The 144,179-nt window shown below is 35.1% G+C and overlaps 1 protein-coding gene across 1 annotated transcript; it reads left to right on the forward strand.

Moving 5' to 3' along the window:
* Window positions 1-41,292: 41,292 nt before the first annotated feature.
* LOC131177883 (uncharacterized) lies at window positions 41,293-94,001 on the forward strand. Its single transcript, XM_058143050.1, has 2 exons — window positions 41,293-41,427; window positions 93,414-94,001. The coding sequence occupies exons 1-2, from the start codon at window positions 41,293-41,295 to the stop codon at window positions 93,999-94,001; spliced, it is 723 nt and encodes a 240-aa protein (XP_057999033.1).
* Window positions 94,002-144,179: the final 50,178 nt, after the last annotated feature.

The following is a 144,179-nucleotide window of genomic DNA, read 5'->3' on the forward strand; positions in this document are numbered from 1 at the left end:
CAACTCTCATACACAAGGTTTAAATAAGGAGCTTACTATCTCTATGGCTGAATTTAAGGTTTCTGCAAGCTCAAAGTGAGTTTCAATGGAGGTTTAAGTGAGAGTAAGGGAGAGAGTGAGAGAGAGACGACAATGGTGAGGAAGACAACTCTTTTTACTTTTTTTTATTCTTTCTTTTTGTTTATAAACTTATCCTTATGGAAGACCCATAATTTATCCAAAATTTAATTGTTTATTATTATGTTTATTACATCATGCATGATGTCATCACCTTTTTCACTTTTTCTTTTTCTTTTCTTTTTCTGTTTATTTTTCTATTAGTTCTGTAATTTAATACCCAATTCTAAAATTTTCTTTTCTTCGATTTTATTTAACAGTCAGGTCAGGAGTCAGCTTTCGGGATCAATTGGCCAAATTGCCCCTCTTCGGTTCAACCCGATTTGCAAATAATTCAATATTTCTTTTGGCTCCCTGACCTAATTATTTGACTGACTTAACCATCCTTTTTCGGGATTTCCCTTTTCCACTGTGTTCGCAACAGTCCTAAGGACAGCAGCGTCACATTTTACGGTTTGAAATTTGAGTTTAAATTGACTTCGCAGTCCTTCCCGAGAAGGCTACCCATCGCTATGACTCTCGGCTCATTTAACTTCTTATGTTCTGTTTTTCTTATTTATACTTAACTAATTGACAATTACTAATTATTTGTGTTCAGGGCTTATCTAGTTGTCATAAGTATGGTTCTAATCCCCTTAATTATCCGGACTGACATATGTCACCGAAATAGTGAAATATACCAGGCTATGCAAATAGGGGTGTTACAATTCTCCCCCCCTTAAAATAAATTTCGTCTCGAAATTTTACCTGGTATCAATCTCTGAATAGCTGTGGGTGCTGTCTCCTCATGTCCTCCTCTCGTTCCCAAGTAGCTTCTTGGCCCGAATGATGGTTCCACAGCACTTTCACTATCACACCTTACCCCTCTGTAAGGCATAACATGATCCCATAGAATACCTAATGAACTACTGAACTTCACCTACCGCTAACTCATTAAGTACCCTACAAGGGATTTTAAAACAATTCTCTTACTTTTGATAAGTGGTGAGCATTTTCTAATACGTATTAAAACATTTAATTAAAGTGGAAACTAGTTAAAATTTTTTGGGCTCACTTTATTTTTCCGCAAATTTTATAAAAATTTCGGGAGAGTGCCGTCTGTATTTTGATAAAATAGTTCTTCAAATACCTAAAAAAAACACTTCCAATAATTTTTCTCAACAACTTCTTCAAATACACAATCAATTCCAACCAATTTCTCAAGTTTCAAAATTCAACAATCCTCATTTCTCAATTTCCAAAATTCAGTAATCATCAAGAAACTGTCAATCAATTTCATTCAAATTAAAATAAACTATTTCCATTCATATTTCATTAAAGATAAAACAATTTATATACATCATTACAAAAACTTACATTAAAAGAAATTCAAACTAAAATTTATTACAAACTTTATACAAACTTTGTACAAGCTTCATACAAGCTGCTCAAGACCAATTTTACATGTCCATACATTTATGTGCATTACATACATCAAAATAAATATTTACAGTCAGGGTATAAATTATACCCGATAACTTCAAGCAGGTAGGTCCTCAATCCTCGTGACTCGATCACCGCTCCTCTAGTCTCTATATCTGCGGCAATAAAGAATAATCATCGAGTACTAGGACTCAGTGGTGCACAACATACTAAAATAATCTTTATGCAGAATTTAAATCACATTTATTCAAAAATTGGACAAAACATGAGAATTAAATGCAAAACATGAATTATGAGATTTTAATCCAAACAAGTTCATTTCGAAGTATCAAAATACATTTCATAAAACCCACAGTTATATCATGCCATTCGAAACAAATATAATCTCAATAGCCAGAAGTTAAGGAGAAGTCACATCACAAGGCTAGCTAGCTCAAATATATGGATATCCATTCAATTTCTTCTTCTACTGGCACACACCTCAACACTTCAGCCAGAGAAGGAATCAAAATTCGAAACTGATTACCCCCACTAGTCATGCTAGTGAGGTGTTCAAATATATGGTCATGACACTGTGGTTTCAAAACTTATCTTAACAATTTACTAAACATTTATGCCATTTCAAATATACACAAATAACTTTCAACAATTCAAAGCAAAAGCATAATACACATTTCATCCACTTTGTAAATGAATTTTAAAGCATATTGATGTTGTGCACAAACCTTAAGCGAGCCGCCTCTTGGCCTTGACTATCGTCCTCGGGTTCTTTCCCGGTGTTCTTTTCTACTGAAACACACAGTTTCACAGTGTTTCAGTATCATAACTTAGCATAAATCCAAAAATAAATTCAAATTCACTTTTACCTAGCTTTAATATGCTAAAATTGACGTTCTTTAAAATTTGTGTTTTGGGGTTACTATTCATGACACTATTCAAGTGAATTTGTTGACTTTCTAAGGCTTAATAGGTATGGGAATTCCAACTTCACCCACATACCACATTTTGATTACTAAATTTGTTAGTTGTGGTTGTTTACTCAAATTCTAAGTCTTTTAAGCAAATTTGCAAATTTTCAGTTTTGGGTGTCTTATGTTACCTTGTTCCATTGGTCATTTTTCTGTTAGAATTTGGCAAAATTTTCTTCATAGAAATTGTTCCCTATTGTCTTAACTTTATTCTCCTTTTTGAATCACTCCAATTGGAGTTTTGTAGCTCAAGTTATAGCCATTTGAATCATGGCTACCGGATTGGACTTAACCCAGATTTTTGGGCACCAAACTGGTTCTGGCAGTTTTAGGTCACCAAATTTGGGTGGCCAAATGACTTGGTTAATGGCATAATTTGGATTTGTGTTCTTCATGAAAGTTTTAGGTCTATATCTCAACTATCCACTGGTAAACTTTCAGGTCATTTAGACCTGCCTAGCCCAAGTAATGGCCAAATGAACGTACATTGTTCATTTGGTCATTTTTGTACAGGTCTGATTGCATAAGTCCAGATTTGGTCAATTTGTTCACTAGGTTTTGGTCACTTTTTGGGCATGATTCCTAAATGAAAAATGTTCCATTTTGTGTCTATTTTCATTTCCAATTGGCCTCACACCAATTGGACTTGTAAATTTTTAGTTTTGGTCCCTGAAAGGGACCTTGGTCCTGCTGCCTGCAGCATGACCCTAAGCAATCCGAATTTGCATTTGGTTCCAACACTTCTAACATACTCCAATTGGTTACAAATGACCATTTCTCACCTTAAACCAAGTCCAACACACCATTTAACACATTCTCACTTTTTTGTATTTCAAACTCTAGGTGCCAAACCCTAATTCACCTATTTGTTGCATTTAACTAGTTAAACACATATACACATGCTTCCTTAACTCATTCAAACTTACCTACACTATTTATTCAATCAAATTCGTATATTATCATCACAAACCCTAGCTGGCCAAATTTTCCTCTAGTCCTCCAACAATTATTTTCTTTTAATTTTAAGTTAAAATCTAAACTACTTGAACCAAAAACATAAAAATTAAACTAAGAAATGGAAGTTTGCTCACTAACCTCAAACTTTGATTTTCAATCTTCAATTCCCTTCTTCTTTTCTCTTTTCTTTCTTACTCAAACTCCTTTTCAAGTTGCCAAAACAAGTTTTAAGTAATAAAATTGGGGAATCTATGGTTACTTTGAAGGTTTGAAAGCTTGAATTTAAGCTTTCATGGAGGATTTTGAGAGAGAGAGCTTGGGAGAGAAAGAGACGGAAAGTAATGGAAGATGAGTGTTTTCTATTTTTTTTTTCTTTTCTTTTTCTTTTATTAGTTTATCCCTTAGGAAAACCAAAATTTAAATAAAATAAATTTTAGTTATAATAATTATTGCATCATGCATGATGTCATGCATGATGTCATCACTTTTTACTTTTCCTTTTTCTTTTTTTTTTTCTATTAGTTCTTTAATTTAATTCCCGATTCTAAAATTTTCTTTTCTCCGATTTTATTTAACAGTTAGGTCAGGAGTCAGCTCTTGGGATCAATTGACCAAATTGCCCCTCTACGGTTTGACCCGGTTTGCAAATAATCCAATATTTCTTTCGAATCTTTGACCTAATTATTTGACTGGCTTAACAATTCTTTTTCGTGATTTTCTCTTTTCCACTGTGTTCACAATAGTCCTAAGGACCGCAGCGTCACATTTTACAGTTTGAAATTTGAGTTTAAATCAACTTCGCAGTCCTTCCCAAGAAGGTCGCCCATCGCTGTGACTCTCGGCTCGTTTAACTTCTTATGTTCTGTTTTTCTTATTTATACTTAACTAATTGGCAATTACTAATTATTTGGGTTTAGGGCTTATCTAGTTGTCTTAAGTGTGGTTCTAATCCCTTTAATTGTCCAGACCGACACAGGTCACTAGAATAGTGAAACATACCAGGCTATGCAAATAGTGGTGTTACAATTCTCCCCCTCTTAAAATAAAATTCGTCTCGAAATTTTACCTAGTAATCAGTCTCTGAACAGCTGTGGGTGCTGTCTCCTCATGTCCTCCTCCCGTTCCCAAGTAGCTTCTTGGCCCGAATGATGGTTGCACAGTACTTTCACTAATGGTATTTGCTTGTTCCGTAGCTGCTTCACCTCATAAGCCAGAATCTCTATGGGTTCTTCCTCATATGTGAGGTATGGATTCACTTCAATTTTCTCTACTGATAGTACATGAGATGGGTCTGATCGATACCTCCTTAACATGGACACATGGAAGACATTATGTATCTTCTCCAACTCTGGAGGTAGTGCCAAATGATATGCCAAAGGACCCACTCTTTCCAGAACCTCATATGGCCTAATGAAACGAGGACTTAGTTTCCCCTTTCTGTCGAATCTCATAATTCTCTTCCAAGGAGAAACCTTGAGGAATATTTTCTCACCCACTGTATACTCAATATCTCTTCTCTTCAAATCAATGTAGGACTTCTGACAGTATGATGCAGTCTTAAGTCGATCTCTGATCACCCTGATTTTCTCTTCAGTTTGCTAAACAATTTCGGGTCTAATCATCTTTCTTTCACCCACGTCATCCCAACATAACGGGTTCTACATTTTTTTCCATATAAAGCTTCATATAGAGGCATCCCAATGCTTGATTGGTAGCTGTTGTTGTAAGCAAACTCAATCAAAGGCAAGTGTGTATCCCAACTGCCTTCAAACTCAATCACACAAGCCTGTAGAATGTCCTCTAAGATCTGAATTACCCTCTCAGATTGGCCATTTGTCTGTGGGTGTAATGTCATGCTGAAGTTCAATCTAGTTCCTAGGGCTCTCAGAAGACTACCCCAGAATCTAGAAGTGAACCTAGGATCTCTATCAGATACGATGGATACTAGCACTCCATGCAGTCTTACTATCTCATCAACGTACAACTTGGACAATCTTTCTAAACTGTAGTTTATCCGAACAGGTAGAAAATGAGCAGACTTGGTCAGTCTATCGACAATGACCGAAACTGCATCATGACTCTTCTGTGTCCTCGAAAGTCCCATCACAAAATCTATCGTTATTCTCTCCCATTTCCATTATGGTACTAGTAGTGGATGTAACAACCCAGCGGGTACTTGATGCTCTGCCTTCACTTGCTGACAAGTTAGGCATTTGGAAACAAACTCTGCCACATCTCTTTTCATACCCATCCACCAGTAATACTCCTTTAGCCCCCTATACATTTTTGTACAACCAGGGTGCATGGCAAAAGGAGACTCATGTACTTCCTTCAAAATGATTTGCCTCAAATCGACATCATTAGGAATACACATTCTGCCCTGGTGTAGCAGTAGACCATCATCTCTGATTGAGAATTCTAGTTTCTTGCCCTGCCGAACTTCTTCCAACAGCTTCTAATACCTTTCATCATTCTGAGCAGCCATTCTAATCTGATCAATCAACACTGGCTGTACATGCCATGCAACTACTGTCTGCCCCTCATCGTAAATCTCTAAGCTGGCATGTAATGATCTTAACTCATGTACCATAGACAAAGGAGTAATCTGTAAACTTGCCATAGTCTTGCGACTTAAGGCGTCAGCCACAACATTAGCTTTCCTTGGCTGATAGTCTATCAGACAATCATAGTCTTTGATCAATTCTAACCATTTCCTTTGTCTCAAATTTAACTCTTTCTGAGTGCCTAGATATTTCAAACTCTTATGATCTGTGTAGATGTAACACTTCTCCCTATACAAATAATGTCTCCAGATCTTAAGAGTAAACACAATAGCTGCAAGCTCCAAGTCATGTGTCGGATAGTTCCTCTCATGCGGTTTTAACTGGCATGATGCATAGGCAATGACATTTCGATCTTGCATCAATACACAGTCTAACCCATTGTGAGAAGCATCACTATAAACTTATATTCTTTACCGGGAGTAGGTAAAGTCAGGACTGGAGCCTCAGTCAAACATCTCTTTAATTCATCAAAACTTTGCTGGCATTTATCCATCCACTGAAATTTCACATCTTTTTGAAGTAACTTGGTCAATGGAGATGCCAACATGGAGAATCCCTTCATAAATCGACGGTAGTATCCAGCTAAACCCAGAAAACTGCAAATCTCCGTGATATTTCTGGGTGGCCTCCAATTAAGGACAGCTTCAATCTTACTTGGATCTACCTTGATGCCCTCTACCGATACTACATGCCCCAAGAAAGATATATCTTTCAGCCAAAATTCACATTTCGACAATTTGGCATATAGCTGTTTCTCCCTCAAAGTCTATAGTACAATTCGCAAATGTCTATCATGCTCTTCTGCACTCCTTGAATAGACCAATATATCATCTATGAATACCATAATAAACTGATCGAGGTATGGTCTGAAGATAGTGTTCATCAGATCCATAAAAGCAGCCGGAGCATTAGTTAACCCGAATGGCATGACCAAGAATTCATAATGGCCATAGCGGGTTCTAAAGGCAGTTTTAGAAATACTCTGCTCTTGTACTTTCAGCTGATAATAACCTGATCCCAGGTCAATTTTGGAGAACACAGCTGCACCCCTCAACTGATAAAAAAAGTCATCAATGCGGGGCAATGGATATCTATTCTTTATTGTCACCTTATTCAACTGTCGATAATCAATACACAAGCGGAGAGTGCCATCCTTTTTCTTTACAAATAACACCGGCGCTCCCCAAGGTGACACACTAGGGTGGATAAAGCCCTTGTCAAGCAGCTCTTGCAACTGCACTTTCAACTCTTTCAATTCTGTAGGTGCCATTCTATATGGTGTTATAGAGATTGGGTCCACACCAGGCATAACATCAATCTCAAACTGCACCTCTCTTTCTGGAGGTAATCCTAGCAATTCATTAGGAAACACATCCGGAAAGTCACATACAGTAGGAATGTCCCTTAGTGTTGGACTCCCCAATTGGGTGTCTATCACATGTGCCAAGTATGCTTCACACCCCTTTCTGATCATCCTTCTGGCTAGTGCAGCCGAAATGAGGTTTGATGGCAATAAATGCCTCTCCCCATGTATTACCACATCGCCGTACAGAGGGAGACCAAAAGTGACTATTTTCAGTCTACAGTCAGTCATGGCGTGATGCTTGGCTAACCAATCCATGCCCAAGATGATATCATAATCTCTGAAGGGCATTTCAATCAAATCTGACAGAAAAACATGTCCTTGGATCACTAAAGGACAGTCTCTATAGATTCTGTTGACCCGAACCTCTTGTCCTAACGGACTAGTTACTAGCACTTTAAAACCCATTTGGACACATGGAACAGCAAGTGAACTGACTATGCTAGCACTAACATATGAGTGGGTTGAACCCGGATCAAACAACACAAATACTTCTTGATCAGAGATAGAGAATGTACCGGCTACCACATCGGAAGTCTCAGCCTTTTCTCACTGTCTCATCGTATAAACTCTGGCTGAAGCACTTCCTTGTGCTGATTGACCAACAGTGCCTTGACTACCTGAAGCAGTGCCTCTACCTCTGCCTCTTCCTCTGCCAACTGTTTGTGAACCTCTGGGAGCAAGACTATGAATAGATCCTTCTACAGTAGTAGGAGCTGGACCAAATCTAGGAGCACTAGTGCAGTCTTTAGCTAAATGGCCCTTGCCTCCACAGTTAAAGTAGGCTCCTGTTGCCCAATAGAATCTCCCCCATGAATCTTGCCACAAGTCTCACAGGCGGTGCAGATATGAACCCTCGCTTCCATCACGACTAGACCTAGAGGTCTCTGTCTGCAGAATCGCCTTCCAAATCTTCCACCTCGACCTCTGCTAGGTCCACCAAATTTCTTCCTCTTGCCATAAGTACCACCAAAACTTGGCTCTACTGACTTTTCACCTTTATCTTTCTCTGTCTTCTCAGTCTTCTTTGATTTTTCTTTTATAGGTGTCACTTCTGTTTCAATTCTCTCTAACTCGAGTGCTTGAGACATGAGTTCTGAAAAATTGCTGTGTCTGAATCCCACTACTTGCATTCTCAAACTGGGCTTCAAACCAGTCTCAAATCTCTTACACCGTTCCTTGTTGGTAGAAAGGAGACTCCCAGCATAATGGCTTAAGCGGGAGAACTCCCTCTCATACTCTGCCACTGATTTACTCCCTTGTTTCAGACTCAAAAATTCATATAACTGTTGATCCACATATGCGTCTGGGACGTATTTTATCTAAATTCTCTGATGAAGTCATCCCAGGTCAGTACTGGTGGCTCAGCCAAGTTGTGGGGGATGGTATTCCACCAATCATTTGCATCCCCTTGCAGTAGTGATACAGAGTATTCAAACTTTAATTCATCTTGGCAGTGCAGCTTCTTGAACACTCTGTCCATTTTTTCAAGCCATTGCTCTGCCTCAAGCGGGTCTACTGTACCCTTGAATTCCGTAGCCACATACTTCAACAGCTTGTTATACTGTCTGACTGGAGGTCATGGTTGTACCACAGGTATCTGGGGTGGAGCTTGAGCAGGCATACCCCCAGCCATTTATTGAAACATCGCAGCTATCTGCTGTGCAAACTATGTAGAAAACTGCGGCATTTGTGGGGCTGGTGCTACTGATCCACTGACATTCTGTAGAGCTGAGGCTTCCCCTTGTGCCTCAGCTTCAACAGATTGCTCGACTGATCGATCCCCTTCTTTCATTTCAGTCTGAAGTTAGGGTATCTCCTGAACAAATAACACAAGGAGATTTCCTTACGTTAGTTCATATTTATGATGTAATGCACTGTATATAACAAATAAGGACATTGAGTAGTTATACTTAACAAAGAAAAAGACACAAATTCACAAGTTAAAACATACTTCAAAAATTTTGCTCTGATACCACTAAAACTTGTCACACCTTACCCCTCTATAAGGCATAACATGATCCCGTAGAATACCTAATGAACTATCGAACTTCACCTACCGATAACTCATTAAGTACCCTACAAGGGATTTTAAAACAATTCTCTTACTTTTGATAAGTGGTGAGCATTTTCCAATAGGTATTAAAACATTTAATTAAAGTGGAAACTAGTTAAAATTTTTTTGGCTCATTTTATTTTTTCGTAAATTTTATAAAAATTTTGGTAGAGTGCTGTCTGTATTTTGATAAAACAGTTCTTCAAATACCTGAAAAAAACACTTCCAATAATTTTTCTCAACTTCTTCAAATTCACAATCAATTCCAACCAATTTCTCAAGTTTCAAAATTCAACAATCCTCATTTCCCAATTTCCAAAATTCAGTAATCATCAAGATACTGTCAATCAATTTCATTCAAATTAAAATAAACTATTTCCATTCATATTTCATTAAAGATAAAACAATTTATATATATCATTACAAAAACTTACATTAAAAGAAATTCAAACTAAAATTTATTACAAACTTTATACAAACTTTGTACAAGCTTCGTACAAGCTGCTCAAGACCAATTTTACATGTCCATACATTTATGTGCATTACATACATCAAAATAAATATTTACAGTCAGGGTATAAATTATACCCGATAACTTCAAGCAGGTAGGTCCTCAATCCTCAGCAGCTCAGTCTGCTGCTCCTCTAGTCTCTATATCTGCGACAGCAATAACAGCCATCGCTGAGTACTAGGACTCAGTGGTGCACAACATACTAAAATAATCTTTATGCAGAATTTAAATCACATTTATTCAAAAATTGGACTAAATATGAGAATTAAATACAAAACATGAATTATGAGATTTTAATCCAAACAAGTTCATTTCAAAGTATCAAAATACATTTCATAAAACCCACAGTTATATCATGCCATTCGAAACAAATATAATCTCAATAGCCAGAGGCTAAGGAGAAGTCACATCACAAGGCTAGCTAGCTCAAATATATGGATATCCATTCAATTTCTTCTTCTACTGGCACACACCTCAACACTTCAGCCAGAGAAGGAATCAAAATTCGAAACTGATTACCCCCACTAGTCATGCTAGTGAGGTGTTCAAAAATATGGTCATGACACTATGGTTTTAAAACTTATCTTAACAATTTACTAAACATTTATGCCATCTCAAATATACACAAATAACTTTCAACAATTCAAAGCAAAAGCATAATACACATTTCATGCACTTTGTAAATGAATTTTAAAGCATATTGATGTTTTGCACAAACCTTAAGCGAGCCGCCTCTTGGCCTTGACTCGATTCCTCAGGTTCTTTCCCAATGTTTTTTTCTACTGAAACACACAGTTTCACAGTGTTTCAGTATCATAACTTAGCATAAATCCAAAAATAAATTCAAATTCACTTTTACCTAGCTTTAATATGCTAAAATTGACGTTCTTTAAAATTTGTGTTTCGGGGTTACTATTCACGACACTATTCAAGTCAATTTGTTGACTTTCTAAGGCTTAATAGGTATGGGAATTCCAACTTCACCCACATACCACATTTTGGTTACTAAATTTATTGGTTTTGGTTATTGACTCAAATTCTAAGTATTTTAAGCAAATTTGCCAATTTTCAGTTTTGGGTGTCTTATGTTGCACTGTTCCATTGGTCATTTTTCTGTTAGAATTTGGAAAAATTTTCTTCATAGAAAATGTTCCCTATTGTCTTTATTCTCCTTTTTGAATCACTCCAATTGGAGTTTTGTAGCTCAAGTTATAGCCATTTGAATCATGGTTGCCGGATTGGACTTAACCCAGATTTCTAGGCACCAAACTGGTTCTGGCAGTTTTAGGTCACCAAATTTGGGTGGCCAAATGACTTGGTTAATGGCATAATTTGGATTTGTGTTCTTCATGAAAGTTTTAGGTCTATATCTCAGCTATCCACTGGTAAAATTTTAGGTCATTTAGACCTGCCTAGCCCAAGTAATGGCTAGATGAACAAACACTGTTCATTTGGTCATTTTTGTACAGGTCAGATTGCATAAGTCCAGATTTGGTCAATTTGTTCACTAGGTTCTGGTCACTTTTTGGGCATGATTCCTAAATGAAAAATGTTCTATTTTGTGTTTATTTTCATTCCCAATTGTCTCCACACTAATTGGACTTGTAAATTTTCATTTTTGGTCCCTAAAAGGGACCTTGGTCCTGCTGCCTGTAGCATGACCCTAAGCAATCCGAATTTGCATTTGGTTCCAACACTTCTAACATTCTCCAATTGGTCACAAATGACCATTTCTCACCTCAAACCAAATCCAACACATCATTTAACACATTCTCACATTTTTGTATTCCAAACCCTAGGTGCCAAACCCTAATTCACCTATTTGTTGCATTTAACTAGTTAAACACATATACACATGCTTCCTTAACTCATTCAAACTTACCTACACTATTTATTCAATCAAATTCATATATTATCATCACAAACCCTAGCTGGCCAATTTTTCCTTTAGTCCTCCAACAATTATTTTCTTTTAATTCTAAGTTAAAATCTAAGCTACTTGAACCAAAAACATAGAAATTAAACTAAGGAATGGAAGTTTGCTCACTAACCTCAGACTTTGATTTTCAATCTTCAATTCCCTTCTTCTTTTCTCCTTTCTTTCTTACTCAAACTTCTTTTCAAGTTGCCAAAACAAGTTTTAAGTAATAAAATTGGGGAAATCTATGGTTACTTTGAAGGTTTGAAAGCTTGAATTTAAGCTTTCATGAAGGATTTTGAGAGAGAGAGCTTGGAAGAGAAAGAGACGGCAAGGAATGGAAGATGAGTGTTTTCTATTTTTTTTTCTTTTCTTTTTCTTTTATTAGTTTATCCCTTAGGAAGACCAAAATTTAAATAAAATAAATTTTAGTTATAATAATTATTGCATCATGCATGATGTCATCACTTTTTACTTTTCCTTTTTCTTTTTTTTTTTTTTAAAATTTTTCTATTAAATATTTAATTTAATTCCCGATTCTGAAATTTTCTTTTCTCCGATTTTATTTAACAGTTAGGTCAGGAGTCAGCTCTCGGGATCAATTGACCAAATTGCCCCTCGACGGTTTGACCCAGTTTACAAATAATTCAATATTTCTTTCGAATCCCTGACCTAATTATTTGACTGGCTTAACAATTCTTTTTCGTGATTTTCTCTTTTCCACTGTGTTCACAATAGTACTAAGGACCGCAGCGTCACATTTTACGGTTCGAAATTTGAGTTTAAATCAACTTCGCAGTCCTTCCCAAGAAGGTCACCCATCGCTGTGACTCTCGGCTCGTTTAACTTGTTATGTTCTGTTTTTCTTATTTATACTTAACTAATTGGCAATTACTAATTATTTGGGTTTAGGGCTTATCTAGTTGTCTTAAGTATGGTTTTAATCCTCTTAATTGTCTAGACCGACACCAGTCACCAGAATAGTGAAATATTCCAGGCTATGCAAATAGGGGTGTTACATTCACTAATGGTATCTGCTTATTCCGTAGCTACTTCACCTCATAAGCCAGAATCTCTATGGGTTACTCTTCATATGTGAGGTCTGAATTCACTTCAATTTCTTCCACTGGTAGTACATGAGATGGGTCTGATCGATACCTCCTCAACATAGACACACGGAAGACATTATGTATCTTTTCTAGCTCTGGAGGTAGTGCCAACCGATATGCCAAAGGACCCACTCTTTCCAGAACCTCATAAGGCCCAATGAAACGAGGACTCAGTTTCCCCTTTCTGTCGAATCTCATAATCCTCTTCCAAGGGGAAACCTTGAGGAATACTTTGTCACCCACTGTGTGACACCCCTTACCCGACTACAGTGTAGCCGAGCAAGTTATGCCACTCAGTGTGCTGGAGCACTCTATTTTATCTTAATTCATTTTTATCGTGGTTTTGAATATAACTTGTGAAATATAATTCATTTATTGAAATTGTAATTTATTTGAGGTTCCGAAATTTTTTAAAGAAAATTCGGCAGAGTACCGGCTAAAAATGGAGAAAACAGTTCTTCGGAACCTGTGAAAAACACTTCCAATATTCATGTCTCATCATCTCAAACTCCAATATCAAAATCTCAACAACATTTCTCAATTTCAATTCTCAATCATTCATCTCGTTTGATAGTCATATAACAGTCACAAATCAATATTCACTTTTCCATTTACAAACACAAATTTGCATTATTTACATGAAAATCAAAATACATTACATAAGTTTCATTACATATGAGAAAATCAAAATTTATTACAGAATGCCAAAATGACACCTAGTGTCCTACCAATGCACTGCAGAAGTTGAGGTGACATGGACACTATGCAGAACTGTGAACGGCCTTACCCAATCTGTGGTCTCTCGGGCCTCTGTCCAAATCTTGTACCTACGGCGTTGCAAAGCGACGCGCTAAGCATAAAGCTTAGTGGTGCCAATAATACAAGAAAATACAATATGCAAATAAAAATAATAATTTCCTTGCTATTGTGTTCATAAGAAATGAATAATTACTAACTTATTGTGTAGTCGAGGGCTAATCATGTTTCATGATATTAACTTCTTCATGCATTTCGTTAATTATTTTCTTCATGATATTGAGCTTCTTTGTATTTTTGTAATCATTCCTGATACTTAATTTTCGTATTTTCTTTAATAATCAGTTCAATCACAGTTATACTTTTCCATGCCCAAGTAACCTATCTTTGGGCGATTGGATGGATAATGGGTCGTTGGGACACCGTGCCTCGTCGTGCCGTCATACCATGGGACGCGTAACGCCAACCACGATGCGATCGGTATGGCTAAAAGCCATGATATCACATAATCGGCATAAAAGCCATGAATACGGGCATAAAAGCCATGGATACGGGCATAAAGCCATGAATACAGGCATAAAGCCTTTCCTTTCGCAGTACTGCTAAAACAATACCCTATTGGCATGCCAAACTATCCAAACCAATCACATTAGGCCTACTAGGGCATTTTGCATTTTTAAGTTTCACAATTTTTGAATTTCAAGTTTTCATGTCACTATTCATTTCATTAGTCAACTAAAATGTTGACTTTTACATAAACAATAGGTACATTGGTTTTAATACTCCCAACATACCACATTTTGTATTCAAAACTTGTTAGTTTTGGTCACTTTCTCAAAGCTTAGGTCATTTTGGCAAAATTGCCAATTTTTGGTTTTAGTGTCACTATTCACCTCATTGGTCAACAAAAATGTTGACTTTTGGATAGAAAATAGGTGTATTGGTCTTAACACCTCAAACATACCACATTTTGTATTTCAAACTTGTTGGTATTGGTTGCCAATACCATTTTTAAGCTTAATGCTAATTGAGCAAAATTTTTGGTTTTCATGCTTCATCTTTACTGTTCCATTTGTTATTTTTACAGTGGGAATTTGAGGAAATGGTAAACATGAAAGTTGTTCCTTATTTTGTCTAGTTGAATTTCCTTTTTTGAATCACTCCATTTGGAGTTTTGTAGCTCAAGTTATGGCCAAAATAAGTTTACTGTTCACGTGCACTGTTCATGCTGCACTTTTGGGTTTTGGCAGATTTTGGTCCAACTTTGGTCAGTAATTTGATCAAGTTAAGTTCATAATTTGGCCTAACTTTCTTCATATGAAATGTTCTACTATGCCTTAGTTTTTCATCGGTTCAAGAATCGCCTAAATCCGAGTTTTCTAGAGAGAGTTATAGCCATCCAAACATTACTGCTCAAATGAAAATTCTGGAAATCTCAGTACAGTAAACTTCACTTTGCTCAATGATTTGATTAGGTTAATGGCATAATTTAGATTGGTGTCCTTCATGAAAGTTGTTTGTCTATATCTTATCTTGTTGCTATAAAAATTTCAGGTCAATTGACCATATCTACAGTGAGTTATGGCCAACTGTTCATTTGGTCATTTCTGCAGGGGCTGTTTGCAGGGTATCTGGATTGGGGCCAAGTTTTGGTCCTCTTGCTTTGGTCTTTTGGGCATGGTTTCTTCAGCAAAAATGTGCCATTATAAGCCTAGTTTCATGTCCAATTGGCCAAACACCAATTGGACCAACACAGCCCAAGTTATGGCAGTGCAAGTGGACTGAATTTTCAGTCCCTCTGCTGCTGTCCTAGGGCAGCCTACAACTTCACTTTGCAATCCTATTTTTCAGTCCATAATATGGTCAACTTACCTAAAATGGTCACTAATTGACCATTAAAATGTGCTCTAACAATTTCATAAGTCAAATCAATTTTCACTCCCCCAAAACCCTAGCTTCACCTTATGTTTTCTACAAGATGCCTTAGTTAGCATACCAATTTATTATCCTTGTGTATATGTATCTTAAACATCATTTCTAATCCACTCTAAGTCCAACAAAACCCTCATTTCTATTCCTTCAATATGGCTGCCAAATTCATGGCATTCATACACATGGGTTTGGTTCATTTATTCCACAATTTCTTACCTATTACACATCTCTAACATGGAATTAATGTGTTTTAAATACATATGTGCACTAACCTTGAATGGAGCCACTTCTAAGACTTCAAAACTTCACTTTCTTCCTTTCTTTTTTCTGTCCAAAGCTTGCTCTAGGTGTGAGGACCAAGTTTTATGAAGGCATATAGGGGTTTTATGGTGTAATTGGCTAGGTTTTGGAGCTTGGGTGAGTGCATCAATGGAGGGAGATGGGGAGAAGTCACGTTTTGGTGAAGAAGAAGAAGAATGGCTACTGTAATTTTTGGTTATTTGGTCTTCATTTAGTCTCTTTATTAGTTAGTCAAATGATGGCTTAATTGTGATTGGTCATAATTTATAAATGACATCATCAAGATGTCATAAATGAGCTTTTCTTTGATTTTTCTTTTCTTTTCTTCACTACTCAATTTCAATTTAATTTCTAGTAATGTTTATTCATATTTTAGACCATAATAATTATTTACTCAACTGGACAAGTCGGCCAAAAATCGTCTCTGAAGGCGAAATGACCAAAATGCCCTCCGTTTGGCTTAATGGGTCAAAATTGTCTGTACCGATTGAAAAATTTTTCTAAATATTTTCTTGGCATTCTAAAGCCATAGGAACCTCAATGACCCTTCTCTGGAGTCCCAAAAATTATTTTATGAATTTTTTTTCCGGGTCTAGGGCTCCTCGTTGCGAGAACCGCAACTTGCCTCTGGTTACCCATCGCTTGGGCACCGGCTCGTTTAATTTGGTTGTATTTTATTTCTAAAATTTTTACTAAATTTTTCTTGTTAATATTTGAGTTAATTATGATTCCTGACTTTAGTTTAAATATTTTTCCGGACATTCTAGCTGTCCGGACCGACACCGGTCACCGGAATAGTAGAATGTACGGAGTTCTACCGGGAGGGTGTTACACACTGCATATTCAATATCCCTTCTCTTCAGATCAACATAACTCTTCTGACGGTCTGATGCAGTCTTAAGTCGATCTTTGATCACCCTGATATTCTCTTCAGTCTGCTGAACAATTTTGGGTCCAATCATCTTTCTTTCACCCGCATCATCCCAACACAATGGGGTTCTACATTTTCTGCCATACAAAGCTTCATATGGAGGCATCCCAATGCTTGATTGGTAGCTATTGTTGTAAGCAAACTCAATCAAAGGCAAGTGTGTGTCCCAACTGCCCTCAAACTCAATCACACAAGCTCGTAGCATGTCCTCCAAGATCTGAATTACCCTTTCAGATTGGCCATCTATCTGTGGGTAGAATGCAGTACTGAAGTTCAATCTAGTTCCTAGGGCTCTCTGCAGACTACCCCAGAATCTAGAAGTGAACCTAGGATCTCTGTCAGATATGATGGATACTGGCACTCCATGCAGTCTTACTATCTAATCAATGTACAACTTGGACAATCTTTCTAAACTGTAGTTCATCCGGACTGGCAGAAAATGAGCAGACTTGGTCAGTCTGTCAACAATGACTCAAACTGCATCATGACTCTTCTGTGTCCTCGGAAGTCCCATCACAAAATCCATAGTTATTCTCTCCCATTTCCATTCTGGCATTGGTAGTAGATGTAATAACCCAGTTGGTACTTGATGCTCTGCCTTCACTTGCTAACAAGTTAGGCATTTGGAAACAAATTTTGCCACATCTCTTTTTATACCCATCCACCAGTAATGCTCCTTTAGCCCTTTATATATTTTTGTACCACCAGGGTGCATGGCAAAAGGAGACTCATGTGCTTCCTTCAAAATGATCTACCTCAAATCAACATCATTAGGAACACACATTCTGCCCTGGTGTAGCAATAGACCATCATCTCTTATTGAGAATTCTGGTTTCTTGCCCTGCTGGACTTCTTCCAATAGCCTCTGATACTTCTGATCATCTGAGCAGTCATTCTGATCTGATCAATCAACACTGGCTGTACATGCTATGCAACTACTGTCTGCCCCTCATCATTAATCTCTAAGCTAGCATGTAATGATCTCAACTCATGTACCATAGACAAAGGAGTAACCCGTAGACTTGCCATAGTCTTGCGACTTAAGGCATCAGCCACCACATTAGCTTTCCCTGGCTGATAGTCTATCAGACAATCATAGTCTTTTATCAACTCTAACCATCTCCTCTGTCTCAAATTCAACTCTTTCTAGGCGCCCAAATACTTCAAACTCTTATGATCTGTGTAGATGTAGCACTTTTCTCCATACAAATAATGTCTCTAGATCTTAAGAACAAATACAATAGCTGCAAGCTCCAAATCATGTGTCGGATAATTCCTCTCATGCGGTTTTAGCTGGCGTGATGCATAGGCAATGACATTTCGATCTTGCACCAACACACAACCTAGCCCATTGTGAGAAGCATCGCTGTCAACTGTATATTCTTTACCAGGTGTAGGTAAAGTCAGGACTGGAGCCTCAGTGAAACACCTCTTTAATTCATCAAAACTCTGCTGGCATTTATCCGTCCACTGAAATTTCACATCTTTCCTAAACAGCTTGGTCAATGGAGATGCCAACATGGAGAATCCTTTCACAAATCGACGGTAGTATCCAGCTAAACCTAGAAAACTGTGAATCTTTGTGATATTTTTGGGTGGCTTCCAATTAAGGACAACTTCTATCTTGCTAGGATCCACCTTAATACCCTCTACTGATACTATGTGCCCCAAAAAAGATATTTCTTTCAGCCAAAATTTATACTTCGACAATTTGGCGTATAGCTGTTTCTCCCTCAAAGTTTGCAGTACAATGCGCAGATGTCTATCATGCTCTTCTGCATTCCTTGAATAGACCAATATATCATCTATGAATACCACAAAAAACTGGTCGAGGTATGTTCTGAAGATAGTGTTCATCAGATCCATAAAAGCAGCCAGAGTATTAGTTAACCCGAATGGCATAACCAAAAACTCATAATGGCCGTAATGGGTTCTAAAGGCAGTTTTAGAAATACTCTGCTCTTGTACTTTCAACTGATAATAACCTGATCTCAGGTCAATTTTGGAGAACACAGCTGCACCCCTCAACTGATCAAACATGTCATCAATGCGGGGCAATGGGTATCTGTTCTTTATTGTCACCTTATTCAACTGTCGATAGTCAATGCATAACCGGAGAGTGCCATCTTTCTTCTTTACAAACAACACTGGCTCTCCCTAAGGTGACACACTAGGGCAGATAAAGCCCTTGTCAAGCAACTCTTGCAACTGCACTTTCAATTCTTTTAGTTCTGCTGGTGCCATTTTGTATGGCGTTATGGAGATTGGGTCCACACCAAGCATAACATCAATCTCAAACTGCACTTCTCTTTCTGGAGGTAATCCTGGCAATTCATCAGGAAACACATCCGAAAAGTCACATACTGTGGGGATGTCCCTCAATGCTAGACTACCCACTTGGGTGTCTATCACATGTGCCAAGTATGCCTCACACCCCTTCCTAATCATTTTTCTGGCCAGTGCAGCTGAAATGATGTTTGAAGGCAATAATTGCCTCTCCCCTTGTATTACTACATCACCATACTGAGGAAGACCAAAAGTGACTGTCTTCAGTCTATAGTCAATCGTTGCATGATGCTTGGCTAACCAATCCATGCCTAATATAATGTCATAATCTCTGAAGGGCATTTCAATCAAATTAGTTAGAAAAGTGTGTCCTTGGATCACCAAAGGACAGTCCCTATATAGTTTATTTACCCTGACCTCCTGGCCTAATGGGCTAGTTACTAGCACATCATAGTCCATTGGTACACACTGAATAGCAGTAGAACACATCACACTAGCACTAACATACGAATGTGTGGAGCCAGGATCAAATAACACATTTACATCTTGGTCAAGGATGGAGAAAATACCAGCTACTACATCTGATGTTTCAGCTTCCTCCCTCTGACGCATGGTATACACTCTGACTGGTGCGCCACTGGGCACTGGCTGGTTAACAGTGCTTTGACTTCTAGGAGAGTTACCAGGACCCCTACCTCTGCCTCTACCTCTACCAGCTGACTGTGACCCTGTAGGTGCAGAGACTTGGGCTGATCCCTCAGATGTAGCAGAAGGTTTAGATCGGCGCGGACTAGTACAATCCATAGCGAAATGTCCGCTCCCTCCATAGTTATAGCATGCACCTATGGCCTTGAAACACACCCCACCGTATGTTCTACCATAGGTTTCACACTGCCGGACTGATAAAGATCCTCGAGAAGCTTATTGGGCCTGCTGACCAGACCGAGGTGGTCTTTGGCCAGAGAATCTGCCTTTGCCAGATCTGCGAAAGCTAGATCCCCCAGACTGTTTCCTCTTCCCTGAACCACTTTCAGGTGCTTGACCAGTAGTCTTTTCAGTCTTCTCTTTCTCTTCTGTACCCTTCTTCACTGCCCCTTCTGATTCTATCCTTTCTAGTTACAGGGCCTGTGAGATCAACTCAGAGAAATTCTGATGTCGGAAACCCACAACTTGCATTCTCTTATTCGGCCTTAACCCGGCCTCAAACCTCTTACATCTATCTCTAGGGGTGGAGACTAAGCTTCCAGCGTAGTGGCTCAGTCAAGAGAAGTCTCTCTCATATTCTGCTATGGTTCTGTCCCCTTGTTTCAAACTCAGGAATTCTTGTAACTTCATATCCACATATGCATTGGGGACCCACTTCTGTCGAAACTCACTCAAAAAGTCTGACCAAGCAAGGACTGGAGGTTCTACTAGGCTGTGGGGGATGGTCTTCCACCATTCATATGCATCCCCTTGTAACAAAGAAACAGAATACTCGAACTTCAGCTCTTCTGCACACTGCAGCTTCTTGAAAACCCGTTTCATTCGCTCGAACCACTGTTCTGCCTCCAGTGGATCCATAGTGCCCTTAAACTCAGTGGCCCCAAATTTCATCAATTTCTCATATTGTCGAGCCGAGGGCTGTGGTTGTGCTATAGGTGCTTGCATCTGGGCTTAGGGTGGCACATTTCCTGCCATTTGTTGGAAAAACGCAGCCATCTGCTGTGCAAACTGAGCTGAAAACTGCGGTGCTGGAGTAGGAGCTGGAGTGGCTGACCCACTCACGTTCTGGAGTGTTGGGGCTTCCTCTTGAACCTCAGCCTTAACAGATTGTTCCACGGAATGATCTCCTTCTTTCATTCTGTTTTCCCAAAATTTCTATTTCCTGAGATCAAACACAAGGAGGTTGACCTCCATTAGTGCATATTCATGATGTAAATATGTCATATGTATCAATTAAAGACACTTGAGCAGTTGTACTTATCAAAGAAATATTCACATACATAGTCAAAATTTATTATAAAACCATGCTCTGATACCACTAAAACATGTCACACCTTACCCCTCTGTAAGGCATAACATGATCCCGTAGAATACCTAATGAACTACCAAACTTCACCTACCGATAATTCATTAAGTACACTACAAGGGATTTTAAAACCATTTTCTTACATTTTGAAAGTGGTAAGCGTGTTGGTAGGAATTAAAAACATTTAATTGAAGTCTCAAAATTAGTAAAAATTTTTGTCCATTTTATTCTTTCGCAAATTTTATAAAAATTTCGGCAGAGTGCTGTCTGTATTTGGAGAAAACAGTTCTTCAAAAACCTGTAAAAACACTTCCAATAAATTTTTCCACAACTCCCAACCTTCAAATATTCTCAATTCAACATAACTCAAGTCAATTCCACTTCAAATTAATTTCACAATTTAATCCCAGTTTGTCATCTCAAAATATTTCATTATTTCATTCAATAAAGCTAATTTACAATCACAAGTTTAATTTACAGATATTAAATACAAAAAAAATATTATTACAATTTATTATATAACTGCTCTACTTTACATTGATACATAAACATTATAATTTTTACATCAATTAATTACAAGGGTATAAATAAATACCCGTACAAAAAGGATCAGTGAAGTCCTCAATATGTCCTCAATATCAGTAGCAGCTCACTCTGCTGCTTTCTCCTTGCTCTTATCTGCGACAGCAAAATAAGCTATCGCTGAGTATAAAAATACTCAGTGGTTCATAATAAAAATTTTAAAATACAATACATAAATCATTCATTGACAAAACACAATTTAAATGTTGTACAATTACATTTCATAAATTATCAAAGCTCATTATAAAAAAATTTGGGTCAAATAATTTAATAAACACAGTGTTGCAAATTCATACACAACTTAAGCCATGACACAAAATTTTCTATCAATGCCGCGTTGTACACCACGACAAAGCAATCTACAACCCCACTAATCAAAATTTCCGATTAATGCTGAGTACTCATCCAATCTATAACCTCAACTGGTAAACCAGAGAGGGAGGAAAATAATCGATCTCAACCCCATAAATGGAGGAGGAATAATAAGGCACTATCATGCTAAGTGTGAATAAAAAATCTACTTCAAACATTTTATTCAAATATTGCATACAAAAATCAAATCAATTTCCAAAGTTACAATCTCATCACAAAGTGGCAACACAAAAGTTCTTAAACTCATAATGCGTACTAAAACAATTTTTCAAGGATAAAATGCTGAAATAGAGTTTATTGTGCACAAACCTGACGTGAGTGGCCTCTAGGCATTGACTCAGTCTCTTAGACTTTCCGAGCCTTTTTCAGCTGTAACACACAGTTTCACAGTGTTTCAGTACCATAACTTAGCATAAATCCAAAAATAAATTCAAATTCACTTTTATCTGGCTTATATATGTTAAACTTCATGTTCTTTAAAATTTGTGTTTCGGGGTTACTATTCACTATACTATTCAAGTCAATTTGTTGACTTTCTAAGGCTTAATAGGTATGGGAATTCCAACTTCACCCACATACCACATTTTGGTCACTAAATTTGTTGGTTTTGGTCATTTTCTTAAAACTTAGGTCTTTTAGGCAAAATTGCAAATTTTCAGTTTTGGTATCTTAGGTTGCACTGTTCCATTGGTCATTTTGCTGTTAGAATTTGACAAAATTTTCTTCGTAGAAAATGTTCTCTATTGTCTTAACTTTATTCTCCTTTTTGAATCACTCCAATTGGAGTTTTTTAGCTCAAGTTATAGCCGTTTGAATCATGGCTGCCGGCTTGGACTTAACCCAGAATTTTGGGCACCAAATTGGTTCTGGCAGTTTTAGGTCACCAACTTTGGGTGGCCAAATGACTTGGTTAAGGGCATAATTTGGGTTTGTGTTCTTCATGAAAGTTTTAGGTCTATATCTCAGCTATCCACTGGTAAAATTTCAGGTCATTTAGACCTACCTAGCCCAAGTTATGGCCAAATGAACAAATGAACAAACACTGTTAATTTGGTCATTTTTGTACAGGTCAGACTGCAAAAATCCAGATTTGGTCAATTTGTTCACTAGGCGATGGTCACTTTTTGGGCTTGATTCCTAAATGAAAAATATTCCATTTTGTGTCTATTTTCATTCTCAATTGGTCTCATACCAATTGGACTTGTAAATTTTCAGTTTTGGTCCCTCAGGCACCATGACCATTTTCAATCCGAATTCAAACTCACTTCCAACACTTCCAACACATCTTAATTGCTCACAAATGACCATTTTTCATCTCAAACAAGGTCAAACACACCGATTGACCAGTTCTCACATTTTTGGCTTCTAAAACCCTAGGTGCCAAAACCCTAATTTGTTTAATCATCACAATTCATGCAATCCAACTACACAAATCACATATACACACTTAAACCAACTTCTCTAACACTTTAATTCCAATATTTTCCATCAAATCCAATATCTCCCTAGGCTGGCTGAATTTCCTATGGTCCCTTAACAAGTGTTTACTTTCATTTTTAAGTTGAGTTCTAGGTTAGTTAAACTAAAAACATAACTAAGAAACTAAATTTCTCAAACTAGATTACTTACCTCTAATTTCTTCAATTCTCTTCTTTCTTTCCTTTCCTTTGCTTCTTCAATCTTCCTTTCAAATCTCATAAACAAGGTTTAAATAAGGAGCTTACTATCTCTATGGCTGAATTTAAGGTTTCTCCAAGCTCAAAGTGAGCTTCAATGGAGGTTTAAGTGAGAGTAAGGGAGAGAGTGAGAGAGAGACGGCAATGGTGAGGAAGACAACTATTTTTACTTTTTTTTTCTTTCTTTTTTTTTTTTATAAACTTATCCTTATAGAAGACCCATAATTTATCCAAAATTTAATTGTTTATTATTATGTTTATTACATCATGCATGATGTCATCACCTTTTTCACTTTTTCTTTTTGTTTTTTTTTTCTATTTATTTTTCCATTAGTTCTTTAATTTAATACCTGATTCTGAAATTTTCTTTTCTTCGATTTTATTTAACAGTCAGGTCAGGAGTCAGCTCTCGGGATCAATTGACCAAATTGCCCTTCGCCGGTTCAACCCGGTTTGCAAATAATTCAATATTTCTTTCGGCTCATTGACCTAATTATTTGACTGACTTAACCATCCTTTTTCGTGATTTTCTCTTTTCCACTGTGTTCGCAATAGTCCTAAGGACCGCAGCGTCACATTTTACGGTTTGAAATTTGAGTTTAATTTAACTTCGCAGTCCTTCACGAGAAAGTCACCCATCGCTGTGACTTTCGACTCGTTTAACTTCTTATGTTCTGTTTTTCTTATTTATACTTAACTAATCGGCAATTACTAATTATTTGTGTTCAGGGCTTATCTAGTTGTCTTAAGTATGGTTCTAATCCCCTTAATTATCCGGACTGACACCGGTCACCGGAATAGTGAAATATACCAGGCTATGCAAATAGGGGTGTTACATGGAGCACTGATCAACCTAGTGAATTGTCTTGAACCTGGCATTTTTGAAAGCAAACAAGAAGTGTTGAGCACATAAAAAGCTCATGTGTATTCACATGAACACACAACACATAATTAGACATAACATGAAACCTAACATACGCATTAACATTCATCATATAACATACAGGTACTCAATCCTATTGGACATGTATTTTCCTAACTGTGCTAGTTGACATACTTCCTTTCACTTATCTTCTATACTTTTACTAGCATCTAGGTCCACTCATCTAACCTAAAGCTCTGATACTAACTTTGTAATGACTCAAACCAGGGGCTGTTACTGGCGTTAGGGATTAGGTTAGCTTAAGGATACCGGAAGTAGTGGTAAGGATAAAACCTGAGAAACATACATACATTCTTGCATCTCACCATTTAACATAATTCAAATCATTACACCTTAGTCTTTTCATCCATACATGAACACTCAAAACATAATAATGGTTCATAATTTGAACCTTAACATGCATAAGATCCAAAGTGTAATGGTTCAACATGCATACCCTCAAAAGGGTTAACATAACATATACATCATCATCATACCTAAAAATATTACATATTTTCAATTTCCTTTAATCACTAGCACTGTACTATTTATTCATAAATTACATGTCCATCTACCCATACATCATACATAAAGGAAGGACTAAGGCTACCCTTGATGCTCTTTCTCTTCAAGGAACTCTTTTAGTCCTGCAACCCTACATCTAGGAGTTAGGGGAATGGGGTAAGCTTACATAAGCTTAGTGAGTAAACTAACTATCATTAATTGTATCATTCATTCATACATGTGTAATGCATCGTTCACGTGGCTTTTCACATCACAAATATTTCATGTAAGATGGACATTATCACTAGAAACTCCCCAAAGTTTCCTTTTAAACATAACCTGCGTCATGTATCCTAGGGTAACTTACAGATCTCCCTCGAAGGGCAACTTAATGATCTTCCCTTGGGATTTACTTATGGATTCATAATATATGTAACGTTACATAATCATAACATGAGGGGAGTTAGTGGGTCATCCAACATCCATCAATACACCAATAATAAGTTATGTAATTATGCAACATATTCATGTTTTAGATGCATACATCATAAATAAATATGACATGATGCATGAGGATGCTCATTAATTACCTATAAATAGTTTTCATTTTATTAAGTTTATAGTTGCTCACCTTTTGTAGCCTATCAACCACCTTACTCAAATGGGAGCTATCCTTGAATCCTTACCCTTCCGACTCCCTCAAACCTAATCATAAAAAATCAAACCCTATTATGTTATAAAAGGTTTTATAAATCTATACATATCATAAACATCCTATTTTAGGCCCTTAGGAACCATGAAATTAGGTTTTAGAACCTCGAAATTGAAGGAGAAATAAAGTGGGTAGAACTAAGTTTGGCTGCAGGAGTCTTGGGCATTGGTTACCAAAGTCTTAGTTTTCCACTGTCAAACCTTGGAACTTTAGTACCCAATTTTGGGCAGTAGCTACTATGGTTACTAAAGTCTAGGACTTCAGCTGCTGAACCTAGTAAATTCTCAGATATTTTGAGAACTGTAAGGTTTAACTGTTATACCTCTAGCTTTTGACAGCTGAACTTGGGAATTTTTAGAATTTCCAAATCAAAAACCTATAGATCGTTCTCCCATTAACACCAAAACTCATTTCAAGGTTCTAAAACATAATCCCATCACATATACACACCTTTAGGGCCTAAAACAACTTGAAAATATGCTTAAACCCACATACATTCATCAATAACTCAAATCTTAGGTTTTCTCCAAGCCCAACATAGTGTATGCATGGATTTCTTCAAATCCATCATGGAAAATTAGCCATTTAAGGCCCATAACTCTTAAACATAACTATTCTAACTGTAAAACATGTAACTTCAATGAAAGATCACAAAGCCATAGAAATCTACCCAAAAACCCAAAAGCTTAACTTAAAATAACTTTTTATGAATAAATGGAAGAGTCCCCCTTTAGATCTTAAAAAATCTAAGGAAATCTCTTCAAAGAGCTCCTTTTATGCCCCAATAATTGAGAGAGAGAGAAAAGAAGGAAAATCCAAGTATTTTAGGTAGAAAATAAGTTGTGGTCCCTTTTATACCCTTGATAGTTGGGATACTTTTGGTTGCTGAAATCCATACTTTTGACTACCAGAGTCCGTTCTGCCCAAATAGGCATTTGAACCATAAAAAGGACTTTGACTGCCAAAAGTCTGTCCTTCAGCTGCTGAAGTTCCCTTTGCCCAAAACAACTACTTTTAGGAAATAAAACTTTTAAAACATTTTTTATTTTTAAATACATTTGAACACATCTCACATATATCAATATATTTTCACGCCTTGCCTCCACTCCCTTGTCAGTGAAGTTTTACTTTTTACTAGAATATTTCGTCAAGGATAGATATTCTGACATTGAAAAAAAGGCATGTATTACATTCCCTAAACCCAACATAGCATATGCATGGATTTCTTCAAATCCATCATGGGAATTTGGCCATTTAAGGCCCATAACACTTAAACATAACTATTTTAAAAACATAATTATTCTAATCATAAAACATACAATTTCAGCATAAAATCACAAAATCCTAGCCCTAATATGCATAAATTTCCCAAAACTTGATTTGAAATAACTTTTCAGGAAATTAAAGTTATAGAAACCTCATTCGTTATTAACTTTCTTAGATCTACGCATTAGATCAAGAAGAAAAGAAAGTTACCTCTTTTCTTGGAGCATGGAAATGAGAGAACCAAAATTTCAAAACTTGAATATGCTCTTCCACACTTTAAAATGAAAGAATCCCCCCTCTAGATCTTTAAAAACCCAAGAAAATCTCTTCAAAGAGCTCTTTGTATGTCCTAGTAGTTGAGAAAGAGAGGAAAGAAGGAAAACCCAAGTGTTTGGGGTATAAAATGAGTTGTGGTCTCTTTATACCCTTGACAGTGGGGGGACTTTCAGTTGCCAAAATCCATACTTTCGGCTACGAGAGTCCATTCTGCCCATCTAAACCATAAAAAGGACTTCAGCAATTGAAAGTCTATCCTTTGGCAGCCAAAGTTCCTTCTGCCCAAAACAACCATTTTTAGAAAATAAAATTTTTAAAATATTTTTCTTTCTTAAGCACATTTCGAACATATTGCACATACATAAATACATTTTCACATCTTACCCCCACTCTCTTGTCAATGAAATTTTGCTTTTTACTAGAATATCTAATCAAGGACAGATATTTCAATATCGAAAAATGGTGGTTATTACACCTAAGTCCAGTGTCCCTCCAAGCCTAGCCCACCCCAAGTTTCTTCAAGAATAAGAAACCCACCCCCTCTTCATGAACCCTAGCCATATTCTTTCTTAATTTCCCCTCTTGTCTTTATACTTCATCTACATCTTCTACCGCTTGCCCATTTCCCCCTTAACCATTACAATGCCATATCCCACCCACCCACCCTTCAACTGGACTATTAGAGCTCGATATATCTCTGCCTTCACTAGATAATGCTGACTACTCTACTGTAAGCTGATGCTAACTGTTGCTCTTCTCTTCTCTTCGATACAAGGTGAGACCAAGATTATTTTTTTTTTTTTGTGCAAAAAGATTTTTAATCCCTTGAGAATTACTTTAGAGTCGACAAGTCCTTATCAATTTCATTAATCCATTTAAGCCTCTGATAATTACTTTTAGAGTTAAGTAAGCTCTTATTAATTTAGTTGATCTATGTAAACTCCCTAATAATTACAATTAGAGACAAATAAGCCCTTGTTAATTTAGTTGATCCATTTAAGCCCTTGACAGTCACTCTTAAAGTAAATATATTGAAAATTTAGGTCAAAGAGACCTAATCTCTATCATGTGACTTACCAGCGATTGATAGATATTTAGTTAACGTCCATTCCTGTCACATAAACTAAGAGGTAAATTCTCTACTACTTTCCCTAACCCTTTCTCTCTCTCTCTCTCTCTCTCTCTCTCTCTCTCTCTCTCTCTCTCTCTCTCTCTCTTTATAACTTAATTTTATTAATAGAAGACAAATGATTGAAAATATGGGTGTTATGCATGAAGGAGCAGAAGCATGAAAATTATCAGATTAGAACATTGAATTCAAAAATTTTCTTCTAGGATCTCATGCATCATGCAAGATTCATTATGTACCTCATTGATTTCAATGTTCAATTGCATATTAAAACACTTTTAATATGTATTTGGATCTACATTCGCCATTTAAGATTTTAGAATTAACAAATTAATTCATTAGAACCCTAGATTATTTCAAGAACATGTGCACTAACCTTTTGATGCACTGTAAATGTGTTTGGTAGCTTTGGGAAGCACCTAGGACCCCAAATGTTGTCCCTCTAGTTTGTCCACTCTAAGATCACCAATGGAAGCCCCTTGAATAGCTTCTCAAGCCTTGCCAACCAATTAGAAAATAGGGATTTGCCTTTAGGGAGGTTGTAGATATATATTGGACACTAGAAACAATTTCTAGCAATTTTAATTCAAGAGAATATGAGCAACTCTCTTTGAATTGATGAGAGATGAAGAAGAAGAGAGGAAGAGAGCCTCTTGGGTGGCAGCACCTTTGAGAGAAAAATCAAATTGTTTTTTCATTTTTTCATAGCATCACATTATATAATTAGGTCATCACTTAAAACCCTTGCGACATGTCATCTTCTGATTGCACCTTAATTTTAATTGACCTAATCACATTAAACCAATTGTCAAAGCTAGGTTTAATCTTGACTTTGATCATCTTACATGATTGGAGGACAAATGCAGTTACCATCTCATGGTGCCACATGTCACTCTGTGAAATGACCAAATTACCCTTGTGTTGTAGTTTTGAGTTCTCAATCCAAAATAATTATTTCTCCTCTTCTAATCAATTTATATCAAATATAAATTAATTAATTAATCTCTATTAATTAATTTCTCATAATTAAATTCATATTTAAACACTTTAAATATAAATTTAACTTATACTATACATCCAATAACCTAGATTTGGTTTCAAGTTAGGCTAGGGACTTTGCAATCTAATTGCAAATGAAACTTATTTAATTAATCAATTAAACTCTTTAACTAATTAATTAAATCACATTTAACTTGGTGATTACTTGTGTATGTATGTGACTCACTAGGCTCTTCACTAATTAGCAATGAGATATAATATTAACTCTTAATATCATCAGATTTCTCTAAGCCATTTTAGGCATCTCATAGACCATGGTTAACACCTAGCATCGCATGCCATGGCCACCTAATCAGTAATAAAGAATTTCTTAAATGAACCTTTTATCATATGTTACCATACACTAAAATCTCTCTGTCACAAAATCCCAATTCGAGCTGGAGTCATGGTTTATGTCAAACCCCATTTGCTATGAATATTATGTTCTCTTTTAATTCTAATTCTTGATTAAAAAGATTTTCTTATCAGAAACTCTTTTCTGATTAAATCTATCTGTCCTGGCCAGGAACTTGAAACATCAAGAATAATTAAATGAACATCGGATTTTATCCCTATTTACTTAGGGTAACAGATTCCATCTTGATCAATACCTACCTCCATATATAACTAGTAGGAGCTAACACATGCCCATATACTCATACACAATACAAGTATGAAAGCAGTATTAAACTCAAACCACCTATATGCAAGATAATTGTGTTATCTCAGGTTTAAAGATTATATGCGCTGATATGATTTATGACAATGCATTAACAATAGTAAACTCTACGTGCTTGTCATAAGTTTCACTGGTTCGGCCTACTTATCATGCATAAGTGCTTATCATGTTTGTTATATGACATGAGACTCATCATTCCATCTTATTTACATCTCATATAAATAACTTGGGAATAAACATGATTACAATTATTTCGCTACTTTGCTACCACTGCAAGTGCACGGATCGCTAACAAGTAATAAAGTGATGAGTAGAGTATCGTTCCCATGAGGATTTTGTTTAGCAAGTACCAATCTACACAGTAATTTTGACTATCTAGGCTATAGAATACTTAGGGAATGAAGTTTGTTAACTTAAAACACTAAAATGGTAATCTTAAAACGAAGTGATTTATTTGAAACAATTCTAGAATTAATATTTCACACTTGAATCTTTCTATGGATGTTATCTAACTTATTTACTGGATTAAGGGTCATTTTCCTTGATGGAAATCAGTACTGAGTTATCCTAAATCCTCTCTCAAGGCACCTAGGGTGTATTCTAATTAACTCAAACCCTACTTTCGTGGCGATTAAATTAATTAAAATCCTTTAAAAATTTTGACCAATTTTGAAGTTCCACAAAGGTGTCAGCCTATGTCTAAGTCAGAATTCCTAGGTTCATGATCTTGATTTTCTAATGTTAATCTTCACCTTTCAATCATTTAATTAACATCTACAATCATGGCTAAGTGGGTACCAGCACATATCATGCATTAAGATCACAAGAAATTAAATCAAGAAACGAATCTCAAATCCAATAAATAAAACTTAGTGTTCATCCATAATAATAATTACAAGCGCTACTCTCCCAAATCCAGAATAAGAAAACTACTCACTCATGGTGAGTCCAACAAACATCATGATAAAAGATAAAAACAGTAAGAAAAACAAATCATGCAGAAGAAATAAAAACAATAAAGATCTGTCTAGGGAGATGAAATGAAGGAACCAAAGAGAGTTTGCAGCTTTGATCTTGTGGAGCTTCAGCTAGAAAACTTCTTTTGGTACTGATGTAGAACCCGATAGCAGCAGCCTTCAGCAGCACTCCCAACGACCCTTTTTCTGATGTTTTATTTCCTATTTATATTGGTTGCTCTAGGGTTAGGCCATTTTGAGTTCGAAAGGCTTTAGGAGTCTCATTTGAATCAAGAAACAAGAGCGGGAATTCGAGTAAAAAATTGGCTGCCGCATAGTACACGGCCCGTGTGTCACTACATGGGTCCCGTAATGTAGGGCCGTGTAACTTGCTAGAGGAGAATTGCAAAATCTTGCATTGGCACAGAAAGTTACACGAGTCTGCGCCAACAACATGGGCCTGGTTTGACGGGCCGTGTACTATTGTTCCCATAAGGTGCTTCAAGCTTGTCCCCGGCAGAGACTTACACGGGTCCCTACAGATTACATGGGTCTACTTACACTACCCGTGTACTTGTGTTTCTCTATTTATTCTCTTGGCTTTCTTGTGGCAGAGAGTTACACGGGTCTGAGGCTTGGTTTACATGACCCATGTACTTTATATCAACAGTAATTCTCTGTCTCTTGACTTCTCCAAGCTTTCCTTTGTACTCCCATACTCTGGGGCTTCACTCAAACACCTAAAATGATGCAGAAAACATGAAATTAAGGGCTTGACAATAGAAATTACAAAAACTAATGAAATCAGCTACTATGCATAAAAATACTTGCCTAAATGCTATGAAATAGTATACAAATGCGCTTTAAAACATCTATGCAATTCAAGTGCATCAAATACCCCTAAACTCAAACTTTTGCTTGTCCTCAAGCAAAGCAAAATTCTTTTTTAAAACACATTTCAGGGGATACTTAGGAATATAACCAACAATTTAATAAGCATAGAATTGAACTCCTCCAACCTTCATTCCAATTTCCCTCTTTCAAGGCATAAGGGTTCTAATAGCTGCCTATTTAGAACTTCACCTCTTTTCATGGCATTTCGACTAATTATTCTTCTATACAAGACCATTAATAAGCCACAAATAACTTGTTTTATCAGGATAGATTTGAGAAACACTAACTCCCCCAAATTTGCCTCTTTTTGAGTAATTGTGATGAAGCAATTCAATTCCAACCCCATAGGCATATCTCAATTTCCTATCTCCACTAATATAGTATGCACTTTTCAAAAGATCAAAAGGTCTTTAAAAAGGGTTGTAATGGGGCTAAGGGAATATTAACTTGGTTGCCAATGAAAGGTTTTTAGGGAATGCAAATATAAGGATAGCATGTATGCATAAAATACTGACTTTGTATAGAGAGGAAGCGCTTTTGGCTTTTTACAGTGCCAGGCATGCTTCCATGACAAGAGTTTATTAACTCTAGGAGTAAATGTTAGGAGCTTAAAGGATCAATTAAATTGACAATAATTTATTTGACTATAAGAGTAATTGTTTGGCTTAAAAGGGTTTTTTACCATTTTTTTAGTCATTCAATTCATGGGTCGATGGTTATTACCTTCTTTCGTTGCAGGTTTAAGATTTTTGTCCTCGCCTCACCTTGCCTGATTTTAAGTTTTCAACATGCTTTCTCTCTGTTGCTGTGTTAGTGATTTGTGTTATAGAGTTGAATAATTGAGGATTTGCAGATTTGTGAAAATAACAATGTGTATGGTGTATTTCATATCATTATTTGAGTTAATTTCTTACTTTTCATTGTTTGGTTTAATTTGTGTTGTCATAGTGATAGGGGGACATTTTGTTAAGATTTGAGGAGTTTTATTTATGGATTTTTACTTTATAATGGAACCAAAGAAAGTGTCATAACCAATTGATCAAACCGAACTGAATTTTTCAATTCAGTTTGATTCAATTTCACTATAAGTTCAGTTCAATTAGGTCTATAAAAATACACTTTTTAGTTATTTAGTATTTGCAGTCTGTTTAGATTTGGAACTAAATTGACCTATTACTCACGCGTAACTACATTTAGGCTATTGCATTTGAAAATAGCTCTTGAAATACCACTTCATTTGCCCATCCCTGAATCTTCTAAAATAACCCATAACTCGATAATTGGAATTGTGCATCTACCCTAATTTGCAAACTAATTCAACACCTTAAATTGTCACTGAGTAGCCACCTCCATAAGCAAGCTTGTCCCCTCCTTTCAGTACTACTTGTGGCAAATTTAAATTAGGCCTATAGAGGAGCTATGCTAAAAATCCATAACGTCTCCTTCCTTAAATAAGAACTCATATTTGTATCCAAGGCCTTTGAAGCTCATCTAAACTCCAAAGCAGCACCAAGGACATCCTGTACCATGGCATCAACTTCCATGTAATCATGGTTAAATTGAGCATTGTTTTTACACACCTAAAGTCTTTAGCATGTAACACCAAATAACAAAGGCCACAAGATGCCCTTAATTAACCACATCATTAATCCGTAACAAATTGATCACAATCTAATTGGAGACTAAGGTGTGGCAATCCGTAAAGGTCAACCACTTAGTAGCTGGAATAAGTCAATACCAGATTAGAAGTATAGACACAATGACACAAGGCATATAGGCTAGACTTTGTATGCCCTATGCATAAATCAGAATCATTGAGCTACATCAATAAATGATTTGGTGCTCCCCTTCTTTATCAATAAGATTTTTTACTCTATTAATGAGCACTCTATGAATATTTATCTTGAATGCATTAAACTGATGTGAGGAAGTGTGTCTTTAAAATTATTCAAAAAGATGACTTTATATCAATGTGCAAAAATTGGCTTGAAAATATCTTGACCATAATTATAAAAAAAAGCTGAGCAGATTCCTTCTGTGTGTAGTCTCATGGATTGCCTTTTAGCATATGTGATATAGATTTTTTAGGCTGATGTTTAAATTTACAAAGTGATACAGTACGACCCAATTTATGAACCAAAAAATAAATGGCCCAAATTATCGAGATAGGAAGGAAATGGAGTGCCTTAATGGGAAGGTGCTTAGATAAAACATAAGATATTCGGATGGAACATTAGGAGTTTGGACAAATCACATGATGTTCGGATAGAACAACAGGAGTTTAGATAGGTCACGAGATGTTTGGATGAAATGTCAGATGATTATTCGGTCAGGGTAATAATTAGTTATGAGTTGGTTACATGAGGATAGCATGTCTTATATTATAGCAGGAATATAGGGCAATATTAAGTGACTTCTCTGCAAAGAATAGAGGAAAATGAGTTGGCATAAGCTGGCATGATCTCGATTAGAATGAAGAAAAGGTACTATTCTTTATAATCATTCTATTTGTTCATTTGTTGGTATTTGCTTTCTCATTTGGCACTTATTGAATTAGGCATCAGAGTGGCCTAATTCAGGCCACTAACCTCACTTTTTCTCACTAATTCCAAATAGAGTTTGATCCACTCTAGGCTCAAAAATCTTAAGCAAAATCAATGGCATTGTTTATGGGAACAAATGCCATTTGTCTTAGGCAAATTCCTCATCTTCAATCATTTTTGTTTCTATTACTTGTTTTCTTAGGTTTCATCATTTTTGTTAACTAGTTTTTGTCAATTTCTAATGGCTGAGACAGGCATGCATTTTGGAAGAGAAGGCTCAGAGGCCATTGCTGACAATGTGGGAACTTGGACTCGAGGTGGAGAAGCTCCATTAACAGTCCATAATTAGGGAGTTCTAGCAAGGGGAAACACAAATTCCTCCCAAGATTCCATATTCTTAAAAATTAAAGAGATGGAGGCAATGTTAGCACTCTTAGGGAAAGATATGAGCAATCTAATAGAGGAAGTGCACTAACAACTCCAACAATACCATTTCCTTTGCCACCTCCACCAACAGTGCTTCTTGGGGAACATCCTCAGAAAGATAGATTTGGAGGTAATAAGGAAAAATTAAAATGGGAATATTTTAGGGAGGTGGAATTCGATAGTAAGGATACAATGTTAAGTCAAAAGATTGCCCAAGCAATCAAAAAGTACCACAAGCATGCCAATGATGATGATTTTGGCATGGGTGCTAGATCTCCTTTTTGTGAGGCAATATCAGCTGAAATTTTTCCACCAAAATTTACATTGCCGATTACCACTGATCCTAGTAGTCATCTTGCTAATTTTTATACTACTATGCTATTAGAAAACATTAATAGTTATATTTTGTGTAGGGTTTTTCTAACTACTTTAACAGGACTTCCCTAAAAATGGTATCAACCACTGCCGATGGGATCAGCTAAAAGCTTTGATCAACTGGAAAATTCATTGGAAAATAAGTTTGTTAGCAGTATTCCGCTAAGAAAGCTCTCTTCTAATCTCACGAAGGTTTAGTAGATGGAGGGGGAATCCCTTCAAGATTATAATTCTAGATTAAAACTAATGCCATTTAGATTGAGAATCTCAAACATGAAATAGCGTGTGAGGCGATCAAAAAAAGTGGTTAGGAATGTGAAATTTGTTGATTCTTTGATTAAAAATCTAGCATAGGATTATCAATAGTGAATGGAATGAGCTCAAAAAAGATATCAAGCTTAATGACAAGCGAACAACCCTTAGGGAAGAGAGGTGATCATCATATAGTAATGAGAAGAGGTATGAGAAGAGGAGCTACAGTAGCGACAGGTGATCTTATAATTGGGATCATGATTTTTAATTAGGAAAGGAGTGCTACCACTCTTACAGACCTCTTAATGCGTTTAGGGCAAGGATGCTTATATGGATCCAGAAAACAGGTTAGGATACTAAGTGGCCATGCAAGCTCAAGATTGAAAGTGCTAGAAAAAGGGATTGATCTAAGTATTATCATTTCCATGATGATCATGGTCTTACCACTAACGAGTGCAGGTAGTTCAAGGCTGAGATCGAGCAGTTAGTTAGAGATGGCAGCTTAAAAAAAATTTACTGGATATGATCGCTCATGAAGTAGGCAAGATGAGGGTTCGATAAATAAAGAGTCAAACAAGGCTATTGAGGAAAAACCTATGGGCATTATTAATGTCATTGTAGGAGGACCAGATAATTACAAGTATCAAGAAAAGAGACCAGTGGACAATACTGAGAGATTAAAAGTCCTCTTAGTGGAAAAAGAAGCTTTATGTTCAGATCCAATCACTTTTAGCACTACGAGCAGGTAAAACATCCTCATTTTGACCATTTAGTGAATATTTTGTTAAACAGGTACACTATAAGGATAACTCAAGCAGATACTGGTAGTTCTGTCAATCTGATCACTCTTTAAGTGTATGAAAAGCTAAGATTATAGAGGAAGGATCTCACAAAGGTAGCTTATCCTTTGGTTGGATTGGGAGATAAAATAATCCCAGTGCAAGAATGGTTAACCTCACTGTGGGTTAAGTGATAGTAACTTTCGAAGAAACATTTATGCTAAGTTTGTCATTGTTGACATTCTTTTGTCTTATAATGTAATATTTAGGAGGCCAATTTTAAATAGTAATGGGATTTGGATTAACATGGATTATTTTTGCATGAAGTTGTTTGTAATAAAAGGAGTTACTCTAGTTCAGGGAAGTCAACAGTCAGCTCAAGAGTGTTATAGGCAGTCCATCAAAATGGCTAATAGGACTACTTTCCCTATTGATCTCCTAGAAAAGCCAAAGTCCCATATCTCACTAGAGCTAGTTTATGACATTGAGAATATACAATTGTTCCTAGGAAAGAGCATCAAGCTCGAAACTGATCTCAAAGGACTGGATAGGAAGGTAGTCATCAAAATTTTAAAAGTTCATGTTGAGACTTTTGCTTAGAGTCCAAAATAAGTGAGGGGAGTCGATCCCTCTGTAATGATGCATAGTTTGAACATAGATCTGAATTTCAAACTAGCTCTATAAAAGAAGTGATGCATCACCCCATATATGCAGCAGGTGGTCAAGGATGAGGTAAATAAGTTATTAAAGGCAAGATTGATTAGGGAAGTTGGGTATCTAATGTGGCATTGGTTAAGAAGTCTAATGGTAAGTAGCGGATATGTGTTGATTTTACTGACCTTAATCAAGCTTGTCTTAAGGACCATTATCCTTGCTTACAATAAATCAATTGGTGGATTTAACAGTAGGATATGTTGTGTGTTCATTAGTCGATGCAATTTTGGGATGTCATCAAATCAAGATGGACCCAGATGATGAGGAAAAGACTGCTTTTAATATAGATTTAGGGGTATACTACTACAAGGTCATGCTATTCAGATTAAAAAATGCCGGAGCCACCTACCAGCATTTGGTGAACAAAATGTTTGAGGGGCTGATCGAGAAAACGGTGGATGTGTACGTGGAAGATATGATTATCAAGAGTAAGAAGATGTAAGATCATGCACGGGACATTAAAGAAGCTTTTGACATTTTGGATAAAATAGGCATGAAGTTGAATTTGGATAAGTGTGCATTCGGATTCAAGGCGGGAAAGTTCTTGGGTTATATGGTATCAGAGAGGGGGGGATTGAAGCTAATCTAAAGAAAATTAAAGCAATCATGGACATGAAGCCACCTCAGAAGGAAATTCAGAAGTTGAATGGCTGTGTAATAGTTTTAGATCGGTTTATATCTTGTTCAGCTCGAAAATGTTTGCCTTTTTATTAAGCCCTGAAAGCAGGCATTTTCAATGGGGATACAATTGCTAGGTAGCTTTTGATGATTTTCTTACTAACCCACCTCTTCTTGACTCACCTAGGCTAGGCGAAGTCTTGTTTTTGTACCTTGTAGTTACTCAAGAAATAGTTAGTTTAGTTCTGGTTTGGGAAGAAGGCAGTGGGTAGAGGCTAATCTACCACACTAGCCAGGTGCTAAAGGTGGTCCAGCTGAACTATCCAGCATTCGAAAAACTTGCTTTTGTAGTACTATCAACAGCAATAAAATTAAGACCATACTTCGAGTCGCATACTATTATTTTCTGAACCAACTATCTTTTGTGAAAAATATTGCATCACCCAGAGACATTAAGCCGCTCGGCTATATGGTCAATGATATTGGGTGCATACAATATTAGATATGTCACTAGAGAGACACTTAAAGCTTAAGCATTAGCCGATTTTGTAGTAGAAATGACACTGTTCGTACAGGAAGAAAAAAAAAAGTAAAGGAAGAATGGAAGGTTTGGGTTGATGGAGTTGTAGGATCAGTAGGAGTTGGGATTGAAATTGTGTTAGAAGGACCTTGTTGCATCAAGCTCTGTTATGTAGCTCAGACAGCCTTTTAGGCCATTATTAATGTGGTAGAATATGAGGCATTCCTAATGGTAATTCAAATTGTGAAAGAGGTAAGAATCCCAAATGTTACTATTTTTTGTGACTCAAAATTGGTTGTTAATCAATGTTAGAGTAATTTTCAAGTTAAATACTCAAACTTGGCAAGGTATGAGGCGATAATTCAAAGATATATGCAGGAGATTCGATTTAATTCAAGTGAGGTGACTATTCTGCAAGTACCAAGATCGAAAAATAATGAAGTTGAGGCACTGGCCAAAATGGCAGTTGTAGGTGAGCAACACTTAACCCAACTAACACCTTTGAAGGAAATTACCATTCTAATTATTGATTAAGGGAGACACTACTAATTAACATCAAAACTACTTAGATGACTTTAATTTTTTGTTATCTTAACAAAGGCATATTGCTTGATAACCCTCTCGAGGCAAAAAGACAGTGCAGAAATCTTCTGGTTATGGTATCATAGATGGATGGCTTTAAAAAGATCCTTTTTGCAACCTTAGTTGAAATGTGTTTCTCCTAAGGAAGGGATGGCGATCTTAATTGACATTTAAGAAGGTCTGTGCCGTAGCCACGAGGGTGCATGGACCATCGTTAAAAAATCTCTTAGACAAGGAAATTTTTGGCCTTCAGTGATAGATGATGCAAAGGAATTAGTTGAAAAATATCGAAAGTGTTAGGAACATAATTTTATTCCTAGCATTCTAACAGACAAATTATCTACTATTAGTAGTCCATAGCCATTTTATTAGTGGGTAATTGACATCCTTGGTCTATTTCCCAAGGCTTTAGGATCTAGACAGTATGTTATTGTAGCCATTGATCATTTTACTAAGTGGGCCAAGGCCGAAGCTACATAGCTTATCACCACTAATAAGGCAATCACCTTTGTTAAGAAAAACATATTTTGTAGATTTATCATTCCTAAAGTGCTTATCACAGATAATGGCACTCAATTTGGAAGTTGTAAGTTTAGGTCTTTCTATTCAGAGTAAGGCATTAATCTCTGGTTCGCCTCTACTTACCATCCCTAAACTAATGGCATGATAAAAGTCACTAATTATACTATTTCGAATGGTTTGGAAAAAAGGTTGAACAAAATCAAGGGAAAGTGGCTAGATGAATTACCACACGTTTTGTGGGCATATTAAACTACTTCCAGGTTGGCAACATCGGAGATGACATTTTCCTTAGCACATAGTTTAGAAGCTATTATTCCTGCAGAAATAGCCATGCTCAATGCTCGAACTGAGAATCAGAAGAATGCTGCAAATGAAGAAGATCTCTTATTTAATTTGGATCAAGTTGAAAGCTTATGAGGGCATGTAATGGCCGAGTATAGGCAAAAGATGGCTCGGGTGTACAACAAAAATGTGAAGCATTGATCTTTCATAGTGGGTGATTTGGTTATGAAAAGAGCAGATGTCTCATGAGGAGTAGCTAGGGCCGGCAAGCTCGAAAGTAATTAGGAGGGTCCTTATGTTTTATCTAAAGTCATCTGCCCATGATCTTACAAGATCGCTTACCCCAGGGGTGGTGATCTACCATGGGCATGAAATATTTGTAACCTACGCAAATTTTATCAATGAAGACTTCTGACTATTTGATATGATTATTTATCTAGGTGGTTTCTCTCCCAATAAAAGACCTGACTAGGCACTAAAGCGATCTCTCACTTGCCTATTACCCTAAAGGGGTATCTAGGCAATTTCTAACCCGTTTAAAGACCCTAAAGGGCACTAAGGTGATCTCTTGTCCACCTATTACTTTAAAGGGTATTTAGGCGATATCTCACATATTTAAAGACTCTAAAGGGCACTAAGGAGATCTCTTACTCACCTATTACTCCAAAAGGGTATCTAGGCAATTTCTCACCCATTTAAAGACCCTAAGGGGCACTAATGTGATATCTTGCCCACTTATTACTCCAAAGGGGTATCTAGGTCATCTATTTAAAGAACCTAAGGGCCACTAAGGTGATCTCTCACCCTCTTATTACCCCAAAGGGGTATCCAATGATTTCTCACCCATTTAAAGACCCTAAGGGGCACCAAGGCATCTTTCACCCCACTAAAAACCCTAAAGTGGTATTTAGACAATGTCTTACCCAAAAAACCCAAGGGGATTGAGGTGATCTCTTGATCACTCACTTTATATATATGCAGAAAACATATGAGCAGAATACAAAGATTAGAAACCAAAATATGTAGTAATCAGCAAATATGAAAGAGTAAAGAGTTTGCACTTACTAAAAGTTTTGTATTTTATTAAATTTGAAGGAGTTATAGGAGATTGGTCTATGAAGAATGGAATGGTTTTGTACAACAGTGCTCAGCTAGAAGAGTTGTGTTCAACTCTTTCTAAGATTCTGTCTCCAATTCTGCCCCTTCAATGAGGAAGCGTTCTCCTCATAAGGAGGTCTAGATGGCAGCTTTGGAATTTTGAATTTTGCTATGCAGTTTGTGAATGCTCATTGTGTAGTCCATGAAGTGCTAGCTGTGAGCCTCTGCAAAGCTGGATTTGAAAGATTTTTGTAAAAGTAGCTTGTCTGCATGTGCTACATCCGCTGAAAGCATTTTGTACTTTTTTTAGGAAGATCGTCTGATAACGGAAAATATTCTATAGTAGTGATCTTCATTTTCATCAGAGGTCGATGATGGGTTCTGAATCTGAATCCGCTATAGATGTATCAGACCTAATTTGTAAAAGCTGTTTCATGATTGCAAAGTATTCATCTTCAGTTTTTGCTGCTACAAGTTGGGCTGAAAGCATGCAACTTTTGGGCCAGGAAGTTAGAGTTTGAAGGCCTTAGTAGAAGATTTTGGGATTTGAGTCAACCTTGAATGGCTAGTTTTAAGATTTTTTTTGGGATATTGAAAGGGTCCCACCATGTTACCTTAAATCTCTTGGCAAGAACATTGATGCCATCCTGTTAATGGTATTTGAGGAACCAAACAAGGACCTAAGGTAAAATTTTGTACAAAAAAGGAAAAGAGGTGAGCACTCTTTTTCTTTTTCAGAGGGTTTGAAATGTTATTTGAACAAGGTGAAACTTTTTTATATTTTTGGGGTGAAGAGGTCCAAAATAATTCCACCATTAAACAAACCAGGAAGGGATTTTTGTAATATCAATGTTGGTTTTGAAATAGAATAGCCATAAGTGGCTATTCTTATGATTTTGTATGAGAAATGTATTGAACTAGGCCTATTGATAATCCTAATAGTTGAAGGATGTGCAGTGATTTATTTTGGTTTTGAAGCTGGCTAGAAAGGCTTTGGCCCCATTCTTAAGGGTGAATGATTTTTTGTATATGGCAAGTTGAATATGCTGGGTCAGCATGATTTTTATTAAGGAAAAAGTATTTGAATTTGGCTGACTCTATGACTTTAAGGATTGCCATGTAATAAGGTTAGGGTTTTTTGTCATAGAGGGATTTTTGTCATAAAATTCATCCTCTATAGTCATTATGTTTTGAAAATGTGATTTTAGAAAAAAACTCAAAAGTCTTTTTTGAATCATTCAATTGAGATAAAATAATTTAAGAAAAACTGCTTTGAAAAAGGGTTTTTTGAGAAGAATTATTTCTTTTCTCTAGAGTTTTGGAAAATGGTTTAGGAATCATACCTTGTTGGGTTTGTGGAGTCTGAACCTGTGAAATGTTTTGTAATGCCAAAAGTAATTTTGGAGATTTGGATAGTGACTCTATCTATTCTTGGATTTATAACTATTTTTCTGGAGACTAGTTTGTTAGGGCTTTTTCTTTTTCATTTATCATATCAATCCATGATTTGCTGGGTTGGCTTGAAGAAGTTGGTTTTGTAGGGTTTGGGTTTCTGGGTTTTAGACTGTGGCTTTTCCTTTGTTTTTGTGAACCATCAAGTTTTGTTTTGAAGAAACTCTCTAGTTAGAAAGTCTGGAATGGAATTTGTATCTCTCTTAATAAATTCATTAACAAAATATAAAATACTAAGGATTGTTTGCCATCTTGCAAAAATTTGTTTAGAGGCAATGTTTTATACATTTGTTTGTAAAACTTCTTTTGCTGATTTGCAATTAATGTGAAATAAAAACTTTTAATTAAGTAAATCACTTTGAAATTTTGTAATGCTCATGAAAATCAAAAGAATATCCTTTTTAATGGTTGAATAATTCTTTTGACAATCATTCTAATGTGTAAAATGGAACTGTACAATGTATTCCCTCCCATTTTGAACTTGTTTTAGAATACCACCACATTTAACTCTGAGGCATCTGTTTTGACTACATTAGGAGTTAAAGGATCTGCTAGATATAAACAAGGAATGTTTTGGACCTAGTTTTTGATCTGGCGAACAACTTAAGTGTGCTATTCTGTCCAAGGAGTAGGATTTTTCTTTAACTTATAACACAAATATTTGGATAAAAATCTAAGACATAGTTGAGACTTTTTAAAAATCTCTGTAACTGAGTTTTGTCTAAGATTTTGTTTGGGAATTTGTTTGCAAATTCCAAAGATCTCTCAATGGGTGTTATAGTTCCTTGAGTAATATAATGACCTAAGAACCTAATTCTAGATTGGAAAAGAGAAATCTTTGATTTGGAGATGACTAATCCATTCCTTTTGGCAACATGAAAAAATGTTTTGAGGTATTTGAAGTGTTGTTCAATAGAATTGGAAAATAACAAGAACATCATCAATATAGATAATGCAAAATTTTGAATACGGATTGAAGATTTCATTCATAATCCTTTGAAATTCTGATGGAGCATTTTTCAAACAAATGACATGACTGTCCATTCATACTGTCTAATGGGTACTATGAATGCAGTTTTATATTTGTCTTTTGGATGAATTTGTATTTGCTAAAATCCTAATTTCATATCAAATTTTAAAAATACAAATGCAGAGTGCAATTTTTGTAAGACGTCTTTTTTATTTGGAATAGGATATCTAATCCATTTAAGAACTTTGTTTAGAGGTTTTCAATTTATCACTAATCTTAGAGTTCCTCTTTCTATTTCTACATTTTTGTTTACATAGAAAGCTGCACAACTCTAGGGTAATCTAGATTTTATAATTAAATCCTTTTGATTATAAATCTTGAATTTCTAGTTGGCAATGTTGTTCAAGGTCAGAATTCATTTGGATTGGTTTGGCTTTTGTAGGGATTTATTTTTCATTAAAATCTTTTTTATATGGTAAATCAACCATATGTTATTTTTTGTTCTAAAAAGCATTTGGAAAATCAAAACAAATTTCTTTTTCGATTTAAGTTTTGAAATCCAAAATTTCAATTTTCTAGAGAGAAACATCTTGTTTTAAAAATTGTAAGTGTTTTTATTTCCTTTTATCAAAACACTAATCTCATTCTTATAAATGGAACAAGCTTTTATGAGGTTGAGATTTTGGTTTTTAGTTTTTCTATAAAAGAGAAAACAAGATTTTTTTTTTCCTTTTATTTTCAAAGAAATACCATCATAGTTAACTTTGTAGGGAGTGATCAGATTGAGGAAGGGAGTCCCTAAGATTACACTATGGTAGAATTACTTTACTAAAACAAAAGAAGTTTTGATCAAGAAATGATTATTAGCTATAAAGGCTTCAGTCTTATAGCTAATGGTCATTTTTGAATTATTTGCAACTGAAAGTTTTTCATTTTTTTTTCATGAAATTGTTTTGGAGCGATTCCTTCTTTGATATAATTTAAATCTGCTCCCGTATCAGAAAAGGCAATTATGTTGATTTTGAAATCTTTGGAGAAGATGATTGTAATTTGAACTAATATTTCCTAAAAGGAATCTATTTTAAGGCAAAGAGAAAATCCTCATGAACATTTCTAGATTTTCTATATTTTGAGCTTCTTCATCATCTTCAGATTCTTCTTGAGATTATTTTGAAAGTAAGTTTCAAAGAATTTTTTAGTCTTCCATTTGCTTTTCTATTAAAGTTTTGAGGTCAATTTTTATTATTTTTATTTCTTCTTGGAGATTTTGAATGGCCACTAGTTGTTTTGAAAGTTTCTTTCTTCCAAGTATGGAAGTGAGGTCATCTGTGTTTATACTTGTGAAAAGGAGAAGTGAAGTTGTTTGAATTGATTTTTCTTTAAAAGATTTTAGGAGTTTGTCCAAAAATTCTTTTTGTATTTAGGGATTTTCAACATGTTTTAAGACTTCTAAGATGAACCTTGGTCTTTCGAAATCATGTTAACTTGTTTTGTATTTGGTTCAGATTCTGAACTAGAGTTAGAACTGGAAGAAAAAGTTGCTAACTCATCTATTTGTGAGGGTTCATTATCTTCAGTGAGTTTTGAAGAACTGGTTTCATTCTCAGTTGTTTCAGCTACAAGAGATGTTATTTTACTAATGACTTCTTCTTCTAGTTAAGTTCCTGGAGTTTTCTATTTATTTTGCAGTATTAAGAGATATAGCCTTTTTTGCCATATTTAAAATAGGTGACATTTTGTAAGTTTTTTTTGAATCTGGGATTGGTTTTGGGAATCCTAGAGTTCTTTTGTGAATTTTTTTTACTGGTCCTTTTGTAATAAGGGTCTTATTGGGGTTTTGAATATTTTTTATGGGATGATTTTTTATAAGGTTTTTTACTACATTCTCCTCCTCAATCTGGAGTTGAGTTTTTCTTCTTATATCAAATTGTTTGCAGCAAGACCCTAGTTCTTGGGGAGTTTTCTTCATTTTCCCATTTCAGGTGTTTTTGTAGTTTCAAATGTTAACAAATCTTCAAACATTCCTTTTGGGAAAGACTGACTAGTTCTTCATAGGTTAACAGATTGTAAAGAATTGGGCTTCCAAATGCTTGTTTGATTTTGTTTCTGACCTTTTCTCCTAAGAGTGTTAGAAGGCTTGCTAGGAATTTTTCTTTCTAAAAAGACTAGTTTGAGCTTCCCTAAGCATTACTCTAGTGAAAAAAGTATTTTTATAATATTGGAAGTCACGGAGTATTTTGAATATAAGATTTGAAAGGAGTTCAACATTTTTATCTTTGAGATGAGAAGGGTCACCTACAAAATGTAAGGAGATAGTAACAATTAGGGTGGCTACTGCATCCTGAATTGTTTGTCCTAATTCATTAAATATGGCTGTTCCATCTTCCCAGGTTTTGATTGAACCTAAGATTTCCATTTATTATTGGGGAGTAAGATGATAATCCTACCATCCCTTTAGTTGTCCTGAGAATCCTGCTATCAGGAGCTTAGCAATGGCCTTGTTTGGGGTTCCTTTTGAGGTTTTGTATTGTATCCAGATAAACCATCTATGTTCCATTCATAGAAAGTGGAGGCATTAAATTTTGGTTGAGTCAAAATGTTTAGTCTATTTTTTATGCCTATGTCTGGAGCTGTTATTGGAAGAGATTCTATTTTTTGCCAATAAAGCTTATTTATTTTAGGATTTTCTTTGGGGTTTTGTTGGTCTGAGTCTTGTTCTAGGATATTGACACTTCTCTGGGATGCTTACGGAGTGTCAGGTGCTGCAGGAGTAGAAGTGGATGCTTCTAATCTGCTGAGATGATTCCTAATGGCTTACATGAATTCAGTTTTACTGTTTTGTTTGTTGTTAGTAGTATGCCCTAGAGCATATCATTTAGTATGTATCTTGTACATATTTTTATTAATAAAAGGCATTTCCACTTTTCTGTTTACATAATATGTAACACCCCTATTGGTATAGCCTGGTATATTTCACTGTTCCGGTGACTGGTGTCGGTCCTCACAATTAATGGGATTAGGGCCACACTTAAGACAATTTGAGAAGCCATAAACACAAATAATTAGTAATGTTTAATTAGTTAACTATAAATAAGAAAAACAGAACATAAGAGGTTAAACGAGCCGAGAGTCACAGCGATGAGTGACCTCCTCGGGAACGCTGCGAAGTCGTTTTAAACTCAAATTTCGAACCGTAAAAAGTGACGCTTCGGTCCTTAGGACCCTTATGGACACAGTGGAAAAGATAAAATCATAAAAAAGAACTGTTAAGTCAGTTAAATAATTAGGTCAGGGAACCAGAAGAAATATTGGATTATTTGCAAACCGGGATGAACCGGCGAGGGGTAATTTGGTCAATTGACCCCGAGAGCTGACTCCTGACCTAACTGTTAAATAAAATCGGAGAAAAGAAAATTTCGGAATCAAGAATTAAATTAAAGAACTAATAGAAAAAAAATAAATAAAAAAAAGAAAAGAAAGAAGTTAGAAAAGTCAAAGGTGATGTCATAAAAGAATTAATTAAATGAATTATTAAATTTGGACTTTGTGGTCTTCCATAAGCAAAATAAAAAGAAAAGAAATTGTTTTTTTTTTCTTCTTCATTTCCGTCAACCTTCATCTCCTCTCTCATCTCTCTCTTTTTCTTAACTCTCCATCTCCACAAACTCCATTAAAGCTCAATTTTGAGCTTGTATATCATAAAATTTCACCATAGAAAAATTAGCCACCATAGTTAAAGCTTATCTAGGCAACTTGAGAAGAGGATTGGGCAAGAAAGAAAGAAGGAAAATTTGAAGAAAAGGAGGAAGAAAATTCTGCTCAAGGTTGGTAATACAAACCTCAATTTTTCTTGCTTAATTAGTGTTTATATGGCATTAAGAGCTTGTAAATAACCTTAAAATGGAATAAAAATATGTGAAGAGGAATAAACTGAAATTTTGACCTAGTTGAAGGGAGTATGAATTGCATGAATTAAATGAGATAGAAGGAGTTTAAAAGTCTTAATTAGTTGATTGATTATAGTTTAAAGTTTTAAATTTAGCTAAATGCAACATTTTAGTGTAATTAGGGTTTGAAGACCTAGGGTTTTGAGGCAAATTTTGGAGAAATGCATAAATGACATGTTGGACCTATTGTGAAGTGAAATAATGGTCAATTATGACCAAATAACTTGTGTGGGAATGATAGGAAACTAAGTTAAATTCGTAGGTCAATGGTCATGCTGCTGGCAGCATGACCAAACCCACTTTGAAGGACCAAAACTCAAATTTTACAAGTCCAATTGATATGCCACCAATTGGAGATGAAAATAGACATAAAAGAGCACAATTTTCATTAAGGAACCATGGCCAAAAACTGACCAAAACTTGGTGAAACAATTGACCAAAGTGAATTGATAGCAGGCTGCCACTGCACTAAACTGACCAAATGAACAGTAACTGTTCATTTGGTCATAACTCGAGTTAGACAGGTCAAATTGACCTGAAATTTGGCCAGGGGTTAGAGGAGATATAGACCTAAAACTTTCATGAAGAACATCACCCCAGATTATGCCATTAACCCTTTCAAAATCATTGAGAAAAATTAAATTACTGTACCTACAACTCTGCAGATTTTTAGTTGAGCAGTAATGTTTGGATAGCTATAACTCTCTCTAGAAAACTCGGATTTAGGCGATTCTTGAACCGATGGAAACCTAAGACATAGTAGAACATTTCACATGAAGAAAGTGAGACCAAATTATGAACTTAACTTGATCAAATTATTGACCAAAGTTGGATCAAAATCTGCCAGAACCCAAAATTGCAGCATGAATAGTGCACGTGAACAGTAAACTTATTTTAGCCATAACTTGAGCTACAAAACTCCGATTGAGGTGATCCAAAAATGAGAATATACTTAAGACAATAAGGAACATTTTCTATGAAGGAAGTTTTGTTAAATTCCAACAGTAGATCGACCAATGGAATAGTACAACTTCGGAGAACCAAAACCGAAAATTGGCAATTTTGCCAAAATGACCTAAGCTTTAAACAAATGACCAAAACCAACAAGTTTAATGACCAAAATGTGGTATGTGGGTGAAGTTAGAGTTCCCATACCTAGTAAGCCTTAAAAAGTCAACTATTTGACTGGAATAGTGTAGTGAATAGTAACCCGAAACACAAAATTTCGAGAACGTCGAATTTAACACGTTAGAGCTAGGTAAATGTGGAGCTAAGTTTATTTTGGATTTATTTTAAGTTTTAGTACTGAAACATTGTGAAATTGCGTGTTTCAGTGGAAAAGAATACCGGGACAGAACCCGAGGAGTCGAGTCAAGGCCAACAGGCGACTCGTTTGAGGTTTGTGCACAACGTATACTTTTATAATCATCTTTTGCATATTGTTTTGAATAATGTGAAATATTGGATTATGGCATTCTTATGATGTTTGATTTAAATTGTAAAAGTTATTGTGTACATTTGAAATTACAATGTTTATCAAATTGTTAAGATAAGTTTTGAAACCACAGTGTCATGACCATATATTTGAACACCCCTCTAGCACGACTAGTGGGGGTAATTAGTTTCGAATTTTGATTCCTTCTCTGGAGAAGTGTTGAGGTGTGCCAGTAGAAGAGGATGTGAATGGATATCCATATATTTGAGCTAGCTAGCCTTGTGATATGATTTCTCTTTAGCCTCTGGCTATCGAGATTCATGTGATTTCTCTTTAGCCTCTGGCTATTGAGATTCTATTTGTTTCGAATGGCATGATCTAGTTGTGGGTTTTGTGAAATGTGTTTTGATACTTTGAAATGAACTTGGTTTACATTTAAAATCTCACAATGCATGATTTGTATTTAATTTTCATGTTTAGCCAAATCTTTGAATAAATGTGCTTTAAGTTTTGTATAAAGATTATTTTAGTATATTGTGCACCACTGAGTCCTAGTACTCAGCGATAGCTTTTATTGCTGTTGCAGATACAGAGATTAGAGGAGCAGCAGACTGAGCTGCTGAGGTGTGAGAAGCTACCAGCCTAAAGTTTTCGGGTATAATTTATACCCTAACTGTAAATACTTCTTTTGATGTATATATTGCACATAAATGTATGGACATGTAAAAATGGGTCTTGAGCAGCTTGTACACAAATTTGTATGAAGTTTGTAATAAAGTTTAGTTTGTGTTTCTTTTGATATAAATTTGTAAGGTTGTGTATAAATTATTTTGTTTTTAATGAAATATGAATGATATTGATTGACAGTAGGAGAATTATTGAACTTGTGAATTTTGAGAAATTGATTGAGTTTGATTGTGAAACCGAAGTAGTGGTTGAGAAAAACTTTTAGAAGTGCTTTTTATAGGTATTCGAAGAACGGTTTTCTCAAAATACAGAGGAAACTCTGTCAAAATTTTTATAAAATTTGTGGAAAACTAAAATGGCCAAAAATATTAATTAGTTTTAATTTCAACTAAATGTTTTAAATACTTATTAGAAATGCTCACCACTTGTCAAAGATCCATTGACATAATATATTTATGTGTAATAGAAAAGGTCCATTGATATTTTGTTAGAAATATTATTCTTAAGTTGTTAAGAATATGAGTGGCAATATTTCTAGCACAAAGTATCATAAATAGGTTCACAATCGAGGATACTTCATAATAAGGACATGACTTATCCAGAAAGATTGTATTCATGTTTGTTTCCAAGTTATTTATATGAGATATAAATAAGATGGAATGGTGAGTCTCATGCCATATAACAAACATGATAGGCACTTATACATGATAAGTAGACCAAACCAGTGACACTTATGACAAGCACATGGTGTTTACTCTTGTCAATGTTTTGTCATAAATCATATCAGTGCATATAATCTTTAGACCTGAGATAGCACAGTTATCTTGTATATAGGCAGTTTGAGTTTGATACTGCTTTCATACTTTTACTATGTATGGGTATATGGGCATGTGTTGGCTCCTACTAGTTATATATGGAGGTAGGTGTTGATCAAGATGGAATCTGTTCCTCTAAGTAAGTAGAGATAAAATCCTATGTTCATTTAATTGTTCTTGATGTTTCAAGTTCCTGGCCAGGACAAATAGATTTATTCAGAAAAGAGTTTCTGATAAGAAAATCTTTTTAATCAAGAACTGGAATTAAAAGAGAACATAATATTCATAGCAAATGGAGTTTGACATAAACCATGACTCCAGCTTGAGTTGGGATTTTGTAACAGAGAGATTCTAGTGCATGGTAAAATATGATTATAGGTTCATTTAAGGTAAACCTTATTACTAATTGGGTGGCCATGGCATGCTATGCTAGATGTTAACCATGGTCTATGAGGTGCATAAAATGATTTAGAGAAATCATTTATGGTAAGAAAGAGTTCTGATGATAGTAAGAGTTGATATCATGTCTCATTGCCAATTAGTGATGAGCTTAGTAAGTCACACACATACACAAGTTATCACCTATTTAAATATGATTTAATTAATTAATTAAAGAGTTTAATTGATTAATTAAATAGGTTTGGTTTGCAATTAAATTGCAAAGTCCCTAGCATGACTTGAAACCAAATCTAGATTATTGGATGTGTAGTATAAATTAAATTTATATTTAAAGTGTTTAAATATGAATTTAATTGATGAGAAATTAATTAATAGAGATTAATTAATTAATTTATATTTGATATAAATTAATTAGAAGAAGAAAATAATTATTTTGGGTTAAGAACTCAAAATTAAGACACAGGGGCATTTGGGTCATTTCACAGTGTGACACGTGGCACCATGAGATGGTGACACATGGGATTACACATAAGCTTGCCAAATGTTTTTAATCATGTAAGATGATTAAAATCAAGATTAAATATAGGTTTGACACTTGGCACAATGTGATTGGGTCACTTAAACCTAGAGCTAATCAAAGGGTGACATGTGGCAAGGGTTTAATGTGTTAACCTAGCTATTTAAGTGTGGTTATGAAAAGAAAAAATAACCAGCAGCCACTCCTCTCCTTTGTCACGCCACTTTGAGGGTTTTCATCTATTCTTCTTCATCTCTCATCAATTCAAAGAGATTAGCCATCAATCTCTTGAATTAAGAACGCTAGAAATTGTTTCTAGTGTCCTGTTTACATCTCTAATCTCTTAAAAGGCAGAACTTGAATTTCTAATTAATAGAAAAAGCTTTAGAAGCTGTTCAAGGGCTGCCATAGGTGTTCTTGGTGTGGACAAGCTAGAGGGACAACATCTGGTGTCCTGAAGACGAATCTCAAAGGCGCAGACACGCTGCAGTACATCAAGAGGTTAGTGTAATCGTTCTTGATTTAATCTAGGGTTCTAAAATTAATCTGATTAATTTTAAAATCTTAAATGGCAAATACAGATCCAAAAACATATTAAAAGAGTTTTAATATGTTGTTTATCATTGAAATCAAATAGATAAAAATAAATCTTGCATGATGCATGTGACCCTAGGTGAAAATTTTTGAATTCAATGGTATAAACTTGTGTTTTTCACGCTTCCGTTCTTTCAATTGGTATCAGAGCCACTATGTTTGCCATTTAGATTGATGTTTATATGATTTAATTGTGTGTTTGATCATGAGATCAAAAGTTTATTGCTGGTTGCAAAGTCAAGGTGGCGGCACAAATGATGAACACCATGGTGCGCATGGTTGATGCATCACAATGGTGTGCAAAGGTAAATGGATGGTGAATGTGCAATTGTTGTATGATCTAAGATCCATTTTATGTCTAATTAAATTGTTTAATTAGAATTTTTATCGCACAATTAAATTATGATTCAAATCAGAATTTTTAAAATTGTTTGAATCATATTTAAATCTGATTTTTTAAAATTGATTGAATAAAATTCAGATCTGATTTTTTAAAAAATATTTGAATGTGATTCAAATCTGATTTTTTAAAAAATGTTTGAATGTGATTCAAATCTGAATTTTTAAAGTTGTTTGAATGTGATTCAAATCTGAATTTTTAAATTTGTTTGAATGAGATTCAAATCTGAATTTTTAAATTTATTTGAATCATATTCAAATCTGGATTTTTAAGTTGAATATGAGATATTCAATTTAATTTAAGTATGTATGTTTTATTTAATTGTTAAATAGTGATATGCATGATGGATGATCATGGACTATAAAAGACCAATGTGATTGGATTTATTTCTTTTATGTTTCTTTGGGATTGCAAATTAATTAATTTATTTTAATTTATTTTGGGCATGTATTATTAAGTTTGTAATAATTTTTGGGTTGTAATTTCATTTATTTAAGTTATTGTAAATTCGCCTTGGTATGCCAAGGATTACCATGTAATATTAGATTGCAAGAAGTTCAAGGAGGTCAAGAGCATTGGTGGGACCAGTGGGAGGAATTCAAGATCAAGTATTGATTATGTACTCCTTCAGCAACTCTTATAAAATGAATGAATGAATGAAATGCACCTAGGAATGCCCTGATTCAATTCTTGGTGGCTCAGAATTGAATCCCTTAGAAAGTCCATGATCATACCATATTTACTGCTTATCCATGAATGCATGAGATGTATAGGAATGTATGCAATTATATGATATATGAATGCTAAATGGATAATGTGCAAAGTGAGACCTTAATATAATTAGGATGACTATAAAATCTTCCAAACAAATGATTAAGTTGGAAATGCTATAATTAAAGTAATTATAACATAGGCCCTCCATTGGGGCAATTATTTTAAGAAATTTTAAATAGTTGCATAAGATGCAATTAATTTAAGAGATTTTCTTAAGAATAATTGTTAAGCATGAGATGTTGTAAATATGTAAATGGTTTAGTGGCCAATATTGGATGTACCTAAGGACATTAAAATTATTTGCATAATTACTGGCTCAATGGGATCAACTTAACTAATGCAAGATAAGTCAATAATGGATGTACCTGAGATTTTGAGCATTAGGGGCTAGGTAAAGGATTGAACCTCACATGAGATGTGATGGGCAAGGAGTTGCTCACTTATAGTTTATTGTAATTCCAATAATGGATGTACCTGAGGATGATCAATAGAATTATAAGAATTCAATCACCCACTAGAAATCCATCCAACTAGGATTTCCGTTTTCTACTTTGGAAGTGTAGGATTCGCTAAGTTAATGGGAGGACCAATTTGATTAAAAGACCATAATCATTTTGGTTAATTACATGATACATTTACTAATTAATCTGGTTATTTTCTGCAGTTAATTTTCTGATAAAAATGAGCACAGAAGAACCACCACCATCCAATATCCTTGCAAGCATACTTGATCGCAATAGGTTGACAGGACCTAATCTATCTGATTGGCTAAGAAATTTAAAAATTGTCCTGAACCTTGAACATATAGGATATGTTCTAGATTCAAATGTTCCTGGTCCCTTACCTCCAGAGGCCACATAAGAGGAACATGAAACTTTGGATAAGTGGAAGGAGCATGATATGAGAGCTAAGTGTTACATGCTAGCTTCCATGAGCAATGAGTTACAAAAGCAGCATGAGAACATGTTGAGTGCGAGTGAGATCCTCCTTCACCTACAAGAGTTGTATGGTGAGCACAGCAGGAATGCTAGGTATGAGATATCTAGACAGCTATTCCGTATGAGGATGTCTGAGGGACAGAATATTGGAGATCATGTCCACAAGATGATTCGGCTGATTAAGCAGTTGGAACATCTTGACTTCAACATGGATTTCCAACTACAGACGGATTTGATCCTTCAGTCCCTTCCTGAGTCTTTTGGAAATTTTGTGACAAATTTTCATATGACTCAACAGGAATGCACCTTAGTTGGTTTACTCAACATGCTGGTTATTGCCCAAAAGAATATGCCGGGTAATAAAGGAAAAGAGGTAGCTTTGATTGCATCTTCTTCTGCTGGAAAGTCCAACAAGAAAAAGGGCAATAAGAAAAAGAAACCTCAGATTCCTGGTCCTTCCAAGAAAATAGCTAAACATAAAAGAAAGACTAAAGCTGATGGAGGCAAAGGAAAGTGTTTCCACTGCCAAAAGGATGGGCACTGGAAAAGGAACTGCCCAGAGTATCTTGCTTCTCTGAAGGACAAGAAGGATACACCTTCGGAAGGCATGTCCATATCTTGTTATTTAGATTCTGATGATACTCATAATTCATCTACAGCTTGGGTTTTAGATACTGGTGCCAGTTCTCACATTTCTAATGATATGCAGGAACTAGCAAATAGTAGCAGCTTGCGTTCTCAAGATATTAGAGTCCGGATTGGCAATGGCTCAACTGTTGAAGCTTTGGCCATAGGATCTAAATCTTTTTACATGTTTGGACATGTTTTGTGTTTGGATAATATTTTATATGTACTTGATGCTTTTAAAAACATCATTTCTATATCTAGTTTGACTAGAAATGGCTATGAATTTCAGTTCACAGATGATGTCTGCAATATTTATTTTGGAAATAAATATGTTGGTTCGGGTTATATGAATGATGGTCTTTATTATTTGGATAATAATGACAAACACAAATTGAATGCAAGTGATCTAAAAGAATACAATGCCATGGTGAAAACCAACTCAAGTTCAAAATATATTTGGCACTTAAGGTTATGTCATGTTGCAGAAGATAGGATTGCAAAATTGGAGAAAATGGGGATTCTATCCTCATTGGGCTCTGAGCCTACTCCAACTTGTGAATCTTGCCTTCAGGGCAAAATGACTAGATCACCCTTTGTTGGACAAGGGCTAAGAGCTGAAAATATTTTAGAGCTAATACATAGTGATGTATGTGGTCCATTTAAAGAAATGGCTAGAGGGGGCTTTCATTATTTTATTACCTTTACTGATGATAAATCAAGGTTTGGGTATTTGTATTTGATGAAACACAAACATGAATCTTTTGAAAAGTTCAAAGAATTTAAATCTGAAGTAGAAAATCAAATAGGAAAGAGTATTAAAGCTCTTCGATCAGATCGTGGAGGTGAATATTTGAGTACTGAATTTGATGAATACTTGAGAGAGCATGGCATTGTTTCTCAGCTGACTCCTCCAGGAATGCCACAGCTGAATGGTGTATCTGAAAGGAGAAATCGTACCCTATTGGATATGGTACGTAGTATGATGAGCTATACTGATATGCCAATCTTCTTTTGGGGATTTGCATTAGAATCAGCTTTTTATATTCTGAATAGGATTCCATCAAAATTAGTTTCTTCCACACCTTATGAGATATGGCATGGAAGAAAACCAAGTCTTAAGCATGTTAAGATTTGGGGTTGTCCAGCTTATATCAAAAAGCTGAACACTGATAAATTGGAGACCAGATCAGAAAAAGGTCGATTTGTTGGATATCCAAAAGATAGTTTTGGATATTATTTTTATTTGCCTACTTCACAAAAGGTTGGGATAAGTAGAGATGCCACATTTCTTGAACAACAGTTTGTTCAAGAAGGAGGCAAAGGAAGGCAAATAGAGTTAGAATTGGAGAACTCTGACCAACCAACAGATCATATGGATATAGATCCATCTTGTCAACCTATACCCATTGATGAAACATCTGCAGCTGTTCCTCGTAGAACAACCAGGGGTATCTCACCCACCAGTGAGATATGGTTTTCTTTATGAAGAAGAACAAGAGTTGTCTATTCATGAAGAAGTAGATCATGGAGATGATCCACTTACCTATGAAGAAGCTATATCAGATATAGACTCTTCAAAATGGATTGATGCTATGAAATCCGAGATTGATTCCATGTATAAGAATCAAGTTTGGGATCTTGTTGACCCACCTGAAGGTATTGTACCTATAGGGAACAAATGGGTTTTCAAGAAGAAAATTGGTTCTGATGGAAAGGTAGAGACCTATAAGGCAAGGCTAGTAGCGAAAGGGTTTCGCCAAAGGCAAGGAATCGACTATGAGGAGACTTTCTCGCCTGCTACCATGCTTAAATCAATTAGGATTTTACTAGCAATAACTGCATACTATGATTATGAGATTTGGCAAATGGATGTCAAAACAGCTTTTCTCAATGGATACATTGAAGAAAACATTTTCATGGAACAACCTAGGGGATTTGAATCCCAAGATGGTTCCAAGGTATGCAAGCTAAAGCAATCCATTTATGGGTTGAAACAAGCTTCGAGGAGTTGGAACATCCGTTTTGATGAAGCCATTAAATCCTTTGGTTTTATCAAAAATGAGGATGAGCCATGTGTATATAAGAAGGTTAGTGACAGTGCTATCACTTTCCTTGTCTTATATGTGGATGACATACTATTGATGGGTAATAACACAGGTATGTTGACGACTATAAAGGTATAGTTGTCAAATACATTCTCCATGAAAGACTTAGGGGAGGCAACCTATATTCTTGGGATTCGCATCTATAGAGATAGAGCGAAAAGAATAATTGGTTTATCCCAAAGTCTATACTTGGAAAAGGTGTTAAAGAGGTTTAACATGCTTGATTCCAAGAGAGGATTGTTACCAGTGAGACATGGTATCCACCTTTCTAAAGAGATGTCTCCAAAGACACCTGAAGAAAGAGATAAGATGGCCAGGATTCCATATGCTTCGGCTATTAGAAGTTTAATGTATGCAATGTTGTGTACTAGGCCGGATATCACATATGTTGTTAGTTTGACTAGCAGGTATCAATCCAATCCAGGTTTGGAACACTGGATAGCTGTCAAGAATATCCTTAAGTACTTGAGAAGAACTAAGGATTTATTCTTGATTTATGGAGGTGGAGACTTGCAATTGGATGGTTGTACTGATTCTGATTTCCAATCAGATATCGATGATAGAAAGTCTACCTCTGGATATGTGTTCATTTGTAATGGAGGTGCAGTCAGTTGGAAGAGTTCCAAACAAAGCACATTGCAGATTCCACTACAGGTCGAGTATATTGCGACATCGAATCTGCAAAGGAAGCTGTTTGGATAAAGAAGTTCGTGACAAAACTTACAGTAGTTCCTTCCATTGAGTCAGCAGTTCCGCTACACTGTGACAACAATGGAGTAGTCATACAGGCTAAGGAACCAAGGACTCACCAGAAATCCAAACACATAGAAGGCGCTACCACATTATCAGAGAAATAGTTGGGCGAGGCGAAGTAGCCATGCAGAAAATAGCATCAGCTGAAAATCTAGCTGATCCATTCACTAAGCCTATGTCACAGACTTAGTTAGACTAACATTTTGAGAAGATAGGTATAAGATATTATAATGAATGGCTTTAGTGCTAGTGGGAGATTGTTAGTAGTATGCCCTAAAGCATATCATTTAGTATGTATCTTGTACATATTTTTATTAATAAAAGGCATTTCCACTTTTCTGTTTACATAATATATTTATGTGTAATAGAAAAGGTCCATTGATATTTTGTTAGAAATATTATTCTTAAGTTGTTAAGAATATGAGTGACAATATTTCTAGCACAAAGTATCATAAATAGGTTCACAATCGAGGATACTTCATAATAAGGACATGACTTATCCAGAAAGATTGTATTCATGTTTGTTTCCAAGTTATTTATATGAGATATAAATAAGATGGAATGGTGAGTCTCATGCCATATAACAAACATGATAGGCACTTATACATGATAAGTAGGCCGAACCAGTGATACTTATGACAAGCACATGGAGTTTACTCTTGTCAATGTTTTGTCATAAATCATATCAGTGCATATAATCTTTAGACCTGAGATAGCACAGTTATCTTGTATATAGGTAGTTTGAGTTTGATACTGCTTTCATACTTGTACTATGTATGGGTATATGGGCATGTGTTGGCTCCTACTAGTTATATATGGAGGTAGGTGTTGATCAAGATGGAATCTGTTCCTCTAAGTAAATAGAGATAAAATCCTATGTTCATTTAATTGTTCTTGATGTTTCAAGTTCTGGCGGAGACAGATAGATTTATTCAGAAAAAAGTTTCTGATGAGAAAATCTTTTTAATCAAGAACTGAAATTAAAAGAGAACATAATATTCATAGCAAATGGAGTTTGACATAAACCATGACTCCAGCTTGAGTTGGGATTTTGTAACAGAGAGATTTTAGTGCATGGTAAAATATGATTATAGGTTCATTTAAGGTAAACCTTATTACTAATTGGGTGGCCATGGCATGCTATGCTAGGTGTTAACCATGGTCTATGAGGTGCATAAAATGATTTAGAGAAATCATTTATAGTAAGAAAGAGTTCTGATGATATTAAGAGTTGATATCATGTCTCATTGCCAATTAGTGATGAGCCTAGTAAGTCACACACATACACAAGTTATTACCTATTTAAATATAATTTAATTAATTAATTAAAGAGTTTAATTGATTAATTAAATAGGTTTGGTTTGCAATTAAATTGCAAAGTCCCTAGCATGACTTGAAACCAAATCTAGATTATTGGATGTGTAGTATAAATTAAATTTATATTTAAAGTGTTTAAATATGAATTTAATTGATGAGAAATTAATTAATAGAGATTAATTAATTAATTTATATTTGATATAAATTAATTAGAAGAAGAAAATAATTATTTTGGGTTAAGAACTCAAAATTAAGACACAGGGGCATTTTGGTCATTTCACAGTGTGACACGTGGCACCATGAGATGGTGACACATGGGATTACACATAAGCTTGCCAAATGTTTTTAATCATGTAAGATGATTAAAATCAAGATTAAATATAGGTTTGACACTTGGCACAATGTGATTGCGTCACTTAAACCTAGAGCTAATCAAAGGGTGACATGTGGCAAGGGTTTAATGTGTTAACCTAGCTATTTAAGTGTGGTTATGAAAAGAAAAAATAACCAGCAGCCACTCCTCTCCTTTGTCACGCCACTTTGAGGGTCTTCATCTATTCTTCTTCATCTCTCATCAATTCAAAGAGATTAGCCATCAATCTCTTGAATTAAGAACGCTAGAAATTGTTTCTAGTGTCCTGTTTACATCTCTAATCTCTTAAAAGGCAGAACTTGAATTTCTAATTAATAGAAAAAGCTTTAGAAGCTGTTCAAGGGCTGCCATAGGTGTTCTTGGTGTGGACAAGCTAGAGGGACAACATCTGGTGTCTGAAGACGAATCTCAAAGGCGCAGACACGCTGCAGTACATCAAGAGGTTAGTGTAATCGTTCTTGATTTAATCTAGGGTTCTAAAATTAATCTGATTAATTTTAAAATCTTAAATGGAAAATACAGATCCAAAAACATATTAAAAGAGTTTTAATATGTTGTTTATCATTGAAATCAAATAGATAAAAATAAATCTTGCATGATGCATGTGACCCTAGGTGAAAATTTTTGAATTCAATGGTATAAACTTGTGTTTTTCACGCTTCCGTTCCTTCATTTGTCTGTTGGCTAATTTTGGAAACTTGAAAGGGTTTGAAGACAGGATTTTTTTGTTTTGTATCACTGGATCTTGGAGTTCCAGTAGAGGAAACTGCCACTTTAAGGTCTTATTCTATTCTAGAAAGGTGATTTCCTATGGTATGAAGATAGGCATTTGTAAAATTATTCTATTGAATAATATTTTTAATATTTATAGAATCATTCTCATTTACCCTTTTGTAAGGGGTTGCCTTTATAGTCTAGTCAAAATGGATTTCTTCGATTTGTCTAAGAGGAGGATGATTTGACTTTATCTTCCTACCATAGAGAATTCCCATTTCGGTTTTTTACTTCTAACTGTAAATGGGTATGAGAGATAATTTTCATCTCAAACCAATCAAAGAATAAAATATGAACTTGATGGGTTTCAACAAATTCATAAAACTGGTTTTGTATATCATGTCTTTTTTGTAAAAAATGTTTAAAAAACCACAATCTCTTTTGTTCATTTTCTTTTGAATAAAAATCATTTGCAAAGAGTTCTATATCTATAGCAAATTCCTTTTCTATAACATTGAGCTCATTACCTACATTTTCTGTAACTGCAGAGAAGGTGTAGGAGGGGAGGGGGGGGGGGGGAGCGGGGGAGGGGGGCGTGAGGTGAAATATCATCCATTAGAATTATATAAAATGCACCAGGTAATGCCTAGGAAAGATGGTGGAGTCACAATGGTCTCACTTAAGTACCACCTCTTTAGGCAACACTTCCTAGACATGCACTTCATACAATTCTAATAGAATCAAACCACTGGTAAGTACCGTCTTCCCATAACACTACCACGGTACTAAAGATTTATGCCACAAAGGCATAGATAGACAGGAGTCGCCACCCGAGTAATAACTGAGACATATTCAGTATTTCATCCGAGGGTCATGGATGGCAACTTACTCCTTGCAGAGTTTCCACAACTGTCATTACCATAGCCCAAAGTCTAGGTTTGAGATAGTGGGTAAGTAAGGGGAAGGTGTTGAAGGAATGGAAGAGTGAAAAACACAAGTTTATACCATTGAATTCAAAAATTTTCACCTAGGGTCACATGCATCATACAAGATTTATTTTTATCTATTTGATTTCAATGATAAACAACATATTAAAACTCTTATAATATGTTTTTGGATCTGTATTTGCCATTTAAGATTTTAAAATTAATCAGATTAATTTTAGAACCCTAGATTAAATCAAGAACGATTACACTAACCTCTTGATGCCTTTGCGGCGTGTCTTTGAGATTCGTCTTCAGGACACCAGATGTTGTCCCTCTAGCTTGTCCACACCAAGAACACCTATGGCAGCCTTTGAATAACTTCTAAAGCTTTTTCTATTAATTAGAAATTCAAGTTCTGCCTTTTAAGAGATTAAAGATGTAAACAGGACACTAGAAACAATTTCTAGTGTTCTTAATTCAAGAGGTTGATGGCTAATCTCTTTGAATTAATGAGAGATAAAGAAGAATAGATGGAGAGCCTCAAAATGGCGTGACAAAGGAGGAGTGACTGCTGGTTTCTTTTCTTTTTTCATAACAACACTTATAGCTAGGTTAACACATTAAACCCTTGCCACATGTCACCCTTTAATTAGCTCTAGGTTTAAGTGACCCAATCACATTGTGCCAAGTGTCAAACCTATATTTAATCTTAATATTAATCATCTTACATGATTAAAAACATTTGGCAAGCTTATGTGTAATCCCATGTGTCACCATTTCATGGTGCCACGTGTCACACTGTGAAATGACCAAAATGCCCCTGTGTCTTAATTTTGAGTTCTCAACCCAAAATAATTATTTCTCTTCTTCTAATCAATTTATATCAAATATAAATTAATTAATTAATCTCTATTAATTAATTTCTCATTAATTAAATTCATATTTAAACACTTTAAATATAAATTTAACTTATACTACACATCCAATAATCTAGATTTGGTTTCAAGTCATGCTAGGGACTTTGCAATGTAATTGCAAACCAAACCTATTTAATTAATTAATTAAATCATATTTAATTAGGTGATAACTTGTGTATGTGTGTGACTTACTAGGCTCATCACTAATTGGCAATGAGACATGATATCAACTCTTAATATCATCAGAACTCTTTCTTACCATAAATGATTTCTCTAAATCATTTTATGAACCTCATAGACCATGGTTAACACCTAGCATAGCATGCGATGGCCACCCAATTAGTAATAACGTTTACCTTAAATGAACCTATAATCATATGTTACCATACACTAGAATCTCTCTGTTACAAAATCCCAACTCAAGCTGGAGTCATGGTTTATGTGAAACTCCATTTGCTATGAATATTATGTTCTCTTTTAATTCTAGTTCTTGATTAAAAAGATTTTCTCATTAGAAACTCTTTTTTGAATAAATTTATCTTTCCTGGCCAGGAACTTGAAACATCAAGAACAATTAAATGAACATAGGATTTTATCTCTATTTACTTAGAGGAACAGATTCCATCTTGATCAACAACTACCTCCATATATAACTAGTAGGAGCCAACACATGCCCATATACCCATACACAGTACAAGTATGAAAGCAGTATCAAACTCAAACTACCTATATATAAGATAAGCTGCTATCTCGTGTCTAAAGATTATATGCACTGATATGATTTATGACAAAACATTGACAAGAGTAAACTCCATGTGCTTGTCATAAGTGTCACTGGTTCGGCCTACTTATCATTTATAAGTGCCTATCATGTTTGTCATATGGCATGAGACTCACCATTCCATCTTATTTATATCTCATACAAATAACTTGGTAACAAACATGAATACAATCTTTCTGGATAAGTCATGTCCTTATTATGAAGTATGTTTGATTGTGAACCTATTTATGATACTTTGTGCCAGAAATATTGTCACTCATATTCTTAACAACTTAAGAATAATATTTCTAACAAAATATCAATGGACCTTTTCTATTACACATAAATATATTATGTAAACAGAAAAGTGGAAATGCCTTTTATTAATAAAATATGTACAAGATACATACTAAATGATATGCTCTAGGGCATACTACTAACAATCTCCCACTAGCACTAGAGCCATTCATTACAATACCTTAGACCCATCTTCTCAAGATGTCAGTCTAACTGAGCTTGTGACAAAGGCTTAGTGAATGAATCAACTGAATTTTCAGCTGATGCTATTTTTTGCATGGCTATATCGCCTTGCCCAACTATTTCTCTAATAATGTGGTAGCGCCTTTCTATGTGTTTGGATTTCTGGTGAGACCTTGGTTCCTTAGCCTGTATGACTGCTCCATTGTTGTCATAGTGTAGTGGAACTGCTGACTCAATGGAAGGAACTACTGTAAGTTCTGTCACGAACTTCTTTATCCAAACAGCTTCCTTTGCAGCATCTGATGCAGCAATATACTCAGCCTCTGTAATGGAATCTGCAGTTGTACTCTGTTTGGAACTCTTCCAACTGACTACACCTCCATTACAAATGAACACATATCCAGAGGTAGACTTTCTATCATCGATATCTGATTGGAAGTCAGAATCAGTGTAACCATCTAATTGCAAGTCTCCACCTCCATAAATCAAGAATAAATCCTTAGTTTTTCTCAAGTACTTAAGGATATTCTTAACAGTTATCCAGTGTTCCAAGCCTAGATTGGATTGATACCTGCTAGTCAAACTAACAGCATATGTGGTATCCGGCCTAGTACACAACATTGCATACATTAAACTTCCAATAGCCGAAGCATATGGAATCCTGGCCATCTTATCTCTTTCTTCAGGTGTCTTTGGAGACATCTCTTTAGAAAGGTGGATACCATGTCTCACTGGTAACAATCCTCTCTTGGAATCAAGCATGTTAAACCTCTTTAACACCTTTTCCAAGTATAGACTTTGGGATAAACCAATTATTCTTTTCGCTCTATCTCTATAGATGCGAATTCCAAGAATATAGGTTGCCACCCCTAAGTCTTTCATGGAGAATGTATTTGACAACCATACCTTTATAGTTGTCAATATACCTGTGTCATTACCCATCAACAGTATGTCATCCACATATAAGACAAGGAAAGTGATAGCACTGTCACTAACTTTCTTATATACACATGGCTCATCCTCATTTTTAATAAAACCAAAGGATTTAATGGCTTTATCAAAACGAATGTTCCAACTCCTCGAAGCTTGTTTCAACCCATAAATGGATCACTTTAGCTTGCATACCTTGGAACCATCTTGGGATTCAAAACCCCCAGGTTATTCCATGAAAATGTTTTCTTCAATGTATCCATTAAGAAAAGCTGTTTTGACATCCAACTGCCAAATCTCATAATCATAGTATGCAGCTGTTGCTAATAAAATCCTAATTGATTTAAGCATGGCAACAGGCGAGAAAGTCTCCTCATAGTTGATTCCTTGCCTTTGGCAAAACCCTTTCGCTACTAGCCTTGCCTTATAGGTCTCTACCTTTCCATCAGAACCAATTTTCTTCTTGAAAACCCATTTGTTCCCTATAGGTACAATACCTTTAGCTGGGTCAATAAGATCCCAAACTTGATTCTTATACATGGAATCAATCTCGAATTTCATAGCATCAATCCATTTTGAAGAGTCTATATCTGATATAGCTTCTTCATAGGTAAGTGGATCATCTCCATGATCTACTTCTTCATGAGTAGACAACTCTTGTTCTTCTTCATGAAGGAAACCATATCTCACCATTGGGTGAGATACCCTGATTGTTCTACGAGGAACAGCTGTAGATGTTTCATCAACGGGTATAGGTTGACTAGATGGATCTATATCATTCTGATCTGTTGGTTGGTCAAAATTCTCTAATTCTAACTTTATTTGCCTTCCTTTGCCTCCTTCTTGAGCAAACTGTTGTTCAAGAAATATGGCATCTCTACTTATCACAACCTTTTGTGAAGTAGGCAAATAAAAATAATATCCAAAACTATCTTTTGGATATCCAACAAATCGACCTTTTTCTGATCTGGTCTCCAATTTATCAGTGTTCAGCTTTTTGATATAAGCTGGACAACCCCAAATCTTAACATGCTTAAGACTTGGTTTTCTTCCATGCCATATCTCATAAGGTGTGGAAGAAACTAATTTTGATGGAATCCTATTCAGAATATACAAAGCTGATTCTAATGCAAATCCCCAAAAGGAGATTGGCATATTAGTATAGCTCATCATACTACGTACCATATCCAATAGGGTACGATTTCTCCTTTCAGATACACCACTCAGTTATGGCATTCCTGGAGGAGTCAATTGGGAAACAATGCCATGCTCTCTCAAGTATTTATCAAATTCAGTACTCAAATATTCACCTCCACGATCTGATCGAAGAGCTTTAATACTCTTTCCTGTTTGATTTTCTACTTCAGATTTAAATTCTTTGAACATTTCAAAGGATTCATGTTTGTATTTCATCAAATACAAATACCCAAATCTTGATTTATCATCAGTAAAGGTAATAAAATAATGAAAGCCCCCTCTAGCCATTTCTTTAAATGGACCACATACATCACTATGTATTAGCTCCAAAATATTTTCAGCTCTTAGCCTTTGTCCAACAAAGGGTGATCTAGTCATTTTGCCTTGAAGGCAAGATTCACAAGTTGGAGTAGGCTCAGAGCCCAATGAGGATAGAATCCCCATTTTCTCAAGTTTTGCAATCCTATCTTCTGCAACATGACATAACCTTAAGTGTCAAATATTTTTGAACTTGAGTTGGTTTTCACCATGGCATTGCATTCTTTTAGATCACTTGCATTCAATTTGTGTTTGTCATTATTATCCAAATAATAAAGACCATCATTCATACAACCCGAACCAACATATTTATTTCCAAAATAAATATTGTAAACATCATCTGTGAACTGAAAGTCATATCCCATTTCTAGTCAAACTAGATATAGAAATGATGTTCTTAAAAGCATCAAGTACATATAAAATATTATCCAAACACAAAACATGTCGAAACATGTAAAAAGATTTAGATCCTATGGCTAAAGCTTCAACAGTTGAGCTATTGCCAATCCGGACTCTAACATCTTGAGAACGCAAGCTGCTACTATTTGCTAGTTCCTGCATATCATTAGAAATGTGAGAACTGGCACCAATATTTAAAACCCAAGCTGTAGATGAACTATAAGTATCATCAGAATCTAAATAACAAGATATGGACATACCTTCCGAAGGTGTATCCTTCTTATTCTTCAGAGAAGCAAGATACTCTGGGCAGTTCCTTTTCCAGTGCCCATCCTTTTGGCAGTGGAATCACTTTCCTTTGCCTACATCAGCTTTAGTCTTCCTTTTCTGTTTAGCTATTTTCTTGGAAGGACCAGGAATCTAAGGTTTCTTTTTCTTATTACCCTTCTTCTTGTTGGACTTTCCAGCAGAAGAAGACGCAATCAAAGCTACCTCTTTTCCTTTATTGCCCGGCATATTCTTTTGGGCAATAACCAGCATGTTGAGTAAACCAGCTAAGGTGCATTCCTATTTAGTCATATGGAAATTTGTCACAAAATTCCTAAAAGACTCAGGAAGGGACTGAAGGATCAAATCCGTCTGTAGTTGGAAATGCATGTTGAAGTCAAGATGTTCCAACTGCTCAATCAGCCGAATCATCTTGTGGACATGATCCCCAACATTCTGTCCCTCAGACATCCTCATGCGGAACAGCTGCCTAGATATCTCATACCTAGCATTCCTACTGTGCTCACCATACAACTCTTGTAGGTGAAAGAGGATCTCACTTGCACTCTGCATGTTTTTATGCTGCTTCTGTAACTCATTACTTATGGAAGAAAGCATGTAACACTTAGCTATCATATCATGCTCCTTCCACTTGTTCAAAGTTTCATGTTCCTCTTGAGTGGCCTCTGGAGGTAAGGGACCAAGAACATTTGAATCTAGAACATATCCTATATGTTCAAGGTTCAGGACAAGTTTCAAATTTCTTAGCCAATCAGAGAGATTAGGTCCTGTCAACCTATTGCGATCAAGTATGCTTGCAAGGATATTGGATGATGGTGGTTATTCTGTGCTCATTTTTATCAGAAAATTAATTACAGAAAATAACCAGATTAATTAGTAAATGTATCATGTAATTAACCAAAATGATTATGGTCTTTTAATCAAATTGGTCCTCCCACTAACTTAGCGAATCCTACACTTCCAAAGTAGAAAACGAAAGTCCTAGTTGGATGGATTTCTAGTGGGTGATTGAATTCTTATAATTCTATTGATCATCCTCAGGTATATCCGTTATTGGAATTACAATAAACTATAAGTGAGCAACTCCTTGCCCATCACATCTCATGTGAGGTTCAATCCTTTACCTAGCCCCTAATGCTCAAAATCTTAGGTACATCCATTATTGATTTATCTTGCATTAGTTAAGTTGATCCCATTGAGCCAGTAATTACGCAAATAATTTTAATGTCCTTAGGTACATCCAATATTGGCCACGAAACCATTTACATATTTACAACATCTCATGCTTAACAATTATTCTTAAGAAAATCTCTTAAATTAATTGCATCTTATACAACTATTTAAAATTTCTTAAAATAATTGCCCCAATGGAGGGCCTATGTTATAATTACTTTAATTATAGCATTTCCAACTTAATCATTTGTTTGGAAGATTTTATAGTCATCCTAATTACTATTAAGGTCTCACTTTGCACATTATCCATTTAGCATGCATATATCATATAATTGCATACATTCCCATACATCTCATGCATTCATGGATAAGCAGTAAATATGGTATGATCATGGACTTTCTAAGGGATTCAATTCTGAGCCACCAAGAATTGAATCAGGGCATTCCTAAGTGCATTTCATTCATTCATTCATTTTACAAGAGTTGCTGAAGGAGTACATAATCAACACTTAATCTTGAATTCCTCCCACTGGTCCCACCAATGCTCTTGACCTCCTTGAACTTCTTGCAATCCAATTACATAGTAATCCTTGGCATACCAAGGCGAATTTATAAGAACTTAAATAAATGAAATTACAACCCAAAAATTATTACAAACTTAATAATACATGCCCAAAATAAATTAAAATAAATAAATTAATTTACAATCCCAAAGAAACATAAAAGAAATAAATCCAATCACATTGGTCTTTTATAGTCCATGATCATCCATCATGCATATCACTATTTAACAATTAAATAAAACATATATACTTAAATTAAATTGAATATCTCATATTCAACTTAAAAATCCAGATTTGAATATGATTCAAATAAATTTAAAAATTCAGATTTGAATCTCATTCAAACAAATTTAAAAATTCAGATTTGAATCACATTCAAACAACTTTAAAAATTCATATTTGAATCACATTCAAACATTTTTTAAAAAATCAGATTTGAATCACATTCAAACATTTTTTAAAAAATCAGATCTGAATATTATTCAATCAACTTTAAAAAATCAGATTTAAATATGATTCAAATAACTTTAAAAATTCAGATTTGAATCACATTCAAATAACTTTTAAAATTCAGATTTGAATCACATTCAAACAATTTTTAAAATTCTGATTTGAATCATAATTTAACTGGCTGATTAAAAATACTAATTAAACACTTTAATTAGCCAAAGAATAGGCCTTAGATCATACAAAAATTGCAGAATTAAAAGCCAAACCTTGAACCACCCATGGAAGCCAAACCATGCGCACCATTGATGGTGTTTTTCAAGCATGCCGCCAAAACTCCATCGCAACCAGCAATGGATAAATCATCTCATGATCAAAACACACAATTAATTATATAATTAACAATCTAAATGGCAAATATAGAGGCTCTGATACCAATTGAAGGAACGGAAGCGTGAAAAACACAAGTTTATACCATTGAATTCAAAAATTTTCACCTAGGGTCACATGCATCATGCAAGATTTATTTTTATCTATTTGATTTCAATGATAAACAACATATTAAAACTCTTTTAATATGTTTTTGGATCTGTATTTGCCATTTAAGATTTTAAAATTAATCAGATTAATTTTAGAACCCTAGATTAAATCAAGAACGATTACACTAACCTCTTGATGCACTGCAGCGTGTCTGCGCCTTTGAGATTCGTCTTCAGGACACCAGCTGTTGTTCCTCTAGCTTGTCCACACCAAGAACACCTATGGCAGCCCTTGAATAGCTTCTAAAGTTTTTTCTATTAATTAGAAATTCAAGTTCTGCCTTTTAAGAGATTAAAGATGTAAACAGGACACTAGAAACAATTTCTAGTGTTCTTAATTCAAGAGATTGATGGCTAATCTCTTTGAATTGATGAGAGATGAAGAAGAATAGACGAAGAGCCTCAAAATGGTGTGACAAAGGAGGAGTGGCTTCTGGTTTCTTTTCTTTTTTCATAACAACACTTATATAGCTAGGTTAACACATTAAACCCTTGCCACATGTCACCCTTTAATTAGCTCTAGGTTTAAGTGACCTAATCACATTATGCCAAGTATGAAACCTATATTTAATCTTAATATCAATCATCTTACATGATTAAAAACATTTGGCAAGCTTATGTGTAATCCCATGTGTCACTATCTCATGGTGCTATGTGTCACACTGTGAAATGACCAAAATGCCCCTGTGTCTTAATTTTGAGTTCTCAACCCAAAATAATTATTTCTCTTTTTTTAATCAATTTATATCAAATATAAATTAATTAATTAATCTCTATTAATTAATTTCTCATTAATTAAATTCATATTTAAACACTTTAAATATAAATTTAACTTATACTAGACATCCAATAATCTAGATTTGGTTTCAAGTCATGCTAGGGACTTTGCAATCTAATTACAAACCAAACCTATTTAATTAATCAATTAAACTCTTTAATTAATCAATTAAATTATATTTAATTAGGTGATAACTTGTGTATGTGTGTGACTTATTAGGCTCATCACTAATTAACAATGAGACATGGTATCAACTCTTAATATCATCAGAACTCTTTCTTACCATAAATGATTTCTCTAAATCATTTTATGAACCTCATAGACCATGGTTAACACCTAGCATAGCATGCGATGGCCACCCAATTAGTAATAACGTTTACCTTAAATGAACCTATAATCATATGTTACCATGCACTAGAATCTCTCTGTTACAAAATCCCAACTCAAGCTGGAGTCATGGTTTATGTCAAACTCCATTTGCTATGAATATTATGTTCTCTTTTAATTCCAGTTCTTGATTAAAAAGATTTTCTCATCGAAACTCTTTTACGAATAAATCTATCTGTCTGGCCAGGAACTTGAAACATCAAGAACAATTAAATGAACATAGGATTTTATCTCTATTTACTTAGAGGAACAGATTCCATCTTGATCAACACCTACCTCCATATATAACTAGTAGGAGCCAATACATGCCCATATACCCATACACAGTACAAGTATGAAAGCAGTATCAAACTCAAACTACCTATATACAAGATAACTGTGCTATCTCAGGTCTAAAGATTATATGCACTGATATGATTTATGACAAAACATTAACAAGAGTAAACTCCATGTGCTTGTCATAAGTGTCACTGGTTCGGCCTACTTATCATTTATAAGTGCCTATCATGTTTGTCATATGGTATGAGACTCACCATTCCATCTTATTTATATAAATAACTTGGTAACAAACATGAATACAATCTTTCTGGATAAGTCATGTCCTTATTATGAAGTATCCTCGATTGTAAACCTATTTATGATACTTTGTGCTAGAAATATTGTCACTCATATTCTTAACAACTTAAGAATAGAATTTTTAACAAAATATCAATGGACCTTTTCTTTCTAACAAAATATCAATGGACCTTTTCTATTACACATAAATATATTATGTAAACGGAAAAATGGAAATGCCTTTTATTAATAAAATATGTACAAGATACATACTAAATGATATGCTCTAGGGCATACTACTAATAGGTGTTAGGCACCCCTTACGCCTGGTCTAACCTCGTTAATTCGAATGCCAGTCCTCTACTAATATTTCTAGAAGTCTTGTTTATTATTCATTTCTTAAACTTTATCCTAAAAATGCAATTCTAATCTTACAAAGGCAAGTAATTCATAAAAGATTGTTGTTAACAAATAATTTTCATGCACAAATAATTTCTATATATGGGGTTGTCAATTATTTAAATGATATTTACGAGATGACTAAAATTAATTTATTATTGAGAATTTAATTTACAAATAAATTCAATTTCAAATAAAATTTAATTTACAAAGAAATTCAATTTCCAATAACTCTACGTTTCTATTTAACTTAATTAATTAATTTTTACCAAGTTACCCTAAGGATAATTGAACTAAGTTAATTATGTATATGTGTAATTTATTCTAATATCACATAAGGCCCAAACAATTACAACCTAATAAAGATTTCTAACATGAAAATTTATTTTACAATTACCAAGTATTAAATTAAATTCATTTTGCATGCCAATGTTAGTTTAATTTACAAATAAGATTAATTTTAATTTACAAAGTATTTATTTAAGTTAATTACATGTAAAAGTCAGTTAAATTAAAATCAAAGTTAATTTTAATTTACCAAATAAAAATTCTATTATTACTACAATTTCATGCCAATGGTTATTCGAGGAGTTTAGGGCTACTTACCTATTAGTAAATGTAGTTGCCATTGGGGCAAGCTATGTCATACCCTATCCCTCCGTAAGGCATGACATGATCCCGTAGTATACCTAATGAATTACCAAACTTCGTCTACTGATAACCCATTAAATACATTACAAGGGATTTTAAACCTTTTCTTAATTTTTTTTTTTTTTTACAGTGGTAAGCACTATTGACAGGTGTTAAAAATTTTCTTTTACTAAAGTGAAACCAAATAACAATTTAAAGTATTAATAATTTCTGTAAAAATTTTGGCAGGGTGCCATCTGTATTTTGAATAAAACACTTCTTCCAAAAAACCTGTAAAAAGCATTTCCAATATATTTCTCAATCCCAAACTCTAATAAATTTGTTCAACACAATAAATTCCTCAACATTATCAATTCAGTTCAATAATCAATTTTCCAGTGTTTTCAAAAGCTGAGATAAGATAATTATACCACAATATTTTTACAAGCCAAAATAATTTACAATTTTAGTTTACAACTGCTCAAGACCAAGTACAATATATACATATAGTGCAAATACATTACAACAAAAACTACAAAATATGGTATACTCAATACACCCGGTGAAATCTCAAAATGTATCACAAGCAGCCTACTCTGCTGCTCTGTGTCATACCTTACCCATCTGTAAGGCATAACATGATCCCGTAAAATACCAAATGAACTACCGAACTTCACCTACCGATAACTTATTAAGTACCCTACAAGGGATTTTAAAACAATTTTCTTATTTTTAACAAGTGGTGAGCATTTTCTAATAGGTATTTAAAACATTTAATTAAAATTAAAACTAGTTAGTATTTTTGGTCCATTTTATTTTTCCGCAAATTTTATAAAAATTTTGCCAGAGTTCCGTCTGTATTTTGAGAAAAAAGTTCTTCAAATACCTGAAAAAAAGCACTTCCAATAATTTTTCAACCACTGCTTCAAATTCATACTCAATCTCAACCAATTTCTCAACACATTTATCAACTTTCAAATTTTAGATCCACTATCTAATGATCATCAAAATACTAGCAATCCATTTCATTCAAATTAAATAAAATAGTTTCATTCATAATTCATTAAGGACAAAACAATTTATATACATCCTTACAAAATTTACATTAAGAGAATTTCAAACTAAAATTTATTACAAACTTTACACAAGCTTTCTACAAGCTGCTCAAGACCAATTTTACATATCCATACATTTATGTACATTACATATATCAAAATAAATTTCTACAATCAGGGTATAAAATATACACGATATAACTTCAGGATGAGTCGCTCAATAATCCTCAACAGCTCACTCTGCTGCTTCTCTAGTCTCTAAATCTGCGACAGCAATAACAGCTATCGCTGAGTACTAGGACTCAGTGGTGCACAACATACTAAAATAATCTTTATGCAGAATTTAAATCACATTTATTCAAAAATTGAACTGAACATGAGAGTTAAACACAAAACATGAATTATGGGATTTTATTCCAAACAATTTCATTTCGAAGTATCAAACATATTTCATAAAACCCACAGTTAGATCATGCCATTCGAAACAAATATAATCTCAATAGCCAGAGGCTAAGGAGAAGTCACATCACAAGGCTAGCTAGCTCAAATATATGGATATCCATTCAAATCCTCTTCTACTAGCACACCTCAACACTTCTCCAGAGAAGGAATTAAAATTCGAAACTAATTACCACACTAGTCATGCTAGTGAGGTGTTCAAATATATGGTTATGACACTGTGGTTTCAAAACTTATCTTATCAATTTGCTAAACATTGCCATTTTAAATATACATAATCAACTTTCAACAATTTAAATCAAAGCATCATAAATAATGTCACAATTCACTATTTCACAATATTCAAAACAATATGCAGAAGATAATTTGCAAAAATTTATACGTTGTGCACAAACCTTAAGCGAGTAGCCTCTTGGCCTTGACTCGGTTCCTCGGGTTCTTTCCCGGTGTTCTTTTCAACTGAAACACACAATTTCACAGTGTTTCAGTACCATAGCTTAGCATAAATCCAAAAATAAATTTAACTTCACTTTTACCTAGCTCTAATGTGCTAAACTCGACGTTCTTTAAATTTTATATTTCGGGGTTACTATTCATTACACTATTCAAGTCAAATTGTTGACTTTCTAAGGCTTAATAGGTATGAGAATTCCAACTTCACCCACATACCACATTTTGGTCACTAAATTTGTTGGTTTTGGTTGTTTATTCAAATTCTAAGTCTTTTAGGCAAATTTGACAAATTTTCAGTTTTGGTGCCTAAGGTTGCACTATTCCATTGGTCATTTTACTGTTGGAATTTGGCAAAACTTTCTTCATAGAAAATGTTCCCTATTGTCTTAAGTTTATTCTCCTTTTTGAATCACTTCAATTGGAGTTTTGTAGCTCAAGTTATAGCCATTTGAACTATGGCTGCCGGATTGGACTCAACCCAGAATTCTGGGCAATTTTTAGTTTTGGCAGTTTTAGGTCACCAAATTTAGGTGGCCAAATGACTTGGTTAATGGCATAATTTGGATTTGTGTTCTTCATGAAAGTTTTAGGTCTATGTCTAAACTGTCCACTGGTAAAATTTCAGGTCATTTTGACCTACCTAGCTCAAGTTATGGCTAAATGAATAAACACTGTTCATTTGGTTAGTTTGTACAGGGCAGACTGAGATTTTCCAAGTTTGGTCAATTTGTTCACTAGGTTTTGGTTACTTTTTGGGCATGCTTCCTAAATGAAAATTGTGTCATTTAGTGTCTATTTTCATTCCCAATTGGTCTCATACCAATTGGACTTGTAAAGTTTCATTTTTAGTCCCTCAAAGGGACATTGGTCATACTGCCCGCAGCATGACTACACTCAATCCGAATTTAGCCTTAACTCCAACACTTCCAACACACCTCATTTGGTCACCATTGACCATTTCCCACTTCAAACTAAGTCAAATACATCATTTACAAATTTCTCACATTTTTGTCTCTAAACCCTAATTCACACTAATTATTGCATTTAACCAATTTAATGCTTTTAACTATAATTACTCAACTAATTGAGGTTCATATACTCATTCAAATCCATCAAACCATGCAAATCACACTCATACACATGCTGGCTGAAATTCAGCTTGGTCCCTCAATAATTTATTTTATTTCATTTTAAGTTTATTCCTAAGTAAATCAAGCTATAAACACAACTAATAAACTAATTTTGCATCTTAAATCACTAACCTTGCTTGGAGGGTTTCTAAGCTTCCTTTTCTTCAAGTCTTTCTTCTTATTTTTGCTTTCTAATGCTTCCTCTATACTCTTCAAGATGCAAGAACGAGATTTAAGTGGATAATTTTAGGGGAAGCATGTTTAATTTAGGGTTTCAAAAGCTTAGTGAGGCTTATCAATGGTGGAGAATGAAATAAGAGAGAGGGAAGAGAGAGAGTGGATTTCGGCCAAATGAAGAAGACAACCCAACAATTTCTTTTTTATTTGTTTTTACATCTAATTATCTTAAATTTTGACTTAGTCAACTTTAATTAAATAAATTGTATTTTTGACATCATGTATGATGTCATTTAAATGATGTTATAATTCATATTTCATTTTCTTTTCTTTTTCCTTTATTTTTCTCATACTTCTTTAATTTAAATCTATATTTCAAAATTTTTATTTCTCAGATTTTATTGGACAGTTAGGTTAGAAGTCAGCTCTAGGGGTCAATTGACCAAATTGCCCTTGCCGGTTCAAGCCGGTTTGCAAATAACTCAATATTTCTTCCGGCTCCCTAACCTAATTATTTGACTGGCTTAACAGTTCTTTTTCATGATTTTCTCTTTTCCACTGTGTTCGTAATGGTCCTAAGGACCGCGGCGTCACATTTTACGGTTCGAAATTTAAGTTTAAATCGACTTCGTAGTCGTTCCCGAGAAGGTCACCCATTGCTGTGACTCTCGGCTCGTTTAACTTCTTATGTTTTGTTTTTCTTATTTATACTTAACTAATTGGAAATTACTAATTATTTGTGTTTATAGCTTATCTAGTTGTCTTAAAGTGTGGTTCTAATCCTCTTAATTGTTCGGACCGACTCCGATCACGGGAACAGTGAAATATACCAGGCTATGCAAATAGGGGTGTTACAATTCTCCCCCCCCCCCACCCCCTAAAATAAATTTTGTCTCGAAATTTTACCTGGTATCAATCTCAGAACAGCTGTGGGTGCTGTCTCCTCATGTCCTCCTCTCGTTCCTAAGTAGCCTCCTGGCCTGAATGATGGCTCTACAGCACTTTCACTAACGGTATTTGCTTGTTCCGTAGCTGTTTCACCTTATAAGCCATAATCTCTATGGGTTCTTCCTCATATGTGAGGTCTAGATTGACTTCAATTTCCTCTACTGGTAGTACATGAGATGAGTCTGATCGATACCTCCTCAACATAGACACATGAAAGACATTATGTATCTTCTCTAACTCTGGAGATAGTGCCAAACAATATGCCAAAGGACTCACTCTTTCCAGAACCTCATATGGCCCAATGAAATGAGGACTCAGTTTCCCCTTTCTACCGAATCTCATAATCCTCTTTCAAGGGGAAACCGAGTCCTTATTTCATTGGGCCATATGAGATTCTGGAAAGAGTGGGTCCTTTGGCATATCGGTTGGCACTACCTTCAGAGTTGGAGAAGATACATAATGTCTTCCATGTGTCAATGTTGAGGAGGTATCAATCAGACCCATCTCATGTACTACAGGTAGAGGAAATTCAAGTGAATCCAGACCTCACCTATGAAAAAGAACCCATAGAAATTCTGGCTTATGAGGTGAAGCAGCTACAGAACAAGCAGATACTGTTAGTAAAAGTGCTGTGGAACCATCATTCGGGCCAAGAAGCTACTTGGGAACGAGAGGAGGACATGAGGAGACAGCACCCACAGCTATTCAGAGATTGATACCAGGTAAAATTTCGAGACGAAATTTATTTTAAGGGGGGGAGAATTGTAACACCCCTATTTGTATAGCCTGGTATATTTCACTAAATAACTTGGTTAATGGCAGAATTTAGGTTTATGTTCTTCATGAAAGTTTTAGGTCTATATCTCATCTAACCACTGGTAAAATTTCAGGTCATTTAGACCTGCCTAGCTCAAGTTATGACTAAATGAACCAACACTGTTCATTTGGTCAGTTTATACAGGGCAGCCTGCAATTTTCAAACTTTGGTCACTTTGTTCACTAGGTTTTAGTCACTTTTTGGGCATGCTTCCTAAATGAAAATTGTGTCATTTAGTGCCTATTTTCATTCCCAATTGGTCCCATATCAATTGGACTTGTAGAATTTCATTTTTGGTCCCTCAAAGTTGACTTTTGGTCATGCTTCATACCCAATCCGAATTTGACATTGATTTAAACACTTCTAACACACTTAATTAGGTCACAAATGACCATTTCATCCCTTAAACTATGTCAAAGACATCATTTAGCACTTCTTCACATTTTTTGTCTCTAAACCCTAATGTTCAAAACCCTAATTCATGTCATTTGTTGCATTTAGCTAATTAAACACTTATAAACATGCTCCCTTAACTCAATTAAGCTTCCTAACATGTTTAGCTCAAACAAATTTATACTTTGTCCAACCAAACCCTAGCTGTCCAAAATTTTATATAATCCCTCAACAAATTTTCTTTCCATTTTAAGTTTATTTACAAGCTCAATAAGTTAGAAATGTAAGAATCAAACTCAAATTATCAAATTTGCTTAAAAGACTTAAATTTTGAATAAACAACCAAAACCAACAAATTTAGTTGTAACATCCTCCCGGTAGCAACTCCGTACATTCTACTGTTCCGGTGACCGGTGTCGGTCCGGACAGCTAGAACGTCCGGAAAAATATTTAAACTAAAGTCAGGAACCAAAATTAACTCAAATATTAATAAGAGAAATTTAGTAAAAATTTTAGAAATAAAATACAACCAAGTCAAATGAGCCGGTGCCCAAGCGATGGGTAATCGGAGGGAAGTTGCGGTTCTCGCAACGAGGAGCCCTAGACCCGGGGGAAAAATTATAAAATAATTTTTGGGACTCCAGAGAAGGGTCATTGAGGTTCCTATGGCATTAGAATGCCAAGAAAATATTTAGAAAAATTTTTCAATCAGTACAGACAATTTTGGCCCGTTGAGCCAAACGGAGGGCATTTTGGTCATTTCGCCTTCAGAGGTGATTTTTGGCCGACTTGTCCAGTTGAGTAAATAATTATTATGATCTAAAATATGAATAAATATTGCTAAAAATTAAATAAAAAATGAATAGAAAAGAAAGAAAAAGAAAGTGACTTAAAGGCTTAATTATGACATCACCATGATGTCATTTAAGTGCCCTCCACTAATCACCATTCAACAACACAATAAAGACTCTTTAAAAAGAGAAAAATGACAAATGAAGAAACAAATTTTCTGGTTCTTCTTCTTCATTTGGACGTGAACCTCTTCCATAGCTAAGTATATTCAAGCTTTTCAAAGCTTGATTCACCCATTTCTACCCAACAAAATCATAACCTAGCTTCACAAAAAATTAACCTAGCAACTTGAGTAACCTCTAGGCAGCCAAAAGAAGAAGAAAGAAGGAGTTTGGGTAGTTTGAAATTCTGCCCTATTCAAGGTTAGTGCCTATTTACACTTAAATCTCTTTTAATCCATGTTAAAGACTTAAAGTGAGTAAGGTTTTGTGAATTAAATGAATGGAATCTATGTATATGTACCCTATGAATTTTCGGCAGCCCTAGGAAGGAATGAGTTTGATTGTATTAATGGACTTAGAGTGAATTGGAGATTATGTTTAAAGTATATACATATATATATATACAAAGAATGAAAGAGTTAACTAAAGAAATTGTGAAAACCATGACTTTGAGCTAGGGTTTAGGAGTGAAAATTTGACTTTGCTTATGAAATTGTTAAAGAACATTTTAATGGTCAATTAGTGACCATTTTAGGTAAGTTGACCATAATTTGGATTGAAATATAGCATGGCAAAGTGAATGTGTAGGCTGCCTAAGGACAGCAGCAGAGTGACTGAAATTTCAGTCCACTTGGACTGCCATATCTTGGGCGGTGTTGGTCCAATTGGTGTTTGGCCAATTGGACATGAAACTAGACTTATAATGGCACATTTTTTCTGAAGAAACCATGCCCAAAAGACCAAAGCAAGAGGACCAAAAGTTGGCCCCAATCCGGATACCCTGCAACAGCACCTGCAGAAATGACTAACTGTTCATTTGGCCATAACTCACTGTAGATATGGTCAATTGACCTGAAATTTTTACAGAAACAAGATAAGATATAAACAAACAACTTTCATGAAGAAACCTACCCCAAATTATGCCATTAACCCATTCAAATTATTGAGCAAAGTTAAGTTATCAAACCTGCAACTCTACAGATTTTCATTTGAACAGTAATGTTTGGATGACTATAACTCCCTCTAGAAAACTCAGATTTAGGCGATTCTTGAACCGATAGAAACCTAAGGCATGGTAGAACATTTCATATGAAGAAAGTTAGACCAAATTATGAACTTAACTTGGTCAAATTACTGACCAAAGTTGGACCAAAATCTGCCAAAACCCAAAATTTCAGCATGAACAGTACACGTAAACAGTAAACTTATTTTGGCCATAACTTGAGCTACAAAACTCCAAATGGAGTGATTCAAAAAACGAAATTCAACTAGACAAAATAAGGAACAACTTTCATGTTTACCATTTCCTCAAATTCCCACTGTAACAGTGCTTAATGGAACACTAAGTTTAAGCTTTAAAAACTGAAAATTTTGTTTCCCTTGGTTTAAGCCTAGAAATGGTAATGGTGATCACTTCCAACAAGTTTTAAATGAAAAATGTGGTATGTTTGAAGTGCCAAAGTCAATGTACCTACTTTCTATGCAAAAGTCAACTTTCTTGTTGACCAATGAAATGAATAGTGACACCAAAAGTTAAAATTCAAAGATTGAAGAATTTTAAAGTATCAAATGCCCTAGTATACCTAACAAGATTGGTTTGGATAGTTTGGCATGCCAATAGGGTATTGTTTTAGCAGTACTGCGAAAGGAAAGGCTTTATGCCTGTATTCATGGCTTTATGCCCGTATTCATGGCTTTTATGCCAGTATTCATGGCTTTTATGCCTGATTATGTGATATCATGGCTTTTTAGCCATATTGATTGCATAAGTTGTAGACGTTCTGCGTCCCAGGGTATGACGTCCCGAGGCACCGCGGTGTCGGTGCCAACGACCCGTTATCGATCCAATCGCCCAAAGATAGGTTACTTGGGCATGGAAAAGTATAACTGTAATTGAACTGATTGTTAAAGAAAATACAAAAATTAAATATCAGGAATGATTATGATAGAATACAAAGAAACTCAAGATCATGAAGAAAATAATTAACAAAATGCATGAAGAAGTTAATATTATAAAACGTAATTAGCCCTCGACTAAACATTAAGTTGGTAATTATTCAGTTCTTATGAACACAATGGCTAAGAAATTATGATTTTTATTTGCATATTATATTTTCTTGTATTATTGGCACCACTAAGCTTTATGCTTAGCGTCGCTTTGCAATGCGTGAGTACGAAGATTTGGACAGAGGGCCCGATAGACCACAGTTGGGTAAGGCAGTTCACAGTTCTGCATAGTGTCTGTGTCACCTCACCGTCTGCAGTGCATTGGTAGGACACTAGGTGTCATTTTGGTATTTTGTAATTGATTTTATTTTCTCATGTGTAAATGAACTTATGAAATGTAATTTGATGTTCATGTAAATAATGAGAATTGTGTTTGTAAATAGAAAAGTGAATGTTTATCTGTAATTTATATATGATTATCACATGTGATGAATGATTGAGAAATGAATGGTTGAAAAATGTTGAGATTTTGATAAATGGAATTGAGATGATTGAATATGAATATAGGAAGTGTTTTTCACAGGTTCCGAAGAACGGTTTTCTCCATTTTTAGCCGGTATTCTGCCGGATTTTCTTTAAAATTTTCGGAACCTCAAATAAATAAAAATTTTTGATAAATGGCTTAAAATGAATTATATTTCACAAGTTATATTCAAAATTATGATAAAAATTAATTAAGATAAAATAGAGTGCTCCGGCACACTGAGTGGCATTGCTTGCTCGGCTACACTGTAGTCGGGTAAGGGGTGTCACATTTAGTGGTATCAGAGCGCGGTTTAGGCGTGTCGGGACCTAGATAGATTGCATATCATGCATTTCATTCATAAGAGTCGATGTGACACTATTGCGATCTGTATTTCCGCTTATTTTAGGTTAAGGTATGGAATAAGAAAGTGAAGAGACAATGAGATAGCAAATGGAGATGAGAAGCATCTGTATTTAAGATGAAAAAGGATGAGTACTGAATCATTAATGATAGGATTGAGACTAAGGAGAAAGTAAAGTATGATAACACGGAAGGTGTAGAAGTAAAGAGGTAGCAGTTATCGTTTGCTTATGTCGGTAAATTTCGAGGACGAAATTTTTTAAGAGGAAGAGTTGTAACATCCTCCGGTAGCAACTCAGTACATTCTCATTCGGTGACGGTGTCGGTCCGGACAGCTAGAACGTCTGAAAAAATATTTAAACTAAAGTCAGGAACCAAAATTAACTCAAATATTAATAAGAGAAATTTAGTAAAAATTTTAGAAATAAAATACAACCAAGTCAAATGAGCCGGTGCCCAAGCGATGGGTAACCGGAGGGAAGTTGCGGTTCTTGCAACGAGGAGCCCTAGACCGGGGAGAAAAATAATAAAATAATTTTTGGGACTCCAGAGAAGGGTCATTGAGGTTCCTATGGCATTAGAATGCCAAGAAAATATTTATAAAAATTTTTCAATCGGTACAGACAATTTTGGCCCGTTGAGCCAAACGGAGGGCATTTTGGTCATTTCGCCTTCAGAGGTGATTTTTGGCCGACTTGTCCAGTCGAGTAAATAATTATTATGATCTAAAATATGAATAAATATTGCTAAAAATTAAATCAAAAATGAATAGAAAAGAAAGAAAAAGAAAATGACTTAAAGGTATAATTATGACATCACCATGATGTCATTTAAGTGCCCTCCACTAATCACCATTCAACAACACAATAAAGACTCTTTAAAAAGAGAAAAATGACAAATGAAGAAACAAATTTTCTTTCTTCTTCTTCATTTGGACGTGAACCTCTTCCATAGCTAAGTATATTCAAGCTTTTCAAAGCTTGATTCACCCATTTCTACCCAACAAAATCATAACCTAGCTTCACAAAAAATTAACCTAGCAACTTGAGTAACCTCTAGGCAGCCAAAAGAAGAAGAAAGAAGGAGTTTGGGTAGTTTGAAATTCTGCCCTATTCAAGGTTAGTGCCTATTTACACTTAATTCTCTTTTAATCCATGTTAAAGACTTAAAGTGAGTAAGGTTTTGTGAATTAAATGAATGGAATCTATGTATATGTACCCTATGAATTTTCGGCAGCCCTAGGAAGGAATGAGTTTGATTGTATTAATGGACTTAGAGTGAATTGGAGATTATGTTTAAAGTATATACATATATATATATACAAAGAATGAAAGAGTTAACTAAAGAAATTGTGAAAACCATGACTTTGAGCTAGGGTTTAGGAGTGAAAATTTGACTTTGCTTATGAAATTGTTAAAGAACATTTTAATGGTCAATTAGTGACCATTTTAGGTAAGTTGACCATAATTTGGACTAAACTATAGCATGGCAAAGTGAATGTGTAGGCTGCCTAAGGACAAAGTAGAGTGGATCAAATTTCAGTCCACTTGGACTGCCATATCTTGGGCTGTGTTGGTCCAATTGGTGTTTGGCCAATTGGACATGAAACTAGACTTATAATGGCACATTTTTTCTGAAGAAACCATGCCCAAAAGACCAAAGCAAGAGGACCAAAAGTTGGCCTCAATTCGGATACCACTGCGACACTGCGAAATGACTAAATGAGCGAATCGCTGTTTATTTGGCCATAACTCACTTTAGATATGGTCAATTGACCTGAAATGTTTACAGAAACAAGATAAGATATAAACAAACAACTTTCATGAAGAAACCTACCCCAAATTATGCCATTAACCCATTCAAATTATTGAGCAAAGTTAAGTTATCAAACCTGCAACTCTGCAGATTTTCATTTGAACAGTAATGTTTGGATGACTATAACTCCCTCTAGAAAACTCAGATTTAGGCGATTCTTGAACCGATAGAAACCTAAGGCATGGTAGAACATTTCATATGAAGAAAGTTAGACCAAATTATGAACTTAACTTGGTCAAATTACTGACCAAAGTTGGACCAAAATCAGCCAAAACCCAAAATTTCAGCATGAACAATACACGTAAACAGTAAACTTATTTTGGCCATAACTTGAGCTACAAAACTCCAAATGGAGTGATTCAAAAAACGAAATTCAACTAGACAAAATAAGGAACAACTTTCATGTTTACCATTTCCTCAAATTCCCACTGTAACAGTGCTTAATGGAACACTAAGGTTAAGCTTTAAAAACTGAAAATTTTGTTTCCCTTGGTTTAAGCCTAGAAATGGTAATGGTGATCACTTCCAACAAGTTTTAAATGAAAAATGTGGTATGTTTGAAGTGCCAAAGTCAATGTACCTACTTTCTATGCAAAAGTCAACTTTCTTGTTGACCAATGAAATGAATAGTGACACCAAAAGTTAAAATTCAAAGATTGAAGAATTTTAAAGTATCAAATGCCCTAGTATACCTAACAAGATTGGTTTGGATAGTTTGGCATGCCAATAGGGTATTGTTTTAGCAGTACTGCGAAAGGAAAGGCTTTATGCCTGTATTCATGGCTTTATGCCCGTATTCATGGCTTTTATGCCAGTATTCATGGCTTTTATGCCCGATTATGTGATATCATGGCTTTTTAGCCATATTGATTGCATACGTGGTAGACGTTCTGCGTCCCATGGTATGACGGCCCGAGGCACCGCGGTGTCCAGTGCCAACGACCCGTTATCCAGTCCAGTCGTCCAGTATAGGTTACTTGGGCATGGAAAAGTATAACTGTAATTGAACTGATTGTTAAAGAAAATACAAAAATTAAATATCAGGAATGATTATGATAGAATACAAAGAAACTCAAGATCATGAAGAAAATAATTAACAAAATGCATGAAGAAGTTAATATTATAAAACGTAATTAGCCCTCGACTAAACATTAAGTTGGTAATTATTCAGTTCTTATGAACACAATGGCTAAGAAATTATGATTTTTATTTGCATATTATATTTTCTTGTATTATTGGCACCACTAAGCTTTATGCTTAGCGTCGCTTTGCAATGCGTAGTGCTTGAAGATTTGGACAGAGGGCCCGGTAGACCACAGTTGGGTAAGGCCGTTCACGATTCTGCATAGTGTCCGTGTCACCTCACCGTCTGATGCATTGGTAGGACACTAGGTGTCATTTTGGTATTTTGTAATTGATTTTATTTTCTCATGTGTAAATGAACTTATGAAATGTAATTTGATGTTCATGTAAATAATGAGAATTGTGTTTGTAAATAGAAAAGTGAATGTTTATCTGTAATTTATATATGATTATCACATGTGATGAATGATTGAGAAATGAATGGTTGAAAAATGTTGAGATTTTGATAAATGGAATTGAGATGATTGAATATGAATATAGGAAGTGTTTTTCACAGGTTCCGAAGAACGGTTTTCTCCATTTTTAGCCGGTATTCTGCCGGATTTTCTTTAAAATTTTCGGAACCTCAAATAAATAAAAATTTTTGATAAATGGCTTAAAATGAATTATATTTCACAAGTTATATTCAAAATTATGATAAAAATTAATTAAGATAAAATAGAGTGCTCCGGCACACTGAGTGGCATTGCTTGCTCGGCTACACTGTAGTCGGGTAAGGGGTGTCACATTTAGTGGTATCAGAGCGCGGTTTAGGCGTTTCTGGACCTAGATAGATTGCATATCATGCATTGCATTCATAAGAGTCGATGTGACACTATTGCAGATCTGTATTTCCCGTTTATTTTAGGTTAAGGTATGGAATAAGAAAGTGAAGAGACAATGAGATAGCAAATGGAGATGAGAAGCATATTGTATTTAAGATGAAAAAGGATGAGTACAGAACTGTTTAATGATAGGATTGAGACTAAGGAGAAAGTAAAGTATGATAACACGGAAAGGTGTAGAAGTAAAGAGGTAGCAGTTCGTCGTTTGCTTATGTCAGGTAAATTTCGAGGACGAAATTTTTTTAAGAGGGGAAGAGTTGTAACATCCTCCCGGTAGCAACTCCGTACATTCTACTGTTCCGGTGACCGGTGTCGGTCCGGACAGCTAGAACGTCTGGAAAAATATTTAAACTAAAGTCAGGAACCAAAATTAACTCAAATATTAATAAGAGAAATTTAGTAAAAATTTTAGAAATAAAATACAACCAAGTCAAATGAGCCGGTGCCCAAGCGATGGGTAACCGGAGGGAAGTTGCGGTTCTTGCAACGAGGAGCCCTAGACGCGGGAGAAAAATTATAAAATAATTTTTGGGACTCCAGAGAAGGGTCATTGAGGTTCCTATGGCATTAGAATGCCAAGAAAATATTTATAAAAATTTTTCAATCGGTACAGACAATTTTGGCCTGTTGAGCCAAACGGAGGGCATTTTGGTCATTTCGCCTTCAGAGGTGATTTTTGGCCGACTTGTCCAGTCGAGTAAATAATTATTATGATCTAAAATATGAATAAATATTGCTAAAAATTAAATCAAAAATGAATAGAAAAGAAAGAAAAAGAAAATGACTTAAAGGTATAATTATGACATCACCATGATGTCATTTAAGTGCCCTCCACTAATCACCATTCAACAACACAATAAAGACTCTTTAAAAAGAGAAAAATGACAAATGAAGAAACAAATTTTCTGGTTCTTCTTCTTCATTTGGACGTGAACCTCTTCCATAGCTAAGTATATTCAAGCTTTTCAAAGCTTGATTCACCCATTTCTACCCAACAAAATCATAACCTAGCTTCACAAAAAATTAACCTAGCAACTTGAGTAACCTCTAGGCAGCCAAAAGAAGAAGAAAGAAGGAGTTTGGGTAGTTTGAAATTCTGCCCTATTCAAGGTTAGTGCCTATTTACACTTAAATCTCTTTTAATCCAAGTTAAAGACTTAAAGTGAGTAAGGTTTTGTGAATTAAATGAATGGAATCTATGTATATGTACCCTATGAATTTTCAGCAGCCCTAGGAAGGAATGAGTTTGATTGTATTAATGGACTTAGAGTGAATTGGAGATTATGTTTAAAGTATATACATATATATATATATACAAAGAATGAAAGAGTTAACTAAAGAAATTGTGAAAACCATGACTTTGAGCTAGGGTTTAGGAGTGAAAATTTGACTTTGCTTATGAAATTGTTAAAGAACATTTTAATGGTCAATTAGTGACCATTTTAGGTAAGTTGACCATAATTTGGATTGAAATATAGCATGGCAAAGTGAATGTGTAGGCTGCCTAAGGACAGCAGCAAAGTGACTGAAATTTCAGTCCACTTGGACTGCCATATCTTGGGCTGTGTTAGTCCAATTGGTGTTTGGCCAATTGGACATGAAACTAGACTTATAATGGCACATTTTTTCTGAAGAAACCATGCCCAAAAGACCAAAGCAAGAGGACCAAAAGTTGGCCCCAATCCGGATACCCTGCAACAGCACCTGCAGAAATGACTAAATGAACAGTAACTGTTTATTTGGCCATAACTCACTGTAGATATGGTCAATTGACCTGAAATATTTACAGCAACAAGATAAGATATAAACAAACAACTTTCATGAAGAAACCTACCCCAAATTATGCCATTAACCCATTCAAATTATTGAGCAAATTTAAGTTATCAAACCTGCAACTCTGCAGATTTTCATTTGAACAGTAATGTTTTGATGACTATAACTCCCTCTAGAAAACTCGGATTTAGGCGATTCTCGAACCGATAGAAACCTAAGGCATGGTAGAACATTTCATATGAAGAAATTTAGACCAAATTATGAACTTAACTTGGTCAAATTACTGACCAAAGTTGGACCAAAATTTGCCAAAATCCAAAATTTCAGCATGAATAGTACACGTGAACAGTAAACTTATTTTGGCCATAACTTGAGCTACAAAACTCCAAATGGAGTGATTCAAAAAAAGAAATTCAACTAGACAAAATAAGGAACAACTTTCATGTTTACCATTTCCTCAAATTCCCACAGAATGTGATGCTTAATGGAACAGTAAATTTAAGCTTTAAAAACTGAAAATTTTGTTTCCCTTGGTTTAAGCCTAGAAATGGTAATGGTGATCACTTCCAACAAGCTTTAAATGAAAAATGTGGTATGTTTGAAGTGCCAAAGTTAATATACCTACTTTCTATGCAAAAGTCAACTTTCTTGTTGACCAATGAAATGAATAGTGACACCAAAAGTTAAAATTCAAAGATTGAAGAATTTTAAAGTATCAAATGCCCTAGTATACCTAACAAGATTGGTTTGGATAGTTTGGCATGCCAATAGGGTATTGTTTTAGCAGTACTGCGAAAGGAAAGGCTTTATGCCTGTATTCATGGCTTTATACCCGTATTCATGGCTTTTATGCCAGTATTCATGGCTTTTATGCCCGATTATGTGATATCATGGCTTTTTAGCCATACTGATTGCATACGTGGTAGACGTTCTGCGTCTCATGGTATGACGGCCCGAGGCACCGCGGTGTCCAGTGCCAACGACCCGTTATCCAGTCCAGTTGTCCAGTATAGGTTACTTGGGCGTGGAAAAGTATAACTGTAATTGAACTGATTGTTAAAGAAAATACAAAAATTAAATATCAGGAATGATTATGATAGAATACAAAAAAACTCAAGATCATGAAGAAAATAATTAACAAAATGCATGAAGAAGTTAATATCATAAAACGTAATTAGCCCTCGACTAAACATTAAGTTGGTAATTATTCAGTTCTTATGAACACAATGGCTAAGAAATTATGATTTTTATTTGCATATTATATTTTCTTGTATTATTGGCACCACTAAGCTTTATGCTTAGCGCGTCGCTTTTGCAACGCGTAGGTACTGAAGATTTGGACAGAGGGCCCAGTAGACCACAGATTGGGTAAGGCCGTTCATAGTTCTGCATAATGTCTGTGTCACCTCACCGTCTGCAGTGCATTGGTAGGACACTAGGTGTCATTTTGGTATTTTGTAATTGATTTTATTTTCTCATGTGTAAATGAACTTATGAAATGTAATTTGATGTTCATGTAAATAATGAGAATTGTGTTTGTAAATGGAAAAGTGAATGTTTATCTGTAATTTATATATGATTATCACATGTGATGAATGATTGAGAAATGAATGGTTGAAAAATGTTGAGATTTTGATAAATGGAATTGAGATGATTGAATATGAATATAGGAAGTGTTTTTCACAGGTTCCGAAGAACGGTTTTCTCCATTTTTAGCCGGTATTCTGCCGGATTTTCTTTAAAATTTTCAGAACCTCAAATAAATAAAAATTTCGATAAATGGCTTAAAATGAATTATATTTCACAAGTTATATTCAAAATTATGATAAAAATTAATTAAGATAAAATAGAGTGCTCCGGCACACTGAGTGGCATTGCTTGCTCGGTTATACTGTAGTCGGGTAAGGGGTGTCACATTAGTGACCAAAATGTGGTATGTGAGTGAAGTTGGAATTCCCATACCTATTAAGCCTTAGAAAGTCAACAATTTGACTTGAATAGCGTAGTGAATAGTAATCCCAAAACACAAACAATTAAATAACGTCAAAATTAGCACATTAGAGCTAGGTATAAGTGAATGTAAATTTATTTTTGGATTTATGCCAAGTTATGGTACTGAAACACTGTAAAATTGTGTGTTTCAGTTGAAAGGAATACCGAGAAAGAACTCGAGGAACCGAGTCAAGGCCAAGAGGCGACTCGCTTGAGGTTTGTGCACAACGTGTAATTTTTGTAAATTATTTGCTACATATTGTTTTGAATGATTTGAAAAAGTGAATTGTGACATTACTTATGATGCTTTAATCGAAATTGTTGAAAGTTATTGTGTATATTTGAACTGACAATGTTTAGCAAACTATTAAGATAAGTTTTGAAATCACAGTATCATGACCATATATTTGAACACCTCACTAGCACGACTAGTGGGGGTAATTAGTTTCGAATTCTGATTCCTTCTCTGGAGAAGTGTTGAGGTGTGCCAGTAGAAGAGGATGTGAATGGATATCCATATATTTGAGCTAGCTAGCCTTGTGATGTGATTTCTCTTTAACCTCTGGCTATTGAGATTCTATTTGTTTCGAATGGCATGATCTAACTGTGGGTTTTCTGAAATATGATTTGATACTTCAAAATGAAATTATTTGGGATTAAAATCTAATAATGCATGATTTGTACTTAATTCTCATGTTCAGTCAATTTTTTGAATAAATGTGATTTAAGTTTTGCATAAAGATTATTTTAGTATGTTGTGCACCATTGAGTCCTAGTACTCAGCGATAGCTTCTATTGCTATCGCAGATACAGAGACTAGAGGAGTAGCAGACTGAGCTGCTAAGGATTGAGGATCATTCAGTTTGAAGCTATCGGGTATAATTTATACCCTAATTGTAAATATTTCTTTTGATGTATGTATTGCATATAAATGTATGGACATGTAAATGGGTCTTGAGCAGCTTGTACAAAGTTTGTAATAAAGTTTAGTTTGTATTTCTTTTGATGTAAATTTTGTAAGGATGTATATAAATTATTTTGTTTTTAATGAAATATGAGTGGAACTATTTTATTTAATTTGAATGAAATGAATTGCTAGTATTTTGAGGATTATTGAATTTTGAACTTGAGAAATTGATTGACATAATTGTGGAGTTATTGAAATTGATTGAGTTTAATTGTGAAATTGAAGTAGTTGTTGAGAAAATTTTTGGAAGTGCTTTTATTTCAGGTATTTGAAGAACTTTTTTCTCAAAATACAGACGGAACTCTGTCAAAATTTTTATAAAATTTGCAGAAAAATAAAATGGGCCAAAAATTTTAACTAGTTTTTAATTTCAATTAAATGTTTTAAATACCTATTAGAAAATGCTCACCACTTACCAAAAATAAGAAAATTGTTTTAAAATCCCTTGTAGGGTACTTAATGAGTTATCGGTAGGTGAAGTTCGGTAGTTCATTAGGTATTCTACGGGATCATGTTATGCCTTACAGAGGGGTAAGGTGTGACAAATTGGTTCTTAGCAATTCTGCTAGAAGGACCGGGGATAGAAGTTTTCTTCTTCTTGTTACTTTTCTTCTTCTTGGACTTTCCAGAAGAAGAAGCAACCAAAGCAACTTTCTTCCTTTTATTTCTAGGCATATTACCCTAGATAATAACCAGTAGATTCAACAAACTAGCCAAAGTGCATTCTTATTTAGCCATATGGAAATTTGTAATAAAAAAATCCAAATGACTATGGAAGATCGCAAGATCAAATCTGTTTGTAATGTGAAGTCCATGGTGAAATCAAGTGCCTCAAGCTGCTCAATGAGCCTGATCATCTTGTGCACATAAGCTCCCACATCCATGCCTTCACTCATTTTCATCTAGAATAGCTGCTTAGATATCTCATATCTAGCATTCCGGCTATACCCACCATACAAATCTTGCAAGTGATCTAGGATTTCAGATGCAGTTCATATCTTCTTGTGTTGTGATACACTTGTATCATATAGATATTTTTAAGCACATTTGTACAGCATTTTGTAGCATTTAGGTAGGTAATTTCATGCATAATCATCAAATTCATTAACTTTTGTAAATCTCATTGCTCTACACTAAATTCTATGTTTTCTGCATATTTTCAGGTGTTTTGAGGAAATTTCAAAGCATAAAAACTCAAAGAAGAAGAGCATTGTTGCTGATACAATTTACACGGGTCATGTAAACATACCACAGACTCGTGTAACTTACTGCCAGGAGAAAACCAATGAAGTTGAGAGGAGACACAGTACACGGGCCGTGTAACACGACCTGTGTAAGATTCTGCCTGGCAAAGCTTGAAGAATTTCCAGAAGAACAACAAAACACGGGCCGTGTAATTGGACCAGTGTAACTAGCCAAGACACGTGTAACCTTCTGCCCAAATACGAGATGCAACCTTCAAATTTCAATAAGTTACACAGCCCTGGGTCGTGTAGTGATACACAGGACATGTATCAGCCGATAACCAGTTTCCTGATTTGATTCCAGCTCTAGTTTTTACACTCAGAATAGACTTAACCCTAAGACATTGAATATAAGTAGAAGTAGCAAAAAACAGAGAAAGGGATCCCTCATTTTTCATACACACATCCTCATATACGTACATCTTCTTAATTCTATCCAAGCCATCTTGAAGAACAGTGCATTAGCATCAAGGGGGAATCCTCAACCGAAGTTCCACAAGTTCAAAGCTGTAGAGAATTCTCTTCGGTTCTTTTGTTCTATTTCTTTAGGCTACTTTTTATGTTCTTTTGTTTTACTTTTATTATGTTTGCTAAACTCACCATGAGTGAGTAGTCCTTTTATTCTGGAATTAGGAGAGTAACGCTTGTAATCATTATTGTGGATAAATATTGAGTTTTATCTATTGGATTTGAGTTTTGTTCTTTGATTTAATATTCTGTGTTCTTAATGCATGCTATGTGTCATTACCCACTTAGACATGATATAAGATACTAATTGAAGAACTGAAAGGTGAAGGTTAGTATTGAAAAATCGGAGTATTAAACTTAGGAAATCTGACCTAGAGATAGGATGAAATCCTTCACGGAATTCCATAATTAATCATAGATCTTAAAGGGTTTTATTAGGACTAATCACCAACGAAAGTAGGGTTTAGCTCTAATTGAAATACATCTTAGGTGCCTTGAGAGAGGACCTAGCATACCTTAGGATTAATTTCCATCAAAATAACGATTCTCAATCCAATGAATAGATAAGATTGAATCCATAATAAGGTTAAAGTGTGAAATCTTAATTCTAGAATTGTTTTGACAAATTGTTTCATTTTAAGTTCATTGTTCTCTTAGTTTTTAGCACTCAAAATCCCATTTTATTCAATAGCCTAGACAGTCATAATTATTATGTAGTTTAGTACTCGCTAATTAAATTCCTCGTGGGATGATACTCTACTTACTACTTTATTACTTGTTAGCGATTCGTGCACTTGCGAGGTTGTAAAACCAACAAATAAGTTTTTGACCCAATACCGGGGAATTTATTTCTAGTAATATTAGGCGATAGGCAATTTAACTTATTTAGGCATTTACTATCACTATTTAAATTTACTTAATTTGTTTTTATTCTTTTATTTTCTCTCAGGTATCTGGTTTGGTACATGACCAGAACAAAACCAGAAGAAGAAGTTTTGGACTTGGATCCCGAGATATATAAGACTCTAAGAACCATCAAAAGAGAAAGGAGACGCCAAGAACAAGATTAAGGAATTTTAAAAACTCCAGTCATGGCCAACAACAACAATAGGTCAAGACCCTTGAGGGACTATGGAGCCCCATCTCTCAAAGGATTCCAGCCTAGTGTTATAAGACCCACAGTGGAGGCCAATAATTTTGAACTCAAACTGGCATGGCTCCAGATGATTCAATAGACCCAGTTTGGAGGTTTACCTATAGAAGATCCACATTACCACCTCCAGTGCTTTCTTGCCATATGTGATACATTTAAGATGAATGGAGTCTTTGATCAAGCAATAAGACTCAGAGCATTCCCATTCTCCCTTCGAGATAAAGCAAGGAAGTGGTTACTCTCTCAATAAGCTAGAATATTCACCACTTAAGAAGACCTCTCATAAGCTTTTCTAACAAGGTGTTTCACACCTCCAAAGACTACAAAATTGAGGGTTGAACTCATCACCATTAGGCAAAAGAAAGGTGAATCACTCTATGATGCATGGGAGAGATATAAAAACTTACAGAGGGAATGTCCACACCATGGCATAGAAAATTGGCTCCTAGTTCAGAATTTCTATAATGGGTTACTGCCATCTACAAGGAACACAGTAGATTCAGCTGCGAAAGGAGACCTAATGGAGAAAACAATAGGAGAAGCCCTTGAACTTCTGGAAAGGGTCACTTATCACAACTATGAGTGGTCAAATGAAAGGGGAGATATAAGAAGAACAACGGGGATCATGAAATTGGATGCCCTAAGCATGATAAATGCTTAGTGACCAGCTCATCAAAAGGCTTGATAGAATGCAAGCCAATACTATAGGGATGAGCAACCAGCACTGCGACAATTGTGGAAGAGGGTGTATGACTTTAGAATGCAACAACTATGAACGCTCTATAGAACAACTAAACTATGTGAATAACGGAGGAAACTTCAACTAGAGGCAGCTCAACAATCCATATTCAAACACTTACAACCCTGGATGGAGAAACCACCCTAACTTCTCATGGTCCAACTCACAAAATCAACCCATAAACAAGCATCAAGGGCACAGATCACCTGCACCCCTAGGTTCTCAGACCAGAGGATAAAACCAGATGCAACAACAGCCACCACTCCCTCAACCTCAACAGCCTAAATCAAAGTTGACTATGGAATCCATTATGGAAGGCTTCTTAATAACCCAACAATAGCAGAATGAAATGATAAAGCAGTTAGCTTCTAGAATGGACTAACTAGCCACCCACAATAAGATGCTTGAAAACTAAATTGCTCAGCATTCAAGTTCTTCAAATAAGGTTGCTAGTAAACTACCAAGTCAACCAAAGATGAACCTCAAGGAGCACTATAAGGCAATTACCTTGAGGAGTGGTAGAATGATAGAAAAACAAAAATCAGGGGAAAAATCAACTGAGAAAACCTCAGATGAATCTGATAACCTGAGAGAAGGAGGAAAAAACTAAAAAGGAACTGGAAGAGGAAACAAAGAAGAAAAAAAAGTTACCAAAGCCATATCAACCTCCTCTACCTTTTCCCCAGAGATTCCAGAAGGCTAAATTGGATAAACATTTTGGAAAGTTTTTAGAAGTTTTACAGAAACTCTACATTAACATTCCTTTCACAGAAGCACTTTCTCATATGTCATTCTATGCTAAGTTCCTTAAAGAAATTCTTTCAAAGAAAAGAAGGTTGGAAGACTATGAAACTATTGCTCTTATAGAGGAATGCAGTGCCATATTGCAAAACAATCTACCACCAAAACTCAAGGATCCAGGAAGCTTCTCCATACCTTGTCTTACTGGCAACATAAATAAAAACAAGATGCTCTGTGATCTAGATGCAAGTGTGAGTCTGATGCCTCTATCAATATGTCAAAAGCTGGATGTAGGAGAGCTCAAACCCACAACAATTTCACTGCAATTGGCTGATCGGTCTGTCAAGTACCTGATTGGCATCCTAGAAAACATCCCAATCAAGGTAGGAAAATTCTTCATTCCTATTGATTTTGTTGTCCTGGAGATGGAAGAGGATGTCTAAAATCCTATCATCCTGGGAAGACCTTTCTTGGCAACCGCCGGAGCTATCATAAATGTTAAGAATGGATAGTTAACTCTCAAGGTAGGATATGAAGAAGTGGAATTCAACCTATTCAAAACAATAAAACATAAACTTAAACCTGATGAATGCTTAAGGGTTGACATAATTGACAAGCTAGTTGAAGAGAAATTTCACAAAAGACATCCTGAAGATCGTCCTGAAGCATGTACAGTGCACAACCACACAGCAGATAATGAAAACACAAAAAATTACAGTTTGTGCACAATCTTTAGAATCTAGCCCATCCCTACCCTTAGCTCAAGCTTTCCATGTGGAAGAGCTAAAGGAGGAACAACCCAAAAACAAGTCACAAGAAGACACCAAACAGGTAGAACTGAAACTTCTCTCCCCCACACTAAGGTATGCATTCTTGGACTAAAATTCTAAATATCCTATTATTATCAATGCTGGCCTATCTAATGTAGAATAGGAAAAATTATTAAGAGTACTTAGGACCCATAGCAAGGTCATAGGGTATACAAAAGAAAACCTGAAAGGGATTAGTCCTTCAATTTGCATGCATAGGATACTTATTGAGGAAAACTGTGACACCCCTCACCCGACTACAGTGCAGCTGAGCAAGGCATGTCACACTCGGTGCCGGAGCATCTTATTTTATCTTACTTTATTCCTTTAAAAATTTTGTTCTCGTTATATTTTAATATCAATTATTTTCTATGGAGAAACCAGCGGAGTTTCCCCTGTTTCTATTATATTTGGCATATTTCACTATTCACCTGCTTGAAATTTCAACAATATTTTAATAATAAAATCTCATCAGTTATTTTCATAATCATCTCATCACACATTCAATTCTTGCAACTCATTTGCATACATATCCATTCATACTCAATTTATGTATCAAAATTCTCAAACTTCATAATTTACAAGCTAATTTCATAAATTCATAATTTACATAATGTACGAATTAATTACAATACCATAATTTATATTACAATTAATAACTAATTATAAATACATAAAATAACTTTTGCGAGCCCTATCTACATGCATTGCTGAGGAGGTGACAACTTGAACACTTCTGACACTTCTGCAGATCTGAACTCCAAAATCCCAGTCTAATATCCACTGGGCTTTATCTTCAGTACCTGCGCGAAGGAAACAAATCCATCACGCTAAGTATTTCTGCTTAGTGGTGCAATAATATAACAAGAAAATAATATATACAAATAAGAAAGACTGAAGTATAATTTAGATCTTTGGATATCAATTAAATTTGGTATGATATTTCTAATATCAACTATCTTTTAAATTTGGTATGATATTTCTAATATCAACTATCTTATATTCTATTTTGTCCCTCTTTGGAAGTGCTGAGTTTATACAGTAATAATATTTGATATACAGATTAATTCTAGGAGTATTGTATTTTTGGTTCCTACAATTCTAAAAATTTCATTTGTACTACTTGATTCAGTTATGTTTCCATTGCTAATCTTTTTCCTCATTTCATTCAATACTTTCTAATATTTTTAATTACTAATGTTCTTAAATAATTTCAATAATTTACACTACCCAGGTAACCTATGATAGGCTGACTTAACTGGATAACGGGTTGTTGGCACTAGACACCACGGTGCCTCGGGGCGTCATACCATGGGACGTAAAACGTCAACCACGTATGCAATCAGTATGGCTAAAAAGCCATGATAACATATAATCGGGCATAAAAGCCATGAGTGCGGGCATAAAGCCATGAATACAGGCATAAAGTCTTACGCAGTACTACTAAAACAATACCCTATTGGCATGCCAATCTATCCAATCTGACACATGTGTCTAGGCAATACATAGGCACATAGTACCATTAAATGTTAATATATTGTGTTTTATGACTTCATTATTTTATGACAAATTCCAATTATAATTTATACATTCATTTGATCATTCATATGATCGCAATTCACATCAATTATCCTTCTATACCATTGTACTCAAAGTATTAGTCCTTTTCACAATAATGAGAACTAATGTCTCATTCATACATAAATATGATTCATTTATTCATTCATTATGTCATTCATATGATCACAATTTATAACAATTATTTCATTATATATTCCATTATATATATTTGTTATAACATTCTAAACTTTATTTCCTAGTGGACATACAATATCTAGACTCATTTTCATCTAATACATATATTCATGAATATCATTTATATAATTCACAATTTATCAATTATATCATCTATTTTTTTCCTTTCTAATTCCTTATCTAATTTATTACATTATTTTACATGTCCCTAGGTTCAACATTTTCATTTATGCTGATTTCCAAACCACATTTCAAAATATATTAATAATGTCTCATAAGTTCTATTTGTGATGAGAATACAATTCTCATCTACCTATTCTCATAATTTAGGTATACATTAAGTCCTTTAAGTGGGGTACTATTGACCCCATTAGCAACTTAAGTTTTTGGTAGTTACTATTCACTTGACTATTTCCCTTTAAAGGTTGACTTTTTAATTCATGATATATACACAAATGTTTGATACATATTTATACCACATTTTGGGTTCTAAGTTTGTTGGCATTGATTGCCAATTGCAATTCAAAGCCTCCTAAAAGTATTTTCAAAAATTCAGTTTTTAGGTCTTATGTTTACTGTTCCATTGGTATAAGTTACAGTGAGAATTTGGCAAACTTTTCTTCATCAAAGTTGTTTCTTTATGTGTCTTCTTTAATTCCCTTTTTGAATCACTCCGTTTGGAGCTTTGTAGCTCAAGTTATGGCCATTTTACCGTAACTGGCCGGATTGACCTGTACTCAGAATTTCTGGGCAATTTGGTTCTACCAGATTTGGTGTCCTAACTTGGACTAGCAATTTGAATTGGTTAGGTTCAGAATTTGAGTTTGTGTTCTTTATGAAAGTTGTTCTAAATTGTCTAATCTTTCTATTAATATAAAATTCAGGTCATTTGGATATTTCTACACTGAATTATGGCCAAATGAACAAACACTGTTCATTTGGTCAATTTCCAAGACCAGCAGGTTGGTTACCGGGATTTGGTCAATTTTTATGGTATTCTAAGTTTGTTTTCTGGGCAAGGTTTCTTCATCAAAGTTGTGCCATTATGTGTTTAGTTTCATGTTCAATTGGCCTTGCACCAATTGAACCTACAGCATGTGACACCCCTTACCCGTCTATAGTGTAGCCGAGCAAGATATGCCACACAGTGTACTGGAATACCATATTTTATCCCAATCATTTTTATCCTTAATTTATTTCTTCATGGATATAAAGTGCAATTTGTGAAATTTAACATATTTAAGTCATTTATTGAAATTATAAATTTATTTAGGGTTCCGAAAATTTTATAGAAAATCCGACGGAGTATCGGCTAAAAATGGATAAAACAGTTCTTTGGAACCTGTGAAAAACACTTCCAATATATTTCCAATCATTCTCAAACTCCATTTGTATCAATATAGTCTCAATATTCTCAATCATTTCTCACAACTTCTTCTATTTGACATTCATTCATTTCATATGATAATCATGTTCAAATCATCAATAAATACTAAATTTTCATTTATAAACACAAATTACAAATATTTGCATTAGTGCTAAAATATATTACATGAGTTTCAATTTATACATGAGAAAGTAAAAGTTTAATTACAAAATACAAACAATACCAAAATACCAAAATGTGACTTAGTGTCCTACCAATGCACTGTAGTCTGTGAGGTGACGTGGATACTATGCAGAACTGTGAATGACCTCACCCAGTCTGAGGTCTACTGGGCTTTCTGTCCAAATCTTCAGTACCTACGCGTTGCAAAAGCAACGCGCTAAGCATAAAGCTTAGTGGTGCCAATAATACAAGAAAATATAATATGCAAATAAAAATAAAAATTTTCTAGTCATTGTGCTTATAAGAAATAAATAATTACTAACTTATTGTTTAGTCGAAGGCTAATTAAATTTTATGATATTTACTCTTTCTAGCATTTTATTAATTGTTTTCTTGATGATTGTGAGCCTCTTTTTATTGTAATCATTCTTTATCTTTATCTTGATATTTAATTTCCTTACTTCCTTTAATAATCAATTCAATTACATTTATATTTTTCCATGCCCAACAAACCTATACAAATTGACCGGACTGGATAAACGGGTAAACTAGAACTGGGTACCAAGTACCTCAGGCTGTCACACCATCGGTCACAATGTGTCTCCCGGTGTGCAAACAAAATGGCTAATAAGCCATAAAAACAATAAGGCATAAAGCCAACTATAACATCATAATCAGTATAGCCATAGGCTATCATATTACAGAATGGCATGGAGCCATACATCATACGCAGTACTACCATCAGAACCCTATTGGCATGCCAACCTATCCAAACCAATCATATTAGGCCTACTAGGGCATATTACAAAGTTATTTCTTGAATATTTATACTTAACATGTAAGGTTACTATTCATTTGGTCATTTAAGTCAAAATATTGACTTTCTCATATATAACAGTTACATGAGTTTTAATCACGTAGATTTACCACATTTTATTTCCCAAAAGTGTTGGCATTAGTTGCCAATCCATGCTCCTAACCAATGGTGAATAAATAAAAAATTTCAATTTTGGGTGCTAGAGTTCACTGTTCCATTAGGCCATTCTACAGTGAGAATTTGGCCAAATATTCTTCATCAAATTTGTTCCTTATTGTGTCTAGTTATATTTCTTTTTTTGAATCACTCCATTTGGAGTTTTGTAGCTCAAGTTATGGCCTAAACACCATAACTAGCAAGATTGCAATTTTTCTAGAATTTCTTGGCAGAATCAATTCTATAATTTTTGTACACTGAATATAGGTCAGTTTTTGGATATGTTATGGTCAAAATTTGAGTTTGTTTTCTTCATAAAAGTTGTAGGGCTATGTCTCAGCTTTCTACTGGTAAAACTTCAGGTCAATTGGACCTTTCTAAACTGAGTTATGACCAAATGAATTAATACTATTCATTTGGTCATTTTCCAGGGATTGCATATTGGTCACCCGGATTAGGCCAATTTTTAGAGCCACTTAGGTTGGTTTTCTGGGATAGTTTCCTTCATCAAAGTTGTTGCATTTTGTGTCTAGTCTAACCTTCAATTAGCTTTGCACCAATTGGAGTTACCTAGCTTGAGTTATAACCCTAAGAGCACACTGGACTCAAGTCCAGTATTCTGGTACCTTGAGAGGCAGCATACCAATACACTTCTTAATACCACAACTCACTCCAATTTAAATTCAATTCACCATAAATGATCACTGATTGACCATTAAAACACTAATTCACCCTCAAAACACAAATATCTCAATTTAGTTCAAGAGCGCAAATTCTCAAATTTCAATTCATGCACATACATCAATTAAACATACTAATTCACTATCCATTTTATATCAACACCTCAAACACCATTTCTAACCCATTTTGAATCCATGAAAACCATCAAAACTACTACACCCATAGTGCTGCTGAATTCCATCCATACCTCTACACACAAATGTTTTATTCAATTTCTCACAATTTTCTTACTCAATTTAAGTCCCTAACATGAAAAGAAAGAGAGAGATGTAAAAATAAGCACTAACCTCTCTTGTGACCTAACTTGGACTTGCCCAACTTCAAAATTTCCTCAAATTTCTGCTGCCTTATGCTTCCTCAAGGTTTAGGGATAATTTTTTGTGAAGGAAGTTTAGGGTTTTGGGGTGGAAAGCTTAGGGAAAATCAAGCTTGAGCAAGAGCTTTCATGGAGGTCTTTTGTTCTCTCTCTCTCTCTCTCTCTTTCTTGGTTTGGCTCATATGAAGAAGCTGCTGGTTTCTTTTGTTTCTTATCTCCTTTTAAGTTCATTTTTTTATCCCTTTTTATCTCTTATAAATTGGCTTGTCAAATTCTAATTGGTGGGAAGCTTTTTAATGATGTCATCCTATGTCATAAATCTAATTAAATTCTATTTTCTTTTCTTTTCTTTTCTACTCATTTTCAATTCAATTTTTAGCAATATTTATTCATATTTTATGTTATAATAGTTATTTACTTAATTGGACAAGTCGATCAAAAATCGTCTCTGAAGTTGAAATGACAAAAATGCCCTCCGTTTGGCTTATTAAGCCAAAATCGTCTGTACCGATCAAAAAATTTTTCTAAGCCTTTTCTTGGCATTCTAATACAATAGAAACCTCAATGACTCTTCTCTGGAGTCCCAAAAATTATTTTATGAATTTTCTCTCGGTTTAGGGCTCCTAGTTGCGAGGACCGCAACTTCCCACTAGGTTACCCATCGCTAGGGCACCGACTCGTTTAACTTGGTTGTATTTTATTTCTAAAATTTTTCCTAAATTTTTCTTATTAATATTTGAGATATTTATGATTACTCACTCTAGTCTAAATATTTTTCCAGACGTTCTAGCTGTCCAGACCGACACCGGTCACCGGAACAGTAGAATGTACGGAATTGCTACAGTGAGGGTATTACAACTCTTCCCCTCTAACAAAAATTTCGTCCTCGAAATTTACCCGATGTAAATAGTCGAGGAGCTGCTACTTCTTTATTTCTTCACCTTATCCCAGAAAACAAATCTGCATTAGTGCCACCTCGACTCATATGAATGCAATGCATGTTATGCACACAATCTTATTCTATCTAGCAATGCCTAGGAATGCCTAAACTTGGCTGTGATACCACCAAATGTGACACCCCTTACCCGTCTACAGTGTAGCCGAGCAAGATATGCACACAGTGTACCGGAATACCATATTTTATCCCAATCATTTTTATCCTTCCTTAATTTATTTCTTCATGGATATGAAGTGCAATTTGTGAAATTTAACTCATTTAAGTCATTTATTGAAATTATAAATTCATTTAGGGTTCCGAAAATTTTATAGAAAATCCGGCGGAGTACCGGCTAAAAATGGATAAAACAGTTCTTCGGAACCTGTGAAAAACAATTTCAATACATTTCCAATCATTCTCAAACTCCACTTGTATCAACATAATCTCAATATTCTCAATCATTTCTCGCAACTTCTTCTATTTGACATTCATTCATTTCTCATGATAATCATATTCAAATCATCAATAAATACTAAATTTTCATTTATAAACACAAATTACAAATATTTGCGTTAATGCTAAAATATATTACATGAGTTTCAATTTATACATGAGAAAATAAAAGTTTAATTACAAAATACAAACAGTACCAAAATACCAAAATGGGACCTAGTGTCCTACCAATGCACTGTAGTCTGTGAGGTGACACCGACACTATGCAGAACTGTGAATGACCTCACCTAGTCTGAGGTCTACTGGGCTCTTTGTCCAAATTTTCAATACTAAGCATAAAGCTTAGTGGTGCCAATAATACAAGAAAATATAATATGCAAATAAAAATAAAAATTTTCCAGTTATTGTGCTTATAAGAAATAAATAATTACTAACTTATTGCTTAGTCGAAGGCTAATTATCTTTTATGATATTTACTCTTTCTAGCATTTTATTAATTGTTTTCTTGATGATTTTGAGCCTTTTTTTACTGTAATCATTCTTGATCTTTATCTTGATATTTAATTTCCTTACTTCCTCTAATAATCATTTCAATTACATTTATATTTTTCCATGCCCAAGTAACCTATATAAATTGACCGGACTGGATAAGCGGGTAAACTAGCACTGGGTACCAGGTACCTCGGGCCGTTACACCATCGGTCACAATATGTCTCTCAGTGTGCAAACAGAATGGCTAATAAGCCAGAAAAGCCATAAGGCATAAAGCCAAGTATAACATCATAATCAGTATAGCCATAGGCTATCATATTACAGAATGGCATAGAGCCATACATCATACGCAGTACTGCTATCAGTACCCTATTGGCATGCCAACCTATCCAAATCAATCGCATTAGGCCTACTAGGGCATATTACAAAGCTATTTCTTGAATATTTATACTTAACATGTAAAGTTACTATTCATTTGGTCATTTAAGTCAAAATATTGACTTTCTCATATATAATAGTTACATGAGTTTTAATCACATAGATTTACCACATTTTGGTTCCCAAAAGTGTTGGCATTAGTTGCCAATCCATACTCCTAACCAATGGTGAATAAATAAAAAATTTCAATTTTAGGTGCTAGAGTTCAGTATTCCATTAGACTATTCTACAGTGAAAATTTGGCCAAATATTCTTCACCAAAATTGTTTCTTATTGTGTCTAGTTACATTTACTTTTTTGAATCACTCCATTTGGAGTTTTGTAGCTCAAGTTATGGCCTAAACACCATAATTGGCCATATTACAATTTTTCCAGAATTTCTGGGCAGAATCAATTCTATAATTTTTGTACACTGAATGTAGGTTAGCTTTTGGACATGTTATGCTCAAAATTTGGTTTTATTTTCTTCATGAAAGTTGTAGGGCTATGTCTCAGCATTCTACTGGTAAAAAATTAGGTTAATTGGACCTTTCTACATTGAGTTATGACCAAATAAATGAACATTGTTCATTCGGTCATTTTCCAGGGACTACATATTGGTCACCGGGATTAGGTCAATTTTTAGAGCCACTTAGATTGGTTTTCTGGGATAGTTTCCTTCATCAAAGTTGTTGCATTTTGTGTCTAGTCTAACCTCCAATTGGCCTTGCACCAATTAGAGTTACCTAGCTTGAGTTATAACCCTAAGAGCACACTGGACTCAATTCCAGTATTCTGGTACCTTAAGAGGCAGCATACCAATACACTTCATAGTACCACAACTCACTCTAATTTAAATTCAATTCACCATAAATGGTCACTAATTGACCATTAAAACACTAATTCACCCTCAAAACACAAATCTCTCAATTTAGTTTAAGGGCCCAAATTCTCAAATTTCAATTCATGCACATACATCAATTAAGCATACTAATTCACTATCCATTTTATATCAACATCTCAAACACTATTTCTAACCCATTTTGAATCCATGAAAACCATCAAAACTACTACACCCATAGGGCTGCTGAATTCCGTCCATACCTCTACACACAAATGTTTTATTCAATTTCTCACAATTTTCTTACTCAATTAAGTCCCTAACAAGAAAAGAAAGAGAGAGATGTAAAAATAAGCACTAACCTCTCTTGTGACCTAACTTGGACTTGCCCAACTTCAAAATTTCCTCAAATTTCTGCTGCCTTATGCTTCCTCAAGGTTTAGGGATAATTTTTTGTGAAGGAAGTTTAGGGTTTTGGGGTGGAAAGCTTAGGGAAAATCAAGCTTGAGCAAGAGCTTTCATGGAGGTCTTTTGTTCTCTCTCTCTCTCTCTCTCTCTCTCTCTCTCTTTCTTAGTTTGGCTCATATGATGAAGCTGCTGGTTTCTTTTGTTTCTTATCTCATTTTAAATTCATTTTTTATCCCTTTTTATCTCTTATAAATTGGCTTGTCAAATTCTAATTGGTGGGAAGCTTTTTAATGATGTCATCCTATGTCATAAATCTAATTAAATTCTATTTTGTTTTTTTTTTCTTTTCTACTCATTTTCAATTTAATTTTTAGCAATATTTATTCATATTTTATGTCATAGTAATTATTTACTTAACTGAAAAATTCGGTCAAAAATCGTATCTGAAGACAAAATGACCAAAATGCCCTCCGTTTGGCTTATTGAGCCAAAATCGTCTGTACCGATTGAAAAATTTTTCTAAGCCTTTTCTTGGCATTCTAACGCCATAGAAACCTCAATAACTCTTCTCTGGAGTCCCAAAAATTATTTTATGAATTTTCTCTTGGGTTTAGGGCTCCTAGTTGTGAGGACCGCAATTTTCCACTGGGTTACCCATCGCTAGGGCACTGGCTCGTTTAACTTGGTTGTATTTTATTTCTAAAATTTTTCCTAAATTTTTCTTATTAATATTTGAGATATTTATGATTTCTCACTCAAGTCTAAATATTTTTCTAGACGTTCTAGCTGTCCGGACCAACACCGGTCACGGGAACAGTAGAATGTACGGAATTGCTACAGTGAGGGTGTTACACAGCACTCAAGTTACAGCTGCCCAAACTTTCTAGACTCATATCCAGCCCTACAGATCCTATGAGTTAGCATACCTAACCTCAAATTCAAAGTCATAATTCACTTCAATTCCTCATCAAACACAACCAAATGGTCACTAATTGACCATTAGGACTTCCATTCACCAACACATGAGCAAAACCCTAACTTTATGCCTCAAACCCTAATTCTCAAATATCCATTCATGCACATACATCAATTCAACATACTTAATGATGTTATAAGTCTCATATTCACATTCAAAGCCACCCATAAACAATTTTAACTCATTCAAAACTCATCAAACACTTCAATCTTCAAGGCTGCAAAAAATTGAAGTTGGTCCATACATGATTATTTTCTTTCAATTCCTTAAATTTCCAACTCAATTCATGCTCCCAACATGAAATCTAAAGAGAAAGTAAAGAGAAATAGCACTAACCTCTTTAAAAGCTAACCCCAAGCTTGATGAACTTCTTGGTTTCCCTTCCTTTTTGCTGCCTAGGGGCTGTTCAAGGTGCTAGGATTAATTTTTGTGAAGACAACTAGTAGGTTTGGGGTGAGATAAGGAAGGAAATAAAACTAAAAAATTCATCAATGGTGGAAGGCTCATGGAAGTGTCTCGGCAAGCTAAAGAAGAAGAAGGAAAATCTGATTTTTTTTTTCTTCGATTTTTATCTCTTTTAATTGTTTTAAAAAAGCTTATTGCATTGTGATTGGTGGAGGCATGTTAAATGACATCATCTTATGTCATAATTCCAATTTTTATTCATTTTCTTTTCTTTTCTTTTCTACTCATTTTTAATTTAATTTTTAGCAATATTTATTCATATTTTATATCATATAATTCACTTACATAAATGGACAAGTAGATCAAAAATCGTCTCTGAAGGCAAAATGACCAAAATGCCCTCCGTTTGGCTTAACAGACTAAAATTGTTTATACCGATTTAAAAATTTTTCTAAGCATTTTTTTTGGCATTCTAGTGCCATCGAAAGCTCAATGAATCTTCTCTGGAGTCCCAAAAATTATTTCACTAGGTTTCCCTTGGTTTTAAAGCCACTAACTGTGAGGACAGCAACTTCCCGTTAGGGTCACCCATCGCTAAGCCACCGGCTCATTTAACTTCATTTTATTTTATTTCTTAAATCTTTCTAAATTTTTCCTTACCATTATTTGTGTTATTTATGACTCCTCACTCTAGTTTTCATATAGTTCCAGACATTCTAGCTATCCGATTAGACATTGGTCATCGGAACAGTCAAATGTACATACCAGCTAAAGTGAGGGAGTTACAAAAATAGTAAACCCACTATTGAACATCAAAAAAGACTTAACCCAAACATAAAAGAAGTAATTAAGAAGGAAATTTTGAAACTATTAGATGCAGGCATTATATATCCAATTTCTGATAGTAAATGGGTTAGTCCAGTGCATGTAGTGTCTAAGAAGGGTGGGACAACTGTCATTCAAATTGAAAAGAATGAATTAATCCCTACTAGGGTAGTAACTGGTTGGCACATGTGCATAAATTCTAGAAAATTGAATAGTGCCACTAGAAAAGACCATTTTCCTCTACCTTTCATAGATCAAATGTTAGAAAGGCTAGTGAAACATTCCTACTTTTGTTATCTAGATGGGTATTAAGGATTTTTCTAAATTCCTATTCACCTAGAAGACCAGAAAAAGACCACATTCACATGCCTTTATGAAACCTTTGCATATAGAAGAATGCCTTTTGGTCTTTGTAATGCCCCTACTACTTTTCAAAGATGCATGATAGCCATTTTTTCTGATTATATTGAAAATATTATAGAAATTTTCATGGATGATTTTTCTGTCTATGGAGCTACTTTTGATGAATGCTTAGCTAATTTATCCAAAGTGTTGCAAAGATGTGAAGAATCAAACCTAATTCTAAATTGGGAAAAATGTCACTTCATGGTAAGGGAAGGTATAGTTCTTGTAACGCCTTTACTTTAGGTAGTCCATACATTCTACTGTTTCGGTGACTAATGTCTATCCGAATAGCCAAAATGTCTGAAACAATATTTAAACTAGAGTGAGGAGTCATAAATAACCTAAATAATGACTAGCAAAGTTTAGGAGAAATTAAAGAAATGAAATACAATGATGTTAAATGAGCCGAAGCTCCGGCGATGGATAACCTAATGGGAAATGCTTACCAACCCTAGACCTATGGGGAACCCTGTGAAATAATTATTTAGGATGTAAATGAAGGAATTTATGAGGTTTAGATGACAATAGAATGCCAAGAAAATGCAAAAAAAAAAAAATTATGTCAACCGATACAAGCAATTATAACTCAGTGAATATAACGAAGGGTATTTTGGTCAATTCACCCTTAGAGATGATTTTTAACCAAATTGTCCATTTAAGTAAGTGAGATTTATGTAATAAAATATGAATAAATATTGATAAAAATTTAATTAGACATGAGTAAAAGAAAAGAAAAAAAGAAAATAAAAATAAATGAAATTTAATTCTAATTATGACATCATGCATAAGTCATAATGATGCAGTTAAAATTTCTAGCCAATTAAACTTAAACAACACATAAAACAAAAGACAAAAATTAATTAAAAGAACGAAAATGGTCATCTTCTTCATTTTGCTTCATTTGGCTGAACCACTCACCACCATTTCCTTCCACCATTTTTCTCTCTTCAAGCTTGATTTCCCAAGCATTCTTACCATATTTCCCCTAAGTCTCAACACAAAAAATTGCCCTAGAACCTTGCTAAGGTGTTTGGTAATAAAGAAAGCGAGAGAAAGTGAAGTTCTAGCAAGCTTGGAATACTCTAATTGAGGTATGTGCAACATTTAAACTTAGCTTCTTGAAATTTCCTTGAGTTTAAGTTTAATTGCACTAAGTTTTCATGATAAATTGATGAAAATAATGTTTGGGTGAGGAAGGCATAAATTCGGCCAACATGGGGTAGCTTAGGGTTTGATGAATTGGTGAAGATAGACGTGCTTGCTAGTGTTGCGTAATAAGTTTATATGAGTAGTATATTGATTTGTAGGTGTCGTGCATGAATTGTGATTATGGAAGTTAGGGTTTGAGGAGAAATTGGGGGTTTTTCGTGCCTTGATTCTCAATTGAAATTGTTAAGGTCAAATATTGACCATTTTATGTGAATTGATGGAGTTTTGAAGTTTCTTGTGGGATTGAATTAAGTAATTGGAAGTGTTGCCTTTGTGCTAGAAATTCTAGACTTTGAGTCCAGTAGGTTTGGGCAGCCATAAGTAGAACCGTGTAGCTTCAATTCGTGTAAGGCTAATTGGAGGTGAAACTAGGGATATAATGTCATATTTTTTGTGAAGAGACCCTTTTCAGAAAACCAACACAAAGTGACCTAAAACTAGCTTGAATCCAGGTAACCAAAATCTAGACTTGGAAAAATGACCATATGAACAATGATTGTTCAAATGGGCATAACTCTTTGTAGAGAGATCCAAATGACCTGATTCTTAAATTCATGGAAAGCTTAGACATAGTAGAACATCTTTCATGTGGAACAAAAACCCAAATTTTGACTATAACCTAATCAAATCGCTAACCAAAGTTAGCTCATCAAAACTACTAGAACCAAAACTGCCAAGAAAATTCTGGACATTGACCAATCCGGCCAGTTATGGTAAAAATGCCATAACTTGAGTTAAAAAACTCCAAATGAAGTGATTCAAAAAGGGAATTAAAGTAGAGACATTAAGGAACAACTTTGATGAAGAAAGGTTAGTCAAAATCCCACTGTAGATTGGTCCAATGAAATAGTAAACTTAGGTGATAAAAACTGAAATTACGGAAATGCTTCTAGGAAGACTTGAATTATAATTGGCAACTAATGCCAATAAATTTATAACCCAAAATGTGGTACTATCATGAATTTAGAATTTGTATTCCTATTATTTATGAAATAGTAAAAATTTGCAAGAATAGTAATGTGAATAGTAACCACTATGACATAAAATGTAAAGAACCAATACCTAAGATGCAATTATGCCCATGCATGCCTAGTTATGATTGGTTTGGATAGGTTGGCATGCCAATAGGGTTCTTACTGCAGTACTGTTTATGGCTCCATACTATTTTGTGATTTATGGCTTTTGGCCATTTTGTTATTCTTTGACATACACGGCTTTATACCTAATTGATATTATAGCTTTTTAGCCATTCTGTTGCACACCTAGCAAAAACTATGTGACTGATGGTGTGACGGCCTGAGGTACTTGGTACCTAGTGCTAATTTACCCCTTTATCCAGTCCAGTCAATTTGTATAGATTACTTGGGCATGAGAGTAAGTCCTAATAACATACAAATAAATAATAAATATACAAACCATTAAATTAAGTATATTATGAATAATTATCAAAAACATATTCTGTGTAGGAAAATAGTAAAATTTTCTTATTTTAATTATTTTGTTTATCTTTATATTATATTTGCACCACTAAGCTTTATGCTTAGCGTGTCACTTTTTGCCATGCGTAGGTACTGGAGATCAGGAGAGAGAGCCCAGTAGACCATAGACTGGGTTTATTTTTGGTAGGACCCGCTAGGCTCCATTAGTAATTTTGTGTTTTGTAATTAGACATTAATTTTGTCATGTAAATTAAGAACTCATGTAAATATTTATAAATTATGTAAATTAATAAAAATTTGAGTATTTTATTTATGAATGCGAGCATGATTTTATTTATGTATGGAATGAATGAATTTGTGAGTTTGAGACATTGAAATGAAATATTGGAATTGTGAAAATTTATGTTACAGAGATTATATTATTGAGATTTAAATAGGTGGGAAATCGTCAAATTGTGAATAAATTAGGGGAAACTCCGTCAGTTTCTCCAAATGATTAATTGAACCTAAATTGACAAAATATAATGTGATTACTAGGAAGTGTAATAAGATAAGATAAGATGCTTCGGTACAGAGTGTGACATGCTTTGCTCGGCCACACTATGGACGGGTAAAGGGTGTTACAATTCTTAGGCCCCTGGTATCAAAAAGAGGAATTGAAGTTGGCAAGGCAAAAATTGAAATTATTGAAAAGATGCCACCACCAACATCAATCAAGGGAGCGCGAAGCTTTTTGGGACATGCAAGCTTCTACAGAAGATTTATTAAAGATTTTTCCAAAATAGCTAAGCCATTGATTAATTTGTTAAGTCAAGATGTTCCCTTTGATTTTGATGAAAATTGCCTTGTTTCTTTCAACAAGATCAAAGAAGCTTTAATTTCAGCACCAATTATGCAACCACCTGATTAGGAGCTACCATTTGAGGTGATGTGTGATGCAAATGACTATGTAGTTAGAGTAGTACTCGGACAAAGGAAGGATAAAAAGCTCCATGCCATTAACTATGCTAGCAAAACACTTAACGATGCATAAATCAACTATGCTACTATGGAAAAGGAATTCCTAGTAGTGGTATTTGCAATTGACAAATTCATATTCTACCTACTCGGATCAAAAGTCATTGTATACACAGACTATGCTACCATCCGATACCTTTTGAACAAGAAAGAAGCAAAGCCAAGGTTGATTCAATGGATCTTACTCCTACAAGAATTTGACCTTGAAATCAAGGATAAAAAAAGATTCGAGAATGTGGTAGGTGACCACCTCTCAAGACTAAAATAGGAAGACATAGGGAACATTGAGGATTTGCTAATCGATAACTCATTCCTTGATGAGCAATTATTAGCATTCTCCCAATCCCCATGATATGCTGACTTTGTTAATTATCTTGTATGCAGGGTATTGCCACCCAACATGTCTTACCAGCAAAGGAAAAAATTTCTACGCGATATACGATTCTACACATGGGAAGAACCTCTACTGTACAAGAGATGCAATGATGGGTTGATAAAAAGATGCATACTGGAGGAAGAAGTAGAGAGCATTTTGTAGCACTACCATTCATCGTTGTATAGAGGACATTTTAGCACCATAAAAACAGCAGCCAAGATTTTACAAGTAGGGTTTTACTGGCCAAATCTATTTAAGAATGTGAGATCCTTTGTGCTGACTTGTCATCAATGCCAAAGAACAGGGAATATCTTAAGAAGGAATGAAATGCCACTGCACTGTATACTTGAAATAAAACTATTTAATGTGTGTGGAATAGACTTCATGGATCCATTTCCATCTTCGTGCGGAAACAAGTATATTCTTGTTGGTGTTAAATATGTGTCAAAATGGGTAGAAGTAATAACCACACTAACAAATAATGTCAGAGTGGTCACAAAATTCCTTAAGAAGAATATATTCACAAGATTTAGCACACTACGAGCAGTAATTAGCGATGGAGGAAGTCACTTCTGCAATCAACAATTTGAAACACTATTGAAGAAATATGGAGTGACTCATGAAGTGGTAACACCTTACTATCCTCAAACCAGTGGTCAAGTAGAAGTTTCACATAGGAAACTGAAACATATCCTTGAGAAAATAGTCAATCGCTCAAGGAAGGACTGGTCTATGAAATTAGATGATGCATTGTGAGCATACCGCACTGCATATAAAACTCCCATTGGAACAACACCCTTTCACTTGGTTTATGGAAAATTATGCCACCTGCTTGTCGAACTTGAACATAAAGCCTATTGGGCAATTCAGACCCTAAATTTTAACCTAAAAGCTACCGGAGAAAAAAGGCTTCTACAGCTTAATGAGATAGAAAAAATCAGGCAAGATGCCTATGAGAATGCTAAGATCTTCAAGGACAAGACCAAAAGATGGCATGACAGACACAGACGCATAACAAGAAAAGAAATCAAAGAAGGAGACTTTTTCCTGCTATTCAATTCAAGGTTAAAACTCTTCCTAGGAAAATTGAGGTCAAGATGGTCCGGACCCTTCAAGGTAACTCAAGTCTTCCCGCATGGAGCAGTAGAACTATGGAGCGAAACCTCAGGTACCTTCAAGGTTAATGGGCAGAGATTGAAGCCATACTTCTTGGGGGATACAATTGAGAATGGATTCACCCAATCCTATAGCACCCCTCTAGCTCAACCATAAAGCTGAAGAACAGTCCAGCTAATGACTATAAACAAGTGCTCCTTGGGAGGTAACAAAAAAATTTTGTAACCTTTTTTTTAATTCACAGTATTTTATTTTCCATTTTTAATTTTTTATATTCTATCTTGAAGGTACCCCAAATCACAATTCTGTAAAAGCAAGGAACTGAAAGTAAGGGAAGAGTGAAAATGTCAAGCTAAAACTATGCGCGAGAAGATTTCACAAAACCGGGAAAGTAACTCTGTTGCTAATCTTTGCATTCATTTCATTCATATAGATAAGGACATTTTAGCATGAATAAAATACATATATATATATATATATATATATATATATATATATATATATATAATAATAATAATAAAAAAAAGAATAGCCAGAAAGTTACACAACCCGTGTATATAGTTTTACATGCCCCGTGTAAAAACCTGGAATCCCAAAAACACACTCGCATAAGCTCCAAAAACTTACACGGGTTTGACCCCGTGTAATATTACACACCTCGTGCATCATATAAGGATAAAAAATTTATAAGTTTAAGGGAAACAGAAAGTTACACAGGTCCCCAAAAAACCTTACACGAACTGTGTAATCTGTCTAACAAAATAACTTCTGCACAGAAAGTTACACGGGTCCTCGGAATGAAACCCGTGTAGTGATACATGACCCGTGTATCAAGTCACATACTCAATACCTAGGGGCGCGAAAACACACAAAATGAAGAGACAAAGGGCCTCTTTAAATGCTCCTCCCACCATTAAACTCCCATCCATTCAAGAACTCTTCTTCTCCACAACTCTTCCTCTTCAAATACCTCTCAAATCTCCACTCCATTCACAAAACCTAGCTTTTCTCCCACTTCAAACATCCATGGCACCTGCTAAACGTCCAGTAAGAAGAATCAAATCTTCCTCAAGGCAAGGAAGATGTTCTTTATCCTCACCACCCCATCCATCACCACAACACCCAAGAACAAGGTAACCACAGCAAGCCCCACCTCCAGCACCTCAACCATAGCTGCAAGCCACACCCCAACCTCAACCGCAACCCCCATAGCCAGCACAACCAAAATTCTCCATTGTTTGGCCATTTCACAATTCCACCCACAGAGATTTATGTGCACAGCTTCAAAATAAGAGAATTATCTCAACAAAATACATGGACTTCGTGTGACACCCCTTACCCGTGTACAGTATATCCGAGTAAGCAATGTCACACGGTGTACCGGCACACTCTATTTTACCTTAATTAATTTTTATCATGGTTTTAAATATAACTTGTGAAATATTATTTATTGAAGTCATTTATTGAAATTATAATTTATTTGGGGTTCCGAAAATTTTATAGAAAATCTGGCAGAGTATCGGCTAAAAATGGAGAAAACAGTTCTTCGGAACCTGTGAAAAACACTTCCAAAATCATTTCCAAAACAATCCCAACTCCATTTTATCAACAAAGTCTCAACATGATTTTCAACAACCTTTCCATTACTCAAACATTTATTTCTCATAGTATTCAAACATAAGCAATAAATAAATATTCAAATTTTTCCATTCACAAACACAATTCTCACTATTTACATGAACATCAAAATACATTACATAAGTTCAATTACATATGTGAAAATAAAAGTTAGTTACAAAATACCAAAATGAAACCTAGTGTCCTACCAATGCACTGTAGGTGGTGAGGTGGCACGGACACTATGCAGAGCTGTAGGATAGTCTCACCCAGTCTGCGGTCTACTGGGCTCTCGATCAGTATCTCCAGAACCTACGCGTGGCAAAAGCAACGCGCTAAGCAATAATGCTTAGTGGTGCAATAATAAAATAACAGGAAATAGCAGAAAATAAATATGTATTGAATGTATATGTCTTATTTGTTTTGTATTTGTATATCCATTTATTTCGTTAACCTTGTCCACTTTCATTCATTTGGTTGCCCAAGTAACCTATACTGGACGACTGGACTGGATAAACGGGTAAACTGGCACTGGGTATCTAGTACCTCGGGCCGTCACACCATCGGTCACATGTGCATCTCCCGGTGTGCAACAGAACAGCTAATAAGCTGTAATGACAATAGGCACAAGGCCAAATATCAACACATGATCAGAATGGCTAAAAGCCATGAAATCACAGAATGGCATAATGCCATGAAATCACAGAATGGCATAATGCCATGTGCAGTACTGCTAACTAAACCCTATTGGCATGCCAAACTATCCAAACCAATCTTGTTAGGTATACTAGGGCATTTGATACTTTTGAATTCTTCAATTTTTGAATTTCAAGTTTTGGTGTCACTATTCACTTCATTAGTCAACAAAAATGTTGACTTTTGGATAGAAAATAGGTGCATTGGTTTTAACACTCCCAATGTACCACATTTTGCATTTAAAACTTGTTAGAATTAATCACCAATACCATTTCTAAGCTTAGCACTAAGGGAGCAGAATTTTCAGTTTTTGCACCCCAACTTTACTGTTCCATTAGTGACTGTTACAGTGGAAATTTGAGGAAATGGTAAACATGAAAGTTGTTCCTTATTTTGTCTAGTTGAATTTCTTTTTTTGAATCACTCCATTTGGAGTTTTGTAACTCCAGATATGGTCCAAAAATCACAGCTGGCCGGATTGCAAAACTGCAGAATTGACCATATCTACAGTGTAGTGAACAGTGACTGCCACTGCCTTGTTGGATAGGTTCTGGTCATAATTTGGGGTAGGTTTCTTCATGAAAGTTGTTTGTCTATATCTTATCTTGTTTCTGTAAAAATTTCAGATCAATTGGGCTATTCTACAATGAGTTATGGCCAAATGAACAGTTAATTTGGTCATTCTCAGATCTGATTTGTGGTATCCGGATTGGGGCCAATTTTTGGTCCACTTGCTTTGGTCTTTTGGGCATGGTTTCTTCAGCAAAATTGTGCCATTATATGTCTAGTTTCATGTCCAATTGGCCAAACACCAATTGAACCTACACAGCCAAAGTTATGGCTATCCAAGTGGGCTGGAATCACGACCTCACCGCCGCCTCACTAGGCAAAGATACCATTTCAGTTTGTAACACTCTAGTTCACTTCAAATTATGGTCAACTTACCTCAAATGGTCACTAATTGACCATTAGAATGTTCACTCATCATTTCATAAGCCAAGTCCAAATTTCACTCCCAAACCCTAGCTCAAATTCAAGGTTCACACAAGTTACCTTAGTTAACTAACTAATTCATTATCCTTATATTTATATACTTTAAACATGATCTCTAGTTCACTCCAAGTCCATTAAAAACACTCAATCTTGTTCCTTCCTTAGGGCTGCCGAATTCTAGGATATACATACACATAGATTTTATCCACTTAATTTACAAATTCTTACTTATTTTAGGTCTCTAACATGGAAAGAGAAAGATGTATGCATAATAGGCACTAACCTCTTGTAGGGCAGAATTTTCCCAAGCTTAACTTCACTTTCTTTCCTTTTCTAGGCTGCCTAGAGCTTCCTTAGAGTGTGTGGATAAGTTTTAGTGAAGGTGACTTAGGGTTTTGGGGTGAGGTTTGAGAGATTTTCAAGCTTGAATGAAGAAGAAAAATGGAGGATTTCCTTGGCTATGGTGCGGCTGGAATTTGGGGAAGAAGATGGCTGTTTGCTTTTTAATTTCTTTGGTCTTTTTTTTGTCTCTTTTATTAGTTCATTAAATGGTTGTTTAATTGTGATTGGTGGGAACCTTTAAATGACATCATAATGATGTCATAATTTGCATTATATTGATTTTTCTTTTCTTTTCTTTTCTACTAACTTTAAATTAGTTTTTCATCAACATTAATTCATATTTTATGTCATAATAATTATTTACTCAACTGGACAAGTCGGCCAAAAATCACCTCTGAAAGCGAAATGACCAAAATGCCTTCCGTTTGGCTTAACAGGTCAAAATTGTCTGTACCGATTGAAAATTTTTTCTAAATATTTTCTTGGCATTCTAATGCCATAGGAACCTCAATGACCCTTCTCTGGAGTCCAAAAAATTATTTTATGAATTTTTTCCCTTGGTCTAGGGCTCCTAGTTGCAAGAACCGCAACTTCTCACTAGGTTACCTATCGTTAAGGCACCGACTCATTTAACTTGGTTGTATTTTATTTCTAAAATTTTTACTAAATTTTTCTTATTAATATTTGAGTTAATTATGGTTCCTGACTTTAGTTTAAATATTTTTTCGGACGTTCTAGCTGTCCGGACCGACACCGGTCACCGGAACAGTAGAATGTACGGAGTTACTACCGGGAGGGTGTTACAACTCTTCCCCTCTAATTTAAATTTCGTCCTCGAAATTTACCTGATACAAACAGTTGAGGGAACTATTGCCTCATCGTCTCTTCACTTTCCCAAGTTGCCTCCTCAGTGTTGTAGTGCCTCCAAAGCACTTTCACCAGTGGAATCTGCTTGTTCCTCAACTCTTTTACTTCCCGAGCCAGGATCCGTAGAGGTTCTTCTTCATATGTCAAATCCGGTTGTATTTCAATTTCTTCCCTGGAGATGACATGTAAAGGATCTGAGCGGTATCTTCTTAGCATAGACACGTGGAACACATTGTGGATCTTGTCCAGCTTTGGTGGTAAAGCTAGCCTGTAGGCTACTGGTCCCACACGTTCAATGACTTCATATGGGCCAATAAACCTAGGGCTCAACTTACCTTTTCTTCCAAACCTCAATACCTTTTTCCACGGTGACACCTTGAGGAACACTTTGTCGCCAACCACCTATTCTATTTCTTTTCTCTTCAGATCAGCATAAGATTTCTGTCTGTCTGAGGCAACCTTCAGGTTGGCTTTGATTAGTTTCACTTTCTCCTCAGTCTGTTTCACCAGGTCTGGCCCTACCAGCTTATCTTCGCCCAATTCACCCAAAGACACTGAGTTCTACATTTCCTCCCATACAGTGCTTCATACGGGGCCATTTGGATGCTAGCTTGGTAGCTATTGTTGTATGCAAATTCTGCTAGTGGGAGGTATTTATCCCAACTTCCCTCAAATTCAATGACACAACTCCTCAGCATATCCTCAAGGACCTGACATATATTTCATGTTATTATTATCATTTTAATTCAATATTTGTATCAATTTCATTGGTTTCAATTGTTTACTCGATTACTCTTTACGATTGCCCATCCGTCGAGGATAGAAAGTCGTGTCAAGTGGAGTTGTGTACCCAAGGACTCATGCAACTTCTTCCAAAATCTCGATGTAAACCTTGGGTCTCGATCGATATGATGGAAAGTGGAATTCCATGCGATCTAACTATCTCACCGATATACACTCGCTAACTTCTCCAAAGGAGTAGTCACCTAATCGGTAGAAAGTGTGTCGATTTCGTCAATCTATCTACTATCACCCATACTACATCATGTTTCTTCCGGGTGAGAGGTAGACCACTTACAAAATCCATGGTGACTCGATCCCATTTCCATTCGTATGCGTATAGGTCAGAATAACTCGATGGAACTTGATGTTCGCTTGACTTGTCGACATGTCAAGCATTTAGTCACATAGTCAGCTATGTCCTTCTTCATACCAGGCCACCAATACTGAAGCTTCAGATCATGATAGATCTTTGTACTTCCTGGGTGCATAGCATATACACTGGTGTGTGCCTCTTTTAGAATACTGGTCTTCAATTCCCCATTATCCGTACACACGTCTTCCTTTGTAGTCTGACACCCATCCGCTTTCACCTCATAGTCGCTTGCTTTTCCTCCGAGATTTTGCTCATAATAGCCATTAGCTTCGCCTACCTTACGCCCATCTAAAATCTGCCAGAATGTGTTTGGCCTCACTTGCAACTCAGCCAAAATAGCTCCATCTCGAATCAAAGATAGACGGGCATTCAATGATCTCAAAGCTGTGATGGATTTTCTGCTCAAAGTATCAGCAACTACATTTGCCTTCCCAAGATGGTAGTCAATTACACAATCATAGTCCTTCAGGAACTCAATCCATCGTCTCTGTCTAAGGTTGAGCTCCTTCTGAGTTGGCAAATATTTCAGACTTTTGTGGTCTGTGTAAATGTAGCACTTTTCACCATACAAGTAATGCCTCCATATCTTCAGTGCGAAGATAATTGCTGCAAGCTCTAGATCATGGGTAGGGTAATTCTGTTCATGTGGCCTTAGCTGCCTGGAAGCATAAGCGACCACCTTTTCCTCTTGCATCAATACACACCCTAACCCATTATGAGAGGCATCACTGTAGACCACAAAGTCCTTTCTCGACATTGGTCAGAGCACACCGGTGCCTCTGTCAACATAGCCTTCAACTTCTCAAAATTGGTCTGACACTTGTTATTTCAGTCAAATCTGACATTCTTGTGTAACAACTTGGTCATTGGAGCAGCTATTAAGGAAAATCCCTTCACAAATCTCCTGTAATACCCAGCTAGCCCCAAGAAACTTCTAACCTCAGTTGTATTCCTGGGAGGCTTCCATTCCATCACTGCTTCTATTTTCTTGGGATCCACTCTAATCCCATCAGCTGACACTATGTGTCCAAGGAATGCAATCTCATTCAACCAAAAGTCACACTTGGACAACTTAGCATATAGTTTCTTTTCTCTCAGGGTTTGCAGAACAATCCTCAAATGTTCATCATGTTCTTCCCTGGTCTTGGAATACACCAAAATATCATCAATAAAGACCACTACGAACCGATCTAAGTGTGGGTGGAAGATACGGTTCATAAGGTCCATGAATGCTGCTGGTGCATTTGTTAGGCCAAAGGGCATCACTAGAAACTCATAATGCCCATATCGGGTCCTGAATGCAGCCTTTGGCACATCTGCATCCTTTACCCTCAACTGATGATACCACGATGCGAGATCAATTTTAGAAAATACTCCTGCTCCCTTCAACTGATCAAACAGATCATCAATTCTAGGCAACGGATATTTGTTCTTCACAGTCACTTTATTCAACTGTCGGTAATCGATGCATAACCTCAAAGTCCCATCCTTCTTTTTCACAAACAGCACTGGAGCTCCCCATGGTAACACACTGGGGCGTATGAACCCCTTATCAAGCAACTCTTGCAACTGAGTTTTCAACTCCCTCAATTCAGTGGGTGCCATCCTATAAGGAGCAATGGAAATGGGTGTCAGATCTTACAGTTGTCTCAATATCAAATTCGACTTCCCTTTCTGGTGGCAAACCAGGCAATTCTTCAGGAAATACCTCTGGGAAGTCTCTTACTGTGGGTATATCACTCAAGTTTGGCTTAGCCTGCTTAGTATCCACCACATGTGCTAGGTAGGCTTCACAGCCTTTTCTCATCATTCTTCTTGCAACTGTGGCTGAGATAACATTGGACAGGAAATCTGTCCTTTCACCCACAACAGTGATCTCATTACCCTGAGAAGTTTTCAGAGAAATTCTCTTCAATTTGCAATCAACTATTGCCTGATGATGTGACAACCATTCCATTCTCAAAATCACGTTAAACTCATGAAAAGGCAACTCAATTAAGTCTGCCAAGAATTCATACCCCTGAATCTTTAACGGGCAACCCTTGTACACTTTGTTCACCACTACACTGTGGCCCAATGGATTAGTGACCAAAATGTCTTGGTCACTCTCCCCTACTAGTATCCCCCTTTCTACGGGTAAGTTGATGTAGATGTATGAATGAGTGAATCCTGGATCCACCAATGCATGCACAGGTGTATTGTAGAGGGAGAACGTACCCCTGATGACGTCCGGGGCATCTTGCTCCTCATGAGCTCTCATGGCATAAGCTCTGGCAGGTGGTCTGTTATCAGGCCTCTCTGCTGGCTCAGATGCAGGCCTCTGAGATGGTCCCACTGCCTCAGATTTGCCAGATTTCCTACCTCTCTGTGGTGCAGGAGCAGGTCTGTCTGCTTGTGTTGGAGCAGCTGTAGTAGTTCTGCGTGGACAGTTCTTCAACTGATGCTCTGTTGACCCACACCTTAAGCAGGCACCAGTCACTCTCCAACACTCCCCCTTATGCCATTTCAAACAATGTGGACATGCAGAAGATGCTAGGGCTGGTCCCCTGAACCCCATCCCTGGAGAGTTGCCCACTGATGGTGTGGACTGACCTCTCCTAGGGGTAAACTGTGGCCTGGGCCCCTGAGACTGACCCTGACCTTGTGGTTGACCTAAACTCTGTGCAGGTGGACCCTTGAACTTCTTCCCAAATGCAGGAGATGAACTAGACTGACCTGGGCCCCTCTTCTGCTGTCTCTCTCTTCTGGTCTGCTCACTTATTCTAACCTTTTCAACCTTTATTGCAGCTTCCACTAACTTGGTGAAGTCTGTGATTCCCAAGGCAGTGATCATGATCTTTATGTTATCATTTAATCCCTCTTCAAATCTCTTGCACCTTTCAGCCTCATTAGGGACTATCTCCCTTCCATAGCGGCTCAATCTGACGAATTCCTTCTCATACTCGGCCACTGACAGCTGCCTCTGCCTCAGATTAATGAACTCTCTTCTTCTCTCTTTTAGGTATACACTACCCACATATTTCTTCTTAAATTCGGAGAGGAAGAAGTCCCAAGTCACTATTTCTCGTCAGATTTCATCGACACAGTATCCCACCATTCATATGCATTGTCTTGCAGCAGAGATACAGCAGATTCCAAGTTTTGCTCTGGAGTGCAGTGGAGTTGTTTTAAAACTCTGCCTTTCTGTTCAACCAATTTTCGGCTGCAACAGAATCATCTTCTCTCTTGCCAAAGAAGTCCACTGCTCCAAACATTCTCAATTTTTCCAGGTGTGATTTTGGTTGTGGAGGTGGTGGTGGTGGTGGCATTACTCCAGCCATTTGTTTGAAAAATTCGGCCATTTGTTGAAACATGGCCTATGGAGGCTGAGCAGGCTCTGCTTGAGCTGGCAGAGTAGGTTCTCCCATACCCCCAGTCTCAGCTGCTGCAGGTGGAGCATGACTCTCCACTTCCTCCTCAACTGCTCTCTGTGATGTAGGGTCCATATCCTATTCAAAATAACAAAGATAAACAGATCTGCATTAGTGTCACCTCGACTCTTACAAATGCAATGCATGGTATGGACTCAATCTAGGCCCAGAAACGCCTAAACCGTGCTCTGATACCACTAAATGTGACACCCCTTACCCGTGTACAGTATATCCGAGTAAGCAATGTCACACTGTACCAAGCACACTCTATTTTACCTTAATTAATTTTTATCATGGTTTTGAATATAACTTGTGAAATATTATTTATTTAAGTCATTTATTGAAATTATAATTTATTTGGGGTTCCGAAAATTTTATAGAAAATCCGGCAGAGTACCGGCTAAAAATGGAGAAAACAGTTCTTCGGAACCTGTGAAAAACACTTCCAAAATCATTTCCAAACAATCCCAACTCCATTTTATCAACAAAGTCTCAACATGATTTTCAACAACCTTTCCATTACTCAAACATTCATTTCTCATAGTATTCAAACATAAGCAATAAATAAATATTCAAATTTTTCCATTCACAAACACAATTCTCACTATTTACATGAACATCAAAATACATTACATAAGTTCAATTACATATGTGAAAATAAAAGTTAGTTACAAAATACCAAAATGAAACCTAGTGTCCTACCAATACACTGTAGGTGGTGAGGTGACACGGACACTATGCAGAGCTGCAGGATGGTCTCACCCAGTCTACGGTCTACTGGGCTCTCGATCAGTATCTCCAGAACCTACGCGTGGCAAAAGCAAAGCGCTAAGCAATAATGCTTAGTGGTGCAATAATAAAATAACAGGAAATAGCAGAAAATAAATATGTATTGAATGTATATGTCTTATTTGTTTTGTATTTGTATATCTATTTATTTCGTTAACCTTGTCCACTTTCATTCATTTGGTTGCCCAAGTAACCTATACTGGACGACTGGACTAGATAAACGGGTAAACTGGCACTGGGTATCTAGTACCTCTGGCCGTCACACCATCGGTCACATGTGCATCTCCGGCAGTGCAAATGTACGACTAATAAGTCAGAATGACAATAGGCACAAGGCCAAATATCAACACATGATCAGAATGGCTAAAAGCCATGAAATCACAGAATGGCATAATGCCATGTGCAGTACTGCTAACTAAACCCTATTGGCATGCCAAACTATCCAAACCAATCTTATTAGGTATACTAGGGCATTTGATACTTTTGAATTCTTCAATTTTTGAATTTCAAGTTTTGGTGTCACTATTCACTTCATTAGTCAATAAAAATGTTGACTTTTGGATAGAAAATAGGTGCATTGGTTTTAACACTCCCAATGTACCACATTTTGCATTTAAAACTTGTTAGAATTAATCACCAATACCATTTCTAAGCTTAGCACTAAGGGAGCAGAATTTTCAGTTTTTGCACCCCAATTTTACTATTCCATTAGTGACTGTTACAGTGGAAATTTGAGGAAATGGTAAACATGAAAGTTGTTCCTTATTTTGTCTAGTTGAATTTCTTTTTTTGAATCACTCCATTTGGAGTTTTTTAGCTCTAGATATGGTCCAAAAACCACAGCTGGCCGGATTGCAAAACTGCAGAATTGACCATATCTACAGCAGTAGTGAACAAAGGATCGCCACTGCCTTGTTGGATAGGTTCTGGTCATAATTTGGGGTAGGTTTCTTCATGAAAGTTGTTTGTCTATATCTTATCTTGTTTCTGTAAAAATTTCAGATCAATTGGGCTATTCTACAATGAGTTATGGCCAAATGAACAGTTAATTTGGTCATTCTGCAGAATCTGATTTCAGGGTATCCGGATTGGGGCCAATTTTTGGTCCACTTGCTTTGGTCTTTTGGGCATGGTTTCTTCAGCAAAATTGTGCCATTATATGTCTAGTTTCATGTCCAATTGGCCAAACACCAATTGAACCTACACAGCCAAAGTTATGGCTATCCAAGTGGGCTGGAATCACAGCCTCACCTGCTGCCCTCACTAGGCAGCATACCATTTCAGTTTGTAACACTCTAGTTCACTTCAAATTATGGTCAACTTACCTCAAATGGTCACTAATTGACCATTAGAATGTTCACTCATCATTTCATAAGCCAAGTCCAAATTTCACTCCCAAACCCTAGCTCAAATTCAAGGTTCACACAAGTTACCTTAGTTAACTAACTAATTCATTATCCTTATATTTATATACTTTAAACATGATCTCTAGTTCACTCCAAGTCCATTAAAAACACTCAATCTTGTTCCTTCCTTAGGGCTACCGAATTCTAGGATATACATACACATAGATTTTATCCACTTAATTTACAAATTCTTACTTATTTTAGGTCTCTAACATGGAAAGAGAAAGATATATGCATAATAGGCACTAACCTCTTGTAGGGCAGAATTTTTCCAAGCTTGACTTCACTTTCTTTCCTTTTCTAGGCTGCCTAGAGCTTCCTTAGAGTGTGTGGATAAGTTTTAGTGAAGGTGACTTAGGGTTTTGGGGTGAGGTTTGAGAGATTTTCAAGCTTGAATGAAGAAGAAAAATGGAGGATTTCCTTGGCTATGGTGCAGCTGGAATTTGGGGAAGAAGATGGCTGTTTGCTTTTTAATTTCTTTGGTCTTTTTTTTATCTCTTTTATTAGTTAATTAAATGTTTGTTTAATTGTGATTGGTGGGAACCTTTAAATGACATCATAATGATGTCATAATTTGCATTATATTGATTTTTCTTTTGTTTTCTTTTCTACTAACTTTAAATTAGTTTTTCATCAACATTAATTCATATTTTATGTCATAATAATTATTTACTCAACTAGACAAGTTGGCCAAAAATCACCTCTGAAGGCGAAATGACCAAAATGCCCTCCGTTTGGCTTAACGGGTCAAAATTGTCTATACCGATTGAAAAATTTTTCTAAATATTTTCTTGGCATTCTAATGCCATAGGAACCTCAATGACCCTTCTCTGGAGTCCCAAAAATTATTTTATGAATTTTTTCCCTTGGTCTAGGGCTCCTAGTTGCGAGAACTGCAACTTCTCACTAGGTTACCCATCGTTAGGGCACCTGCTCATTTAACTTGGTTGTATTTTATTTCTAAAATTTTTACTAAATTTTTCTTATTAATATTTGAGTTAATTATGGTTTTTGACTTTAGTTTAAATATTTTTCCGGACGTTCTAGCTGTCGAAACCGACACCGGTCACCGGAACAGTAGAATGTACGGAGTTGCTACCGGGAGGGTGTTACACTTCGGGTTGCTGGAACAATTCAGACTGGAAGAGGAGATAGATGGGCTGCTTAAAAGCATTGGATGGACTCAATTTGCCCAACTCCAGTTCTCAGCCTATAGAGACACCACATTGGAGTTCCTTGGGAGCTTTAAGGCTGCCTTATGGCCTACAGACAGAGAGGACAGGGGTAGGATCGAGTTTAGACTGCTTGGTGTCGATCGTGTAATGAACATTGATGAATTTAATGTAATATTCAGTTTTGACAGCACCGGGCAGCAGGAGATTCCACAAAACAGGATGATATATAATAGTATTGACTTCTGGCATTCCATTGCATTGAACACCAATGTCTACAACTCCAGCAAGTCCAAATCTTTAGGTGTCACTAGCCCCGCTCTAAGATATATGCATAGGCTAGCCGCTCACACCATCACAAGATGTGGTGATAGCTTGGGCGTTATAAACGCTAATGAGCTTTCCTTCTTATGGTGCATGGTCACTGGCCAACGTTGCAGCACCGAATTTTTCCTGTGTAACCATCTGTGCCACATATCCCACTAGCCTATGGGGCACATAGTGCTTGGTGGCCTCATCACAGCCATAACACTCCACTTTGGATTTGTCCCTAGGCATCACAGGTTGCATTCCATCATCAACATCACCAGGATTAATCAAACCATCTGTATATCCATGAGGATATATAAAAAGGTTGGAAACACATGCTTCCTCATCGATGTAGTGAGGAATGTCATCCTTAGGCAGGAAGAAACAAAGGAAGAGTCGGGTGAACCCTCATAGGCCCAGGAGGAAGCACAAGAGCCACTCCACCACGAGTCCCCCACTAGAGTACCTCCATACACACCACCACTGACAGACCCGGTCCTCACATACCTTCAGTGCATGGAGACCACCTTCAACAACAGGATGCAGGCGCTCGAAGACAGCCTCCAATAAGCCCAAACCAAGCTCGATATGATAATTGAGATGTTCGATGCAGAGGGACCATCATCACCATCAGAAACTTTCTAGAGTTAGAACTTTAGGATAGGTTCTTTCATGTAAAACTTATATACCATAGTCCTAAGCTGTGTTTATAGGTTTATAATCCTTACTATTTTGTCCAAACTTTAAACCCTTAATATATGATATACCTTTTCATAAATTTTTGTGCTATCTCTTAATTTTGCATATTGTGTTGCCATTGAGGACAATGTCAAATTTGAGTTTGGGGGTACATATGCAGTTCATGCATTGTATTCACCTTACATTTCATTACATTGCTTAACTATATCCATATTATACTTATGTATCAAAAATCAAGAAAAATTTCTTTGCAAATTTTGAGAATTTCAAATGGTTTTTAACTTAGAATTACAACAAAAAAATATTAATAAGCTAATAAGTGGACTCCATAGAATTGAGGAATGAATGTATCTGGATGGACAAAAAGGCTTTAATATGTTGTTTGTGAAAAACTTAATCACCTTAGTGGAGCTAAATTAGTTAATGTTAGTAGTATGCCCTAGAGCATATCATTTAGTATGTATCTTGTACATATTTTTATTAATAAAAGTCATTTCCACTTTTCCGTTTACATAATATATTTATGTGTAATAGAAAAGGTCCATTGATATTTTGTTAGAAATATTATTCTTAAGTTGTTAAGAATATGAGTGACAATATTTCTAGCACAAAGTATCATAAATAGGTTCACAATCGAGGATACTTCATAATAAGGAGATGACTTATCCAGAAAGATTGTATTCATGTTTGTTACTAAGTTATTTATATGAGATATAAATAAGATGGAATGGTGAGTCTCATGCCATATAACAAACATGATAGGCACTTATAAATGATAAGTAGGCCGAACCAGTGACACTTATGACAAGCACATGGAGTTTACTCTTGTCAATGTTTTGTCATAAATCATATCATTGCATATATTCTTTAGACATGAGATAGCACAGTTTTCTTGTATATAGGTAGTTTGAGTTTGATCTCGCTTTCATACTTGTACTGTGTATGGGTATATGGGCATGTGTTGGCTCCTACTAGTTATATATGGAGGTAGGTGTTGATCAAGATGGAATCTGCCTCTAAGTAAATAGAGATAAAATCCTATGTTCATTTAATTGTTCTTGATGTTTCAAGTTCTGGCCAGACAGATAGATTTATTCAGAAAAGAGTTTCTGATGAGAAAATCTTTTTAATCAAGAACTGGAATTAAAAGAGAACATAATATTCATAGCAAATGGAGTTTGACATAAACCATGACTCCAGCTTGAGTTGGGATTTTGTAACAGAGAGATTCTAGTGCATGGTAACATATGATTATAAGTTCATTTAAGGTAAACATTATTACTAATTGGGTGGCCATGGCATGCTATGCTAGGTGTTAACCATGGTCTATGAGGTTCATAAAATGATTTAGAGAAATCATTTATGGTAAGAAAGAGTTCTGATGATATTAAGAGTTGATATCATGTCTCATTGCCAATTAGTGACGAGCCTAGTAAGTCACACACATACACAAGTTATCACCTATTTAAATATGATTTAATTAATTAATTAAAGAGTTTAATTGATTAATTAAATAGGTTTGGTTTGCAATTAAATTGCAAAGTCCCTAGCATGACTTTAAACCAAATCTAGATTATTGGATGTGTAATATAAATTAAATTTATATTTAAAGTGTTTAAATATAAATTTAATTGATGAGAAATTAATTAATAGAGATTAATTAATTAATTTTTGTTTGATATAAATTAATTAGAAGAAGAAAATAATTATTTTGGGTTAAGAACTCAAAATTAAGACACAGGGGCATTTTGGTCATTTCACAGTGTGACACGTGGCACCATGAGATGGTGACACATGGGATGACACATAAGCTTGCCAAATGTTTTTTTAATCATGTAAGATGATTAAAATAAAGATTAAATATGGGTTTGACACTTGGCACAATGTGATTGGGTCACTTAAACCTAGAGCTAATCAAAGGGTGACATGTGGCAAGGGTTTAATGTGTTAACCTAGCTATTTAAGTGTTGTTATGAAAAGAAAAAACAACCAGCAGCCACTCCTCTCCTTTTTCACGCCACTTTGAGGCTTTTCATCTATTCTTCTTCATTTCTTATCAATTCAAAGAGATTAGGCATCAATCTCTTGAATTAAGAACGCTAGAAATTGTTTCTAGTGTCCTATTTACATCTCTAATCTCTTAAAAGGCAGAACTTGAATTTCTAATTGATAGAAAAAGCTTTAGAAGCTGTTAAGGGCTGCCATAGGTGTTCTTGGTGTGGACAAGCTAGAGGGACAACATCTGGTGTCCTGAAGACGAATCTCAAAGGCGCAGACACGCTGCAGTGCATCAAGAGGTTAGTGTAATCGTTCTTGATTTAATCTAGGGTTCTAAAATTAATCTGATTAATTTGAAAATCTTAAATGGCAAATACAGATCCAAAAACATATTAAAAGAGTTTTAATATGTTGTTTATCATTGAAATCAAATAGATAAAAATAAATCTTGCATGATGCATGTGACCCTAGGTGAAAATTTTTGAATTCAATAGTATAAACTTGTATTTTTCACGCTTTCGTTCCTTCAATTGGTATCAGAGCCTCTATATTTGCCATTTAGATTGTTGATTATATGATTTAATTGTGTGTTTGATCATGAGATCAAAAGTTCATTGCTGGTTGCAAAGCAAGGTGGCGGCATACTTGAAAAAACACCATCAATGGTGCGCATGGTTTGGCTTCCATGGGTGGTTCAAGGTTTGGCTTTTAATTCTGCAACTGTTGTATGATCTAAGGCCTATTCTTTGACTAATTAAAGTGTTTAATTAGTAGTTTTCATCACACAATTAAATTATGATTCAAATCAGAATTTTAAAAATTGTTTGAATGTGATTCAAATCTGAATTTTAAAAGTTGTTTGAACATGATTCAAATCTGAATTTTTAAAGTTGTTTGAATCATATTTAAATCTGATTTTTTAAAGTTGATTGAATAATATTCAGATCTGATTTTTTAAAAAATGTTTGAATGTGATTCAAATCTGATTTTTTAAAAAATGTTTGAATGTGATTCAAATATGAATTTTTAAAGTTGTTTGAATGTGATTCAAATCTGAATTTTTAAATTTATTTGAATGAGATTCAAATCTGAATTTTTAAATTTATTTGAATCATATTCAAATCTGGATTTTTAAGTTGAATATGAGATATTCAATTTAATTTAAGTATGTATGTTTTATTTAATTGTTAAATAGTGATATGCATGATGGATGATCATGAACTATAAAAGACCAATGTGATTGGATTTATTTCTTTTATGTTTTCTTTGGGATTGTAAATTAATTAATTAATTTTAATTTATTTTGGGCATGTATTATTAAGTTTGTAATAATTTTTGGGTTGTAATTTCATTTATTTAAGTTCTTGTAAATTCGCCTTGGTATGCCAAGGATTACTATGTAATATTGGATTGCAAGAAGTTCAAGGAGGTCAAGAGCATTGGTGGGACCAGTGGGAGGAATTCAAGATCAAGTGTTGATTATGTACTCCTTCAGCAACTCTTGTAAAATGAATGAATGAATGAAATGCACCTAGGAATGCCCTGATTCAATTCTTGGTGGCTCAGAATTGAATCCCTTAGAAAGTCCATGATCATACCATATTTACTGCTTATCCATGAATGCATGAGATGTATGGGAATGTATGCAATTATATGATATATGCATGCTAAATGGATAATGTGCAAAGTGAGACCTTAATAGTAATTAGAATGACCATAAAATCTTCCAAATAAATGATTAAGTTGGAAATGCTATAATTAAAGTAATTATAACATAGGCCCTCCATTGGGGCAATTATTTTAAGAAATTTTAAATAGTTGCATAAAATGCAATTAATTTAAGAGATTTTCTTAAGAATAATTGTTAAGCATGAGATGTTGTAAATATGTAAATGGTTTAGTGGCCAATATTGGATGTACCTGAGGACATTAAAATTATTTGCATAATTATTGGCTCAATGGGATCAACTTAACTAATGCAAGATAAGTCAATAATGGATGTACCTAAGATTTTGAGCATTAGGGACTAGGTAAAGGATTGAACCTCACATGAGATGTGATGGGCAAGGAGTTGCTCACTTATAGTTTATTGTAATTCCAATAATGGATGTACCTGAGGATGATCAATAGAATTATAATAATTCAATCACCCACTATAAATCCATCCAACTAGGATTTCCGTTTTTTACTTTGGAAGTGTAGGATTTGCTAAGTTAGTGGGAGGACCAATTTGATTAAAAGACCATAATCATATTTGGTTAATTACATGATACATTTACTAATTAATCTAGTTATTTCTGCAATTAATTTTCTGATAATAATGAGCACAAAACAAACACCACCATCCAATATCCTTGCAAGCATACTTGATTACAATAGGTTGATAGGAGCTAATCTGTCTGATTGGCTAAGAAATTTGAAACTTGTCCTGAACCTTGAACATATAGGATATGTTCTAGATTCAAATGTTCCTGGTCCCTTACCTCCAGAGGCCACACAAGAGGAATATGAAACTTTGGACAAGTGGAAGGAGCATGGTATGAGAGCTAAGTGTTACATGCTTGCTTCCATGAGTAATGAGTTATAGAAGCAACATGAGAACATGCAGAGTGCAAGCTCCTTCACCTATAAGAGTTGTATGGTGAGCACAGTAGGAATACTAGGTATGAGATATCTAGGCAGCTATTCCGTATGAGGATGTCTGAGGGACAGAATGTTGGGGATCATGTCCACAAGATGATTCGGCTGATTGAGCAGTTGGAACATCTTGACTTCAACTTGGATTTCCAACTACAAACGGATTTGATCCTTCAGTCCCTTCCTGAGTCTTTTGGGAATTTTGTGACAAATTTTCATATGACTAAACAGGAATGCACCTTAGCTGGTTTACTCAACATGCTGGTTATTGCCCAAAAGAATATGCCAGGCAATAAAGGAAAAGAGGTAGCTTTGGTTGCATCTTCTTTTGCTGGAAAATGCAACAAGAAGAAGGGCAATAAGAAAAAGAAACTTCAGATTCCTAGTCCTTCCAAGAAAATAGCTAAACAGAAAAGGAAGACTAAAGCTGATGTAGGCAAAGGAAAGTGTTTCCATTACCAACAGGAAAATGTTTCCATTGCCAGTAAGAAAATGTTTCCACTGGCCAGAGTATAGCAATCTAAAAGAATGCAATGCCATGGTGAAAACCAACTCAAGTTCAAAATATATTTGGCACTTAAGGTTATGTCATGTTGCAGAAGATAGGATTGCAAAACTGGAGAAAATGGGGATTCTATCCTCATTGGGCTCTGAGCCTACTCCAACTTGTGAATCTTGCCTTCAGGGCAAAATGACTAGATCACCCTTTGTTGGACAAGGGCTAAGAGCTAAAAATATTTTGGAGCTAATACATAGTGATGTATGTGGTCCATTTAAAGAAATGGCTAGAGGGGGCTTTCATTATTTTATTACCTTTACTGATGATAAATCAAGATTTGGGTATTTGTATTTGATGAAATACAAACATGAATCCTTTGAAAAGTTTAAAGAATTTAAATCTAAAGTAGAAAATCAAACAGGAAAGAGTATTAAAGCTCTTCGATCAGATCGTGGAGGTGAATATTTGAGTACTGAATTTGATGAATACTTGAGAGAGCATGGCATTGTTTCTCAGCTAACTCCTCCAAGAACGCCACAGCTGAATGGTGTATCTGAAAGGAGAAATCGTACCCTATTGGATATGGTACGTAGTATGATGAGCTATACTGATATGCCAATCTTCTTTTGGGGATTTGCATTAGAATCAGCTTTGTATATTCTGATTAGGATTCCATCAAAATCAGTTTCTATCACACCTTATGAGATATGGCATGGAAGAAAACCAAGTCTTAAGCATGTTAAGATTTGGAGTTGTCCAGCTTATATCAAAAAGCTAAACACTGATAAATTGGAGACCAGATCAGAAAAAGGTCGATTTGTTAGATATCCAAAAGATAGTTTTGGATATTATTTTTATTTGCCTACTTCACAAAAGGTTGTGATAAGTAGAGATGTCACATTTCTTGAACAACAGTTTGTTCAAGAAGGAGGCAAAGGAAGGCAAATAGAGTTAGAATTGGAGAATTCTGACCAACCAACAGATCAGATGGATATAGATCTATCTAGTCAACCTATACCCATTGATGAAACATCTACAGCTATTCCTCGTAGAACAACCAGGGTATCTCACCCACCAGTGAGATATGGTTTTCTTCATGAAGAAGAACAAGAGTTGTCTACTCATGAAGAAGTAGATCATAGAGATGATCCACTTACCTATGAAGAAGCTATATTAGATATAGACTCTTCAAAATGGATTGATGCTATAAAATCCGAAATTGATTCCATGTATAAGAATCAAGTTTGGGATCTTGTTGACCCACCTGAAGGTATTGTACCTACAGGGAACAAATGGGTTTTCAAGAAGAAAATTGGTTCTGATGGAAAGGTAGGGACCTATAAGGCAAGGCTAGTAGCGAAAGGGTTTCGCAAAAGGCAAGGAATCGACTATGAGGAGACTTTCTCGCCTGTTGCCATGCTTAAATCAATTAGGATTTTATTAGCAATAGCTACATACTATGATTATGAGATTTGGCAGATGGATGTCAAAACAGCTTTTCTCAATGGATACATTGAAGAAAACATTTTCATGGAACAACCTAGGGGTTTTGAATCCCAAGATGGTTCCAAGGTATGCAAGCTAAAGCGATCCATTTATGGATTGAAACAAGCTTCGAGGAGTTGGAACATCCGTTTTGATGAAGCCATTAAATCCTTTGGTTTTATCAAAAATGAGGATGAGCCATGTGTATATAAGAAGGTTAGTGACAGTGCTATCACTTTCCTTGTCTTATATGTGGATGACATATTGTTGATGGGTAATGACACAAGTATGTTGACAACTATAAAGGTATGGTTATCAAATACATTCTCCATGAAAGACTTAAGGGAGGCAACCTATATTCTTGGGATTCGCATCTATAGAGATAGAGCGAAAAGAATAATTGGTTTATCCTAAGGTCTATACTTGGAAAAGGTATTAAAGAGGTTTAACATGCTTGATTCCTAGAGAGGATTTTTACCAGTGAGACATGGTATCCATCTTTCTAAAGAGATGTCTCCAAAGACACCTGAAGAAAGAGATAAGATGGCCAGGATTCCATATGCTTCGGCTATTGGAAGTTTAATGTATGCAATGTTGTGTACTAGGCCGGATATCGCATATGCTGTTAGTTTGACTAGCAGGTATCAATCCAATCCAGGTTTGGAACACTGGATAGCTGTCAAGAATATCCTTAAGTACTTGAGAAGAACTAAGGATTTATTCTTGATTTATGAAGGTGGAGACTTGCAATTGGATGGTTATACTGATTCTGATTTCCAATCAGATATCGATGATAGAAAGTCTACCTCTAGATATGTGTTCATTTGTAATGGAGGTGCAGTCAGTTAGAAGAGTTCCAAACAGAGCACGACTGCAGATTCCATTACAGAGGCTGAGTATATTGCTGCATTAGATGCTGCAAAGGAAGCTGTTTGGATAAAGAAGTTTGTGACAGAACTTACAGTAGTTCCTTCCATTGAGTCAGCAGTTCCATTACACTATGACAATAATGGAGCAGTCATACAGGCTAAGGAACCAAGGTCTCACCAGAAATCCAAACACATAGAAAGGCACTGCCACATTATCAGAGAAATAGTTGGGCGAGGCGATGTAGCCATGCAGAAAATAGCATCAGCTGAAAATCAAGCTGATCCATTCACTAAGCCTATATCACAGACTCAGTTAGATCGACATCTTGAGAAGATAGGTCTAAGATATTGTAATGAATGGCTCTAGTGCTAGTGGGAGATTGTTAGTAGTATGCCCTAGAGCATATCATTTAGTATGTATCTTGTACATATTTTTATTAATAAAAGTCATTTCCACTTTTCCGTTTACATAATATATTTATGTGTAATAGAAAAGGTCCATTGATATTTTGTTAGAAATATTATTCTTAAGTTGTTAAGAATATGAGTGACAATATTTCTAGCACAAAGTATCATAAATAGGTTCACAATCGAGGATACTTCATAATAAGGAGATGACTTATCCAGAAAGATTGTATTCATGTTTGTTACTAAGTTATTTATATGAGATATAAATAAGATGGAATGGTGAGTCTCATGCCATATAACAAACATGATAGGCACTTATAAATGATAAGTAGGCCGAACCAGTGACACTTATGACAAGCACATGGAGTTTACTCTTGTCAATGTTTTGTCATAAATCACATCAGTGCATATAATCTTTAGACCTGAGATAGCACAGTTATCTTGTATATAGGTAGTTTGAGTTTGATACTGCTTTCATACTTGTACTGTGTATGGGTATATGGGCATGTGTTGGCTCCTACTAGTTATATATGGAGGTAGGTGTTGATCAAGATGGAATCTGTTCCTCTAAGTAAATAGAGATAAAATCCTATGTTCATTTAATTGTTCTTGATGTTTCAAGTTCTGGCCAGACAGATAGATTTATTCGTAAAGAGTTTACGATGAGAAAATCTTTTAATCAAGAACTGGAATTAAAAGAGAACATAATATTCATAGCAAATGGAGTTTGACATAAACCATGACTCCAGCTTGAGTTGGGATTTTGTAACAGAGAGATTCTAGTGCATGGTAACATATGATTATAGGTTCATTTAAGGTAAACCTTATTACTAATTGGGTGGCCATGGCATGCTATGCTAGGTGTTAACCATGGTCTATGAGGTTCATAAAATGATTTAGAGAAATCATTTATGGTAAGAAAGAGTTCTGATGATATTAAGAGTTGATATCATGTCTCATTGCCAATTAGTGACGAGCCTAGTAAGTCACACACATACACAAGTTATCACCAATTTAAATATGATTTAATTAATTAATTAAAGAGTTTAATTGATTAATTAAATAGGTTTGGTTTGCAATTAAATTGCAAAGTCCCTAGCATGACTTTAAACCAAATCTAGATTATTGGATGTGTAATATAAATTAAATTTATATTTAAAGTGTTTAAATATAAATTTAATTGATGAGAAATTAATTAATTTTTATTTGATATAAATTAATTAGAAGAAGAAAATAATTATTTTGGGTTAAGAACTCAAAATTAAGACACAGGGGCATTTTGATCATTTCACAGTGTGACACGTGACACCATGAGATGGTGACACATGGGATGACACATAAGCTTGCCAAATGTTTTTTAATCATGTAAGATGATTAAAATAAAGATTAAATATGGGTTTGACACTTGGCACAATGTGATTGGGTCACTTAAACCTAGAGCTAATCAAAGGGTGACATGTGGTAAGGGTTTAATGTGTTAACCTAGCTATTTAAGTGTTGTTATGAAAAGAAAAAACAACCAGCAGCCACTCCTCTCCTTTGTCACACCACTTTGAGGCTTTTCATCTATTCTTCTTCATTTCTTATCAATTCAAAGAGATTAGCCATCAATCTATTGAATTAAGAACACTAGAAATTGTTTCTAGTGTCCTATTTACATCTCTAATCTCTTAAAAGGAAGAACTTGAATTTCTAATTAATAGAAAAAGCTTTAGAAGCTGTTCAAGGGCTGCCATAGGTGTTCTTGGTGTGGACAAGCTAGAGGGACAACATCTGGTGTCCTGAAGACGAATCTCAAAGGCGCAGACACTGCAAAGGCATCAAGAGGTTAGTGTAATCGTTCTTGATTTAATCTAGGGTTCTAAAATTAATCTGATTAATTTGAAAATCTTAAATGGCAAATACAGATCCAAAAACATATTAAAAGATTTTTAATATGTTGTTTATCATTGAAGTCAAATAGATAAAAATAAATCTTGCATGATGCATGTGACCCTAGGTGAAAATTTTTGAATTCAATGGTATAAACTTGTGTTTTTCACGCTTCCGTTCCTTCAGTTAAACCCCTTCATAGCTATTAATCTGTCACATTAAACTTATAAGATTTTTGAAATACAAACAAATCTAAAAAAATGCCTCACCAGCTCTAGAACATGTCTCATAGACCTATCGAGGTGAAATCCTAGCATATGCTTGACAAAGAGATGATTACAGCTTTCTTTGATACATTCTCATTAAGCCTTAGCCACCCCCAGCTACAATATATCCCTTGTACCCAACTTGAGCCCATATTTTTACCTATGTGATTTTTCTTGTTTACCCATAATTATTTACCTAGCCCCTAGCCTAAACACTAACCATTACCCTTTTTGAGGAAAGCCTAATGCATAAAAGCATAAGTATTTCAAGTACAAAAAGAGAAAGATGGGGAGAAGGTGTGGAAACCAAGAAGAGTGCAAGTGTTCAATTGAAATCAAAGAAAAATTTGCCTTTCCAACCCAGCAAAAGTAATGAGTTTGGGGGAGAGGACAAAAAGGAACATATAAAAAAATAAAAATAAAAAAATTCCCAAAAGTATCATGAAAGTATGCTTAGCACTATAAAGAACCCTTCATCCCCACACAAAATCAGCAAAATAAACTTGGTATAATTAAAACTTTGTGCATGAAAGCTATCCTCGTATTTAAATCCCCTAAAACCCTTCATTGATAACCAATTCATTATCTCTTAACCCCATTACAACCTTTCTAAAAACATTTTGATCTTTTGAAAGTGTGTGCTACATTAGTTGAGATAGGGAATTGAGCGTGCCTATGAAGTTGGAATTAAATCAAACTCACCAATAATCTTCAATAGAGGCAAATTTGGGGGGAGTAAGTATTTCTTAAGTTTATCCTGATAAAACAAGCTATTTGTGACTTACTAATAGCCTTGCATAGAGGAATAATTAGTTGAAATACCATGAAGGAGGTGAAGCTTTAAACAGGCAGCTATTGAAACCCTTATGCCTTGAAGAGGGTAGTTGGTATGGAGGATTGAAGGAGTTCAATTGTATGCATATTAAATTTATAGTTATGTTTATGAGTCTTCCCCTAAAATGTGTTCTAAAAAGGTTTTGATTTGCTTGAGGATAAGCAAAACTTTGAGTTTGAGGGTATTTGATACATTTGTATCATATAAATTTTTTTAAGCACATTTGTATAGCATTTCATAGCATTTAGATAGGTAATTTCATGCATAATCATCAAATTCATTAAATTTTGTAAATCTCATTACTCTGCACAAAATTCTATATTTTTTGCATATTTTTAGGTGTTTTGAGGGAATTCCAAAGCATAAAAGTAAAGAAGGAGGCTTGGAAAAACTCAAAGAAGAAAAGCATTGTTGTTGATACACTTTACGCGAGTCATGTAAACATACCACAAACCCGTGTAACTTATTGCCAGGAGAAAATCGATGAAGTGGAGAGGAGACACAGTACACAGCCATGTAGCATGACCTGTGTAACCTGCAAAGACCCGTGCAAGATTTTGCCTGGCACACCTTAAAGAATGTTCAGAAGAACAACAAAACACAGGCCGTGTAATTGGACCCATGTAACAAGCCAAGACCCGTGTAACCTTTTAGCCAAATACGAGATGTAACCTTCAAATTCCAGTAAGTTACACGGCGCTGGGCTATGCAGTGACACACGAGCCATGTATCAACGGACAACTAGTTTCCTGATTTGATTCCAGCTCTAATTTTTACACTCAGAATAGACTTTTGATACCTTTGGGACTCTAAAAACTTAACTCTATGACATTGAATATAAATAGAAGCAGCAGAAAATAGAGAAAGGGATCCCCCATTTTTCATACACACATCCTCATATACGTACATCTTCATCATTCTCTCTAAGCCATTTTGAAGAATAGTGCATTAGCATCAAGGAGGAATCCTTAGCCAAAGTTCCACAAGTTCAAAGCTGCAGAGAATTCTTTTCGGTTCTTTTATCCTATTTCTTTAGGATGCTTTTTATGTTCTTTTATTTTACTTTTGTTATGTTTACTAAGCTCACCACAAGTGAGTAGTCTCTTTATTCTAGAATTAGGAGAGTAACGCTTATAATCATTATTATGGATAAATATTGAGTTTTATCTATTGGATTTGAGTTTTGTTTTTTGATTTTATGTTCTGTGTTCTTAATGCATGCTATGTGCCGGTACCCACTTAGACATGATATAAGATATTAATTGAATAACTGAAAGGTGAAGGTTAGTTTTGGAAAATTGGAGTATTAAACTTAGAAAATCTGACTTAGAGATAGGCTGAAATCCTTTGTGGAATTCCATAATTAATCATAGATCATAAAAGGGTTTTTACTAGGACTAATCACCAATGAAAGTAGGGTTTAGCTCTAATTAAAATACACATTAGGTGTCTTGAGAGAGGACCTAGGATACCTTAGGATTAATTTCCATCAAAGCAACGATTCTCAATCCAATGAATAGACAAGATTGAATCCATAATAAGGTTAAAGTGTGAAATCTTAATTCTAAAATTATTTTGATAGATTATTTCATTTTAAGTTCATTGTTCTCTTAGTTTTTAGCACTCAAAATAAATTAGATTCACTCTCATATTATATTCGGTAGCCTAGACAGTCATAATTGTTGTGTAGTTTAGTACTTGCTAATTAAATTGCTCATGGGATGATACTCTACTCACTACTTTATTACTTGTTAGCGATCCATGCACTTGCGGGGTTGTAAAACTAGCAAACATATTGCTTCTGTAATTCATTAGTCATAGAAGAAAGCATGTAGCACTTAGCTCGCATGTTATCCTCCTTCCACTTATCCAAAGTGTCTAGTTCCTCTTGCGAAGCCCCTTCAGGTAAAGGACCAGGAACTTTAGAATCCAAGACGTATCCTATGCTCTCTAAATTCAAGACAATCTTTAGATTTCTTAACTAATTTGAAAAGTTAGGCCCAGTTAGCCTATTATTATCAAGTATACCAGTAAGAACATTAGAAGGTTGTGTTGTCATTTTATCAGATTAAACTGTAGAAAATAACAAGAATCTAATTAGTTTATTTTATCATGTAACCAACCAAAATGATCATGATCTTTTAATCAAATGGTCCTCCCACTAACTTGGAGAATCCTATACTTTCAAAGTAGGAAACAAAAATCTTAGTTGGACCAGATTTTTAGTGGGTGATTAAATTCTTATAAATTGTTAATCATCCTCAAGTACATCTATTCTTGGAGTCACAACACTTTATAAGTGATTAACACTTTACTCTTCACATCTCATCTGACGCTCAATTAATTATTTAGCTCCAAATGCTCAAAACCACAGGTACATTTATTATTGGTTTATCTTGCATTGGTTAAGTTAAGCCCACTAGGTCAGCAAGCATGTAAATTTGAAACTTAATGATCTCGGATACATCCATTCTTGATCACTAAAGTATCTACACACTCACAACATCTCATGCTTTAACAATTATTTCAAGAAAGATCTCTTAAACCAAATACATCATTCCTATGTAACAATAGCCAACGATGTAAATGTTTAAAACTTCTCAAATAATTGCCTTAGGGGAGAACCATGATGCAATTTTCAAAATTACACCATTATCAACTTAATCATTTGACAGGAAGATTTGTTATTCAACTTAGTTAATATTTGGTCTCACTTTACACATTAACCATTTTCATACATATCTCATATACGTCCATCAACAATAATGTTAAAGGCATGATCATGAACTATTCTATGGGAATCCAATCCTAGCCACAAGGATTAGATTTCAGGGCATCCTAGGTTGACGTTCATCTATTGGAACTTTGCTTGACAAGCTTTAACTCTTGAAGTCTTGTGCTCCCACTAATCTCCATCAATGATTTGAGCTCTTTTCTTCTTGTAATCTCCATCATAGCCAATTACATAAAGTACCCTTGGCATACCAAGGTGAAAAATACAAAAAAAAAAAAAAAAAAGAGCATGCATAAGCCTAAATAAATAAATTTACAACTTAGGACTAATCATAACAACTTTATAATACATCTCTTTGTAAATAATAAAAATTATTACAATCCCAAAAAATGAAATAGATAAACCAATCACATTGATCAACCTAAGTCCATAATCATCTTTCATGCATTTCCATATTCAACTCTTGAATACAAAATATTTCCTTTGAATCTCATTCAAATATATGTTATCTTGATTGAGATTATGATCAAACACTTTAACCATAAATAAATATTAAAAAATTTTGAAAAATTAGAATTCCCTGACAAACACGGCCTTGGGCTATGTACCATTACACAGGCCATGTTCCACAACACGCATTCGTGTGATCTGACACGTCCAGGGCATGTTTTGGAACGAAAACTTCAATTAATCTAGAAGGTTACACGCCCCATGTCCAATAGCACAGCCTGGGCTGTGTAGCTTTCTATGACTCCAAAATTTTTTACTTTTCAACATTCCAAATGAATTTTTCTCGATTCCCAACCAATACATAACATGAAATAAAGTTTTTAATGGCCAAATAGGGTGGCTCTAATACCAATTGAAGGGAAAATAGCACTAAGGGTGCAAAATAGCAATTTTAAAACTTTGTGGGCCCTATGTTTCATGCAAAACATTAACCTTTTATACTATTGCAAAACATGTGTTTGAGTTACAACACTTATAACTTTATTGCCTGGATGCCTATTTGCCATTAGGAAACTTAAACCTTAAACTTTACAAAGAAAGTTTAGTGTTTTACCCATTAAGAAGCAGAATCACATTCAACACCTTGTCTAGGGAGAGTATATTGTCAAACGTAGATCCTCTAGTCCGTCCACATGAATAATTCGACCAAAGCACCAAGATCTAGCCAAAACTTCTTTGTGCTTCCTCTCTTTGCCTTGACCAAGATTGCACAAGGAAGAAGTTTAGGGTATTTCTTAGTTTTGACCTTTTGGAAGTATAGAGAAATAATTTTTCTATCTTTAATTCAAGAGTGGTAACTTCAAATTCCTTTTGAATCAATTACAAAGAAGAGATAAAACTTTCTTGAGAGAGAGAGAGAATGAGCTGGCTAAAAGAAGAACAATGAGGAGAGAGTGTGTTTTCTTGAGATTAACCCCTTAATCTCTTCTTATCTTAACACTTAGAGATATTTATCTCTCTCTTCCATGTGTCCACATCTAATTCCTCTAATAGATGTGTTTTCCAATGTTTATTGGGACACTTGTCAAGTAGAGAAAATTAAACCTTTTAATTATTTAATTAGTGTTATGGATAAACACTAATTACATCTACTTTCTCTTTCTTTGACTTAAAGTCAAATTGACCACTTAATATCTTCTCTTATTAATAATTAACCAAGTTTATATTTAAACACTTTAAATATTAACTTGAATACTTCCAATCATGAATTTAGTTTCAAGTCATGCTAAGGACTTTACAATCCAATTACAAACTAAAAACATTAATTAAATTAACTATTCTTTGATCTTATTGTTTTTATTGCGTGTGACTTTCTAGGTTCATTACTAATTGGCAATGAGAATAATATTAACACCTTAATATTATTGGAACTATTTCATGTTTAAAGTGAAATTTTCATATCACTCTTAGCTCTCATAAATCATGGTTGACATCTAGCATAATGTATCATAACTACCCAACTAGTTATGAATTATTTTATACTTAACTTATGAACCTTAATTATACATACTATGCACTAAAATCTCTCCATTATAAAATCCCAATTCCAGCTTGTGTCATGCTTTATGTCAAATCCTAATTTTCTTAGAATCATATGTCTTTATTTTAATTTCAATTCTTGATTAATAATACTTTTTAGTCATGAACACTTTTTTGACTAAGTCTTTCTGTCCTGGCCAGGTACTTAACTTATCGAGAATAATTCAAATGGACATAGGATTTTATCCCTATTTACTTAGGGTAACAGATCCCATCTTGACTAAACACCTATCTCTATATATAACTAGTCGGAGTCAACACCCACTAGTATACCCATACAAAGTATGTAAGTGGTATCAAACTCAAACCACTTATATATGACAATGTATTAACAAGAGTAAATTCCATATACATGTCATATTTGTGTCACTGGCTTAGCCTATTTATCTCATAAGTGCCCATCATGTTTGCCATATGGCATGAGACTCACCATTCTATCTCATTAGTATCTCATACTAATCCACGGAAACAAACAAGGATGACAATATCTCCAGATAAATCATGCCCAATGAGGTATCCTAGATTGTGAACCAAAATTTATAACATTAGTAATAGAATATTTCGTCACTCATGTAACACCCCTCACCCATCTATTGTGTAGCCCAGTAAGGTGTCCCACATTCGGTGCTAGAGCACCTTATCTTATCCTGTCGTGTCCATTGTTAATTGTTTTAAACTTTGTAGAAAACATGTGGCAATATTTTTTTTTATCACAATTTATCTCTGTGAAAATCAGGGCAAAGCCTCCTTTATTTTATTGGCATCTGGCGGGTTCCAATAATTACCCATCGAAAACAATTTCATATCATATGTGTTCTATTCATCTTGTCATATAACATGTTATATCATATCTGTTCATTCAATTTCAAGAAAATAATATTTTTCATTCATTCATTCATATGGAAATTATACACAAAAGTTCATAAGCTTATTTTACAGTCTCAAAAGTATCAATACAATTTATTACATCATCAACTATAATTACATGAACCAAAATACTAGTCTATACATAGGCCCTACCAAAATACAAAAAACTAATGAGGTGACTCTGGACTGTAGCAGATCTGGACAAGTGTAATCAGAGTACTACTGTGGCGGCTGCTGTGTCTGGTCTCTAGTGCCTACGTGATGGAAAATCCAACGCGCTAAGGTAATAGCTTAGTGGTGCATAATCTTAAAGAAATTTAACTAAATAATTTTAAATAATAATTTTGTGTAAACTTTTGCAATTCTATGTCACTTGCATATTTTACTGCACTTTGGGAATAAATTAATTAGTAGTATCTTTTCTATGTATTTATTTCATTCTCTGTATTTTTAAACTCATGTCAGAGTTTTTAAAATCACATCAGTGTCTTTCATGTCATATCAGTGTATTTCATGTCATATCAGTGTATTTGTGCCCAAGTAACCTATAACAGACTATAATGCTGGATACACGGGAGTATACGGGTTAGGCCTCCATATGTTTACCTTGTATACAACTGTCATATCAGGCATAAGGCCAGTGGGCAGGCTATTAAAGTCAGAAATACAATTATGCACAATGGCATTTATCATGTCATCTGTCATGTCAGGCACAAGGCCAGTGGGTAGGCATATAATATCTTGTATACAACTGTTTGTCAGGCACAAGGCTAGTGGTTAGAAATCATATCAGACATATTTTGTCAATCAATGATTATTCATGTAGGCAGTATTGCTATCTGTAGTCCCTAATTGGTATACCAATCGATCCAACTATATATATAAGTCTAGGTACACTTTGGGCAAATTAGTATTATTAAGCACTTATAGTTTTATTATTTCATGCTATGTACCATTAAGGGTTCATAACATATTGTTATTTCACTTCATGTGCTATATATGCTTTATACCATTTTCATGTCATTATAATGGAAACATAGGTTCTAAGTACATATTCATATAACTTATATATTTATCACTCTCATTATTTTATGTCATGTACTATACATATTTATAGTATTGTTATTTCATACATGATGAAAACATAGGTTCCAAGTGTGTTTTTCTATGACTTATGTGTTTAGCAAACCATTTAGGTAATTTTACATTTTATGTATCAACTGATTTCACGTCACCTTGTAGTGGGAATGTGGGAAAAGTAAGAAATGTGGGTCCCATATAGCTATATCATGTAATTTATTTTAAGAACCTTTCTTTAGGTTCAATTTTACTGTTTTGTATTTGCATATCAAATTGAGCAATTTGTGGCTACTGTTTGGCCACACTTCCTTAATGGAAGTTGTTCCTCTATGTCTTGTCTTTATTTTTCTTTTTGAATCATGTCATTTGGATTTGTATAACTCAAGTTATGGTCAAATAACCATAACTAGGTCAATTCTGAATTCTGGTTTCCTTACTAGGCAGTTTTGGTAATGAGATTTGCCAATTTATTTGAATAGCTTGTGGTAACATTTAGGCTTAGTTGAATAGCACATTATTGGACTAGACTCAAATGTCCTATACTAACATAATCCTCAATTAGGTCAGTAATTTTGACCTATAATTTAAGCTTCTTACATTCATAAGTTGAGGAAGATATCTAAAAAAAAAAGTTGAAGATCTGTTTCTTAGCTTTGCAGAATGGTATGGCTCATTTCATTTGAAGACTTCTAGTGGAAGATATGCTTAAATGAATATGCTGGATTTAATGGTCACTTATACCATTTCCAGATTTGGTATGCTAAATTAATCAAGTTAATTGACCTAGTTCCATTAATTTCTGGGTTTTGGTCAAAATACCATTATTGTAGGCCTATGTCTTATTGAAATTTTAGCACTAATTTCATTTCATTTGGAGTTCTATGGACCAAGTTATGGCCTCTTTACCAAAAATGGTCAAGTGGCCTTTATTTGGCAATTCTAGGTTGCATTGGTTTTGGACAGTTTTGGTACCCTGAATTGGGCGAGCAATTTCACTTGGTTAATGGCATTTCTGGGCTCTGTGGTCATTACCAAAGTTGTAGCCCTATGTCTAAGCTTTCCAATGGTATAAATTTTAGGTCATTTGGACCTGTCTACAGTGAGATATGACCGAATGAATGAACACTGTTCATTTGGTCAATTTTTTGGGTTTACTAATGGCAATATGGATTAGGTCAATTTTTAGGTCACATTTTAGGTAGAATTTTGGCATGACTTCTACATGAAAATTGGTTTATTATAGGTTATATTTAACCTCCAATTGGTCTCATACCAATTGGGGTCACACAAGGTCAGTTATGGGTCAAAATATATACTGCCCTCAACAAAACTTAACCTACACAGAAAATTGCATTTCCAATTTTCATTCATCCTTTTCCCAAACTACAAATTGCACACATAGCACTTGTAATTAGCATCAATCACATCTCATTTTGGTCAAATGTCTAGCAACAACTCAATTTGATCAAATGTCCAGCAATTACACATTCACTCAATTCAATTAGATTAAATGTCCAACAATATACAAGTCTCCAATAACCAACTCCAAACCCTAATTCAATTGATCAACATCAACAATACACATTCATTAACTCATTAATCCATATTGACATACATGAAATAATGCTCTCCTAAGTACATCAAAGCTACCCAATTTAACATTTACACAAACCTTCAAAATTTACTTCAAAACTCTACTTCAAGCATCAATTTCAAGCATACACATGACAATTAAGTTCTAGAACATGTAAGCACTCTAATCAACCTTACTAATCACCATATACATAAAATAACTAATCATATTCCCATGGAAATTAAGGTTGTCGAATTACACATTTCTCATAACCCATTATCTCTCTAAGATTTCTTGCATAATTCACCTCATATCCACCTCAATTCCACTTTTAATGAAGCAAGTAAAGGATATAAGCCCTTACCTTTAGTTGACCACTTCTCAACCTTCACCAAAGCTCTTTTTCTTGCTGGCTATAACTTTCCCATGATGTGTGGACAATTTCTTGTGAAAGGATTAGTGGAAATCATGGTGAGATTGAGTGAGATTAAAGCTTGCCTGAAGGTGTTTCAATGGAGGTTTGAGAAAAATTTA

This window comes from Hevea brasiliensis, chromosome 2 (genome assembly GCF_030052815.1).
Source record: "Hevea brasiliensis isolate MT/VB/25A 57/8 chromosome 2, ASM3005281v1, whole genome shotgun sequence".
NCBI classification, from domain to species: domain Eukaryota; kingdom Viridiplantae; phylum Streptophyta; class Magnoliopsida; order Malpighiales; family Euphorbiaceae; genus Hevea; species Hevea brasiliensis.

Coding starts and splice junctions, on each gene's coding strand:
- LOC131177883 (XM_058143050.1), top strand. CDS start 41,293: ATGGGTTCTGAATCTGAATCCGCTATAGATGTATCAGACCTAATTTGT. Junction 41,428..93,413: donor TGCAACTTTTGGGCCAGGAA/GTTAGAGTTTGA, acceptor ACCTGAGAGAAG/GAGGAAAAAACTAAAAAGGA.